This window comes from Melopsittacus undulatus, chromosome 6 (genome assembly GCF_012275295.1).
Source record: "Melopsittacus undulatus isolate bMelUnd1 chromosome 6, bMelUnd1.mat.Z, whole genome shotgun sequence".
Lineage (NCBI taxonomy): Eukaryota > Metazoa > Chordata > Aves > Psittaciformes > Psittaculidae > Melopsittacus > Melopsittacus undulatus.
Window position 1 is genome coordinate 75,206,484 of NC_047532.1, and position 143,726 is coordinate 75,350,209.

The following is a 143,726-nucleotide window of genomic DNA, read 5'->3' on the forward strand; positions in this document are numbered from 1 at the left end:
AAAAGGCACCCGACTTCATTCATCACCCTTCAGCTGAGCCCTTCCCTTCACTGAGCACCGCACAGCTCCTTCACTGGGCCACAACCTGGAGCCGCAGCAGGAGCTGGTGACGGAAAAGGCCCGGAAGCTCTGGATGGGAATCGCTGCTCCTGCCATAGATGGCCCAGCCCTGAGCTCCTGCCAGCACCACCCCAGTGCAGCTCCCTTGTCCTCGCCATGAGGTGCAGCACACCCCAGGTCAGAGCCTGGCTCATCTCTGCTGCCACTGGCTCCGGCCAGGATGAGCTTTAAGGTCCCTTCAGCCCAAACCAGGCTGTGGTTCTATGATAAATTAGCATCTGGGTGTGATCTGATTACTGCAGAGCAGCTCTGCGCTGCTCATGGGCTCAGCTGCTCTGTGCTGTGCCCACAGCAGCAACAATAAAGAATGCTGTTATTAAATGAACCTGCTAAGACACAGCTCCTGCAAGGATGTTCGGGAATGGGCAGATGGCACAAGCAAGGGCCAGGAATAACAACAGTCCCCATCTCATCAGTGTGGGAGATGGATACTGCCTGGTGCTGTGTCCAGCAGGGAGGCAGGAGGGATGGCAGGCAGAGGTGACAGGAGCATCCCCAGGCTCTGGATGCAGTGAGGAGTCTGGAGCATCACCTACAGATGCCAGCGTGGGACTGCACCCCCAGGCAAAGCCTCCCACCGCAGCCAGGCCTGGGGCTGTCTGGTGCAGGCTGCCCATTGCTGTGTCACCAGTGACCTGCTCCCTGCTGTGATTCAGTGCTCACCCCAGCTATAAAGCAGCCCTGCTGCACCAGGAAGCCTGCAGCAGGCTGCTGGGCCTGGCTACACCTCAGTTACCATCTAGCTGGGACATCACTTGTGTAAACACAAGCAAAACCAGCTTAAAAGCGAGAGTCCTTTCTCCTTCTCTCCAGTGGTTCTGCCGATCCACTCATTGTGCCTTATGGAGTTCCGGGTGTCAGGGCAGGGGCAGGACTGGCTCCCTGGGGCTCTCCCATGCAGCTCCTTCGAGGAGGGCCCATCCTACCAGTCATGTAACCCTAATGAGAGCTCTCAATCTCAGCTCCATGTGACACTGAGATACAGTGTAGGGGCTGGATGTGTTCACCTGGCCCAGGGTCCTGGTCCTGGTGATGGTTCGGGCACTGTGGCCTGCACAGGGACTTCTCCTCTTTGCCACCTTTTCTTGCCAGGACAGAGATGACTCAGAGGCAAATTCTGGGGACCTTTCCCAGAAATCTCTTTCCCATTTCTTCCCTAAGAGCCACCCTTTAGCTTTCAGCCTTTATGTCAGTAGCAACAAGAGGCATCCTGGCACTCCAGAGTAGGGAAAGGACATTCCCAGTGCAATCAGTGACTCTGGGACAGAAGGGGGGCTGCACTGCATTCTAATTGATCCAACAAGGAGTTTGTTGGCATTTCTGGGAGCAGAAGCAGCCGGGTTTTGGTGACATCCCCAAGCATGGTACCAACCATTGGGAAAAGCTTATCCCAGGAGCTGGTTGTTGCTGATGAGCAGCACTGCAGGGGAGATGCTGTTGTGCCACCCTGGCATGCTCACTGCCTGTGGCCTGGTTATCCCCTCACTGCTGTTCTCCTGCTGCAGCATCAGCATCCCTTGCTGGGGAGCAGGTCACTGCTCTGTGTGAGGATGCTGCTGTCCAGACATTGAACCATCTCCTTGTTGCTCCCCACACTCCGAGCTGCTGTACCCTGTGCCACATGGAAGCACCTCCTGCTCCTGCTCACCACATCAGCATTGGGCTCCCAATAACAGAACATCCTCTCCCAGCACGGGGCGATGCCAATGCAGCACCCGCTCCTCAGGTACCAGCTTCTAGGACTTGCTGGAGCTGAGGGGCCGGGGCTGGCTTCAGGGGTGACTCTGTTCAGTCACCACTGTGAGATGGGACAGCCTCTCCCTGGGAACAGACACACACAGCTTGTAAGGTTCCAGCCAGTGCTGGGCTGCTGTAAGCCTGGAGATGCAGCTCCTTCAAGCCAGAAGCAGCAGTGATCACAGAAAGGCTGGACTTGATCTTAAAGGGCTTTTCCAACCTCGCTGATTCTATGATTCCATAAACCAAACCTGTTGCTTTAAACCCCACATGAAAAGAAAGGCAGGGAAAGGTAAATACACTGTCAGGATAGCTTTTGAGGGTTTACAGAAATAAAGCCATTTCAAAACAGTGTCTAACAGGAGAGTTCCTATTCACTGCTATCATTCCATGGGGTTTCCTTTTCTCCTCTGCACTTCGGCCTCTCAGAATTCCCCCATTCTGGAGAGACCAACCCAATGACTGGGAAAGCAAATGTGGCTCTTCCAGGGCTGTGCTGCTCCTCATCCACGTGTGGCCATGGGAATGGTGGCACCAGCAGCTCTGCCGCTGCTGGGGAGAGGATGCTCCTGCCCCTGCCCTGTGCCTAGAGGCAGCTCCAGTGTGGAGCTATGAGAGAGCTGAGTTCATCCCAAGCTGGCAGCTCCACTTGATCCAGTCCATCTGCCTCATCCCTCAGGCTTTGCTCATCTCTTGCTTTTTGCTTTTCTAATCTTCGCTCCAGTGTTTAATCCCACTTCAAATTCTTGCCCATCCTCTCACAATCCTGCAAGTCTCTCATTCATTCTTTTTAGCCTGGCTCTGTAATTGCCAAACATCTCAAATCCCTCCGTTTTCTCTTCATCCCTTGTGCCACCGCGATGCTCCAATTGCTTAAACAGGAGCTCTTCCCATATTCTGCCTGTGGACACCACTCTTTGCATGGTCCCTAGAAAGGAAATGATCCTCCATTAGCCAGTGCTTTGGGAAGGGATGGCACAGCTGGAAGAGAGGCAGTGGCTGAGGATCCTCACCCTGTGCTGGACATTGGTGCTGAGCTGAAGTTTCTGTCCCAGCAATATCTCACTGCTGGTCAATGGCCACAAGGGAAAAGCATCGACACCCTCCATTAGCACTGCACTAGGCCAGGACATGAGATTCTGAGAGGCAGCTCCCACCACTGGTGTCAAAGGAGAAACCCCATTGCTACTTCACTGAACCCCAGCCTGGTTTGGGTCAGAAGGGAACTTAAAGCTCCTCCAGCTCCAACCCCTGCCACGGGCAGGGACACCTTCCACTGCAGCAGCTGCTCCAAGCCCCTGTGTCCAACCTGGCCTTGAACACTGCCAGGGACGGGGCAGCCACAGCTTCTCTGGGCACCCTGTGCCAGCGCCTCAGCACCCTCACAGGGAAGAGCTTCTGCCTAAGAGCTCATCTCAGTCTCTCCTGTTCTGGCAGCTTAAAGCCATTCCCCTTGGCCTCTCCCTACAGGCCCTTGTCCCAAGCCCCTCTCCAGGTTTCCTGCAGCCCCTTTAGGCACTGGAGCTGCTCTCAGGTCTCCCCTTCAGGAGCCTTCTCTTGTCCAGGCTGCCCCAGCCCAGCTCTCTCAGCCTGGCTCCAGAGCAGAGCTGCTCCAGCCCTTGCAGCCCCTCATGGCCCCGCTCCCCCTCCTGCCTGTGCTGCAGCCCTGAGCCAGGTCTGGCAGTGAGGGCTCGCTGGCTGCTGGTGCCCTTCCTGACTCATTATCCCCATCTCCATCTGATGACCCAGTCACTGCCAGCAGGACAGGTCCCCTGCCAGCCCCGTGCCCGTGCAGAGAGGCCGGCAGTGCCCTGGATGCAGAGCCCTGTGTGTGGGGCTATGGGGCAGACCCATCCCTGTGTCCTGGCACCAAGTGCCCCAGTGTCAGGGTGGCAGCACAGGGGGGCTGCAGGCAGGGGACAGGCAGAGCTGCGACCTGGCAGGTTGAGGAGCCAGCCCCACACTCTGCCCTCCACAGCAACCCCCCTGCTCGTGGAGCCAGGCCCATGAGGACAAACGCCTATAGAACACCCTTTATTAAGTGAGAAATGAGGCTCTGCTCCTCGCCGAGCCCTAATACAGCACAGACCTAAATACAGCACTAATGCACAAGCTTAAAGGATTTCCCATCACTGAAGCTGGCAGAGGGGCAAGGGCCAAGGGGGGAACTGCAGCTCACCTGCCCCCCCAGCATGGGCTGCCTGTGCCCAGCCGAAAGCCGGCCATAGCCCCCACCCTGTGTGCTGTGGGGAGTTAAAGTCTTCCAAGGCCTCATCCTGCCCAGCCCAGAGCCCTGGTTTGTTCCTGTCATCCTCTTCAAAATCCCCTTGATTTATGCTGCGGTGCTGGGTGATGGAGCTGAACATGAGCAGCTTGTGCCCAGGAAGCCCCCAGCATCCTGGCCTGTATCAGCACCACTGCAGCAGCAGGGCCAGGGCAGGGACTGTGCCCCTGCACTGAGCACTGGTGAGGCTGCACCTCAGATTCTGAGTTCAGCTCTGGGCCCCTCACTACAAGAGAGACCTTGAGGTGCTGGAGCAGGGCCAGAGAAAGGCCTGATGGGTCCCTACAAGTGCCTGAGAGGAGGATGGAGCCAGGAGGGGCTGGGCTCTGCTCCCAAGGAACAAGGGATGGGACAAGAGGAAACGGCCTCAAGCTGCACCAGGGCAGGTTTAGATGGAGCTGAGGAACAATTCCTTGCCCAGAGGGTGCTCAGGCATTGGAACAGGCTGCCCAGGGCAGAGCTGCAGTCACCGTCCCTGCAAGTGTTCACACAGCGTGGAGACGAGGCCTCAGTGCCATGGGTTAGGGGTGGCCTTGGCAGGGCTGGGAACGGTTGGACTGGATGAACTTAAAGGGCTTTTCCAACCTGTCTGATTCCATGGTTCTTTGCAGTAGCACCAGTACATGGCCTGGTGTGAGTTCCCACCTCCCCATCTCCTCCCTCCTGGCACACACAGGGATTTACCTTCACCTGTCCCCACCTCAGTGCTGCTGCTGCTCCAGGAGCAGCGATGGTTTCATGGGCAATGTCCTGTGTCAGGCAGTGCCTTTCCATCAGGCCATGTTCCTGCAGGGGAAACAAACAGCATTTTACTTCCACAAGAGCTTTCCAGAAGCTTTGCAAAGGATTTGCCCTTACTTTGGTGCAGGCAAACCCCCAAAACCAGCCCCCAGCACCCCCTGACACCCCAGTGCTAGCACCAGCAGGTGGTACCCAGGCAGCCAGGTGCCAGTGCACTGCATCCATTGCACACACAAGCTGAGCATGAGATGGCTGCGGAGAGGAGGCAGCAGCTCCCTTGGGAAGGCACAGAGAACGTTTACAAGCAAACAATTCCCATGAACCATGGCGGATACCCCTGGGAAAGGCAGCAGCAGCTGCGAGGAGACCAGCAGGGCAGCAGCATCACACCATGGCTCCTACTGCAGCTGCTGTCCCGGTGCCATCGCCTCGGGGCTGGATCCACACCTCCAGGTCCAGGGCAAGGGCAGTAGGAATAGCCAGGATGGAGCAGGCAGCTGTGAGCAGACCGGCAGAGCCACACTGACACAGGCGGAATGAGGAGCAAAGAGCAAAGGCACCTGCAGCATCTCCCACCTGAGCCCAGCCTGGCTGGAACCCACCAGCGCTGCTTTGCTGGGTGCATGGGGCTCCAAGCCCATCCCCGTGGCCTTCAGGCTGCAGCTTTATCTGTCTTTGTGCAGGTTCTCCTGTCCAGACACCCCAGAGCCTTCCCAGGCCATTCCCATGGATCCATTTCTGGGATGTGCTGCTGTGTTGGAGGCAGGGGCTGGAAGGGGCACATTGGTCCATTGTTTGCAAGCACAGCTCAGAGCATGGGCTGTTACTTATGCTGCCCTGCACTCTGGTGCAGCCCCTCTGGGAAGGGAAAACGGGGTGCTTGTGTTGGGGAGGGTGCTGGAGATCCACAAGTCACCCGGGATTAGCCAAACACTTCTCCCTTCTCCTTTGTCTCATAATAAATAGATCAAAGTGATCTGTTCACCCAGCATTGAGTCCAGATTAAATAAAAACTGGCTTTGGACCACAGAGGCTCAGCTGAATATGGAGCAAGCCTTCAAAAAGAGCTGCTTTCTCCCCTGTGTTTCCCACTTAAGCTTCAATGGCCAAAGAGCTAAACGAGGGGTTTTGATCAAACTTGGGTTTCCTACACAAATGTGTCCCAGTGGAGAGGAAGAGAGGCTGGATCCTGTGATATTTCCATGGGACGCATGGCATAAATACAGCATCAGAACCTTTAATCCAACTCCCATCACAACAGTTTGCAGCAGCTACTCCTGTGACTTTGCAAACAGCTCCCAGGTAAAATCCCCCATCCCTGGCCCAAGGATGCCATTTGGCCTTGAAACCCAATTTAACGTCTCTTGTTAAAGAGTTACCCATGAATTTGAGGGCTGCTGTGGGACTCCCACTCCTGACCTTGTGGGGATGCTTCTCCTGAGTAGAGCTGGTGTGTCCGAGCCCATGTTGCAAGTCCCATCCCCTTCCACAGAGAACATGAACCAGAGGGAAGCTGGTGATGAAACCTCATGAGGAACTGCTGGGGAAGGATCCCATCCTTCCATGCAGCCATTGTCTGGAAAGGTTTCAGTTCCCCCTGGGTTTTTGAGTTCAGAAACACTTCAGACATTTAATTGTGCCATCAGGAGGCATTTCTAGGACAGAGCTTTAAGCGGCCTTGACACACAAACGGAGTCAATTACCCTGCAGGAGAAGCCAGGGCAGCACAAGGATGGAAAAGGAGCAGTTAGGTAATGCTCTCAAAGTCAAAACCTTGTCCTGCCAAGGATGGAGGGGAGGAGTGGTACCTGCACAGCCTCCTCCTGTGCCTCAACCCCCAGCAGTGCCAGTGGGCAGCATCCCCCCAAATAATCGTTTCCTAGCTCTGAATCCCCCCATTCTCAACTCCTAAACTCCTTTGGGAAAATGGCCCATGATCCCTCCTGTGCCATGCTCACCCTGTGGTGGTATCAGCCCCTTCCTGAGGTACTGAGCTCCCCCATCACTCTGTGTCCCCTGTGTGGCCCTGGTGGGAGCCAGGCCATGTGCAGAGGTTTGTGGTGCTGGTTACTCACATCTCCGGGGGGTCCTGATGCCTTCTGTTGCTGGTGAGGTGAGGGATGCTGCAGCCTGGCACCGCTTCCTCCAGCAGCGCCCAGTGTTAACAGCTTTAGGGAGCCAGTGATGATCTCAAGCCACTCTAAGGTTAAAGGCCCTTTTTACAGCAGGTGGTGACCAAGGTGGCAGTGTCTTACCTCTAACCTGTGCATCACTACAGAAGGGACAAACCAACCCAGCAAGAAGCACTTTTCCAGGAATCTGGCTCAAGCTTAGCCACGGATGGTGAGAAGCACCCCCAGCCCAAGAGTGCAGCACCTGGGGCTGAGCTGTGCCCTTGGAGGAGAGCTGGGGAATTCCAGGTGGGATCTGCCTATGGGATTACTGCACTGGGACGTTCAGAACATGTCTGACACGAATGCTGAAAGAGAAGAGGTGATCCACACATCACTGTGCTACAAATGCTGCCGGCCTTGGGAGGATGCTCAGTTTACTCTTCACAGTTACCTCCTCTCCCCTCGCCTCCCAGGCAGGGCTGGAAAGGACACACGGCCCATCCAAAGCCAGCGCATTGCAGCAGGCCTGGGGCATGACAGAAACCAAAAGGCAGCATCTGGGAAGCTTTCCTTTTTATTTGGCTAAAACACAAATGCCTCACTCGGGTCAGGAACTTCCCAGGAGAGGCCACATGCACCCGGCAAGGATCCGGCACCGGCTACAGAATCCCACTGCTGAGGGTGCATTTCTGGCAAGAGATTTATTCCGTTGTGCTACACTTTGATGTAACATTGACTCCAATTCATCCGTTCTCCATTATTCCTTTTTTACATCAGAACCTTTCCAGTTTGGGACTCATAAACTGGGAACGTTTCTGAAAGCGAACTCCTATTAATGCGTAGATCTGGATCCATAAAAAACATAACCAAGGATTTTATACACTTTATTAAAAGATCCAAAAATAAACCAATAACAATAGAGAAGTAACATACTAAAATGAGTAGCATTATGCACAGTTCTAAAGCACGTACAAGCACTACAGCAATATAACGTGGCCAAAAGAAAAAGAAACTCAAAGCGTACACCCTGTTGTAGCAGTTGAGGGAATGAGCTATGATGTTATGGAACTGGAACACTGCATTAGCCTACGCCTGGGTCTGAGGAGACTTTAACTTCTTACAATTCCACAGGGCTAACGGTAGTATTTGTATATATTGTCTAAACTATACCATTAAATTGATATCTAATGTTTCCCTTACTTGGTTTTACCAGAAATGCCTATGAAAAGAAGGTACTTCAAGATCTACTTTATATAGTATAAATGCTTTTATATATTGCGATTCAAACTGGACAATTTAGGAGAACATTCTCTCTTTGAGTTTAGTGATTGCCTAAGGAAGAAAAGAACCAGTGATCTGTTGTTGGGTGATAAAGAGTGGGGAGTCTCGGTTCATTTGAATGGTTTAAAATGAAGATAGAATTAAAGCAAAGCTAATTGGAAAGAAAACAACAAAATCCCAGAATCCAGTCTATGAATGATCTTATCATCCCCTCATCTGCTAGGATACAAAAGCCATGGCAACAAAATCATTTGGCTTCCACCACTATCAAATAGCATCTGTGTACAGTAATAAAGAACTGGAACCTTGTAATTCGGTGTCAGGTAATTCTCTCTGTTGTGTGTTTGGAAAAAATAACTTCCTTTTATTTAATAGTTGTGTTATTTTTGCATGTTTAAATAGCTCATTTGAGAGGCAAATAGAGTTATTTCTGATGATACAGGATGTCAGTAAAGATCACTAGCAAAGATTTTAGAGGTGTTTTTGTCATGATCATATTCATCCCCAATGCAAAGGTTTGACCACCTACGATTCATTTCACATAGTGCAAAGGATTTTTCTCTCACAATCCTGGAAACGAGAAAGAACTTGGTTATGGAAATGGATTACAGCAAAGTGAAGCCTTCATAGCATGAAGATTAGAATTAGCTGGTTATTTTGTATTAAAACCTAGGTTATTGTGACACCCATGAAGAAAAACTACATCTGATTTCCCACCTTAAAGATGCTGGGACCATACGATGCTACGGCTCCCATTCAGCAACCCCCACCTTAACCAGCCCCCTCGGGCCACGTGGGCTGGTTGGGCACTTGCTGACATCATGAGGAGATGGAACCTCTGAGATGCCGGCAGTGGTGACCAAAGAGCAGCTCCTGGAACGGACACCTCAGCCCCAATGCTGCAATAGGGCTTGGGTTTGGCAGGAAAGATCAGAAAACCCCAGACTGGTTTGGGTTGGAAGGGGCCTTAAAGCTCCTCCAGCTCCAACCCAAGCCCCTGTGTCCAACCTGGCCTTGAACACTGCCAGGGATGGGGCAGCCACAGCTTCTCTGGGCACCCTGTGCCAGCGCCTCAGCACCCTCACAGGGAAGAGCTTCTGCTTAAGAGCTCAGCTCAGTCTCCCCTGTTCTGGCAGCTTAAAGCCATTCCCCTTGGCCTGTCCCTACAGGCCCTTGTCCCAAGCCCCTCTCCAGCTTTCCTGCAGCCCCTTTAGGCACTGGAGCTGCTCTCAGGTCTCCCCTTCAGGAGCCTTCTCTTGTCCAGGCTGCCCCAGCCCAGCTCTCTCAGCCTGGCTCCAGAGCAGAGCTGCTCCAGCCTGCTGGAGCATACTTATTCCTATGAAAAGAAATGGGTCAACACAGGCACTTCAGCTCCTCCACAATCCCCCGGTACTGCAGAGCCCCAGCAGCACCACAACACAGTGGAAAGGGAACCAAGAGGCTGCTCAGCAAAGCTGGGGGACCACGGCTGGGCTTTCCTTTGGTGGCCAACACAACACGGCTTGTCAACCTCCAAGCATGAAGCTGGCCACGATGCCACCATCAGCCTCCACCTCCCTGCCCCAACACCCATCTGGGAGCACCAAGCAGCACAGCCACACGGTGCTCCCAAACAAACACCATTGCTACTGTACAGCAAGGAAAGTGGCCCAAGGCCATCCACAGCCACCCCTGTCCACCCACTGCTCATCAGCCCCTTTGATTTGTGACCTTGCCCCATAAAGTTAAATAAAAAGAAATAAATGAGTACATTGTGACATTTCAAACTCCTTCTGGGATTTAAAACACTCTCTGCAGTGACAGTCACCTCTAACAGACAAACACTTCCACTAGAAATGGGATTAGGCGCTAGGAAAAAGGCTTGTGTGCCACCACGGACCTACGAGTTCTAATAGGATTCACCCATCAAAACCCATCAGAAGCACGCCCTGGGGTGTGTTTGGGAATGCAGGCTGATGAAAAGAGGAATTCAAATCTTTGCTAGTGACCTTACTATTTAATTAAGCACTGTTCCCCATTTCTCTGTGCTGCAGGTTGGAGCTGACCTGGTAGCAGTCTGCTGTATAATAAGCTATGGCAAACTACAAAGCTTTTACAACAGCAAAGCAACATCATGCTTTCAGATAAGTTTTATAGCAAAAAACTCCTCCTTTTCAAAGCCTTAGTAATACCTATCTCTTTTACAAACTTTTCCTGTATTATTACAGACTTTTTTTATATTCAAAATAAGTTCCAAGGATTTCTTTCGTGGACTATGTACATAAGTGCAAAAAAGGTGTGTCTCACACATTCGTACACGAACTGAATCAGTTTAACTGCAGCATATTGGTATCTTCAACACTGTTACGGGGTCATTCCACAATATTTTGGTTTTCTTATGTACAGTTTTTGCTAGTATAAATTAGTATTAAAATAGTTATATGCTTAATTCTTTAGCCCTGATCGTAACGCATCGTGTGAGTGCTCAGATTCGGGAGAGAGGAAGATTGCAGGCGGAGCTACAGTACTGAAACGGATTAACTCGGAGTTGCCACCGTGTGAATGGAGCTGAAATGAAAGCAAAGACCGGTCCCTATGTGGTAAATCCAGGCTTGTGGTGGTTTTGGAAGTGAAAATACTGTGGAATAACCCTTGCCACACAACAATTTCTACAAGCTATAAAACCTGACTCTAAATCCATGTGTTGTAAACTTCTGGACTGAAAGAGTGACCCTCGGAGCCACGGATTCAGCGTTCACATGGGACTTTGGGATTTTAAAAATACTCAATCATCTCTTTCTCTGACAGTATCGAACTGTACCTTGAACAAGCTCATACTGTTACACATCACTTCTCATTTACATGTGAAAATCTCACAAATAATGTATACAAAGGTAGCCATGTTGTAGTTTTGTTGCCATAGCAACAACAACTTAATATAATTAGTTAACAATGAATCTATCATTGTAGGAGTTACATACAAAGTTAATTTTGTTCTTAAACTGTAAACTATACAAACTAGTTATGGACTGTATTCTATACCTTACCATGCTTCGGTGTGGGGTTAGGATAGAACTAAATGGGCTGAATACATGTCTTAAAAATCTTAAACTTTCTCTACCCCTCCTTCAAAATTAAATTCATTAGTTACTAAAGATATCAAAAAAAAAAGAGCAATAATGAAAACCTTAAAAACTAATGGCAGAGAAAACAAAGAGAGATGACATGAAGGAATGAATGAATGCATTGTAGCCTAGTAACAATGTGGTGTAGCTCTATTTACATTTGGATTAGGCTATCAACTATTTTTCTTTAAAGTTATTACAGTCTTTAACATACAGTATATACTCTAAGGCCTTCAACAGGCACATGGTAAAATCAGGTCAATATCAAACTAAATCCATTCAACAGGAATGGGAAATTCCATTTTCCTCATAAATTTCACCTTTTTCAATTTCCATGTCTGTGAAATGTACAAGGGAGAAAGCAAACGAGGACTCCAGTTTCCCAACGACCCTAGAGCTGCTCTCCCACCCCACGGAGGAGAGGACATCTCACTGGGCACACGCGCCTCCTCCTCCGGCCAGCTGCATCCACCAGACACATACCCACATCCAGCGCCGGCCATCGGCATCCGGGAGGGCCCCAACGCCGGGATCTGGGGTGCTTCCATTGGGGAACACTCCGAGCGCAGTGGGAGACGGCGAGGATGGGCTGGCAAGAGGACCCGGTGCTGCGGAGTGCTCAGGGAAGGGGCCTGGCTTCTAGACCGTTGCGATGCAAAAACACACAGTCCAAAAATCGTCAGCTCGAAACCTCCAACTCAAAAACACCCCCCAGGGCTGATTGTGAAACCATGTTCCAAATTACTAAAAGCACTGTATTTAACAAAAATAATCTTAATAGTTTTATGAATCCATTTTATTTTAAATCCCTCTTTTATTGTCTGCTTATGTTACAGTTTAGTAGTAGTACTTTGTATTGAAACTACTAACAACCTTTTCCCGTGAAAATGATCCATCTCAGCTTTCATTTTCCCTCTGCATGACCCGTTTTATCCAAGTTTCAGCATTTCTTGCATATTGTTTGCATAAGGCTGAGAGAAATGGACAAAGAGAAATCACTTTGGATAAATAAAAAATATAGGTTCATGGAAAGTGGGAAGCTTATAAAAATGTCACTAAAATTATATCGATTTAAACAAACTTACATACATCTCTTGTCAAATAAAGGATGATATTCATGCTTTTATGACATTTGTTTAGAGTCACTAACTAGCTCGGTGACTTTGTAATAGTCTATTTAGGAAATTTATAGTCTGGCGACTGGCTTTTTTTCTTTTCTTTCTTGAACAAAGAAAATTAGAGCAAGTTCATTGCACAACTAGTTTAAATAGTGCTACCTCAAAGCGGCATTGGTGCCGAGATTGTTTTGAATTTGGTGAAGTTTAGTGCTTCAAGCTTTTCTTTCCTTAAACTCATTTACAAATTAACTCTAAATTTGCCAGCAATATAAAAACTGTTGTGGCACCTAATAACTACCCTGAACATCCCTCATTGGACCTCTTTAATAAAAAATAATCCTTAAACACTTTTCTTTCTCTTCTTTTTTTTCAGTGCTTTAAATGTGACAGGGAAACAGCTGTATTCTAGGTTTACATTCTATGCACATCTATGCCAGATGTTGAAGTCGATAAATAAAAGAGGAGGTTACATCAAAGTGTCAAGATATACAAAAATCCTTTTAGCACTGAAAAAATTCCAACCTCCTTCAACTCATAAAGCCATACAAGCTTGAATGCATCCTTTCTGGCTTAAGAAGATCAGTTCTGTTCTTTGTTGAGGCACTGGCACAGGTTGTGCAAAACCCATTTGTTTGATACACAAATAATTTCAAACAGGAAGTACTCAAATCCACTTTTTCCACTAACAATGTTATGGTTTTTGGGAAACAGAAACTCAGTGGTGAAAAGAACAGGGATGTGGTCGCCAACACAAAGGGGAGTCACTGATTTCAGACAACGCTGCTGCTTAGGGATGCTGATGGCAGGGGAACAGCTATGGACAAGTGACTGTCCAAACATGGGGTTCATAAAGGAGCTCCTGGGTTGGGGATAGTTTTTCCCCCTCTCTCAGGGTTTGTTTCAAAGCCTGCTGAAGGCCTTTTAGAGCTGGGCTCTTCAAAAGTTCTTGCCATGAATGGCTTTCCACGGGCAGAAGGTCAGAGCCTGCGCTGGGACACACTGGCTGTGCCCTACGTGCCCCTCTATCACTTGTGATCCATGGAGATGCACATTTAGCAAACTATCCATGCTCACACTGGAGAGGAGGGGGCAATGAAAGTCTCCAACCAAGGCCAAGGAGCTTGGAAAAGAAAAAAGAACCTGGTTTGACAGAATTTGGCACCCCACAGGACCACCACGAGCTTGGGCTGGCCAGCCCCCCCAGATGCTGGGAGCTGGCCTCCTGCTTGGTTTCAATCACCATTTTCTTTCTCCTCCTATGGAGTTTGTGGATTTACAGCAGCAAATCCATCTCTTCCATAATGCCAATGATATGGTAGAGCTATGACAGGGATGAATTTGGTTGTATCCTCAACCAAAATGCATTCTGCAGCCAGATTGTTCAGCAATACAGCGTAACAGGCTGGACTGTCCAGGGTGCACGGGCTGGAAATCAGTTTATTCATGTGTCAGAAAAGGAGGTATTGAGAACTAGCCCTTGTTGTGAGGCAAACATTGCTCTTGATCAAGTAGAAGGTGCCAAAATAAATCCACTGACCTACAGGAGCTCCATTAAGATGAACATTTATCTACGGTAGGAAGCTTATGCTGAGCTTTTTCCTGCTTTGTCACTGCTGTGTTTGCTTTAGAGGGCCAGAGATCACAGGGAAAAAAAATCACCCACTTATGGAAAATGGTGAGTAAAGAACTGGTGCACGCTGACAGCATTTCAAGGAGAGACACCTCAGTTTTCAGGCTGAAATGTTTCAGCATGCTCAGTGAAGACAAGCCACTGGGCATGGCATTACCCAGTTTGGGCTAAGTCACGGCTATGGCCCACTCCAGCTCCTCTCCAACACAAGTTTTTACCCAACTGAAGCTGTCTCACCTCACACCTTTTACTTTTGTTTTCACTGCACCATGAGAGATTGTGCGCAGTTTGCAGCTGAGAATGCACTTCCATGGACAACAGAACTGCAGAAATCCCTTGATGCTTATCACCAGCTGAGCCAATCATTCCTGAACCTGGGATTTTACGTGTGGGTTTCCCCAATAGGTTTCCAGAATCAGCTCACTGTACTGAAAGAAATACCCTGAGCTGGACTGAAATGACAACTGTCCTTTCGCATCCCTTGTACTACAAGTTTGAACACTCTATCTGAAGGCAAATTTTAAATGCTTAGAAGAAGCATTTAACATGAGCATCTTTAGCTGATGCTAACAGCAAACTCCAGCAAAGGGCAGAACATTCCTGTGTCGTGGTTTTCCAGCACGTAATTCCTGTTTCCCACAATAACATTTTTAGTAAAAAAAAAACAAAACCAAACAAAACCCCATAAAACCTACAGAATATGAAAACTTAAGACATAACAATAATGAAAAGATGGTACTGAGTATACTTGATAATGATGTACACTTCCAAACAAATCAATAGACTATGATGTAAACAAAACAGGAAGATAACACTTTAAAAACAAGACAAACATTTATCCATCGATAGTATACAGTAAACCAACAGTCCGCTGTGCAGCTGCACTTCTCAGGATGGTAGTCAGAAAATGATTAAGTGTGTTAAAGTTATGTGTTACAAAAGTCTATTATAATTTCCTACTGGTATATCTCGTATATCAGAGCGCTGTTTGTTAAGTGTTTCTATAGTGCTTTTTTTTTTTGTCTTTTCTGGGTTTTTTTGACATTCCCATTGCTCAGTTTTTGGTTAACATGTAGGCTGCAACAGGCTTACTGTAGAGGTGGTAGAGAACGAGAGAGGGAAGAGGGGATATATACAGAAAGGCCATGCGCAGCTTTCCACCAAGAAGTCCTGGTGCTCCATACTTTTACTGTTCAGAATTTCAACATGATCTGCTGCAAGGGGAAGAAAAAACAACAGAGGAAGAGTGAGAAGTTAGAGACACACATCTATGTTTTAATAAAAGCTACTCTACTAAGATACATTCACATCCAAGGGGCTGCCATTAGTATGTTGCAGAGAGAAAACACGTTATTCCCTTAGTTTGCTGACGTAGGGTGAAATGGCTGATAACATTCTTGGCATCCCCTCTAATCTGCACTTAGGGCTTTCCATTTCCAGCATGCACCACACACACTGACAAGGCAATTAGTGACAGAGGGAGGTGGGTGAATAATAAGGCTTATTTTTGGAGAGGATGGTAGGAGGGACTAAGGAGGGGGCCAAAGGCATCCCCAGCCCCTGTTAGCTCCTGTTTCCTTCAGAGAGCACCACAGATTGTAACAAGAAAATCTGATCCTAAAGAGCTGTGAGCCAGAGGCCTAGACACAAAACACAGATACAGAAACCCCGTGCTCAGGGGATCCACTTCTGGGAGCAAATGGCCTCCCTTGGGATGTGCTTGTGAAAAGCCTCCTTCGAGGGACCCAGCGCTTGTCTCCTGCAGCCTGGCTGGCCAGCCTGGCTACCAGGGCCTCCATAGCTCTGGTCATGCAGAACATCTTTGCTCATGGGGACAGCTTGCTGTTCACCCCTACATGGACAGGGGTCCATGGCCAAAGTTAGCATACATATGGTGCCTTATTAAGGTCAGCAGAAGTAAAGATCCACTATCAAGATGAGTAATTTCTGCGGACTGTTAAAGATACCGTTAGTAAGCTGCTTACCAAATTAACTGTCATCATATAAGTACTTGCCTGTTATACATGACTTAAGGAAGAAATGGGTTGTAGGTCTGTGTATACTAAGTGGCCTGCACTGGGAAATTCTGGTGACCTCTTGTTGAATTGGCTGAACTGCTCTCTACCCTCTTGGAATAACAAAAAAATCCAGTGATGAACTGAAACCCTCATGGGATTTTCTCTCATGAACATTAGCGAATGCTCACAAAGAAAAGCAATGGAAAAATGACACTGCTGCTATGGCTGTGAAACAATACTCTGTAAGTCAAAGGAAAGGAAAAACTCCACCATTCCCACTCAGAGAAAACCAGCAGATGAGGGAAGCCCAGGATCTGCAGGTAGGATTAAGGTTATGTTGCTTGTGGCATTCATCCTGGTCTTAAACACACACAAGGACCTCTGAAGAAACCCACCGTGAGCCAGGCCCCCGGTGCAGCTGAGCAGCACGTCTCTGCTCAGTCTGAGCCAGCTTTGCAGGTGCACAGCAGCTGCTGATGACCCAATCCTGCTTACCCCAGGAAAGGAAATATGCCACCAACAGCAGGAGAGAAGTCACACCTTTTCAGCTGACTCATTACCACAGCAGTTTGCCATCAACAGCAGAAATCCCTGAGGCATCTGCAGGCAGCTGGGAGCCATGCAGAGCACAAGTAACCTGCAAACACAGCTTCAGACTCAGGGGGATGCAAGAAGGGAGGCTGCCAACACCTCAAACCAGGTATTTTAGACGCAAGGAAACACTGCTTGTTTATAACCCATACGGCTGGTCCATGCCTGTGCTGCAGCAGCTCAGTTTCTGTTGAGCTTGCAGAGTGTGAAGGCACTGGGGTCCCTCTGCCCCAGCCAGACCTCTGCTTGGGGATGCCCTGGGACAAAGCAATCCACCACAAAGAGAAATACCAAAAAGGAACTTACTGTTCTATTGGGAACTTCTACATCTGTGAAACAAACATGCTGCTACTCAGTTCATCTACTGATAACTGGGATATCTACAGCAGAGAAAAAACAAAGAACACAACACATTAAAACATTGTCTTGAGATCCAGCTGCTCATTCTGTCTTCAGTATCAGGTTATCAAGTACATCAGTGTCTTATAAAACAGGATCCACTCCCAAGATGTCTTTACTTTGCCTCACATTAAGTACAACGTAGCTGCATCACTATTGATGCCTCGTGCAGTAGGCAGTGATAGTACCCAGATTTTAACTCCATAGACTACACCTAAGACAGAAATGCCCTGAAACCATCTGGCTGAACCAGGACTCATACAGCCACAGAGCAACACCGCACAGGAATTTCTGCTCTCTCCTCACCACCAGTACGAGTAGGAGTAAGACCTGCTCTACCTGAACATAACAACAAAGCACACAAAAAGACCAGTGAGCTGTACTGTGAGCAGTAAAACACTGCCTAGGACTTATGCAAGGCCAAACTGACTGGAAGCCTCACACCCTGGCACTAGCAAAAGACTAGAGGATGCCCCCTGAGATACTGCTGATGTTTGGCACAGCTAACAGCCCCTGCAGAACAAAGTGACACCCCGTTTTCTTTGCAATAGCTCTAAACCTGAGAGCATGACAAATCAAAAAGCTAGGATTAGCACTGGGGGGAGGGGGGGGAAGGGGGGAATACAAAACCCCAAGTGTTTGAAATGCCTCTGGTCTAACTGGGAGAAGTTGTGGCACACCAAATTGTCAGGAAGCATCACTAGGACGGGTTGTGCATATACAGTTCAGGACTGGTGCGGAAGCAGCCATCACAACTCAGTATCCTCAGAGGAAAGTTTTGGAGAGAATCATGGCTCGGCAGACATGCATGGAATCCTGAACACTTATGACAGTGCTACAACAGCACGTACTGCACATCCACAGGCAGTTCTGCAGGGATGGGTGATGTGCTGCTGCTGGGGTAATTGAGCTTCAGATTTGAGAGCCTCACCCCCAACTGTGGGGGGTTTTGGGGTAGTTTTTAGAGTCCAATCTTGCGCTGGGGAGAGGCCACTTTGTGTTTCCACTTCCACTTTCCAGCCAGGGCAGGACATGCCAAAATACCACTGGGAAGGATGCTCAGGGTGGCATTTCTGCTTGAGACTGAAAGCAGAAGCGCTGCAGCTCTTGTGCGACCACGCTGGGAGTTTTGCAGCCTGGTTTCCAGGACCCAACGTGAGGTGTCTGCTCAGTTTTGGAGAAGCATCTCCAACCCTGCCCATCGCCCATCCCTGCTGTGGCCCATGGCAGGCCCGGCCGGTGCCCCCTCACCAATCCCCTCTCACACACACACACACTCACACGCACACGCACGCCCGAGCCTGCGCCGAACCGGGCGCTCCGGACCCCGCACAGGATCCGGCCCTCGCCCGGTCCTCGAGATCTGAACACGTGAAAGAAAGCCATTGAAAGGGCCAAACCTGATTGGCGGTAGCTGTTGCAGCGAAGGGGACGCTGGTGGCAGGAGTTGTTGCTGCAGACACAGTGGTGGGCGTAGCACCGTGCATCATGGGCACTTTCGGAGGGGAACCATGGAAGCGACATACGGGAGGGTGGAGCGCATATATATAGATATATATTTTTGTTTGTTTGTTTGTTTTGGTTGGTTTAGGTAACCATGGCAACATGTGGTGGATTTGGGGGCGTGGCAGGAATCACAGCAACAAGCCATGTGACATCGTCATGAAGGACACATCGGGGCGCAGCATGCAATCACAGTGCAAAGCAAGACAGCGTTGGGAAAAAAATAAACAAGAGAGAAGGGGAAAAGCCAATTACAATTATAATTAAGGAAAAAACCAAAACATTCTCAACACTTAGTACATTTATAAGCAGAACAATGATGTATTAGACTCCGAGGGGACACATTTCCAAAGGGGGGAGAGGGTGGGTGTGCTAGCAAAAGCCCACGTCAGCTCGCACCCGTGGGGAGTTAGACGCAGCCAGTGCGCGGTCCTCTGGCTGGGGACGTTTTGGCAAGCGCACCCTCCCGCCCGCCTGGGAAAGCTGGTCCCCTTCCCTCCCCTCCCCGTCCCCGCCAGCCACCACAGGTACACGATGCACTTGGCAGCAGCCCCCTCCCCGGGTTTGCTGCCCCGCTCTAGCAGTGACGATGTTCCGGGCTGGGACAGAGCTGGAGCACGGCACACGAGCAGTGGGCAGCCTGAGTGAGCTCTCCCCGGACACAGCGTGCTTCCTTCCCACCCTAATCCTAGGGGATGTGGCAAAACGCCCCTCTTGCAGGGAAGGGGAGGGGGGGATGGATGGAGAGGGGAAGGGACCAAGAGGGGAAAATACACAAAATGCATCTGAACAGCTACGATTTGCAGAAGGAGCATCCAAAGGACAACGTGGCAGCAGGGAGCTTGGCAGCCTCCTGAAGCTGCTTGTGCCGCAGAGCATGGGGCTGGAGTGATGCTCTGGGGTACACACGGGCATGCCCCAAACCCACGGGGAATCTGTGGGGCTGGGGAGCTTGTGGGAAGGCCTGTCCATCCCCTCAGTCATGCGGCAGCGAAGCAGACCGGCCTTCCCCTCCACTCCAGCAGCCATGGCCCTGGGGTGTTTGAGGGGCTCAGCTCCCTGCCATGCAAGTGGTGTGTCCTCCCTGCACTACAGGGTTCAAGAGCAGAGTGCTTAGCCATTCCTGCCAAAGCTTTCAGACCTGCTCCCCAAAAGCCCTGCACCCTTCCCAGGACTCCTGCTCATGCCCCTATCCCTCTGGCTGAAGCAGACATGCCTGGATGCTGGTACTCTTGTATAACCTTGGTTGGAGGATGAAAGCTCAGCTTTCACCCACTCTGCTCTGCCCAGCAGCTGCAGACGGGAAGGTTCCTCAAAGACCTGCACAAGTTCCCAGTAAGACCTAGATGCTGAGCCTGAACATAGTGGATCCCTGCAGCACCCATGAGCGAGTACTCAGCCCTGCCACCTCACTGCATCCTATGTGCACCAGCAGCAGCACCTCCTTACGGCCCCTTGTGCTTGCACACCTGACACTGCACTAGAGAGAGGAGTCTTCAGCCAATCCATGGTCTAAGCCCTGCTCTGGCAGAGGGGCTGACCCCAGATGTGTTCCTCCTCAGCACCTTTATTAAGCCAGTCTCCTAAAATAGCCTCAGAAAGACAATCACGATTCCAAGCTCTAATCCACCTGATGCCCGATACAAAACCTAAACCAACAGGATCCTTCCTTTGCCATTTCCTTTTGCTGGATGACTCAATGGCTTGTAAAGACATTTAAGTGACAAGTTTTTGTCTCTGCAGTAGAACTATACAGGGGTGGGAACACATCACCTTGGATTCTCTTATTAGTCACATGAAACACTGCACTGCACAGAAATTAAAAGGGATATAACCATTTAAGCTTCAAAGAAGACAGCGGATGGACAGTCACACCACTCAGGCACCCAGGTTCTCACTGACACATACTAACTCGCAGTCTCTTTCAGATTAGGAAAAGTGGAGAAGTTTGTGTAGAGAAACCTACCAACGCTTGCAGTGGGTGTCATGCACAGAACTGACCCTGCACACCATGCATTGAAGCGTGGAAAGATGAACAAAAGGGATATTTCATTAGTGAAGCTTCAGTGTTAGATATCACTTTAACTAAAAAGCAGGTATTCTCTTTGCAGCATTCAGTATTTAAGCACATGCAAACAGATTCTGCATATTGGTACAGAAGTAGTTTAAACTCAGGTTTAAGAGATCATAGCAAACCAAATTAATTCTTGCATTTTTTTGGAGAATATCTTTCTCCTCCCAGCCTGGTATTAAAAGATTCATCTATCCTACAAAGCAGGGCTGTTTGCGGGGGTTTTGGTACCAGGTATGTCCATTTCTTTCTGATCATGTCAGCAGAAAACAAATTGCCCTTAGAGGAATGTCACACTCATGTTAAAACTGACTTTCCAAAAGCAATTCACTCCTGCAAGCAGGGACTGCGGTTTCAAAGTCTCCAGTTTAAGCTGAAAGAGGCAGTTTTGTTCTGGACTTGAAACAATTGTAGTGACGATGTCATTTTCAATAGACACCCTGACTCCCCCTCTCCCTCCATGGGACTGATCTCTCAATAACTGAACAGGAGACAACAGGAAAAGCAGCAGCTCACTTTGCTTCCCCTCCCCACGGTGTGAACTGCTACGTGCCACTTCCCTGCTTTGCTTTCCAGAGCTCTGCAAAGGCTGAGACCACATCTGCAGTGTGATGCATAAGGGAAAATGGGGATGCGTAACATCAATTCATCAGAGATCCATGCTCTGATTGGAAATGTGCTGCTCTGCCCAGCACTCACGTCCCCAGACAGCACACAGACCTGTATGCATCAGCCCTGCATTAATTTCATTGCCAGGAGACAAGAGCAGGGGGAGTGCTGGGTAAAGCCTAATCAATGGTGCGTGTCCTTATGACAACTCTGTGACCTCGAGAAAGAGGAGCGTGCAGCCAGCAAGGGACTCGGCATTCCCAAAGGTGTCAGTGTTTCCCGGAGAAGCATCTCATTTGGCACCTAACAGATCTGCCAAAGGTCAGCTCAGCCCATCCCCTCCAAGAGCATTTTGCAGGGAACAAGGAGGGAGGCTACTGCTTGCATCCCTCCGTCCTTCCATACAAGGCTCCACTTCCTTGGAAGAACATCTTGGCAGCTGCCGAGTTCTGAGTGGCCCCAAGTGCTCTCATAACAGAAAGGTCGCATGAGCACAGGGTTTAGGTCCTACCTCTCTGGACTCACACCAGACACAATTTGGTCTCACCATAGGACTATTGTCTGAGGCTTTTCCCCTGACCCCCAGAAGCAGCAAGGACAAGGTGCAGGTCCGCTCCATGCTCAGCCTGAGGGGCAGCCCAGACAAACACTCTGGGTACTTTTTAAAATACAATTTGCCAAGTGAATACAGCATTAAACATTAAACACATGGGCTGTGCATCGTCTTATGATGTTCTGCAAGGATCATAATGATAGTAAAGAATGAGCTATCAACTCTGGAATATTCCTCACTCAGCCACTTACACTAGTTTCTATTCTAAGCAGGTTTTGTCTGGCACTTGGCTGCAGTGAGCAGAGGTTAACTGGCTAGTCAGCAGTCATGCTGCCACCTCATTTCCACTCCTGTATGAATGACTGAACTGCATCTTTCAATTTTACTCTGAGACCTTAAAGGTACAATGAGAGCTGGGAGTTAAATTGCTTTTAAAAAGCTCAGGCTACCATACTGCTCAAAAGCCAAGCACGAGGGAAAGATATGCTTTTAAAGAGAACTATGTAATTTGTATTGACTGAAGAAGAACTGTTCCCTCTATAAGCACCATGGCTGCTGGCATACGTAGGTCACTGAGACAGAAGCTCAGAAAGATACCTGCAGCTTCAAGTGAGCAGGCATAGAGGTCCATAAGACATTTTAACATGAGTCCATAAGGGTGCTAGGCAGGAGTCAAAGAATTAATTTGGAATTAACCAGCTGAACCGTAAGGAGCAGAAACAGAAAGTATGAATTCCAGAAACATGCAGACATTTCTCTTAGTTAAAAAAAAAAACCCCAAAACCATAACCAAAAGGGCTAAGAAGGGCTCTTTAAAGTAAAAAGCTCTAAACTGTAGTAGGTGGGGGCAGGGGGAAGGAAAAGTCAAACAACAAACATGAACTTTTCATCCATTTTTAACATGAAAACTACACACCGATACTCTTTGTGCTAAGGACTCTTACAAATCTGCTTATGAGCTCAACGCCTAGGTCATCAAAACGACAACTATGATGCTGGGAGCCACTTACCTGTAGGGATGAATGCAGGCTGTTGCAACTGCATGTTGGCTAGAGCCTGTTGGTAGTGGAAAACGCTTGGGTTAAAGACTGTGGTGGCACCATTGTTTTTTTCAAGTGCTGGCCTCTTTGGTAAAGGTTGAAGTGCACCAGGCGGCAGGGCCTGTGGATAAGGGAGTCAGTAAACACAAGTGGAGTGAAACAAGGGGCCCAGATGTAGATCAAACATGCATTAAATCATCAAGGGGCCTGGCTGCAAATCACCTGCAACTGTGTCAACTTAGTGAGACAGGAAAGAGAAGAGCAGCTAAGGCACATTGGAAGTGGTAGGTGGAATCTTTTCACTAGGCAAGCAGTTAGTAAATGCACCAGGAGGGGCAGAGTCTAGAAGGAGAGATGCTAAGGGAACTCTTCAGCAGGACTGACTTGGGCACACAGGGAGAAAAAGGGTGAGGAGAAGGAAGGGGAGAGGTGATCACCTGGACAGGATACTACAAGGAGCAGTTGCAGGCAACAAGCATTTAAAAACATACCAAGTAAGAGAAGTACAATAGATTCAAACCCAAGAAGATCAGCATGAGCAACAAATGCCATGGAAAAAGGGATGCTTTTCTTTTCCTGCTTACATGTATGTGTGCACGTGTGGAAGCGTGCACAGCCAACCCCGTGTCCAGGTGATAAAGCACTAGGTGCTGCCAGTTACATGTGTAGTGTTACATTCATAGTAAAACGCATTTCCACTTGTTAGCAGAGAGGCTGAGCAACATGGTCAAGAACTGGCCTGATCCTCCACTACTCACACCAGTGGCACAGTTCAGCATCAGCTCATTTGGACCTGTTCCCACCTCCTAGAAGGTGGCCTCCACCAGTTCAGGGCTGCTCACTTGTTACTAACAGTGCAAAAGCCATTGACAGCTCTCCTCTTTTTGCTCTATCACACCACGGAGCTTCTTCCAGCCTGTCAAACCTGTTCAGAGCTGGTAAAAAAAGCACTAACCCAACTCAGGAACTTTTCTCAGTTACTCGTCATTCACCCAAGCATGTCTCAACAGCAAAGCAGTATGTCAGGTTCTCAGGAGACAGGAATGTTTCTAATGATTTACAGCTTTTCATTGTACCCGAGTAGAAAGCACGTTTTTTTCTGCACGCTGTGACAGAAAAGGGTCCTTTTTAATTCTGCCCTGCAGCCCTTGTGCACATAACGCTCCCACTGACGTCAGGGAGCCTTATGCACGTGGAAGTCATGCAGAATCAGGTTACTTCTGCCTACTTGTTCTGTATCATGGAGCAAAGCCATGACTGAAATAGAGTTATCCCTCCTGTTTTCTGGGTTTTTCTTATTAAGAGGTGACAGTGAAGGGCAGGCATGGAGGAGGCTTGGCTAGTGAAGGGTTGAGGCTGCAAACACATAGTATTCACATGGAAGGACACAAGCAAAGGGATTTTCAAGTGTTACAAAGCCCAGCACACAACAGAATGTAAGTGAAAGCTTGCAATAGTTTGTCACCATCCAGAGACAGACTTCACTTTAATTTTCTATAGGAGACTGCTCACCTATGTTAAGCAAGAGACTTCCAGGCAAAACGCTACTCCATCCTATCTCCATTTACATGGTGAGTTTTGGATAGGTTTAATATTTAAAAGAAAAAATAAGAAGAATAAACTGCATTTGCAAAACTGCCCTCAGACATGCACACATCCTCTGCTACTGCTAGGCATCAGTGCCAGCAGCAGGGCTCCGTCTTCTCAGATTTCTTCTGGCTAGTACCAAATGACACCACTCAAACATGGGACAACATCAGGCTGAGACACCAAAGTCTTTTGCTTAAGATCCCCATTTTAGGATGAGGTCTTTTAGGTACAGATCTAAGAGTTCCCATTTCTAGGTAAGCCCTGACTGACACCTATGTTAAATCTGACTCTATCCACATCTTGTCTACTTAATGGCAGCTACATGAGTGTCCCTCCAGGCACAGGGCAGAGCTGCAGCTTGCAGAGCCTGGAGTAGCTCCACATACATCAGAGGTATTTTACAGGTTTACAGTGAGTGAAGAACTTGCTGCTTAAATCCACACTCTGTACAGTGCCCGATTGCTAAGCATTCCTTTTCAGATGCTTCCAAAACCTGCCCCAGAAAAAACCCTGCTAATTATAGCAAAGCAACTGTGCCAGGCAGGCACATAATGACTTCTGAGTCCTTGCTTCTTGGCCAAAGGCTGTCAGCCACCCCAAAAACCCCATTATCCCCTAATGGCAGTGCCAAAAGCAGAACAGCTGAAGGCTTTGAGACCTTACTGGTATGTACTGGCTCTCTACAGGACAATCCTGTGTGCTCCCTCTGACTACAGTGCTTTGTGTTGGAAAGGAGCTTAAAGTTCATCCAGTTCCAACCCCCTGCAATGGACAGGGACCCCTTCCACTGGAGCAGCTTGCTCCAAGCCCCTGTGTCCAACCTGGCCTTGAACACTGCCAAGGATGGAAGTCAGAACTCCCCCCATGCTGGTTACCAACCCTCTCTTGTTACTCTTTTGCAAGACAAGGCCTGGATTACATGTTTGCAATAAACAATTAAATAACCTCAGAGCTATCCTCCCATCACTATCTCCTGGGAGCAGATCCCACTTCCACCCCTTTGTCTGTAGGGAAGAGGGGCTGGGTCTGCATCTGGCTGCATCAGTCCAAGGCACAACAATACAAAATGACCTGTGAGAGGGCAGAGGCAGCTCCCACTCCCTGGCATGCAGCAGAAGCAAGCTGAGCAGCTTCCTCTGAAGATTATACACGGCTCTTATCACTGCTGTGAGTCCTTCTCTGGCACAGCCTTCCTGAAGGGTTCAGAGGAGGTGACACACTCCAGCAAGGCAGCGGCAAACCTTCAGATGCTTCAGGACAGGAAGACTAGTAAAAGTAACTTATCTGATGGGCTTTTGTTCAGTGGGGAGGTCAGAAGGGGAAGGGAGCTAAAGGGCTTTCCCAGTCTCCTCAGAGAGGTGGCTCTTGGGGAGGGCAGAGAGGCAAGATCCAGGTCACAGCTTGTGCTCGCTTTGGGGCTGTCTCTATGCCAGCTATAAGCAGTCAGGAGTGAGAGGTTCTTATGTCATCTACAGCTTTAATTCCACAGGTGCTGATGTGACAGCTGGCTGAGGGTTAATTAGCAGGCAGAGCACACAGTGGCAATGGGCTGGGGAGGGAGACAAGCACAGGGACCAAACCAGCAAGCAAAGGTGTCCAGAGAGAGCAATGTTTGTGGAGGCACAGAGAAAACAAACAAACAAGTGAGTGCATTATACAATGCATTAAGAAGAAACGGAACAGACTCATCAGGTGTTTTCATGGAACCCCAGCCTGGTTTGGGTTGGAAGGGACCTTAAAGCACATCCAGCTTCAACCCCTGCCACGGGCAGGGACACCTTCCACTGGTGCAACTTGCTCCAAGCTCTGTCCAACCTGGCCTTGAACACTGCCAGGGATGGGGCAGCCACAGCTTCTCTGTTCCTATTTTTCTCTGTTTTGAGTAAGTTTTTGAAGTAAAGAGATATCACTGTGGGACACGTGCTCCAGAGCTGCTCCACTGCCTGCTGCAGTCGGTCAGGAGCACTCAGGGATGAGCACCTACGAGTGGACTTGCAGCCCTACTTCTGCAGCTCCGCACCATGCAGAGGTCAGCAGGAGTGCTCATGGCAAGGGCACGACCACCAGTCAAGAAAGACTGTTTAAGCACATGCTTAAGTGCCATCCTAAACTGGGGACTGAGCCTGACCCAGCCCATCTGCCTGCGTCGCACTGACTTCAGCCAAGCAAAAGTAAAGCTACCACTTGTGCATGTCATGTAAATGCAGGACTGGGTTCCTCAGAAATCTTTTCTGAGTTTGGATTTGACGTAATTCCAAATCTATTTCAGGAGGAACACCCATTTTTCTAGCATATGTTTTTTGATCCAAGACACCCAGGCACCATTCTTCCCCTTATTAAAGTCTTATTCCTCAACAGGTACAATAAAAGCATCAAACCTTGAAAAGTCAATGAATAATGTAAGCTGCTTTAGTAGCAGGGGTGATGCAACAAGCCATCAATAAATATTTTAAAGGTTTTAGTTAGCAGCACACAAATAAGGTTAATCACATTTTTAACAGAAGCCAGAAGCATGAATAAAACATGTGTTGGCTTTGGTCAAGTAGCAGTGCCCTATATAATGAGTGAAAAAGTAAAGATTCAATTGTGAAGAACACAAAGAGTTTCATTTCAGAAGGTTCTTTTTCAACAAGACCTGGGCTCTTGCCTCAACAGTCATAAAAATAGTAAGAAATCTCATAAATAAACTGCAGGACAAATAAATTCTGAGTATAAATGGGTTCTTCAAATTATATTCCAGGTAACACTTATGCTACAAGGAGAGCAGTTGTTTTAATTCCTAGAATCATCCTGGGTTTGCATTCTGCTTCACCATGAATGCAAAGCAACCTCCTCTTTTACTGTCTTCAAAGAAGAGGGATTTAGAAAACTTCTAGTGACTTATATCCAAAAGGAGACAAGAACCCTTTTAAGAATAGTTGTATATAAAACCATAATGACAGAAGAGGTGAGGCTGGAAGGGAGTCCTAGAGACCATCCAGACCAACACTTTGTTCAAAGCTGGGTTAACCAGAGCAGCTTGCTCAGGGCTGCAGCCAGGCAGGTTCTGAGTATCTCCAAGGATGGAGCAGCCTGTTGCAGTGTTTGATGACCACCTTCATGGAATTTCCTGAATTTCCCTTTGTGCCCATTGCCTCTTGTCCTTTCACTGGGCACTACAGAGGAGAGTCTGTCTCTGTCTTCTTTACCTCCCCCATGAGGAATTTATACATGTGGGTAAGATCCCCCTGGGCCTCTTCTTCCCTTCCCACGCTGAATATCCCAGCTCTCCCACTGCTGGAATAAATAGGTGCTATTAAACCAAACTCAACAGAATGGCAAACACTGGCTCCAGATGGGAATTTTTATCTGATCAGTCTTCCTCGACTCGTTTTCCCAATTGTAGGTGTCAGAGAAGTCACAATTCAGATTAAAATGCAGGTGGGACCATCTCTACCAGGTCCCAAGTATCAAATAGGCCAGGAGGTCACCCTTGGTTGGAGCCCTGTTACTTCACTAAGGTACCTGGCCCAAGTTTGCTAACCTCAAACAATTGACACCTTGTCTGCTTTTAAGTCAGTGGAAATTCTGCTACCAACTTCAACAGGCCAGGATCTCCCTGCGAAAGATGTATTATGGGATGAGCAGTCTTTGCTTTTCCTTGTGTACTGAAAAAGCTGAACTGACACCTACAACTTAGCCAGGGAAGATGCTGGTTCCAGGTGTTGTGTTCATGTCATGTCATGGTGTCATGTCAGGGTTTGCCACCATGTCTCTAACTGACAGGCTGCATTGTGTCACTCTGGGCTTCATGCTATGGTGAGCACATAGAAGGGATGAAGAGAGGGATTTCACACTGCACATGTTCTCAGTCAGCCATTTACAAAGCGCTCTGTTTTCCCCCAAACACCACATGTGACACAACTGAAATCTCTCAGTGATGTTCAATAGAGCTTGAGAAGAACTCATGCTTACCATTGCAGCTGCAGCTGTCTGGTTCACCTGGTGTTGAGCTGCCTTGATTTTGGCTTGCAGGTGTGCAGGGGGATGAAAGTACTTGCATTTCTCCCTAGAGCATCGGCCTTTGATGTAATCCATGCAGACTGTGACAGTGTTTTCATTTGTGTCTATCATTGCGATATCTATGGGGTGAGCATAGCGGCAATCGTTCTCACCACGCGTGCAATTCCCACGCTGGAACTCCCGACACACCTTCAAAGGAAGTCACAGTGAACATTACCTTACTCCTCAGTCAGTGTTTGAAACACAGAGTTATCAGTGCAATTGGCCACATTAAACCACGTGTGTATTCTACACCCATGCTTAGGCAGCACACAGACCAACAGTCACAGCCGCAACTGGTGCGACTCACAGCTGGTTCAGGATATGAAAAACCCCCACAACATTATCAGGGCCTATGACCAAGCACAAGGGAAATACAGAACTTGTATAGACTGGAAAACCACCTCAGGAAGTCAATGCTGTTTGACCATAACTTCCAGAGCTCAGGATTTCTCCCCTGCCTCTAAAGCTTGAATGTTACAACTGCCACTTGTGTCTTACCTGGGTTATGTGTTTCTTATGAAGCACACCCTTGGGTAGATCCTTTCATCCTAAATGTTCCACACTGCTGCTATTTGCAAGTACATGTTCCTAAATATGAGTAGCCTCTTTCACATACAGAATCTCACTGCTCTCCACAATAAAACGGTGGCATTAGCGACAGTGCATTTGATCACGCTGCAGTGTGCTCAGGAGGTGCTGCCAGAACTGCTGGCTTTATGAATACGCTGAAGATCCTCCCAAGTTATGACCACTGAAGCATCAAAAGCAGAGAAAAAGGTTTCCTTGTCTGAGGAACTGAGGGGAATTGCTGAGGACTACAGCTGGTGGTGTAGGTTATGTACTTATGCACTGTAAGACTGAGTGTGGAGAAAGGTAAAGTGATAGAAAGAACATGACACAAACCAACATGCTTTGAAATTATACCCTTCCCTATGTTATAATTTACACCTGCAGGGATCTCTGAATTCAGGTCCTCAGCCTTTATGTCCTGCAGAGCCTCTGCTTAACGTTTGAAAGACATCTGCTAACACTAAGTCCCAGCAAGCCCAGCCAAGTGTGGGGAGGGAGACATCTTTCTAATGCCCCATACTCCCAACTCCCAACAGTGCAATGCGGAAAGCCTTCTGTATAAGTTCAGTAAAGCCACCTCTGCAAAAGGGAAGTGTCTGATACTTTCAAATCAGCTCCCACTCAGCTCAGTGAAAGGGCAAACCATCCACTTGCATTTTTAAAGCACAGAAACCAACAATCCCAGCCTGCTCCAGCACCCACTGCCATCACAAGAGTATTTCCAAATTCCCAGTGACTTTCAAGGATTTGCGATCAGGCCCTTCATGGGAATCTGCTCAAGCATTGAGCAGCAGCCGGAACCACACCTCCTGTTCATTCCCATCAGCAGCATCGTATCAGACACCCAAATACCTCCAGTTTATCCGTACGCATCAGTTTCTGCCCAGCAGAGCCTCCTGGTACTGTAACAGTAGGATTTCCAGAAACCAGGACAGGAGTATTTGGTAACAGCTCTGCAGGAACCAATCCCATCCCAGGAGAAATATGACTCAGGTAGGGACTAAAAGCCATCGTGGGGCTTGTTGCAAGCGATGGAGTCACAGGAAACGTTGTCTGGGGATGGAAAGAAGAAAAACAGAACATTAGTTAAAAAGCTGTGTCTTAGATTACCCACCAAAGCCTTGCATCAAATCAATCCTTTTAGACAATTTGATTTGCAGTATCAGATGCTGGGCTCTCCAATCTATTCATTTACCACCGTTTCCTTGTGATCCATTCGCTCCTCCTGACTCACAGATAGTGACTCAGAAACACAAGGCATCTTTATTTCTCAGATCAAAGCATATTGATGATCTTTACAGTTTAATGACACAATTAAGGATTTCATGCCAGCAATTACAGCAGGCCCAAATTAAACAGACTTCTCATTCCCAAACAAATGTCTCAGCTTCTGGATGTCTACACTGTAAAGCTGTCCCCATACGGGTGCCCCAACATAAACTGCAGCTGCACAGCCTGGAAGGAGATAACCCCATCCGCTACTTCACAGAACCCCAGGGTGGTTTGTGTTGGAAGGGACCTTAAAGCTCCTCCAGCTCCAACCCCTGCCACAGGCAGGGACACCTTCCACTGCAGCAGCTGCTCCAAGCCCCTGTGTCCAACCTGGCCTTGAACACTGCCAGGGATGGGGCAGCCACAGCTTCTCTGGGCACCCTGTGCCAGCGCCTCAGCACCCTCCCAGGGAAGAGCTTCTGCCTAAGAGCTCATCTCAGTCTCCCCTGTTCTGGCAGCTTAAAGCCATTCCCCTTGGCCTGTCCCTACAGGCCCTTGTCTAAAAGCATCTCTCCAGGTTTCCTGTAGCCCCTTCAGGCACTGGAGCCACTCTTAAGGTCTCCCTAAGAGCCTTCTGTCCTGCAGGCTCCACTGCCAGCTCTGGGTTATAGTTAAAGCTGTTCCTGTTTGCAGGCACAGGTGATGCTCTCCTTGGTAACTACAGCCTCTACTTGGCAATAAACACAAGTGTGTTCACAAAATGGCCTTCAGTGGGTTTTCTGGCCACACACATCATCCCCTCCTTGCTTTTATTTTGGTACTTTTAGTCCTGGGGGCTTCTAAAAGAAACCACACATGGACAATGTGTGCATCTTCATCCCTTCATACTCTGCTTGTTGCGATCTGAAAGCAGCCAGCCCACAGGAACAGCAGCCAAGCTGTTCTGATCTCTCTTTAGCTTAATGATGGCCTCTTCCTAAGGTCAGAGTGACAGCAAACAGCTCCTGAGCTGATGGGAAAGGGGATGACAGGTCACTGCCAGCACATGTCCCTCTTTCTATGCCTCAGCAATGAGACAGCCTCCTGAATCAGCAGTGCTGGGCACTTCAAGTGCAGCAGAATAATCCTCTTCCTGGCAGAGATTCCCAATTTCCCTTCTTTTGAGTCCAAGGTAAAACCTGCTTCAGCTGATGGGAGATTTTAACCATTAAACCCAGAGATGCTCCAGTTCATGGCCCTTTATGAACTAATTCTCTTCCCTCTTTCAGTTCACTGTGGCTCCCAGACACATTACACCTTCTGCTGCTGGGAAAACTCTGTCAGGATCTTCAAACACAGTGACTCCATGAACACTTCCATCGGACTGGTATCTTTTGTGCATGCACCAGTAATTACAGTGGCATCTGCTGAGCTTCTGCCACCATTTGCACTGCAAATGCTGTTTTAAGGAGCTCCTCCAGCGCAGTCAGTCTGCACAGGGTTATGCTGGGGCTGACATGTCCAGTAGCAGACCTTGCAGCACATGTGGCTTGCACAAATACGTGGGCAAATCTACCCTGTGTTTTTCCAGCACCTAATATATAAGGAGCCTGGGTAAGGAGTCGGGAGCCAAAAGGAGGAAAGAGGGATGTTTGGAGCTATGGAGCTTGTCTTCCCAAGTATCAGGACAGACCACGGCACAGCTGATTTTGTTAACAAACCAGAAGCTGCATTCAATTTGCTCAGCAGAAAGTGTGCTAAAGCTGGAGAGCAAACACAGCATGGGTGAGAGGAGAAAGGCTGGTGTGGTGCCCAACGCAAGCACTGCCTCAGCCAGGATGTGTTGATTCCCAGTTACCTCAGACCCTCCAAAGGGAAAGTCTGAAAATGAGAGACCCAGCATAAATGCAGAGGTGTTGATGGCCTGAAGGAGGGCAGACAGCGCGCTGCTAAGCAGCTACACATGGAAAACACAAAAACACCAGCCCAGTGGCAGCTTTTATTACAGTCTGGTGATAGAAATGTAGAAGATAAAGATCTCACACTGACAAGGATGAAGGCCCCGAGACTGCAAGCACAATTGATGCTGGTCAGTAAAAGAAAGAAACCTGTGTTCCCTCCAATGCAACTGCATGGACCTGGCTGTAAAACCACTCTCTAACATGAAGGCTGAGCACGCCAGAATGAAACCAACCAGCCAAAGCATCAACTACCTACTGCCACAGATGCTTGCTTCCTCAACCAGATCACAAAGACACACTCCCAGCTCAAAAGATCTCTCCTTTATGGGCTGCTGTAAAGTCAGGTGTTAATGCCCCACAGCACTGTCTCTTGGCAGACACCAGCTCCCAGGTGGGCTAGGGCACATGTGTTTGTTCATTCCTAACGTGTCTTTGACTAGAGCCTGAGAGATGGATGGGTTTTCACTGCATGGAACAAACACATACCCCAAGCACCTGCTGAAATCTGCTCCAGCACTTGTTCCAAGCATCACTGCCCAAGCAAGTTGTTCACTCTGTGCTTCAACCCCTCCATCAGCACCAAGGGGTGGCAGCAGGGTCCCACTGCCCCAGAGGGGACAGAGGACTTGGTTACAGGCTGGGGTATCTGCAGGGACATGGCTGATCACAGCTGTCAAGACCAAGATTGGAAAAGCCCTTTAAGCTCCTCCAGTCCAACCGTTCCCAGCCCTCCCAAGGCCACCCCTAACCCATGGCACTGAGGCCTCGTCTCCACGCTGTGTGAACACTTGCAGGGACGGTGACTGCAGCCCTGCCCTGGGCAGCCTGTTCCAATGCCTGAGCATCCTCTGGGGCAGGAATTGTTCCTCAGCTCCATCTAAACCTGCCCTGGTGCAGCTTGAGGCCGTTTCCTCTTGTCCCATCCCTTGTTCCTTGGGAGCAGAGCCCAGCCCCTCCTGGCTCCATCCTCCTCTCAGGCACTTGTAGGGAGCCATCAGGTCCCACCTGAGCCTTCTCTTCTGCAGACTGAACCCCCAGGTCCCTCAGCCATTCTCCATCTCTCTTGTGCTCCAGGCCCTGCACCAGCTCCATTGCCCTTCTCTGGCCTCAATCCAGCACCTCAGTATCTCCTTTGTAATGAAGATGATGAAGAGCTTGAAAACAAACAGGGAGGGAAAAACACCCCAGGGCAGCAGCAGAGGCAGCTGCCAGCAGGAGTGGAGGCACCACCACTGTGCTGTACCCAACTGCCTGCTCAGGAACAGTTAATGTCAGCACCACACAGCAGCCACTGCCCTGCTCCACTGGGTCAGTTTGAATCTTGTGCTGAAGCATCTCCATGGCCAACTCCAAACATCTGTCCCACACTGCTGCAAAGGGATAAAGCAGAATGGAGAGAGTAACAGGGCCAGGGTGCAGCACTTCTGGCATATCTGAGAAACAAGACAGAGCACTGAGCAAAATGGCACTTGTATCAATGCCAGCGCCCAGCTCTATCTACCTTCAACCTGACTTTTACAGAGTCAACAGAGAGAGACACAACCAGCCCAGAGAGCTTCTAGCACAGCTCAACCAGCAGTCAAGGTGAATTTCGACTTCCCAAAGTCAAAACTTTACTGGAGTCTTCCTACTTGGCACCATCTTTGTGGCCTCTTCAAGGTCTCTGGCAGACAAATACATCATGCTGAGCAAATACTGTGCCCCGTGCCCTTGTCAGCCTGGTTTGGAAGTGCTGGACGAAGCAGTCTGTTTAAAACTGCATCTCAGGCACCATTCATGTGACTCTGCACAAACGGTCAGCAGCAACACCAGAGAGCAACCTGAGACCTCAGAGGGATGAGCTCACAGCAGCAAACACCAACTCACACCCAGTGTGCTCTGTGTCAGCACCACCTTCACTAAGCACCATCAGCAGGGTGCTGGCTGCTGCGGCAGCAGCATGATGAGCTCTTGCTGGTGATGTGAGAAGGGCTGGTGGTGGATGTTCAGGTGCAAGCTCACAGATACACATGTTCGGTGCCAGCTCAGGAAGGGGGTGACACGCTGCTGTGCTGGGTGCTGCTGTGGGGTTTGGGTGGTGGCTTGGTTTAACTCAGTACCTTTAGTGGTGAAAATGCCCTCTAAAACATCCAAGTGTTCAGCTACTGCTTGGTGCTCTTGAGCACGCTGTTCCCAATCTCGTCCCTGGCATGCGTCCCACTAAATCAGGCATCCAGTTGATCAGCTTTCTGATCACATGGAATTTGCTCTGCTGCTGCATCTGATACAAGGCTTCCTGCTTTGAAGACTCTTCTGTGTAGCCAGGAGGAGGCCGCACCCTACTCATTTAGAGGGTAAAAACCTTCTCAGAGCCTGTTTCCACCAGCAGCATCTTTGGGAATCAAAGGCAGTTGGAAGAGCAACCTCTTGTTTGTCCTGAAAGTGGTGTGGAGCCAGTTGGGCAGCAGGAATCAGACCCAGAGCTGGTTTTACCCTCAGCCAAGTGTGGGAAAGCAAGAAGAGAGAAGTCCCTGCAGAACAAAGGTTTTACTTCTCTCCTTTGCCCATGTCTCCCTCGTGGCACAGTGCAGAAACCAGGGACCTTTCTCATCAGACAAGTTACCTCTGCAATGAGAGCAGGAACCAGATTCAGTCTCAGAGGCAATTTAAAAGACAGGAGTGAAACTGCAGGTGTGAACTGGACCTGCAAGATTGCAAAATGGGAAGATGGGAATTTTCCAAAGAGGAAATCCCAAAGATGTTTTGAATTGCCACAGCCAAAGAGTGTCCACTTGGAATCCCCCACAGAGGAAAACCCCAAACAGGAAGGGTTTGCTTCTGGCACAGAGTAAGGAAACGAGTGCTACCATTCTGTGGGACTTCAGGACTTCTCTCTGATGTGCCCGTACTTTGGAACTCCAAAAAAGAGGTGCCAAGATCCCAGCAGGTAAGAGCTTAAGCAACCGTTGCTGGGACACCCCTAGGAAAGAGCAGGCTGGTGCACAAGTTGTTATGCCTTCAGGCTATTAGTGTCCTCTCAGGATCCAGCCAGACCTCCTGTGGCACAGCACAAGGAACCTCACCCAACACCTGCACCTTCAGTGCACACTGCCCCAGGAAAGATACCGAGCCCCAGCTTTAACTGCATTGCTCCTCCTCAAGCTCTTGGTTAGACACATGCAGTAATTTATGTTAGCACCAAAGAGCTGCTGCAAGACCTCTGACATTTCTTAAAATACCCATCATGGAAGACCCAAACTCAGCTGATAAATGTGACCTCCTCCAGACACACCAACCAGCAGAGCCAAGCCACCCTCTCCCTGGTGTAACAGGGCTCTCCAGCCTCAAAACCTGTTCTAACTGATAAGCAAAACCAGGAACAGGCAGCGAAGGCTTCTCTGCCATACCTGCTCTGCAAACACCCATCTCCCACAGGCTTCCTTCCCGACCTGAAGAGAAGCAAATCTCTCCTGCTGTTAGGATAGAACAGCACTGCTGTGAAAGACAAGTGCCAGGGCTGTGACATTAGCACAGCTCTCTGCTGGGATGGCTGCAGTGAAACGCGTCTCACTCCCAGGCATAGAAAAAAGTATTGAGGTCTGGGTAGGATTCATCTTCCCCAATTTTAGCTCAGCAGTACAATGCATCTAGTCCAAGGGAGTCAGCTGGCCTCTTGGAAGAACTCCAGCATCCTCACCCCAATGTAAAACAGATACCCAAAATAGGATCCATTGGAATTGAGCCACTCACGACTTCTGGGATGCATGTGAATTAACTGGTCAAACATCCTTTCCTTCCACCTGATGCCCTGAACCTCACAGCTCCTTAGTAACCAGACGAAAGGAGTTGTGAGCAAGAAGATGCCACGGTAGCATCAGACATCCCTCCACAAGATGCTGCGTAACAACTGCCCAGAGCTGGGGTCTCATGAGCAAACAGGAAGGACACATGAAGCAGTGTGACCTCAACTCACTGCTGGAACTCACAATGGGCTGTAGCTGGGCACCTGGAAGCATGAACGGCATCTGCTGAGCGAACATGGCTGCGGCTGTCTTCTGTTGGATCAGGTTGTTGCGGCCGTTTATCTCAAGCTGTGTTTTCAAGTGGGGGGGAGGATGGAGATATTTGCAGTTCTCTCGGGTACACCGGCCCTGGAAAACACAAGGAAACAGCATTTCAGTGCATGTGACACATGGGGCAGGCACACAGGTTTGGTTATGGGTTGTTGGAGTTACTGCACCAACACAAGTATCTGAGCTGAGGCAGTTTGGTGGCTGCTGTTCCTCTTCTATACGCTTAAGTGAAGAGCAACATGACTTCTTGTGAAGTAACACTAATCCAGTGCTATCAAGCTACATCCAGAAGTTGAGCTTCCTGATGTTCTTGTTGTTAAATCCTCGGTCTAACACAAACACCAATGTTTTCAGAAACCAGCGGCAACAGTTCCAGAAACAACACCCAAAATTCCATTTCTTGTGTGGGTTGTTTCCCTCCCTTCCCAACACGAGACCTGACATCAGACAGTGAGAAACGAGCTGCCTCCAGCACTGCCCCGGCTGCATCACCACACACTTCCTCACACCTGTGTGAAGTGGCACCAGGCAGCTGGCGGGTGCTCAGACTCTACTACAAGGTAAAAAACCTGCATTAATTCTGGGAGGAGGAGACGCAGCAGCACTGGGCAGGTTTGGGTCATTCTCCTCATGGCAGCTTTTTCCAGGTCCCCCTAAAGCCCTTCCCATCCTCTGGGACCCACCAAGACCCAGAATCCAGGCTCAGAGCATTCTGCAGCATCCCACCTCCACCACTGCTGCAGTGCAGCCGGGTGGCTGTGGCCATGCAGCTGCTCTATTCTCAGCTCCAGCCTTCAAGCCTTAGAAATCCCTCCTGGTTGACCTTGGCACAAATGCTTTGGGTTGGGAAAACTCTAATTTCTACCAAATTTGGAATAAATGTGTGTGGATGTTTCTGCACTGCAGGAAAGGAGAAGATAAAAAGAGCTACTGGTTTTTACGGGCCCTTCTTCAGCTGGAAAAGGACTGTTATTCCAACTGAGATTCTGCCTGTCACCGCCACCAGCCACCCCAGCTTGCTGTGAAGCTTTGTTCTACAGTTTAATCAAGGCAGAGTTTGTTTAATTCCAACAGGGGGTTCTGTAAACACAACGTGTTTATTACCAACAAAGAGTGCCCATAAAGCACGACCTTGGTGAGCAGAAACCACTGCTGCTGGTGCTGGAGCGCTACTGGTTTCAGGGAGGAGCTGTGTCTGGAGGACCTGAGCCCTGTGCAGATGCTGCTGCAGAGCATGTGAAGCGCAGCACGGCTGTCGTCAGCCTGCCAGGGCTCCAGGAAAGCTGAATCACTCAGATGCAAACCCACACCTTCAGCCCAGCTCCTCCTCACCATCATTTTGATCTTGAGCATCATCAACCACTGTTTCACCAGGACAGGTGAGGAGCCACAGCTGAGCCGGGTTGCTCACCAACACCACAGAAGGTTCTTCAGCTCTCAGACAAGGAATTTTAGGAACAGATGATGGGAACACAGTGTTCCCAGTTCACACATCCAACTACAAACCAACTTCCAAGAGGTCTCGCTCTTAAGTGATGGGAACCCCTGGTATCCTCTGAACCCCAGCACTGGGGGGGGGGGTGAACCCTTCACACTTCCACCCACAGTTCTCAGTATTCTTCAGCAACATGTACGCTCCTCAAGACCGGTTTCAGCTCTGTGCAAGCTGCCAGAAGGACAAAGAACTGCCATTATTCGCTTCTCAGTACCAGCTGCAACACAGCAGGGGAACAACAGGGAACGGGTAGCAAATCTGCTGTGTGAATACTGGGCTGGGGACAAATGAGGACAACTCTGTTTTATACCTCGGTCACCTAGGATGCAATATGGGAACATACAGCAGGAATCAGGCCCCTAAGCCTCAGACTGAGTGTCTTCACGCTACAGGGCACAGTTTGGCTGCAGTGACTTGCTGTGGCTCCAGCACAGGGCACAGGACAGTGCCAATACCTGCAGAGATCAAGCAGAGAGTGTGGTACCCAGAAGCATCATCCCAGCATCTTAGTGGGTCTCTGCATGTGTCGGGAAGGGGCACAGTGCTCAGAGCCTGACCTGTACCAGCACACGGTGTGCTGAGCCTGCTGGGACCAGAGCAGCAGCCTGCTGTAACTAGAGCAGTTTGGTGCTGTTGGTTTAGCCCAAACATTGCCTCCAGGGAAAGCACATTCCCACCCTGTCCCATGTGGCACGTGAACCTGCAGGCAGGGAATCACCACCCAGCAACAGCCTCTGCTGCTGGCCCTGGTAACACGCTAAATATAGCTGTATTCCTAGCTGCTAGCAAAATGGAAGGAGTCTGAAGGACCATATTCGTCAGCTGCTTTGCCAACTACAGCCAGGAGGGAAAAGCATATGGACAGCACTTCCCAAGGCTTGAAACATGGCTATTAAAAATAAATCATTAAAGCATTCTATAAGAGTCTCTCCCCCCCATCTTCCCACACACTCCCCACCCTTACAGTAGGCTGCTGGCATGTGATTGACTCTGTGGTGCCAACTCCAGTCATGCTGTGATGGCGCATACTGTAAATGGCTGGCATCTGACATCAGCTAAGGTGACAGCAGTGCCACAAAGCCAGCTGCTTCAAGTGCAACACTCACAGCACACACTTAAATCCAGTGGAAAGACCTGCATTACACTTGGCTGCCTGGAGTCTGCTGGGTTGCACTGTGTCATCTGCATCCCAACCTGGAGGGATGCGGCTCAGAGCAGGCTGAGTGCTGTGCCAGGCTGGGGGAGCCTGCCCTCAGCATGCTGCACAAGTTCTCTTCTTGCTGCCTGCTGAACAAGGCTCCCAGCACACACCAAAGTGCACCAGCACTGCAGTTCCTTATGGGCTCTTTAATCCTGGACACCAGGAAGAGGTTCCAGAGTAGATACATTTCTGGTTTCAATGACTGCACTGTGTGTCCTGTCAATCACCAGCAGCTCTCGTGCAAAGCTTTAAGCTAATGCTGGTTTTCACACGCTGCAGTAGGCTTGTGCCCCAACTGTGCTGTCTTCTCCACAGCCACTGATGACATGTGCAATGACTGACAGCAAAAAGAATTAGAAGAGACCAGGCAGGAAAGGATTTCCATGCTGTGCACAAAGCCAGGCACCAGAACACAGCTTGCCAACACAACTTCTCCCTGCATGAAGCAGCAGATTTTCACCCCCCCCAGAGGAGCTCATGGGGAGGCATATTCAGAGATGTGCTGGCTTTGCTCACTCGGTGCCTGGTGCTCTCTGCTGCCCATTCCCACTCACATAAAGGCTCTTCTTTGAACTTCCCACCTTTGGGTCCAAGGAGCCACCCCTCTGAGGCTGTGCAGGCAGATGGGAGCTGCTGGAACCAGCCCGGGTGTTACTGTGGCCAAGCTCAGCTCCCTGCAGTCACCTGAGAGCTGCTCTGAGTGATGCTCTGAGCTGCAGCAGCAGCATGTCGGCTCTGACCCAGCACTGTGCAGGGCATCAGGGACATGTCTCTTGTCAGGGTACAGAGGACAAGAGTCTGACCTGCCTTTATACACAGCTTCAGTGGAAAAACCAGAGATTGCACGCTCCCAGGGCTACCAGTGCTCCAAAGACCTGTCACTGAAACAGTGGTGGGATTTCATGGCTTCAACAGGTTGGGTCAAACCCTTTCTCAGCAAGCCTAGACTTGATTTTGACTTGAAATGAGGGAACTTTGATGTTATAGAATGGTTTGGGTTAGAAGGCACCTTCAAATCTCACCCAGTCCAACCCCCTACAATGAGCAGGGATATCTTCAACTAGACCAGGCTGCCCAGAACCACATCCAGCCTGGCCTGCAATCTCTCCAGGTTATGCATGATTTCAAATGAAAGCAGGTGACTTTTGGCAGCTACAAGAAGAATTTGGGTTCCTTTTGAACCAAGAGCTCAAAGCAAAGCTCAGTGGCACGTGAAGTGGAAGCCCCTAGAGCAAACCATCTGCACAGTCCCAGTCCGCCCAGTTGTCTTCCTGCAGCAGTGGGGCAGAACCCTGGGAGGTCACCCAGAAGGTAACAAGTAACTGTAGAGGTACAGGCTTTAAAAACAAGTTATATTCCTCTGCAACCTAAAACCAGGCAGGTCAATACAGGCACTTCAATCCAGGTAGAGTCTACCTCGATGTCCACTGAGCTGGATGCAAAAGGAATGGGAAGCAGAGACCAAAATCCCCGATTCTAGGACACCCCAACCTCCCTGCCTCATGGGGTGACTGCTCTGCTGGGATGTTTGTGCTCTGCAGGGAGCTGGGAGGAAGGACAGGAGGAAAAGAAATGTCAGCATCATTTCTGCTGTGCTCAAGTGCAGAAAGAAGCTACCCACAGCGAGCTGAGGGATGCTGAGCCAACCCTGCCCTGCGGAGCCAGCAGTGCCCTGCTGAGCCAACACTCGCCTGCAACACCACCTCTGTCAGCCCAGCCAACCTCTCCACAGACACAGACAGGGCAGGAGAGCCTGTCCCTAGTGTGCTGCTGGCTCTGGCTGTGCTGATGCCCTCTCCTCCATCACAGGACTGGAAAGCACCAAGCACTGCGACACACGGCCACACTGACAGGACCATATGCTGGTCATATGGTCACCAGCAGCAGCACAAGCTGGGGACAGGCACAGTTTCACCAGCATATTTAAAGAGCATCCCGAGCACATAACATTGCTTCCCTCACACCAACAGACAGTTGCAAGCTGCAAGTGCTGGGAACGCACAGCAGCACAGCGTGCACAAATCCTACTGCAGATGCGGGTCCTTTCAAACAGAGTTTATAAACCTGCAAAGCCTTTGGGCAGGGGGTTCTCCACATCAGATGCACTCTACTGGCATTCAGAGAAGCTTACCTAGGACTCTCTTACAGTCTGCAGCCTCAAATCCTCTCTCAAGCTGGGTTCTGTTACACAGCTCAAGCCAGAGCAGCACTAAAAACCAAAGCAGAGACAGCAGCGCTCCTACAGCCTCATGCCCCTTTGTGGTATCCTCCTTCCATCAGGATTTCCATTCCATGCTCTTTGTTAGACTTGTAAGGGTCTTACAGACTCTGAGCAGCTATGTTGTTGGGGAAAAGCCCTGTAGCTCCTTCATTATGCTTTTACATCTTGACAGCTCTCTGAAGCTCTGTTCTCCTGCCAAGCTCTCTTCATTCAGGCCAGTGGTATGCTCTGCTATGCTCAATGGAAAACACGGATTGATTTTCACATTCTGGTTAGTGGAACACATTTTGCTTGCTCCAAGCAATGGCCAGTCTTTACCAAGTCCAAGAAATACATATTAATAGAGTATGGCACTATCAAAGTATGTTTTTCATGAGCTACAGAGCCACGGAGCAGAAAAACGTGTTTATGTAAGAGATTCCTGCTTGCAATGAGCAGCAATCCTATTCCACAAGAGTGGAACAATGACTTCATCAAGCTCTTTGCTTCTGTACCCACCGATCCATTCTGATCAGGCTGTGTTCTGTGAACCACATCAGTCTGTTAACACCACAGGTTTTGACATGAGATTAAAGGAGCACAGAAACATCCTCAGTTTAGAGCTCTGAACTGATCATTTTCAATGTCTTCCAAGTATTATTCCACTGCTCTCCCAGGTTCAGGAACATTAAGAGCACAATAAAATAGGTTTCTTTAATACAGTAACAAATAGAGGCTCTCTCCAAGTGAAATCAGCTTTAGAGACACCCTGGGCACAGCCCTGCTCAAGCAGCTGATCCATAACAGCTCTGAAGGAGGCACCTAGTGCCTGGTAAGGAGCTCACTGCGGAGCATGTCCAGCCCTGGGATCACTGCCTGCAGCAGGGCAGGACATGGGGCAGGTGGCATCCTGCAGTGTTCATGCTCCTGTGGGTGAATGTTTCAGTGTGGGACTATTTGTGAGTAAAGGAATGGATTCTACCTGGAAGACAGAGGAAAAAACCCAGTGCTATGTCTGTGTGTGCCAACAACAAACCCCTCATGCCAGTCACTGAGCAATACTGCACAAGCACTGGATTAAAACCACCCCAAACCCCACAGAAAACTAACAAAATAAAGCTTGTCCTGTCTTCCATCTGCCCTCATCCTGCCTCTCCTGTTGCTGTTACACCAGCCCAGCTCCCACACCCACGGAGTGGAGTTTCTCCTGCGCCTTAAACTCCTTTTTCATTGCAAATCCCCTAATCCAATTCTACAACTTTCCCTGGCTGCCTGACGCTGCCAAGGTCAGCTGGGAAGTAGCTGCCTCTGCCCCTCCTCTGCCTGCACTGTGTGCTGAACATGACAACAGCAGCAGGCAAACCACACGTACACAGGACCCAGCAGAGTACATTAAAGCCCAGGAGAATGAATGTTAAAGCACCATGTTCATGATTATAAACACTGTACTTGTGACACCTCCACAGCCCCATCCCTGGGGTTCACACAAGGCAGAAGCAAACAGGGAAGTGCAGGGATTTAGAACTGAGCGTCCAACCCAAACCCCCCCTCCTGCCCTGGGCAGGGCAAAGCAGGCTCTGAAAACATCAGCCCAATGAAAACAAAATGAAAGTGCAACTCAAAAGCTATTTTAGCACTTGGCAGAACATACCAATTGTAAGGATTAGCCCCAGTTTTGTTTGTGGTGTTGCTTTGCTCAGAAGGCAGCAGCTTCTTGGGCACAAAGAGATTCCTGGTTTTCAAAAAACAATGAAAAAAAACCTTAAAAAATAAATATTAATTCCATCTGGGCTGACAATTCCCAGAGAATCCTCAGTCTGGAAAAATAACTGTGCAGGATGTGCTTCAGCCTCAGTTCTGAGGGGCTGCCAGGGGGCAACTACCAGTGCTCTGAGCAGGAAGGGACAGTGCTGGGCTGTACTGAGCACCCCATGGCCTCCCACCTTCACCCTGACAACACTGAGGTGTGTCAGAACAGGACACAACGGCCCCACTGTGTGTTACCTTAAGCCACCAAAGGAGGTGAGTGCAGGGGAGGAGGCAGATGCAGTGATACAGGAGGGTGATGCCCTCAGTTGCCACCACAAGGTTTGCTCACAGATGTTTGTCAAAGCCCATGGTCTGATGCACAGGATGCTTTGGGGGTGCAGCCCAGCACACGGGAGGATCCTCAGCTCCTACTTCTCCTCTCCATCCCATTACTTGACTCTCTTCACTACATCCCATTCACCTCTTCCTCTTGCACACCAAAGCCCACCCCTCCAACCACCTTCTTCCACAGCAGTGCCTCTCAGGTTCACCAAAGACCAAGCTTTGTCCTTGTGCTCCTGTTCCAGGCACACACGCTGGGCAGGTTTATGCAGAGCATCCCATCTCCCCTTAACTCCAGCACTGGGGAGATGTTACCAGGGTACCAGGAACAGGGCTGACTGTGTGCCACCAACTCCATGTGCTCACACTCACCTCCAAGCAAGGTCCCTAAATCTTTCTGGTCCATGCCAGGCCTCAGATTTCACATCCCTGGTAAACATGAACTTGCTGCTGGTCAAAGGATTAAAGATGTATATACAAAAAACACCTTCAAGAGAACTCTACGCACAGCAGGCAAGGACCACACATCTCACATGGGCTCTGGCTTTCAAAGAGGGCATGCAGGCCAAGCAAGTTGAATCCCAGCCCTCCATCTAGGAGGCTTGAAGAGAGAAGAAAGGAAAATCCCAACAAAAAGCAAAGCCTGCCTTGCCCTAGGCAAACATTCCACCTCAGGCAGCTCCTGCACTGATCTGCTTCAGCGGGTGGTTGGTACAACCTCTGCACATGGAAGGCACAGGCACAGAGGGGATTTTCCTTTGAAACAACCCCCTTCAGAAGTGCTCTTCAAGCAGAGCCTGGCACTACAAAGCAGATCCGTGCTGGTCTTTGCTACCATCTCGAGTGAGAGGGAGGTGACAGCAGTGCAGTGTGGTGCTGCTGAGCCCATTACCAGCACAGCAAGCTGCAGCAGCCACAGGACAGGCCTGGTGCCATGGGGTAAACAGAGGGGCTCACGGTGCCAGAGGCACTGCCACTGCTGTGGGCAAGAAGAGAAGCTGGCAGTGGCACCAGTCTGGGCTCACACTGCTCACTGAGACATGTGTAACCGCAGTGCACGTGCTCTGGTCACCAGCACCAGGCAGCAGCCAGCTTAAGGGACACGGAGCCAAATTCTGCGCCAGCATCTGAAATCCTGTTAATTTACAATGGACTTACTAAAACAGCCTCAGCCAGAGCAAAACTTGTACAAGTTGTAATTACAACACCGCTCACAGACCCCTGTGCTGCCAGTCTGGACCCAGATCATAGAATCGTAGAATAGTCAGGGTTGAAAAGGACGTTAAGATCATCCAGTTCCAACCCCCCTGCCATGGGCAGGGACACCTCACACTAAACCATGGCACCCAAGGCTTCATCCAACCTGGCCTTGAACACTGCCAGGGATGGAGCATTCACTACCTTCCTGGGCAACCCATTCCAGTACCTCACCACCCTCACAGTAAAGAATTTCTTCCTTATATCCAGTCTAAACCTCTGCTGTTTAAGTTTCAACCCATTACCCCTTGTCTTATCACTACAGTCCCTAATGAATAGTCCCTCACCAGCATCCCTGTAGGCCCCCTTCAGATACTGGAAGGCTGCTATGAGGTCTCCACGCAGCCTTCTCTTCTCCAGGCTGAACAGCCCCAACTTTCTGTGATCCAGTAATCTGTAAAAACCATGATTTTGGACACTGAAAGCTTAATTCCATGTAGCTGCTGATTAGATCCATTCCTTCTCCTGCACCAATAGCTGCAGGACAGGACACCGAAAGGCTGCACAGCCTTACTGGGTGCACGGATCCACTTTCTCCTGCGGGATGCAGCTTTTGCCCTGACCTGCATTCTCTGTGAGTGGCACCGGTGGAAGTGCCAGAACAGCAAAGAAAGGAATGTGTCATGTGTGTGCATGCATGTGTCCGTCTGCCTGCCCAGCAGAACAACAGGAATGGAACTTGTCAGGGCTCTTCTTTCATTTGCTTGGCTCTGGGGAGTTTTTAATCACTGCCAGATTCACTCATTTGGGGCTGAGAGCACAAGAGAAAAGCTGGGTGAGGTAGGAGCAACTGAAGTATATCCATGTGGACACGGTGGCTTAGTTGGGCTTCCGTCACACAAAGCAAACTGATCACATTCCTGTGGGGTTTTCCGTCCCTTTCCAAACTCCTGCCCTCAGCTTCTGCTCCGAGCTGTTTGTCCTGGTCCCTCGCACTGGGGCAGCAGAGTCTGTCTGATGCTCAGCCTTTGTAGATGGGGAGGAATGCCAGGATTAGCTTTAAAAGGCTGTTTTCCATGAGAAAGCAACCTCAACAACGTGACTTCCTGAGACAGGCACCTACCTCATGCATTTTGCTACTGCCACTGACAGGAAATACCTTCAGATATGGCACAATCCCTTCCTAAAAGGACAACACCACCAACACCCACCAGATCTTCCACTGCCCTGATCGGGCACAGCCAGGACGATGCAAACACTCATCTGCTTTTAGGTGAGATGGGCCCATTCTGGGCAAGGAGAGATTTCCTGCTGCAAGGAAGAGTGACCTTTCCTGAGGACATCTGCAGCCAGAGCTGCAAAGAGGCTCCAGTGTCATTAGCAAGTCTGGAATGCAGCAGGACGGGTGCCCAGGGCAGTGAACACCAGCTCCAACAGAGATGGATGGGATTGTGGTAGGGTCCTGGTGGAAATCCCTACACAAGCTTCTGTGCAAGTGCCTCCAACGCAAAAAGAGAAGGAAAATGAAGGGAAGTGCTAACCCCTTTCCTGTGGCTGGGCTGAGCTCTGAAAGGATGCTTCGACCTGAGAGTTAGCACCATCACAACATCAAAACCCAATTCTCAGCGGTGTTTCTGTCCTAGCTAATGAGAGCTCTGTTCCCAGTAAAGACCTCTTCAGATTTTACATTAACGTGGACTCTTCAAAAACCCATGCAGAGAAACACAAAACACTCAAAATCCTCTTAATTCAATTAGTGCTTCATCAAACAAGGCCACAGCAGGGGATTTGGGGCTGTGGGAATACAAACGCTCAGATTACCACCCAAACACAGAATAGGACAGTCCCAGCCTGAAGAGTTGTTAGCTGAAACACACCAGAGTTGGTGGTCAAACCCCAGCAGCCCCAACCTGCACATCAGCTGCCCTGTGCTGCCCTGGCCTTGCTGCTGTGTGCACTCCCACCTCTGCAGAGCTAGTTATAAGCCATTCTGCCCATTTGCTCCCAAAGGAGCTCCCCCTGCTCCTCAACACTCCCAGGGGTGGCTCAGGAGCAGTGTGAGGGGGCTCTGGTAACAGCAGCATGCCACGGAGCTGGCACAGAGGCTGCACTGGTGCTGCAGGGTACCTATACTGATGAAGCTGACAGCAATGGTGGCAGTGGTTCTTGCTGCATCCCTGAGCTCCAAGGCCCTAGGAGCTGCTCTGCTCCTCCCCAGAGTCCTGTCCACCTCTTTCTCTTGTCTCTCACAGCTCAGAGAAGGCTGCAGATATCCCTGTCCTGCCTTTACCAATCCTGATGGTTCTGCTCCAAGTGCCTTGTTCCAGCTCCCAGCCCAGCACACAGGGAGGCTCTACAGGCTGTCACAGCAGGGAGCCAGCGCCTGTGGAGAGGGAACCACGATGAGTACTAACTACTTCATCTGCAAGTGCACCAGATGCTCTGAGAAATAACAATCACTGCTGAAGCAACAGGAGAGGAGGAGGGCAAAGACATCCCAGGCTGCCGTGTTCAGTCACTGCAGACATCACACCTAACGTCAGGGATGGAGAGGACAAGGAGCTGCAGGAGGGCTCAGGGACAGATAAGCCTGGAGGGGAGGAGGAAACAGAGCAGAAAGGAGAAAGAGGGCATTAGGATAAGCTGCAAGCCTTGTGCCACAGGAGCAAGATTTAGGAGGGCTCTTGCAGCAGGAGGATCTTTAATGCCTTACTCTGCAGTGTGTGTTTGGGAAGGAGCAGCATCCTCCAAAGACAACTCTCCGTCTTGGAAATCCGCTGTTCCATGAAACAGGATTCCCTCATTGGTGGAAAACACCTCGAACACCATCCCCTCTACCCTATCTGGATGGCCCTCCCAGTGCTTGAAAGTTCACCTACATGCCCAGCTTTCAACCCCCCCCTGTCCCTGGCTACTCCAGCCCTGCTGCATGGGCTGCAGTGTCCAACCCTGCCAGGTGCTCACCTCCTCCTGCCACTCGGTACCTGCAGCATCCCAGGGAAGGAACCCCGGGAGCAGAGCCTGAGCATCACACACAGCACAGTGCTGCAGGAGCCAGCAGATGAGCAGAGCAGCTTCACTCACACGCTGAGCCTCCAGGAGCTGACAGCACAAGGGGAAAGGCCGGTCAGTGGGATTACACACTTAGGTTTTGTTTGCAAACTCAGCCCCTGAGTCGGGGCTCTTTAAGGACCTAATCCCCGTGTGACTGTGCCCAGCACCAGCCGTACCCCAGCGGATAATACGGACTTAGGGAAACATCATCTAATGAGGGCCATGCTCTCAGTCAGGCTGTAGCCACGCTGGGTTGGTGCTGCCCCAGCCCGCTCCTCCAACCCAGCCAGGTATCACACAGCCTCCCTCTGTGTGAGGGCTGGTTTCTCTCCATACACACTCAGAGCTGCTCACTCAAAGCAGACATAAGGAGACAAATAGCATTAAAGCAGCACAATTTGAGCTAAAGGATTAAATCCTGCTCAGAACCCAGTGAGGGTTCTGCTGGGCAGAGATGTGGTCATCCCTAATCAGCAAAACTTGGCTGATCCCAACACTCCAGTCTGTCGTAGTTGTTTTAGGACTTTTTTTTACACCAGGGTAGGAGAGACCAGCTAAAAGTAAGTGCTGTGTTCATGCAGAGCATCTTCATACGTTTAGAGGCAGATAAAACTCAGTGCACATCACTTACCAGTCACCTGAGTGGCAATGCTGTGGGATACCTCACACGTCCTAGGAGTGGCTAAGCTGCTCCTAGCTCCATTCCTGGGACTGTTCACTAGAGCAGAATTTGTTTCCACTTTCTAACGGTGCTCTATGCACCCACCTCAGCCAGGGCGGGAGGCAGCAGTGTCCCCAGCACCCCGCAGCAGGAGCACTGAGTGCTTCTCTCTCCTGTATGGCCGGGTTAATACAGAGAGCAGCTTGTTTTGCACATCCACATCCCACTGTTGTGAGAGAAGAGCCTCCCTCTCAGAGCACAGGCTGCCACCTTTCAAACGAGGTCAGCCACTGACCTCCCCCCACCACCACTGACCTTATTAGCACCGATCATGGGTCTAATAATACCCTGCACTGTAAGCAGGCCATCTGCTCTCACACTGCACTGCAAACCTGGCTGAGTGCTCAGGCTGAGCACACTTGCATCCCAGGAAACCAACCATCCCCTCTCAGGAACAGGCACCGTCCTACAGCTTTAAGCTAAATGATGCAGAAAGGCATCTCCAGCTCCTTGCCTGGAGCTCATGAACACAGGGAACAGCACAGGGCATTGCCTGGGTGCTGGCACAGGAGGTGAAAATGCAAGAGTTAGGGGTTACAAATCCATCTCGCCAGCATCACAGCCTCTGCTGGTGGGGACATGGAGCAACCGTGTCACTGAAACCCAAACCCAAGGCCAAACACTACCCAGAGAAGCAGAAGTAAAGCAGCCAGGCTCCCAGGAGCAGCAATACTTGTGTGCTATGTACCCTCTACAGCAGGGACAGCAGAAAGGTTTTACCGTAAGCTGAATACTTTCACTGCCTTTACAGGAGAGGGGCTTCTGTAATGGACAGGTGAGCTTCAGAACTCAACACAGACTGGTTTGGGTTCAAGGGACCTTAAGGAACCATCCAGTTCCAACAGCTGCAAGGGGCAGGGACACCTTCCACTAGAACAGCTTGCTCCAAGCCCCTGTGTCCAACCTGGCCTTGAACATCATCATCACCATAAATGAATCTAAATTAATGTAGAGGAGCCAGGGTTTGAAATGCTTACTCAGTTGGGACATCTGTCTACAACACCCTGAGTCTTGTTACTACAGCAGCTCAGCTTTACTCAGCTTTCAAACACATTCCCTTTGTGCTGCTCCTGCGAGGTCAGAAAGTGCAATTAGGCAGAGACTGATGTTACACTACTTTGAAGCAGCTTGCATCATCACAGGCTTTGAAAGCTGGTTTCCCAAATCCTTGGCCTTTGCTCTAATCAAAAGGCCACAGTCAGACATGGTATAAGAGGCTACACGGAACAAGGAAAGGTGCCAGTGCCTGGTTCTGTGCTCTGCTGTTTTATGAACAGCAATAAAACAACGTTAGTAAGTCATAAGTAAAAGTATGCCTGGATGGGGCAACATCCACCCAAGCACCTCACAGCATTTAATACCAGCAGAACAGCATTTGCAGAGGCAGACCTGCAAAGAGCTCAGCTCCTCACTTGGAAACCCACCCCTGTGTCAGTGCTCTGTGGGAGCTGTCAGGCAATGGGCTCTCCACAAAGCTTGCTACGTCCTGCTTGTATCTGCTCTGAAGCTTCAAGCAGCTCACTTGCACCAACGCGTGTTACTGCATCCTCCTTCAGGCGGGTGACCAAGAGGCAGAAAGCTGCTGTCAGCAAAGGGATTACCTCAAGCTGATGCTACACTGCTGACGAAATCCACCAGCTCCACGAGCCCATTCAGAGTCATTCTCCTTGAAGGCATCTTACACTGCCTTACCCTCAGCTGCCTCTGCTAATGCAATCATGAGCAAGAGCTGTGTCTGGAGCAGCTTCAATGCCACGGCAGCAGCACAGGGAACCATGGCCAAGTGTAGCTCACATTTACAAGGATCCTCTTTACCCCAAACTCTTTCCAGGGATAAGGACTTGTAGGTTATGAGCACCTCGTCAAATCCCAGGGGTAGCCACTGGTCCAGATGAGGACTGCAAGATGCAAAGCTGGAACCTCCTTCCCGAGGTGGATCTGGCAGTGCTGAGGTGTCCCAGCTCACTGTACAAACACACACCTGCAGTGCTGCCCTGGCCAGCTTCTGACTCAGAGCCACAGCAGGGAAGAGTGAGCACTGCCACAGCTTGTTAGCTGGGCTTCAGCACCCATCCTCCTCCTCCTCCCAGCAGCAGAACCCCTGGGGCTTGCAGACACCAAACTGTACTCACACGGATCACAGGCACAGAGCCTGTGCTGGCACATCCAAGCTGGGATGCAAAGAAACTCCCCCAAACTGGAGAGACAACAGTGGCAGAAAGGAAACCTCTCCAGGCATTCCTCCCCTCTGGAGAACGGCCAAGGAGACCATTTCCCTCTCTCTAAACCTCCAGCACGAGGAGCTCTTTGCTGCCCACAGGAATTCTACAGGGCTTAAAATGAAGCTTAAGTATTCTGCAGAGTAGACCCTGGGTCTGGAGGGCTCTGTCCTGGCACAGGGAAGCCAGCCTGGGGAGCAGGAGGTGGCTGCCACAGCCCTGCAGCGCTGCAATATGCCCATAAAAGGTTTCAGAATGCATCTGCTTAAGCACACGCAGCAGCTCACAAGGGTTTAGAAGCACATCCCCAAAGAATCTCTCTCCTGCTTTTTTAGGCAAGCATGAGCAGCAGTCAGCACTTTACCATCATCTTCCCAACCAGAAACCCAAGGTTACTCTTGGCGGGTATTAGCAACGTAAATGCCGCTGGCTGCATCCAGTGGGGATGGTGGTTTGCTCGTGCCACAGACAGAAGGCTGGGGCTGGAGCAGAAGCCCTGCATAGCCAGGGCTGGCTGGTGAGGAGAGGAGAGGCTGTCAGGAACCCCAGAGCTGAATTGCTTGGCCTGTGTCCCAAGGAGGCTGCCTCCAACACGCAGCATCAGGACCAATCTGTGGCTGCAGCTCTGCTTCCCGACTCATTCCAGGGAACGTGCACACGAGTCTGGGGCCCCAAAGAGAGCTGTAATTAGCTCAGGAGCTCCAAGAAGAAAGGCAAAGCCAGTGATGCTGAACCTGACCCAGGGATTCCAGGCATGAAGCTGGCACCCCAAAACACAGGGTAACAGCAATGGCATCCGCTCCTGTGTGGGCACTCAGGTGGGGTCTGCTAACCCTGCTGCAGACGCAGTGACCTGCCACAGAGAAGCAGGGGACAGCAACCCATCAAAGAAGGATACCAAGATTCACCATGGCTCCGCTGGCACCCTTCAGCTGTCAAAAAGTCACTAATAAATAAAACAAAACTTCTGGGACATCAGAGAAACCCATGGGGCAGGGCAGGGCAGGGTTCTGCCCCTGGGCTGGGGCAATCCCCAGCACAACAGAGGCTGGGGGAGACCAGATGGAGCAGCCTAAGGAGGAGGACTTGAGGTGCTGGGTGAGGAGAAGCTCCCCATGACCCAGCTTCAAGGGCGCTTGAGCCCAGAACCCCCCTGTGTGCTGGGCTGCACCCCCAGAGCATGAGCAGCAGCTCAGGGAGGGGATCCTGCCCCTCTGCTGTGCTCTGGGCAGACCCCCCCCTGCAGTCCTGATCCAGCTCTGGGGCAGCAGCACAACTCCCTGGAAAGCTGATCATGCCTGGGGAGGTCACACATCACCCGAGTAACCACAGGACCTCAACTGAGAGCAGCCTCAGCCCTGACACCAGGGCAGGACTGGGAGATGCTCAGCCCCAGGCACCTCCAGGTGTGCTCCTCCATCCATAGTCTCCATCCCACAAAGCGCTACAAACCTTTGGGAGCCACTGCAGAGCACACACAGCACGTGTGCCCATTAAATGAAGCAGTGACAACATGGAGCCTGTTGTAGACAAGGAATGTGCCTAAATAGCTCTGCTGCCCTCCCTGATGTACCACTCAAACACAACAGCCACAGCTCTTAGAAATAAAACTGAGTCTAAAAACATTTCTCCTGCTTTCAGATGTTTGACTCAGTAGTTATAAAAAGCACTTAGGATGTGCTGTAGGACACACACGAGCACCAGACAAGACAGAAACTGCTGCAAATCCACTTCTCACCACCAAGTGCTGTCACCATGCAGGTAAGTGACCAAAGGGGAAGTGAAGGTGTCTCACGGAGGTGACCTGGCCCAACACTACTCAACTGGTGCATCTGCAGCCCCATTATGCTGAGCTGAGATGTGCAGTCATAGTGTCTCCAAAAATACCTCTCTGGCTTGGTTTGCTTTCTTCTTCCCCTGTAAAAGCAGAACCGTATGTGAGGGCTGGTGGGTGGTTCAGTTGTTTCCTTCCTTGGAGTTTATTTAAATTTAAAAGATTTGGTTGCAAACCAGCAACAGAAAGAATTCTGGTGAAGTCAGCATAAACCAGGTACAAGCCAGCAAGAAAAGTGTACGGAATAGCCCTAGGTACCCCAGCTTCAAGATCCTATGGAACCTATGGACATCTGCTGTCCAAACACAGTGAACTTCTTCAATTGCTGTAGGACTGTGAATACCACTACCAGACAATAACACCTTTTAGAAGACAGACAATTCAGACAAAACTGTACTTTTAACTCCTGATTTTAAGCCTGTTCAGACAATCCACCCTTTATGTACGTATATATATACACACAGAGAACTGCTTTGAAACATGCAATAGCTTTAGGATGTCTCTTAAATCAGACCTCTCAAGATTAAAACTCAGAGCCCTGAAATGGTCATGATTTTCTGTCTTTCAGACTGCTCTTCACACCTCTGATTTGCATGTGGAAACACCTATGTTAATAAAACAAATCAGAGAATAAACCCAAACCCCATCACACCTCACCATGCTGGGCCTTGACACTGTTTTTAAGCTGTGAGTCCACAGTGCAATACCCAACCTGTGAGCAGAACAAACCATAAGCCTCTGGGAATACCCAAGTGTGCATTACCTACATGCTTTTATATCATAGTGCACTATCTCCTAACGCCCCATCTCTCAGCTCACTGCTCCATTAGTGCTTCTAGGGACCAAAGAGAATGCTGTGTTCCTTCCTGGCGGCTTTAGAAAGAGAAGAACAAAGCTAAAGGTTTGCTGAGGAGTCAGACAGGGTCACACCATACTGGCCTCATCCAGCCTGAACAGGAAGGTTAATGACTTGAGTGCTTGTGCACAGCCCACCACGTGCCTTGTACCAAGCGCCATGAGCCAGTAACCCATAGCCAAAAGCTCTGCATGGAATGGTGCCGACCAAGCCTGGGAAAGCAGCTGATGAATGACCCCAAAGGCCACCATTGCAGAAGGCCCCAGAGGTGCCCTGGGACCTGCCAGGAGCATCACAGAGCATCAGCAGTCCTTGTGGCCACTGCTGGATGGGTGGGTGGCTGGCTCTTGTGGCCCTGGGCTGCCCTGCTCCAAGCAGTGCAGCTTGCCCTGCCATTCACACCAGTTACTGCAGACAGCACAGCTCCTCCAGAGTAACGAGGGGAAGCACGAGTACAGCGAGAGCTCTCCTGGCATCTGACTCCAATCTGTGAACAGCTCCTCACAAGGAACTATTTTTAAGCTTCAATCAGTCTGCTTGAGAAAGGTTCCTTCTGCTGCCTACAAATATGCAAGCTCTCCCTTTGAAGAGCCGCAGCTCAGGACAGCAAGATCCAGCCCCGGACTTCCACCCTTATCAAGATCCAGTATTTCCCTGCACAACCACAGAGTGCACGTCCTGGTGACCCCACCTGAGCATCAGTGAAGCCCCACCACCACCTTCAGAACCCCCGTGTGCTCTTCACAAGCTTACAAGCAGCACATATTCACCCATCAAACAACCCACACTGCAGCAGCCTGCTCCTGGAAAGCATCACTGCTCCCAGCACTGCACCAGAGGTAAAACTGCTCCATGAGACAGAGGGAACAGAAGGCAAAAGTAAGATGCAGTAACCACAGAAGCTGTGCGTGACCTGCCCAGGGAGGTGAAGCCATTGTGGGTTGGGTTATCAAAAGTTCCTGTATGAAGGCATTGTTCAGGCTTAAGAGGCCTGTGAGAAAGAAAACAAGCACCAGCACTACACAATGGATGCAGATAAGCAACCTCTGAACAAAGCCCTGGGCACTGCAAGACAACTGGGAAAGGAAAACTTATTAGCTGCAAGCATCCTATATCCTGTCTCCAAGAGAGCAACACAGATGTTCTGCTACTGCACAGTGTGAGGAGATGAAAACAGCACTGAGCAGCTATGGAGCCTTCCACAGGGAAACACAGAGACACCCACAGGATGGGCTGGAAAAGCCTCTTCTTAACGGGTCTGAGAATGTAACACAGAATCACAGAACCTCAGCCTGGTTTGGGTTGAAGGGACCTTAAAGCTCCTCCAGCTCCAACCCCTGCCCCGGGCAGGGACACCTTCCACTGGAGCAGCTGCTCCAAGCCCCTGTGTCCAACCTGGCCTTGAACACTGCCAGGGATGGGGCAGCCACAGCTTCTCTGGGCACCCTGTGCCAGCACCTCAGCACCCTCACAGGGAAGAGCTTCTGCTTTAGATCTAACCTGAACTTCCCCTGTTTCAGTCTGAACCCATCACCCCTTGCCCTTTCACTATCTCTCTCTGGTTACCAGTAAGGGAGGCCACTGTTATGCCCACGAGCCCCTCAATGCCACTGCAAACATGGCTCTGCCAGCCTGGTGCAGCCCAAGGACAGAAAGGCCTTTGTTGGAAAGGTTAGTCACCAGGGTGGTTATCTCCACTGGGAAACACGGTGTGTGCACACACTGCACTGCTCTGTGGCACAGCACAGCCAGGGCTCTGCCCTGTGGGAGCTACTGGATCCATGGGCCTGAAGGAAGGAGGTGCTCCGAGACCCACTTCTTGGCCGAGAAGTGGGATGTGGGAACAGCCCCATCATGGGAGGAGCGTCTGAGCTATCCTCCCAGTGTACTTCCCTAAGCCAGAGCTGCTGGCTCCCCACAAGGCTTTCCTAAGCCTGAAAGAATCTGGAAAATCTGTTCCTTGGAAAATTCAGGCCACTTCAGTAGCACAAACTGGGCATCTGCTGCTGTGTCAAGAGGAAGCTGCTGCCACAAGAACATTACTTAACAGGCAGTTACACAGGAAACACGCTGAGCTGCAGATCAGACCCGACTCCTTGACTGGGATTTTTTTCCTTTGCTTTCTCAACACTGTATTCCCCATCCCATTCCCCGCTGCTGAAGTGGGAAGCATGGTTGCTGTGCCAGTGGGTGTGATTTGATCCCAGCTGCCCACTGACTTAGTGCTCCGCAGGATGCTGCAACCATCAGGCAAGCCCTGCACGGGGCAGGGTACCACTCCACACAGCAGGACAGCACTCCTTCCACTTCCCAAAGAAATGCTATCGAATGGAAATGTGTTAATCTCTCCATTCATACTGTCTGTACTGCCACTGGCTACAATTCAGAAGTTTCAAGGGCAAGAACATGACTTTATGTCCCTCTGACAGGAATAGTTTTGCCTCTCGCTGTCAGCAAACACCAATGCAAATGAACATTTGAAAGTCACTCTGTAACGAAGCCTTGCTGCATATAATCAGATTAAAAAGAGCAAAACCAAATGCAAACAGGAAACGTGAGCTTCTTGGTAAAAGAGAACAGAAGTGAAAATACAAAGAAGCCAAACAGTAACAGAACAGGTTAACCAGTGTTAGACTGGATCAGCCCCAGTCTAAACCTGGGCATATGTAATTCCACCATTTCTGGTATGTTCATGACAATAAATCCAGATCTCTTCAAGCAACAGCTGAAGTTCAAGGGAAAGCTTTGAAGCTTGTAAAGTGTACTAGATTCCTTCTAAAACCTCAAGCAGGTTAATCACTGATCAGAACAGTGAGCATCACATCAGGAGCTCTCAGAAGCAACCACTGATCCAGCCATACTGTGCCAGGGCTTTGACCATCCTATTGAAAGCATCTTTCATGACCCACACTTTAGAGAAAAAGGCAAAAAACCCCACTGAAACACCACAAAGTGGATGCTCCTTTCCTGAGCACCACAGTGAAGCAGCCCCAGAGATCCCACCTCCCCCCACGAGCCCCTATCCCCCTGCCCCAACTCAGTCCCCAGGCACTTGGTCACTTCTAAAAGTCACCCCTGGAGCTCCAACAGTGACAAAGCAACCAGGAGCCATCTACTGCCTGCAAAATCAGCTCCACAGAGATGAGTGCTAGCAAAAGGCTGGGCTGAGACTTGGCCAGGCCTAGCAGAACCACCGTGTTCACATATCCCTTACAGAAAGCTTTTTCCCAACACCCATTTTTCTGGGAGCGCCGCTCTCCAAATATTTTGGCTGTTTCCCATCCACGGGCCAGTGTCTGAGCGCATCTGCAACTCCATCTCCAGGAAATGCACATGAAGCTGATTCATTATCTTAAAATGCTGCTCTCGTTTCTGCTCATTAAAAGCACATTTCAGAGCCCTGCATCGAATGCGCTGCCCATGTGCTCTAGACATAAATTACAGCACTGAGTTCTCTGCTTCTCTCATCTCAGTTTCACTCAATGCCCACAGTCTCCACTTTGGGAACAGCTTCATCAGATGAGCTGCCATTGGAAATGGCGAATAAACCCCCCTCTCCCTGCAATGCATCAGGGCACTGACTGTACCCTAGATCTCAGCAGCTATGTCCCGCACCAGCAGCATCCTTCCTGCAGGAACAGCAACAAACAGTGGTTGTGCACACCCCATGCCCCAGCATGCCCAGCCATTCTGGAGGGAAGGAAGCGCAAGAGAGTTCAGGTAATGCAAGCATCAGTCCTCACCTTTAGGGAGTCAAAGCAGGCAATAACTCGACCGTTTTCCACATGGCAACTCCGTGACGGATGGGCGAACTTGCACTCTGCATCAGACCGAGAACAAGTTCCTCTCTGAAACTCCCGACACACTTCTAACGTCAGCCACTTCGTATCCCGCACCAGGGAAACGTTTACAGCCATAGTAAAAACCAAAAGTGACCAAGCAAGCGAGGGCACCCTTCCTTGGGGCACCAGGTACTGCTGAGCCGCTTGAGTTTCTTCTTGTTTGTTTAAAAAAACGGGTAAAAAAGTGAATTCAAGTTAAACACGAAGAAATAACTAACTTGTTGCTTTGGTAGAACTCCTATTCATTAGCACTTAGGTTTTCATTTAAGTCAAATCGTGTTTCTCGAAACAAGAATTAAACATAAAGCCAATCATAAAATAGAAATCTTATCAGAACAACTGAAAATCAAATGAGAGGCCAGCTCCTAAAAGTGCAATTGTAGAAGTTAAAATACAAGTGTTAGATTTTGTGCCACTGCCGGAGTTACTTGCAAAGAACTGGCAGACTTTCAAAAGGATTCTGTGCTCTCCAGTTAATGGTTTCAATTATTCTTGCAAAAAGCATATGCTGTTGGCAGCACTTCAGTTTGTGGAATGGTCTCGGTCCTTGGGGAGAAAACTTCGTTTTCTGGGGGTATTTTTTTCCTTCTATTTCTTGCTTCTAAAAATTACGGTTCGCGAGCATCAAAACGAGCAAAAGGACGTCTGATTTCTTTCGTTTTGTGGGGTGGTTTTTTTCCTCTTTCTTTTCGATATTTGCTACATACTCGGGGGCAGGAGCAAACTAAAACCGAATTAAAATGGCTGAGCGAGCTGCGTGTGAATGTGGAGCGGAACCGAAACCCGCGGGGAGGCTGGAGGCGCTGCCGTCGGGGCGCGGACCGCAAGCGACGCCGGTTAAACAGAGCGGGGGGCGCGGGGCAGAGGGAGGCAGCCCGAGGCAGCGATCCAAGCAGCGGCGGCTTCAGGAAAGGCACTTTTCAGCAACCTGCAGGGAAAAGAGAAACAGAATGAGGTGGGAGCCGCCGGCGGATGATGCCCCCCCCTTGCCCGAGGGGCTGCCCGGCCGCCATTGCGCTATCGGGGGGCATCTCCCGCACCCAGCGGCGCCTGCGAGGAGGAAGCGGCCAATGGCGTTTACCGTTGTAGCAGCAGGCACGGGCGGCCGACCAACAGCGGAGGCTGTTTCATAGCGGCGCAGGCTGGCACCGAGAGGGCCCCGCAGTCAGCCCGCGCGGAGCGGGGAAGGGCGTTTTGCTCTTTAATCTCTTTTAATGACGGTCCCGTCCTCCCCACGGGCCCCTCCCCTGCTCTAGGAAACCCTCAGGCAGGAAAAGCAGCCGGTGGCTTTCTGGGAGACAAAGCAGGAGCTGCTGCGGCTCAGCCCCATGGCCACTGAGCTCACCCATCACCGAGGAGAGCAGCGGGGGGCACATGAAGACTGGTCTCACGGTGGCTCCTCTATGGATGCAGCGCCTACAACACTAGAAGCAAACGCACCAGGGACACCTCAGCTACACACACACACACACGGAAAGCATTAACTCGCTGCTCCAGCTGTAGTTTTCCATCAGACCAAAGGCAACTCAAATTCCTCTTGACTCCAGCAACTCGCGTTATACAACAAGCAACTCCCAATACATCCCTAGTCAAGGCTTCCTCTGCATCCACTAAAATGTTAAGCTGTCCCTAGAGCTTCCCATTCTAATATTAGCAGTACCAATGCTGCTTGATAGGATTGGGCTGTTTCCCAGCTCCCAAAATCCACCCTTTTTATCTCCCTAAAGCATGGCCACCCAGTTTTGCCAACACTCCACAGGCACAGGATGCTGCTCGTGTGACTGCTATTAGGACTCAGAAGCTTTCACAGGCAAAGAGCCTTCAACTACAAGAAAAGGAAGCTTAAATTCCTCCTTTATTATTGGTGTGTTATTGCAATTACACTGATCAGTAACCGAAGATTACTGGAGCTGGAAACAATGGAAACAATGCTCCCGAGGAAGTGTGGGAAGAGGCTGTCAGCAGCAGCAGGGGGTGGGGCACAGATGCCGTTTGATTCACAGATCGAATTATTTCACATTAAAACCCACATTCGTTAAAGCCCTGTTGTATTTTCCAGGCTCATTAGAGTCAAGTTCACAACAAAACCTGCCCAGGGCCTTGCAATCCACCCGCAGCATCAGCACAACAGTTGGCCTGACTCGTGCTTCTGGAAGGACCTTTGCGTTTCTGCACATCAGGTGGGGAACAGAGACTGCAAACATCAGATTTGCTGAGTGTGTTTCAAACTTCAAAGGGAAGGGAAGGGGGGGGGAGCACATCTCGCCCTGCTTGTGTCTTCTGGGTTTTCTAAGCAACAGAGATGCTCTAAATCAATTCCAGTCCTGCAAACGGGGCAAACCCCATCCATTGATGTGTGGGCTCCCTGTCCAAGCGAGCTCGGTGAGCAGGAAAAGATGTGTGGAAACCTTCTGCAGGGAGCGAGGGCCTGGCTGGGTGCAGCTCCTCAAAACAAGCTAGAACAGGTCAGCTCTGGGTGGGGATTAGAAAGAATGCTCCCTAGAAGCTGCTCGGAGCAGGCTGAAATACAACCATCTTGTGGATTAAGTGCCTGTTGCACAGCTTCGGACTCCCAGGGTCACACACTTACACCAAGATGTAGTGTAGGAACATCTGCCACTTCCCAACCTGGAGAAATCCTAGAGACCAGCGTTTGTTCTGCCCTCACTGATGTAGCTCCGCAGCACACATGTGCACACACAAACACACAGGTACATGCCTGCTCTAGGCTGCTCAGTCCTCAACATGAAGGGAATGGTCTTAATGGAAGATCAATGGAATGAATCCTACATAACACTGAACTACAAACAGACATTCAGATACATGTAATATGGTTGGTTTCTTTTACAACTCTTAGAGAAGGGAAAACAGAACTCTGAAAAAGACCTGCCCCATCCTGCTGATGGAAACAGAGCCCCCTGCCCCACATCCTGCAGGACACACTCCTCTGATCAATGTGCAAGAGAGATACACAAGGAATATCCTGTGCTATGGAAACAACCTACCCTCCTGTAGCAGGACAGACCCTGGGACACGGGCTTTTGTACTGGAGGGAGCCAAAGAAATGAGTAACTTCTTACCACCAGGGCCCTCAACCCCACAGCCTGCCCAGGCTGACAGCCCAGCACATGCTGCCCCATCACTGCTTTGCTGTGTGCTCATGAGAGTGCTTCAGCACATGCTTAACTCTGAGCATGCTGACAGATCAATGGAAAGAAGAAAGCCTCCATGAAGCATGTACTTAAGTGCTTTGTTGAATCAGGGTCTAAATAAAGGGATCTGCTTCAGAGATTTGCCAGTGCTGGGAGGGAAGCGAGCACAGGCAGCAGTCACTGCATTTCAGCCCAGAGGAGCACAAGTTGGGCTTTTCTGCAAGTCAACAGAGTGTTTGGACTGCTTCAAATCCCCTCTCATGTGGCTATGAGGAAAGCTAACAAGCACGCACGCAGGGCTGCCATCACCCCAAAGCCGTATGCTGCTGCTGCACCACGACAGGACAACACAAACAGGAACCCACCCACACTGCCAAGCTTCAATTCTCCATGTTTCAACTCCTGGCAGCAAACAACTGTAGCTATTCCCACTATGATGCATCCTTACAATTCCCTTGATTACCCTTTTCTAGGGGATGGGGAGGGTAACGGGGATGGGGCAGACGACAGCGGGATGATGGGACACTGGCATTTTCATCACTTTGTCCTCCCACTTATTTCAAACAGGAGGGATGAAAGCATCCATGTCAAACCCAACATACCGCAAGGAAGGATAAAAAGTAGCTCCAAAAAACACAGACTTGGTTAGCGTGCAGGAAATACAACAAAGGGTAGGTGCTGCCTTTTGAACCCTCCCCAGCAAGGCAGATCCATCCAGCACAGCTCATCTCTTCCACTACCAGATGGGCCAATCTCATTTCAATGGCAGCAGCATCAAAGCCAGAGCGAGCAGCACAGCAGAGAGAAAAGCCTGTGGCTTTATCCCTGTAAGGAAACCGTAATATCCCTAAGTCCCCGCTCCAGGGCCACTTGCAGGGCCAGGCTGTAACTGCCTGAGATGCAGGAGCATGGGGCTTGCTCCACATGGCAGAGCCAGCCCCACAGCTAGTGAGGGGCAACACGGGCAGTGTGAGGAGCGAAGGTCACAGCAGGGCTGCCTGCAGTGGGCCTGAGATGCCCTCACCATCTGAGGTAACGTGAGGACAAACAGATTCACTTGATGCTTGAATTCCTCCTGCTTGCCACAGAACCAGTCCCCTTCCACTGACACCCCTCATGGATGTCAACTGGTGAGGATGCTTCCTGACAGCCGAGTTCAGAGATGGTAATTTATGTGACAGGGTGGATTCAAGCGGCTCCCAAGTGTAAATGATGCTATTTAAGAGTCTGGGGTTTGAGGAGAAAAGCCTGGCTCAGTAGCAGGGCAGAGGGGGATCCTCACTTGTTGTTTCTCCAGGATTTCCAGGTCATGACCGCTCGGGATGAGAAGCACCGAGTGCTGCTGCCCTGACTGACAGCCCTGGTGAGTGACATCTGCACCTATTCCCCTTCCTTCACCTGAGGCGAACAGGGACAGTGTGGACAGTAAAGGAACACTGGAGCTTTCCTGAAGCCAAGTTCCAGACATGCCCTTTCTTCAGCATGTGTGATGCTGTCCATGCTCCCCTCCTCAGTATGAGCCACCAGCACATGGCAGAGGAACTGAGGTCTCCCTTGGAGTCCAAGCTGAGCCCGGTACTGCTGGGCTGCTGCATCGCACCCAGTTGTGCAGGTTAGAGCCAGCCAGCCTGGATGGGCAGACAAAAAATACCCACCTCAAGTCTTTCACCACTTTGGGTACAATCTGCAGCCTACTCCTGAACTAGAAGTGTGTTCTGAGTACCTCGATATTGTCAGAGCTTAAAAAAGCATTTTTTATGGCCTTTCCTTAAAGCATTAAATTCAGCTGCAGCACAAGTGACACTCATCAGTCTTTGTAGCTTTGAGATGAGTCTGTAACCTTGGCTCTTCATGGCACCTGGATGGGTACAGAAGAGCTTGGTGTACCCACCACCCCTCCTCGATAACCCAGAATGCGGGACACTCCAACAGCAGTGAGATGCTTCCATTATTAAACAATGTTCCAGATAAATGCTGTGTTCCTGGAAACACTGCATGGCAAAGAGAAACAGGAACAATGTAAATAGCACATTGAATTATTTTGCTCTGAAAGAGAAACAAAAGTCTTCAGGAGAACACAACCATCCAACAGCATTTATACCTCCCAATGGAAAACCAAGTCTAAGCATCTTCCTCAGTCCTTCCTTTTCCTGAACACATGAGAACACACCTTCATCTAGGACCCACAGAGCCAGGAACACGATGGCATCAGTTCAGCTGGCTGACATCAGAGCAGCTCATTCTGGGCCTTTGAAAAGCCCATGGCAAGTGAAGTGCTGCCATGATGGGATCACAGGGCAGCTTGAAACCGCTTCAGAAGCACTGCCCAACAGCAAAACGCCCCACACAGAAATACCACCCATAATGTCCAGGCATTGATCCTGCATGGCTGAGGTCCCATTAGCAAGTTTATTACCCTGAATCACACAAACCAGCCTGCAGACCCCAGTTCCTCTGCTGCTGGCCTGCCACCTCCTGCCGTGCCCCCCAGGGGCTGTGCACTGGGGACATGGCATCTCCTCCACAGCTCCTCCTCGCTTGTGCACTTCATGGGCTGCAGTATCGAGCCCAAAGAAGGTCAATTAATTTTCTGCTGCCTGCAAGAGGTTATTTTTGCTTTCAAATTAGAAGCTAATATTCTATTTTTTGCTCTGGCCCTCATACTTGAAAGCAAACACTTTGGGGACACAGCAGCACTTTAAATATTTCCTTTGTGAACATTCTGTACCTGGACACTTTCTCCCTCAGGGAACAGTTTACTTAAGGTAGACCTTTACAGCCAGAAGAAAATAAACCTCCTTTTGCAGTTATTCAGTAAAGGAGCAGGTTTCCCCCACCACGGCCAAGCAAGGCAAGGTTCTGTTCAAGGTCTAATAGGGGCCAGGAATCACCATGATTATGCATGGATCATACCATGCACCAGAGTCAACTTGGCCCCGAGCTGACTCTGTTCATAGAGGATGGCAGAACCCAGAAGCCATGCATGCAACTAGAACAGCACCCTGGTGCTGCTGCAATGGAGAAGCCTCGCTGGCAGGACACAAACCCACTGCAGCAGTGGCACAAGGCTGGGCTTGTGAACAGCTCACATCTATGCTGAAGGAGCTACTGATGCTCATCCTTCTTCCCCAGCTCACTCATGGAGCAGCTCTGTAGTGTGGGTTCCTGTGGGTGACCTCTATGGAGAGAGCAGCACAGGAAAACCCCTCCTGCTCCTCAGATGGGACACTATGTCCCACCTCACAGGGAGCTCACCAGCCTTGGTGGCACCCCCGAAGATGGCTGTGGTGATGCTCTGCAGGGACAACAGCAATGCTGCCCTTGAGAAGATGGATCCTCCATCACTCACCTCTGGGTGTTCCCCATTGCTCTGTACTGCCCTGGAATGGCCTGGGTATCTTTCCTACCTGCAGAGGTGGCAGCTGGGGAATAATGAGGAGTGTGGAAAGAGGAGAAAGAGAAACTGAAGCACTGTGAGGGAAGGAAGCCCTGCGCTGCAGTGAAACACAAAGTACAGATCAACGTGGGGAACTCTACCCTCCCTTGCATACACATGCAACTCACCACATTTACACCCTGCAGCACAATCACAGGAAAAGTAAATGCCAACTTTAAGGAAATGGTAGAAAAAAAAAACCCCTTTCATTATGAAATCAGCCATTCCTCACTGAGGGCTGTGACTGCTCCTATCCCCTCCGCTGCCTGAAACCTTAACAATCTGGTTTCCTTCTTCATCCTTCACATCCCCAGCATGTCCTGGCCATCAAAGTTCAAAGAACTCCCCTCTCCTCCTACAGGATGAGCTCTTCTCTGAAAGCTTCCACAGGCAGAGGGCTGGAAGCTATTTGCCACTATGTGCTGGGGGGTTCTAAGACAAAACTGTGCTACAAACCCACTGCAATTCAAGGAGCTTTTTGTTTGCTTGTCTTTGAACACAGCCACCGAAGCTGCTGTGCTGGGCACACACGTGTCTCAGCAGAACAAATCCCGTTCCATGGGCTGCATGCGGCCGGTGCTTCAAAGGGAACTCCCCCTGTTTCCCTGAATAGGTTTGTCAGGACAGTCACACACAAACACTTCTGTTCCTATGGGCTTCTGAGTTCCTGCCATCAGCTTATTTGGGAGCAATAGGAGGACAAGACCCCTTTTCCAAGAAACCTGGAGAGGGGCTTTGGACAAGGGCCTGTAGGGACAGGCCAAGGGGAATGGCTTTAACCTGCCAGAACAGGGGAGACTGAGATGAGCTCTTAGGCAGAAGCTCTTCCCTGGGAGGGTGCTGAGGCGCTGGCATAGGGTGCCCAGAGAAGCTGTGGCTGCCCCATCCCTGGCAGTGTTCAAGGCCAGGTTGGACACAGGGGCTTGGAGCAGCTGCTGCAGTGGAAGGTGTCCCTGCCCGTGGCAGGGGTTGGAGCTGGAGGAGCTTTGAGGTCCCTTCCAACCCAAACCAGGTAGGAATTTTACTGGGACCTGCCTGACACATCCCTTCCCGCTCCTACAGGAGGCAGCTTCCTCAGGGCCTGTGTTGGAGCAGGGCAGCTAACCTGGAAGCAGCACTGCCTCTGCAGAGCAGAAGCAGCTCCTGTGCTACTGGAAGTGATGCTCAAACCCTCTGCAGTGCCAGCACTGCTGGGAGGGGTGAGGACCACTAATTACACCAGCTGCAAACACAAAGGGAAAGAAGCCCCAAGTTGGCAGTGATGTCTGGAGGTCAGCTAATCCCAACCCCGCTCAAAGCACAGCCAGCTTCAGAGGTGGATGCTGCCATCCCCGAGCACAAAGAGAGCTGTCTCACACAAAAAGAGCTCAATTGAGTCACACAAATACAGAGGAGACAGGAGAGGCCAAGGCTCACTCATTAAGGCTTGTTCCCCACCACGTAATCATAAGAAACAGACTCAAGCAGATGTATCCACAACCTATCTGATTATCCTGCTCAGGGTTCAAGACACCCCCAAGGTCCCTGCCAATGAGGTAAGTGTGTTTGGGCAGGCTGACAGGAGGGAATGCCTTAACCCAACTGCCCTTCCCAGGATCCGGCTGGCAGGAATGACCCAAGGCTCTCCTGAGCTCCAAGCACGGTGCTAGCCTTCCAGCCAGGCACTGGACTCCAGTAAGCAAAGAAACCCTTGAATAGGAGCCCAGCTCAGCCATTTATGTGCTGCAGAGGAAGCCTGAGGCTGGGGAAGTGTCAAGCAGAGGAGACCTGCCCAGGTCTGAGCTTCAGAGGTGTCTGCCCATGCACACGTACTTGTGCCTGCAGAGTCTCCACTCCAGGATTCTCCATCACAGAGCTCACAGGGACACGTTTTCTCCAACAGGAAGGCAATTCCATTCCATTCCCATCCTCCATCTCCTTAAAGCAGAAACGTGCTCCAAGGCACCCACTGTAGTTTATGCACTCATGTGTGAGCTGTCCTACCTTGTGACCACAGGCCTGCAGGAAGAGGACCTTCATTTACACAGTGGTTTGAATTCTCAGCTGGAAGAGCTCACAGCAAACAGAAGTGGTTTTTCTTCTAGCACTCTGTCCCGAGTGCTGGGATAAGCCATAAGTAAGTTGGCAGCAAACCAGTCTGGTACAAACACAGAGCACCAGAACACAATGCAGACATCACAAAGCCACCACTCTGGGCCAGATAGGAATTCTCCCCTTTGCGCAGGGCAGGCCTCCAAAGTCCTCATGCTGCCACGTTCAAATCCATCTGAATTACACGATGTGTAAACACACCCATCACTTATGGGTACGCAGAAGGGCATCCCACACACAAAGGTACCCAAGAAGCATCTGTGAAAAGATTCAGGACTTGGGAAAAGGGAATTTGATTTACTCCTCCACTCAGACTCTAACAGCATTCTTTAGCTGTAAATCAAATCTGCAATGACTGAAGGAGACCGAAAGACTTGGAACAAAAGCATCCCATTTATTTAGGATAATTTCTTCCAGCATTAAAGGAAAGGAGTTAAAACATGCAGGAAAGCAGGAAAAGCAAACACAGCAGCAACCAAGAACATATTGTCCACTTCCATATGCCAGGGAAAATACAGAGCAGCCTCAGCCCAAGCCCTAAAGGCATTATCCTCATACAGGCAGTCACCACAGGTCACCAGTTGGACAGGAAAGATGCTCTAGTCTGTAAGGGCCAGGCTGGGACTCCCAGCTCAAACTCCAATACAGCCATAGGTGCCACAAGTCACAAGCTGCTTAATCCCTTTGTAAACAGGGACTGCTACTTCCCTATCTCTCAGTGATAAAACACAGGAACATCTATCAGGCATTAAGAAACAACTATGGCAAAGGCTGTATAAGCACTAGTGCAGTGCTTGCAGGGGAGCACCAGCCAAGAAGCTCTGCAAAGTGCAAGGGCCACTTCTGGCACCACACTTTGGTCACAGTGACCAGGGGCCATGTGCCAGGTGCCCCTGTGGGGCACAGAGGAATTGAGATGCATGTCGAGAGGAACTCACACAGCCAGGCCCTGGGAAAGGCATGGAGGAGAAGTCAAAGTCACTCTCAAGGTACTTCCCAAGCCGTTCAGAGTTACGTGCTGGCCCCTCCTGCCTTCCACACACCCCAGAATCTGTTACTCATTGCTCTTCATCTCACTGCCAGGCAGATGAATCAGCTTTCCAGGGACTGAACATCCTCTGTTCTCCCCGAGATGCCCGAGTCACGAACACCAACGGACGTCCTCAGATCTTCAATTCTCCCCTTGCCTCCCTGCATCTGCAGAGTGACAGCCTCCGACTCCTCTCCCCTGTGGAAGTCTCAGTGACCTGACTCACTTCCAGTTTCCCCACTTAAGGCCCATGGCATGCTTTCCTCCAGACAGCATCTAACTCAGCACAAAACTGACCCAAATCAAAGCCAGGAGCCTCAGAAGGTGGGCTGAGCTAGCCAGGGCAGAGGAACAGTGCTTTCCCCATCACATCCTTCCTGCCACCACCCCACAGCCCCCAGCTGCTCAGGATCAGGCTGGATGGTTGCCTGTCCAAGCTGGCTTGAAAAAATCCCAAACAGGGATAATATTCCCTCAAGCCTGAGCGTGCACTCTGAACCCTTCAATGCATTTGGTTCCCCACGAGCCAAGGGCAGGAGCTTGGGAGGTGGCAGAGGGAAGAGGGGATGGATGGCAAGTGGAGTCTGTTTTAACTGGCTGCTGATAAGAACACGAGAAGGATGTTTGAAGGAGAATGATCAGGAGCAGAGTGCAGGGGAGGCAATCAGAGGTGTCCAAGGAAGAGAATTTACAATGTGGTTTAGCAATCCATCACTGGCTCTCATTCCCACCTACAGGAACATCCACAAGCCTCAAAATATACTTAGCCTGGGGAGGCTGGAAAGGAGCAGCTCTTCTTGCAACCCCAGCTACCAGCACAGGAGCACTTTATTGCAAATCAGGAGGGGGAAGCAGTGCACACAGAAAGGATAAACTGGTTTAAGTTCTCCTAAGTGTGAAGACGGCCTTGTTTACCAGATGCATGCGAGGGAACATGTGTGTCCAGCACCAACTCCGCAGTGGAAATTTGGCTCCCTGCAATTCCCTGTGATACAGATGCATTTTTTCCAGAGGAAGTCCATTGGTCTTGTTTGTTTTCACCACCAATAGAGGAGAGAAGTGAAGTTTTCTATTGGGGAAGTGGAATGAGGTCAGAATAACAGAAGAGAGTAACTAGGAAGGAATGTCCTTGCACTGTATTTTTAGAATAAGGATAAAGGTGGGGCCTTGCAAGAAGCAGGGGATGGGCCTGTTCTGGCACACGTGGCTAGGCTGGAACACTTGGTCCTGGGGGCTTGAGGGGGCTTTGAGCTTATTTGTGCAACAAATCGGCTGCTGCAATCGGCAATGAGTAGAAGGGTCCATTGGGGAGGAGAGCAGAGCAGTGCCTGCGGCACACACACAGCCTAGGGAAGGGATTGCAGGTTCCCAGCTTCCCTCCCAGCCTGTTCCCCTTTCTCCCCTGGGAAGATAAGCGCATTCAAGGCCTCCACTGAAGTGGAGATATCTCTACTTCTGCACACTAGAGGGAATCAGAGTTACAATGGGGTAAGCATTGTGAAGGGAATGGGGAGCAAGAAAAGCCTGATGCAGGGCACAGCAGAGCAGGCAGCGGTATTCCAGCAGGGAACTGGATTTACTGTGTTGTTGAGGCTGGATGTGAAACCCCAGCAAGACAGCCTGGGGGGAGAAGAGATGGGCCAGGGTAAGACTGTGAAAATGAAAAGGAAGGAACAAAGCAAAAGAACAGAACAGAGGCGGAGCAGGAAGCAGCTCAACTGGGATAAACAGGTAAGGAGGAAAAAGGGTGCATTCAGGAGCAAGCAGGCAGTGGTCTGTTTCCTGGCACCCGCTAATCTGATTGGCACCAAGATACAAGAAACAGAGGCTTAAATAGCTCATGAGAGCAGATCTTCAGCTGGGGAGAGCCATCATCCCTCAGCAGTTAACTCCCTCTGGCTCTGCCCTAAGCCTTGAGGCAGAGCTGACCCTGTGAGCACAGCAGCGTGGAACAAACAAGACAAACTGTCCTTGCAAGGGTTAACAGACAGCAGGGAACAAGCTGTTCCATGCATCCAGGTCAGGAAAAACAGGACTGGGATCTGACACAGCCATCACGCACACACCAGTGCTCAAAGAGCAGCCAACTCTGCTTGACAGGAGGGAGACTGCAGGGAGCTTCTCCAGCAAATCCACAAGGACAGTGAACCCCATGGAGTAGCTAGGGAAGATACAGTGTAGGGAGCATCAAGGCACCCAAGACTGGAGACCAGCATTTCTGCTCATCAATATTCTCTCTAGGAAGGCTAAATAGGGGGAAGTGTGCAGGCCAGGGTGTACAGCACCTTTCACCCCTCTGTGCTGTCCAGAGCTGCAGGTCTCCTACTTGTGTTGAAGATGTGGGTGGAAACAACCCAGCAGACTGGGATCAGGACCAAAGGGATGGATCAGGGAGGGCAAGAAAATCCTCCCTGAGAGGCAGTCATGGAAGGCTGGACTGGCCCTCCAGCATGGAAGCCCTCAAACACGATGTTCCACAGTGGTACATGGCCTGTGAGTCTTTCCCCTGCTCCTATCCACAGGCAGGTGATAGCAGAGAGGACAAGGACCCTGAGCAGTAGGAACAGAGGAATGACCTCCCCATTCCAGCTGGAGACAAGGCGCTAGCAGCACCCACAGGTGCCCAAGAGTACCCAAGGCAAACATGCACCATCTCCCATCCAAACACACTCCAGTTTCCCACTGTTTAATTCTGGGAACTTCCTGAGCCTGCTGTGGTTTGACTGCTCACTGCCCATAGAATCTCAGACTGGTCTGGGCTCAAATGCCACAGTTCCCAACCCTTTCTGGAGCTCGATGCAGCAAGTCTCACCCACAACCCTGACTGCAACATAACTAACCCCCGTTCAGGCTTTGTTAATGGAGCGGCTCTTCTACAGGCTGCAGCACAAAGGCACTTCTCCAAAGCTTAGGCTCCCTCAGCTACACCATGGTGGAAACTGCAGAGACCATTAGATAGAAGGGCCAAGAGTTTCCTGTGCAGAGAGCTCCCTGCTTGCTCCTCACTTCACTCCCCAAGAGCCCTGCTCAGCCACCATGGGTAAGGCAGGGCTTGCAGTAACCACCCCAGTCACAGGGCACGTCCAAGGGGTAGTTACCCCCAGGAGGGCTTATGTTACCAGCAGCATTGAACCCACACAGCAGAGGCTGCCACAGGGATTATACACCAAAAGGAGAACTTACTCTTCAAACAGGCACCTTCCAAGGCTCCGGAGAGCCTCACAGCTATGTCTTCCCAGAGAATCCCATGACAAGTACAGGACAAGGTTAGCCCAGAGCTATGAGCCCGTCCATTCATCTCACTTGGCAAAGAAGTGGTTTTTACCCTCCACCCCATGGTAATGTTACCTTGACAGGTGGAGTGCCCACAGTAAATACTACGTCTGTCCCATATTCTGAGTTATCCCTTCAGGGATGAGAGCAAAGACACGTGTTTGGGGAATGGATGCTTCCTACAGCCTCCAAGCATCAGAAAAATCAAGCTGACTGGAAGAGCAAAGCCTGGTGCTGCCCTTAGAGCAAACCTTGTTTGGTGTTGTTGCTCACAGGCCAGTTAAACTGGGGAGCTGCGTCTCTGGAGCCTTTTCTACTTATTTCTTTATGGATTAAAGAGCAAGGGAAAACCAGGACCTTCAAAGAAATGTCCTGGAAATGCCTTAGGACATCCCATGCATCCCACTGGCAGCAGTGCTGAGCCCAACCTTACTTCTCTCCTTAACTCCACTCTACTCCTTAACAAAACATCAGTTGCGTGTCTTGGCTCTTCACTGACTAGCTGGGATATCACTGAAAGGTGGTGGCCGTTGATTAAGGAGCAGTTTTAACTCTTGGGAAGTGTTCTCTGTGACAGAGCTTCCCACTGGTGGTATCTTTAACAGGCTGTCATCACTCCTCTGGAAGGCTGACTCGGGGTAGATGCCTGTGCACATAGATGGACCAAGGTCTTGGAAGTGCTACCAGACTAAAGGGAGCTATCAGGTCCAAATGGTCTCTTCTCCACCCAGGCAGATGCTCAGCACTGCAGCATGGGTTTTCCCAGTTTTCCCATCATTCTTGTGATTTCAGTCACTAGTTGGGTACAGCCCCTGAGCTCTACATCATTTCTGCTCAGCCTGCAGACAGGAAGACTCTTCTGTCTGGATCTTTGTTCTTTCAACATCATCTAAATATCACTCCCTTAACACCCGATTTTGTATTTCAACCCCTTTAATTACACACAATGGAGATTTTATCGGAAATCTGGTTACTGTCTGAAAGCCTGAGCATTCCATCTCAGCCTTGGAATTGATCCATCGCCTGCTTCTACATCTCCCATTTCAATTTAACATTTAACACTTTCTACCTGCACTAATTACACTTCCCACGATCAACAGCAACACCCCGCTGCCCCTGCCCCTCTCCCCACACAGACATCTCACTCTCAAGATAGCTGTGCTCTTGCACACGGGTGCTTATGGGGCTGAGAGAGGACACCCCACATAGAGCAGCAGTAGTAAGCAGCAAGGGTTAGTAAGCAGCACCAGTGCAGGGATGCGCAGGCGCAGAGCAGGCCCTGGCCTGGCCCCAGGACGTGGGGAGCTGAGCCTGTAGCCAGTTCCCATCCATCTGTCCCAGTTCCCCCTGCCTGGGGGGGCCCCCATGCACAGGCTGTGCCACAGCTCCGGCCCACGCTGCGCAGCGGGTGAGGGGGCTCAGGCTGCCCCGGAGCTGCACGCAGGCACTGGCATGGGTCTGTAGGGAAAGCAGAGCTCTACCAGCATCTAAACAGTCTGCAGGGCCTCAGCACAGCACAGCATGGGGAGCACAGCACTCCTCTGCGCCCTGAGCCGAGCGCACCTCCTATTAGCAGACACAGACTGCAGGGACTAAATAAGGAAGACCCCCATCATACTGCCTTTATACCCTGGCACTGCCAGCCCTCACAGGCACCTGCTCTGAGGCACTGCAGGGTCCAGCTTTGCCATGAGGAAAGCACCAGATTTCCTTCTCCAGGTCACAGCAAGGAGAACTGGAAGTGCTTCAGGAGGGTGAGTTGCTCCTCTTGCCCTGTCTGCAATGCTTCGTGTTGCAAGTGCAGATGGGAGAACATGGCATCCCCAGCGCTGCAGCAAACAGGGATATTTGTCCCTGAATAATTTCTCTAGCATATTAAGCACAAGTCATTCTCATGCAGAGGCTGCCCTATACAGCTGCCAAGGTCAGCAAGACCTTGCTTTATTTGCTGCATAAGGGCTGGTTGTGCAAGTTTTACCTTGTACATATTTTTTCCATGGGCTCTCTTGTCTTCGATTTCCCTGCTGCCAATGCCTCTGCATCTGCTGGCTGCTCGGGTCATGCCTGCTTCCCTGGCTGCTCGTAACAACCACCCAACATCCAATCTTCCATAGCAGTCAGAATTCCAGCAAACCAATTCTTAACGCTATGTTTAATTCAAAAGGACCCAAGGACAGTATTGAATAACAATTTCCAAGGAAAACATGCTCCCCAGCTTTTGCTAACAACATCAATATGGTTCTATTTTCAGGGGGTCCTGACCTGCTTATCCACTCACACAGCCACCACTGTTCACGTGCTGGTATCTACATACAGATGAGGTTTTGTGCAAGGATTGCATTCAAGCACCCAGCACTGCCTGCACACACAGCCTCTGGATTACAACACCAGCCAGTGCGGCTTTCGGGAAGCAGCCTGGATCTAGAGAGATGGCAGGGGCTGACAATAAGTCCTTATGGGTTTTAAACTGCAGACACTTTCCTACAGGCTACAACCAATGCTTAGACTCAGACTAAGGACTGCTCTTCTCCACTGTCTACTAACTCCTATGTCACTGCAAGGCAACAGCCCAACTGAGGTATGGCACAGGGAAGAAAAATGGTATTTGAAACTGTGCAACAACATGATACTGCAAAGGACTCAAACATCAAGGAATTTTAATCCAAGCTGTCCCTTTACAGAAAACCAGGTATAAGTGACCTACCTGAAGTCAGTGCCCAGGCAGGGAAGCTTCACAGCAGCCTGCCCTGCTCAGAAATCACCCTGCTCTGCACTCACACTGCCTTGCCCCAGCCTCTAAACCCAAGCCAATGGAGAGGTGGCAAAGCAGCCATGTCCAGCACGTCCCCTGACCTGTCAGGGGCAGCACAGCAGAGTTTTGTAGTAGACTGACCTTGGTGGGACCCCACAGCCACTGCCATAACACACACTGTCATTCAAACTTAACACACACTGGTGCCAGAAGTCTCTCGACTGCAGGAAGGCAGCAGTACCGAGGGGTTAAGCAGCTGAAAAGAGATGCTGACAAGGACTGCAGGCTCTGAGCAAGCACAGGCTGCCATGCAGGCAGCTCCAAGGCTTGGCATCACTTGTGAGCAGGGCCTGTCTGCTGAAGGTGCTGCCTTTGTTAGCCGAGTACAGGCACATGACGGAGTGGGGTAATTACCAGCATTTTACTTTGGAGGACCCAGGCTTCAATCCTGGCTCTTGTCACAGCTGGAGGTGAATTTAGGGACTACAATGAGAGCTAAGTTAATCTGTTTTCTACAAAATCACCAAATAATTGCCAGTGTTCTGAAAGAGAAGCCCAGGACTCTATGTAAGGGCACTGGTGCTTATGCTACTATTGCCCTGAGTACAATAGTTAGTAAAGGGTTGATGTGAGCAGTCATCACAGCTGTCAGTGCTCCTTTGCTGGACCAAGCACAGGAACATGAAGAACCTCACACCCATGCACCACTGGATGTGCTTCATGGTGCAACAGGTTCTACAGGGAGGGAAGCAGCATTGAAGCATCAAGTTTTCATACAGATTCACATATACCTTAAATTCAGAGGGCCAAAGCACAGCCCCAGCATGCTCTGGATGCCTCAGTGGAAAGCCACCAGGGCTGATGGGGGTCCAGGAGAGCTGAGGGTGATTCCTCTCCTTCCTCATGGCTGAAGGCTGCCCAGCAGAGCCAGCAGGGAAATGAGTACTTTCACCACAAAGTAATTCTCTATTTTTATCTTGCTAGGAAAGTTTTTCATTTAGAAACTGAAACTATTGCTTCAGGGAGAAGCCAAGTGCCCTTCATTCTGTCAGATTTTTACCACAGAAGTTTTTGTCTAATCAAATAAACTCTTTTTCCACTAAAAGGAATCATCGTGGAAAAATCAGAACAGCCCCTGAAGGACTCTAAGGAAGAGGAACAGAGAAGTTGCATTCCTGACTCCTGCAGCAGCACGCTCCTTCACAGGACTGCTTGCGGAGTCACCTCACCCCTGCGCCTCAGGTCACCCACCACACATGATCCTCAGTGACAAAGCACTTGAGAGAGCAACATGCTCAGTGGGGAAGTGAAGCAGCAGCTGGTGTCTGAACACAACACGGGGCTCTACAGAGCTTCTCAAGTGCCAGCATCCTCCTCTCTCAGCAAACAGAAAGTCTCCAGCATCCTCAGCCACCACCACAGCTGCATTTGGGCAGGAAGACACAAGAGGTCAAAATGAGCACAGAAATGTCTTCTGAAGCAGCCTCAAGCACAGAACACTCAGCACCACAGCACAGCACCCTTCACCTGCACCCAGCAAGCACACGCACACTGAACGCTGTCACACACAAGGTGAAGGGTGGCTGCTGTCCTCATGGCAGGGTTTTTACAGCGGGCCAGAGGTTTGTGTGGAAGGCTTCCCTTGTGCAGCAGCAGAAGTGAGCTTAAGGGATTGGTCAGAAGACATCCATGAAGTGGGGGTGAAGGGAGCAGCAGCCACAGTGCTGCAGGGGCTGACAAGGAACCTGGGGATCAGGAGGTCCCTGCTGCCAGACAGAGTGAGATTCCCAAGCCCAAACCAAATTCTCGCAAGTTCAGGGCCAGGCATCTCCTCCCACCGTTATCTCTAAATCCTCTTTACTCTGCAGAGCTGTTCTCCACCCTCCTTCCCTTTTAATCAGGCCTGACCTACAGATGTCAGCCTCCTTTCGGCTAAGTCAACACAAGTGCCACATCGAGGATGCTGTTACAGGAAAAACCTCACTTACACTCTTGGCTGGATTCCAGAGTCTGCTCCTTGGTCTAGACCTGACCTCGTTCCTCTTCTGCAAGCTTAATCCTTTACCTTAAGGGCACAGCAAACACACAGACTCCACCACAGGCCTGTCTATGCTCAGCCTCCCCTTCAGCCTGTGGAGCCAGGAGACTTTTTGATCACACGAGGCTCATGAGGCTCCCTCTGAACTGCAGGGACTTCAAACACACACGTATGCTCAAGAGCCACAAAGCAAACACAGAACACACGCTTTATGCTCCGCAAGGTAAACCCTACCCTAGAGCTCAGCCAGCAGGACAGGAACCTTCCATCAACAGCCCCCAAACCTTCCTCAGATACAGCCCTGGTCTCTCATCAAAGCCACAGCCACATCTGATACATCCAGCTTCATCGAAGCACTGGAATAGAACAGTGTCATGGTTTAACCCAGCTGGTAGCTCAGCATCCTCAGCTGCTCACTCACGCCCCCGCTTCCCTACTCTGGGTGGAATGGGGAGAGAATCAAAGGAATGTAAACCCCACAGGTTGAGATAAGAACAGCTGAATAACTAAAGCACAGTATAATGCTGCTAATAATAATAACAATAATGATAAGGGAGATAACAAAGAGGGAGAACATAAAACTAAAAGGGAAAACAAACACTAACCAGCAGTGATGCCCAATCCAATTGCTCAGCACCCACTGATGGATGCCCAGCCCAACCCGAACAGCAATTGGTCCCTTCTGGGTAACTCCCCCCACTTTATATCTGGGCATGACTTGTGGTATGGAATATCCCTTTGGATAATGTGGGTCAGGTGTCCTGTTCTCTGCCCCCTCCTGGCTTCTTGTGCCCCACCTCACTGGCAGAGCATGAGAGACTGAACAGTCCTTGATCAGGGTAAGTGCTGCTGAGCAACAACTAAACCATTGGTGTGTTACCAGCATCATTCTCACTGAAGCCAAAACACAGCACTGCACACACAGCTACTAGGATGAGAATTAACTCATTAACACAGACAAAACCAGTCTGGGTTGGAAGGGACCTCAAAGCAATGACATGGTTTAGTGGTGGCCTTGGTAGTCCTGGGTACGGGTTGGACCTGATGATCTTAAAGGTCTTTTCCAACCTGGTTAATCCTATGTTCCAACCCCTGCCATGGGCAGGGACACCTTCCACTAGACCAGGTTGCTCCAAGCCCCGTCCAACCTGGCCTTGAGCACTTACTCATTCTTTAGCAGAAACAGAAGACACCGACTGAACATGGAAGGCTTCAATCAGCTACTACATCTCCCTCCAACAGTACCCTAACCAGGCACAGCCCAGAGACTTACTGCAATGGTATGCTCAAAGTAAGAGCTAGTTTGTGGTTCTTTAGTACACCACACTTGTCCTGTCCCTTGTTGTCCTCATGTGGCCAACATGCAGGAGTCACAGGTTGGAGGTAGATGGGCAACAACTTGTCCTATCTTCCCCAAACACATCATTTAAACAGGGTTCAAGACCGAGTGGGACCTGGCTCATGCACTCCACCCTGTGACCCAAAAACCCCAACCCCCAGTCACGTATCAGTAACAGCAGTGGAAATATCAACACGCAAGTGAGATATTAGCAACTAATCTGTTATCAGCTTATCCCAAGGCAGTGAGTTGTGAATTCAACCTCTAGGAACCACCACACGCTGTTTCTTGGCTCTCAAAGACATTTCATGGTGTTGTGTTTGTGGGGGATGCTCAAACCCCCGTTATCTGTATCTGACAGGATGCTGAACCAAGGCTCTCCTGGTGCATGGGAGCTGTACAAACAAACCCCCATCGAGCTGGGAGGAGCCTCTGGATCAAGTGCTCTGAGCTCCACAACAGCCCTTGACTATGTGCTGCACAGACACACCTTTCACATCACGGGAGGAATGGACAGGAAGGAAGAGAGGAAAACCAAGACAGCAGCCAGGTCCTCCAGTAACAGAAAAACCAGAGATGTTCTCTCGGTTTACACAACCAAGGATTTGAGCCCAATGTGCTTTTAAAGTCCTTTTATCAAGTATTTTAATGTCTCTCCCTGCTCTGTGTGTGAGCTGGGCTGTGCTTTCCACAGACATTATTTATTCACTTTTACAGTGACTAACCTGAATTTCCAGACTGTTCAAAAGCAAACCTGAAGCACTGCTTTACAAAGACAAGGCCTGCTCCCCCCTTGTTTGCCTTTTCATCTCCACCCCTCAGCTGAAGCATCTCTACCTCTCATCTAATAAATAAACTATGTAGCTTTCCACTAAAAAACAAATGCACTTCCCTTCACCTCCATGCAAAAAATGTGCTGACAATTCCCTTTCCTTTGTTCTGGAGCCACCCAAAGTGGAATAAGTTCCTTTTCTTTTATCCAGAACTGATTTTTCATCTTAGCCACCTATATGGAAAAAAACCACTTGGACGTACATCACTTGCTGCAGTCTTACAGCCTGGAATGAAGGGAACACAATGCTGAAAGAGAGGGATTACCACCGGCTTGGGGTTAGGGGGGCACCACAGCCAAAAGCAAGCTCCAAGCCTGCTGCACGAGCTGCCTCCTGATTGAAGAACAGAAAATAGAAGCACAGAGTCTAAATTAAATCCAACTAAGGCTCTAATCCAAGTCCACCAAATGAAGGAGCAGTTGTAAAAGGCCTGGACCCACCAGGATGTGCTCCTATCACCTAGGGGAGGTGTCCTGGGGATGGGGAGTTCCAGAAGCACTCACCTACCCTCATCAGGTGCCTGCAGCAAGGGAAGCAGTCACACACAGCAGGTCCAGCACAAGGAAGGTTTAACCCTTACAACTGTGTTTCATCATGAGTAAGCTCTAATTCTGGGACAGGGAGGTCAGATAGACATTTTCTTGCGTGGAGATGCCCTCTACTCAACCAAGCCTAAGACCTTCACTTACGCCAGGCTGTGATTAGGAGATTCAGGTCAGGAGCAAGCAGATCTCATGCTTTAATTCTCTCTCTTGTTTTGGGTGCCTGAATCTCCAGGATGAGCGGCATCACATCCGTGCAGGAACCAAAGCAAACCCATGTGCACAGGCTCTGCTCCTCAGTACCAGGAGATGCATGGAGTCAGCTGTGAGAACCTCCCACCCAGAAGTGGTGGATGTTGCTGCTGTGCCACAGTACTCTCCCCCCACAATGAAGGCTCAAGGAAACAGTCCTAAGGCCAGTCTCACTTCTATCTTCACAATGCAGTTAACAATACTGCATCAAGTCCACCCATACCACTGCCTTTTTATCTCCCCTGTGGTACAGCCCCAGAAAGATGAATATCCAAACCCACAGCATCCAAACCCTCTCCCAGCTTGCAGGTTTCCAGCTGGGATCACCCCACTGAGAACCACTTTAGCAACACACAGGTTTAAGATCATCCTAAAAACACCCATACACTCAGTAACTGTAGCCCCAGTTCCACTCTCCAGTAGGCATCAGGCAGTATTGGAGCCTTGCTGAGGGTCCTGCAGTAACATGCCTCCAGCACTGCTATTTACTTGTGGCAGCTTTTCACTACCTGCAGATGCTATCCAGAAATACAGAAGAGAAACTGGTGCTCTTGGGAGCTCAGAGTCTAAATGCAGAGGTCAGAAGAAACACTCTGTTCTTATTAATGCAGTTCTGTGGAGAGAGGGAAAAGCGAAAGGCAAGTCTGTCTGCTTCTTGGAAGCAGATTACAGCTAATAACACAGAGATTATAGACATTAGATGAATTTAAATTCACTCTTCTAGTATTCAGCATATTTAGGTTTTTACCTTCCTTCCTGTATCACTCCCATTTGGAATCAGCTTCACTTTCTGCCTATCACGAAGATGCTACCTGTGGCTAATAATCCCCATAATGGACTTCTCTCCCTCAGCAGTCGTGTTGTACCAGATGTCTTTAAAAACAGGTAAAAAGCCCATTTGTAATGTTAGTTTAACAAGCATGCTGCCTTCCTTTCTTTCCTTTAGGTGACTGCTGCACAACTCTGAGCAAGTTTCTGCATCCTAATGGCATCCAGCCTGGATGAGCATTAAGGTTCCTTCCAACACAAACCAGTCTGGGATTCTATTGCCAAAGAAGTATCTGAGGATGCTCAAAAGAAATCCATGAGTCAAGCAAGTTATCAGCCACATGGCTGTTGCTGAGCATCAGAAATGTTCATACTGAAAGCTTCTCACACCTGTTCACATCTACATTTTACTGACAGAAGGCAAACGCCATGGCAAACAAACTGCACCTCCCTGCCTGGCAGCCCCACATCTGGAGTGCTTGGCTGCGCTGTGGTCCCCAACTCCAGCCTTCCCATTTGCTCTCTTGGTCCCTCCATTGGGAAGAGCAAAACATTCCCAAAGCCTGCAGAGCAGGAACCAGTGGGCAGTCATCTGACATGTAGTTTGCAGTGAATTACCATTGCACAGGATCAGCTCAACTCAACTGTCCAAGTCTTTTAGTTTCAAGAAGGGAGTTACTGCTGGTAAAAAGCATCTGCCTTGCTACCTGGCTTTATGCAGTGGCTGGATTAACTCTTATTAACTAGTACAGGGCTGTAGTAGTATTTCATTGAACTAGCTGGTTACTTGGAGAAGCTGTCAGCAACCAGCTCAGTCTCAGCCATGCAGATGTTCTCCTCAGCCTTGGGCATCCTCCAGCTCCTCTTTTCACTACCACTTCCATCAGTCTATGGGGCCCAGGCCTGATTCCTGCCCAATCCCTCAGCCAGAACAAGCACCCGTGAGCCCAAGCACACAGCAGAGGAATGAGGACAGCGCAGGGAGGACAGAGACAGCATCTTTCAGCTGCAAAACACATGTGAAGGGCATGAAACAGCAGGCTCAGCTCCTCGTGATGCCCTCAAGGGCATGTGGCACAGCCTGGGAGCTGGAGTTGCCAATGGCTCTGCCTCAGCACAGGGGTCACCTCACTGCAGGTAAGCAAGAGGGCAGGGGCTCACCATTCATCCCACTCTGGTTGGCTTTATTGACATGACCTGCAGCACAGATTCCTCCAGCACCCCGTGAAAGGTGCTGCTGCATCAGCCAGACCATGCCTGGAGCACAACCAGCGTTAGCTCCTTACCAGGGCTGTGCTTAACGAAGGGCATTGAGTGCTCTGCTGAGTACCCAAGGCAAGCCTAATTCATGGGGGGCTTGGTCCCCCAGGACCGAGGCATCAGTCTGTGGATCCAGAGGTCAAGTGCTATACACATGGCGCACCTGGAGGCTACAGAGAAAGCACAGACAACCTGTATCCCTATGGATGGATCCACACTAATATTTCTTTTTGTACCTCAGAGGTAACTCCATTATATCTGAAGGTGCAACACAAGCCCCCTGGGCCAGCACTACGGATTACTACTTATTTTAAGGCATTCAGACTGTATTTAAAAGGATCCCATTGATATCTGGTGTGGATATAGAGATCCATCCATCCTGACCTGCTGGCTGTAGCCAAGGGAGGACATCCTATAACCAAGTGGCTTTGATTAAGAGTGAACAGCACTGATCTAGAGATTTGGCCAGGTCTGGGGAAAGAGAAATGTTTCTGCTGCCCCACACAGCCAGGGAAGAGCCCAGTCCCCTCTTCTCCACTGGTTCTGGATCTCAGAGCCTACTGTGACACTGTGCAGGCTGTGTTCTGAGTGCTCTGGAGAACAGCTCCAGCAGCAGCCCTGCACGCCATGATGCTCCTCTGCATGAGCTGGGTCTCCTTTACAGGGCAGGCTTCCTCATCAGCCAGGCAGGGACACTCAGCAGCTCACCATTCCAGCCTTCCGGACCGCTGTAATGACTGGTCCATCAACCCACATGCATCCCTCCCGGTGTCACAGCCCTGTACAACACAACCAGCACCACCCTGCCCTGCAGTCCCAGGACCTTCCACCAAAAGATCACTTTCCAAATGCTAATGAACTAAGTCCCAGCACCTCAATGAACTCATGCAGCATTACGGCCTCGGGACCAAGGGGTGCAGAAGCAGGCTGAGGTGCCCTTGTGTCCCCAAATCAGACCTCCCAGCTCCCTCCTGCTCAGCTACAGGCCTGTGAGCTATTCCATAGAACCCCAGCCTGCTTTGGGTTGGAAGAGACGTTATAGCTCATCCAGCTCCAACCCCTGCCACAGGCAGGGACACCTTCCACTGCAGCAGGTGCTCCAAGCCCCTGTGTCCAACCTGGCCTTGAACACTGCCAGGGATGGGGCAGCCACAGCTTCTCTGGGCACCTTGTGCCAGCGCCTCAGCACCCTCACAGGGAAGAGCTTCTGCCCAAGATCTAACCTGAACTTCCCCTGTTGCAGTTTGAACTCATCACCTCCTACCCCTTCACTACAGGCCCTGATGAAGAGTCCCTCCCCAGCATCCATTCAAAGGCTCTTTCCAAACCAGAAAGAGAAAATAAAACCTTTGTTTGCCTTGAAAAGCAGATCTGTGCTGCAGAAAAAGTACTACTAAAGGTTTCACCATCCAAATTAAAAGTCAAAGGCAGCCATAAAGAGCCTCTGAAACATAAGCAGCGCATTGTGCATGGTGTGACATTTATTGCTGCCTTCAGAATGAAGCCAAACATCTTAATATGGAAAAACACCGCTACTTCTGACCCAAACAGCTCGGGAACAGGAAGTAAAACCACATCACCCAGCAGTGGCCTCCCCGCCTCAGGAGCAGCAGCAGAGAAACCAGCATTTCCTGCCCCATCCCTGGCCTCCCGGCTCTGCCCGGGGGCCGATCCCACCTAAACCACTCACAGACGGGTATTAAAGCTCCCGCAGCAACGTCAGGGCTTTATCGCAGGGAATCAGCTGGGGAGAGACAAGGCAATGGGACTGCAGGACTCACTGCAAACAGCACAGGGCCTCCTGCGAGGGGATTCCACTGTTTTGGGTGGCTTCCTGGGTTTTCAGCAGCCAAATTCCTGGCTCAGGACAGGCACATTTCAAGAGTTAATTCTGGTTTTACTGCCTCATCTCCAGCAAACCCTGGGAAATCAAGTCAAGCCTCAATTGGCTCAAAGCATAATTGCATTTCTCTCAAATAACAGCTTTGCATGACTTCATTTTCTGTTGGGCTGGGTTTTGGGGTGGGTTTTTTTGAGTTTGTGCATATTACATCCTAATTATATTACTGAGCTTTCATTTGCAGCTACAGGAATAACCCAGAAAGACAGAGAGATGAGCTCATTTTCAACTCATCACCTGAGCACGGAGCTGAAGCTTTAAAACAGAAGTGAGAGACAGACCAAGGGACCTGCAGGAACAAAGAATCACCAAAAAGTGACAGTCCAGTGTCCTTCTTGGTAACTCAGTGCCAGAGAGGAAGGGGTAAGACCTGAGCAGAGCAAACCCCGAGTCTCGCCCTTGTAATGCAACAGGAAACGCCATTTGCACAAACACAGTGCACTGAACAGCAGCTCAGAACCAGATATATTGATTAAACCCTGCTTTCAGAAAAGCTCATAAGCATCATTTTTAGCAGCCCAAGCAGATTTTTCCTCCAAGAAAACTGGTGCAGAACACTTCAGAAAGCAGAATAAGAGTTCTGACTTGAGTTTTATTCAATAGTAACTACCAGGAAATGACAGCTGTTGGTGCAGCTTTGTGCCAGCATTGCTGAGAGTGGAACTGCACCAACACCACTGCTGGGTAACACACACATCTGCAGAACCAAGAAGCACATGAGCATGCACATTTTGTCCATCACCACCCAAGACTTTTCCAAGGACAGGGGTTTTGTACCAGAGGAAAGAACCCTGAGCCCACTCCAGGTGCACCCCTCACAGAGCAACCTACAGCCCGCATGTTCCTAAGTGCTGCTTTGGCAGAGGGGTTGCGCAGCAAGGAAGGAACCTCCCCCCACATTCCCATTACAGTGCTGTGTGAAATCCACCCTCTGCCCCAGCACCCTCCCGGCACATAAGGCAAGGAAAGAACAGTAAGTGGGAGTCCAAAAGGCACTCAGAAGTGCCGCCAAAAAACTGGAGCTCTCTCAGGAAAGGCCCTCCCTTCGGAAGCTGCCAGTCAAAGCCGATCACGAGGCTGTTTTCCAGGGTGAATAGAGTTCTTATTGACACAGCTTATGTCTGCAGCACGCAGCCCTCTGCGAGGCTTTCACGAGCAGATTGGATTACACAGACGCAGTCGCTCTGATTTTATGCATTCAGAAGCCCTCAGACATAAACCGCCCAGCTCTGGAGGCCACCAGGTTTTCAGCTCCGTATCACTCAATGTGCTTTTACACACGGTAAGGTCCTGGCACCTTTACTTGGGCTCCAGAGAGGGGACCTCACCCTTGCTGAGTAGAGCTATGTAATTTGGAGGCCAAGCCACAGATTTGCTCCATGTGAGTAATCCAAGACAGCTCGGTACTTACCATTAGGATGGGAGAAGGGAAAAAGTATCTGCTGATACCATTTAAAATGGGGGAAGATAACATCACTCTGGGTAGACAATCCTCCCTGGAAGATGGCATGGAAAAAGGGGAGGATACACTCCTTTTAAAACAACACACAACAGCTTAGCAAGCAAGAGATGCCTGACTGCAACAGTATAGCAAGCACAAACTCACGTAAATCATCTATCATGGAGCAGCAATCTGCACCCAACAGAGGAACCTAGAGAAAACAAACCTAAAGGACGCACTTACACAGCTTCGATGCTTAGGGGGCACAAGGAGGAACTGTTCGAGGAGCAGACATAGGCACAAAGTACCTGTGATGCTGCATTAAAGGTGAACAGAGAATTACGAAGTCTTTTGTTCTAATAAATGCTCCAGCTTAAAGGCTGTGCTTCAGCAAGAGAGACAAGTCTGTGCTTAAACCATGTGATAGATCAGGCACTGCCCTAGAGAAGGATATACGTACTGCCCACAGCTCTGCACTACACTGATTAAAGAGAATCTCACCCCAAAAAACCCCAACCAGTTGAACAAGCAAACACGTGGGCAACTGGCTCCCTATCACCTAAGAATGACCAACTCCTGCATCAACTTGTCCACACTGAACTGATGCTTCTATCTCAAGTATTACATCTGGCAAAGAGCAGATCAAGCAAGCCTGAGCTTCAGAGCTTTTAAGGGATTTTCAGAGCAAACACACAGTGTTCAATGAAGACATCCTCTCCCCACCACTGCCACCATTCCCCAGCTGAGCATTTCTCGCCTGTTCCTGAAGACTTTCCTCATGTTTTGCCTGCTAGGTGCTGGGAAGCTGGACATGGGTAACCCAAATGCAGGGTGCCACCACATCTGTCTGCAGTGACAGCTGTTCTTCAGTTGGACATCTGGACTCTGCTTTCAGAGCACAGCAGAGAGCCACAGCTCCTGTGACTACCTATGGAAACAGATCTAAGCAAACTCCACTTTCAGTGCACAGCCTCCCTCCAAACAAGCAGCCTCGTGTTTCTAGTACTCATCTTAGTGCCCACACGTGACTTCTAGTATGCTCATGGTCAGAATGGCCTCCTCTGGAGGCTGCATGCTCTTTCCCAACACGCCTGAGTCACACAGTGAGCTGCCAAAGCCAAGCTCTCAGCACCAGCACAGCAGGAGGGATGTCTGCTGAGGCATCAGTCAGCAAACCCTGACTGCGGCTTCATCATTGTCACCTGCGCCTGCACTGGCCAAAGAACATCTCCCTCCGCTCTCAGGCTCCTGACTAAGCTGCAGGTTGTGGGGACTAGGAAAGCCCTGGTTTGCATGAAGAAAGAGCCATTTGCAAGACACTAGCAGTGCAGTTTCACCACCAGTTTAATTTGGCATAAGGCAGTGTTGCTAAAATACAAGCAGCAGTCCAGCCTCATCCTGCCCTGCCCCTGCATGCCAGGTCCTTGCGCCAACACAACTGCTCCTATGGCCATACGGAGAAGTGAACCCAGAAAGCAGTGATGGCTAAAATGAGTAGTGCTGGTTTGTGTTCTGCCAGACTGTTCTTGCTCCACAAGGATGAGGAAGAGACTGAAGAGAAGGGCTAGAAGCAGGACCACATTTTCCACCACTGCACCAGCTTCAGAGCTGATTTGTGAGCTGTGCTGCAAATGAAATCCAACCTCCCCCGCTTCGAGCCACAAGTTTTTAACCCCCACTTTGAGATTCCCTTAAAGGCACAGAACAGCCTCTCAAACCCTCCTCTCTGGTGGCAGCACAAGTACTCATCCTGGGGCAAGCCCGAGAGAAAACTTCTAGGTCAGGAAAAATCTAAGAATATCATTTAAGCCTCTCGCCAGCCATTCCCCGGCAGGGAAGGAGGCAGCAGAGGAGGTCACCACTGCTGGTGAAAGGGAGCCGGGCACAAAGCCCACTGCTAAATCCTCTATGTGGATGTGACACCCCAACACCTCAGATGGACAACTGCCCAGCATCCCACTGCTCAGTCACCTTCCCTGGGAGGGCAGCCCCAGATCCACTCCCTCCTTCTCCATGGGGATCCCTCACTCCCATCAGTGGTGGGCAGGATGTGGCACCCTGACTTCTGACTGGGGCAGATGCTGCAGGAGGCTGAGCAACCCCAAGGTTACAGCAATGAGGGGGTCATTTCTCCTTACAGACCACCAGGGTTGCTTTGGGCCCCTGCCAGTGTATCCCGAACCACCTGGAAGATAGAACCAGTCCTGCCATAGGCACAGAGCTGCATACAGGCTGAACCAGGAAAACTCAGCTACCTTTTGAGAGGGCTGCCTGTACTCTCTCCTGTTGTAAGCACAGCCCATAATACCTAGAAGCTTCTGCACAGTCCATTGTCTTTCAGAGAGAAACACTCTAAAATAGCTCTCAAACTTTTCTGGGCCATCACTACTTTAAAATCACATCATTTAAATATGTACCATGTCTATATATATACACACACACACGCACACACCAAGGGAAATTAGCACTCGATGAAGGGCTGGTGCCCACACACCGTAACTGCACAGCCTGCTGGGTCTGCCTGTGTGTGACTGCCACACATGAGTACAGCCCCACAGAAAACCAGAGCCGCGCAGGGCCCCTGCCCCACTGCAGGAGTGGGGCACCAGACCACTAGCACACATCATGTTTGGGGTACAGAGAGCGAGGGGGCAGGGAAGTTTTAAAGCCAGAGTCCTTTCAATTCATCAGACCTGCACAAACCTGAACCCCCAAGTCCTTCCTTCAGGAGCTGAGGTGCATGATTTGGACCTTCATTAGTAAATACAGCTCCAAGGACTGTGCCATGTTAAGGCATTTCTCCAACGTGGAAAGCAGCACCACTGCAGCTTCCACGTACTACCTTAAAAGCAAAATACCCACAAGGAGGACCCAGAGGGGGAAAACATCTCTGCAACCCCATGGAAGCTGCTGTATGGAAACTTTAACTGCATTACTTCTGCCTCTGCATAATCCCACAAGAACCAGCTTAATTCAGCCTACTCCAGCTCAGACACTCGATAGTTTCAGCACGGTATAGACTACAACTAATTACAGGATCTCATTACGTGTCCAACAACTGCTGCAATTTAGTCTTACCTGATACACCCCAGCTCAAAATTGCTCATCCCACCTCTCCCTCCTTTCCCATACATTTTGGCATGCTTTGAATAAAGGCAGGACACCTGGCAGCACTTCAGCATCCGACCCAAAAAGGTAAAGTCATTATTTCCTTGCAGTAACAAAGGTAATGACTTTCACCAGGACAGCACAAACTAGTTTTAGGCAAACAGCACGGACACGTATCCCAGGATTACTGCTAAGACCAACATGAATTCCCAAGCCAGGTAATCTCGCACGAAGCCCATCCGTGCAAGAAAGGAGTCCTCAGAGGAGCCAAAGCTGCCGGCTCAGGCAGTCGGACTGGAGTTTCACTACCTCAAAGGCAGGGGATGTTCCTTACAGCAGCGCACGTCTCGTCTGGGAGCTCCGAACTGCACCCGCAGCTCCGGCTGCCATGAAAGGGAAAGGTCTCTCCCTGCAAGCGTGCGCCGCGCCTGAGCCGAATGCAAACAGGTCTCTTCCTTGCGCCTCGCCTCGCCACCACCTCATGCTCGAGAGGGGAATATCGTGTTCCCCGAGCGGAGCCGTCCGGCCATGGCTCCAGGATGATTCAGCAAGGGGGTGGCTCCCCGTCGGAAAGCAACACCTCCTGCGAGCTGTCACCCCACGGGGCTGGGGCCGGCACAACTTGCCCTAGCGAGCATGGCTGCACCTTCCCAAACGCGTAACCCAGGCTGGCAGAGGCGAGGGGACCAAAGGGGGTGCTGGATACTGTGTATGGGGGGGTTCCATCCGCGGCCATTGGGGAATAACCCAAGGAATTACCTCGGGGTTTTTAACTATGGCATAAGTCAATGAAAAGGCGGGGGGGGGGGGGGGGGAGCCAGACACTTTGGGAGCCAGCATCAACTTCGCCAGGCTGTGTTCTTTGTTTCTAGGCAGACTCCAGTGCGGTGGCAAGACTGAACAAATGCGCATGTCTTCGTATGAGGCCAAAAAAAAAAAAAAAAAAAAGAAATAAAAAATAAATCAAGCAGGACCCCCCGGCCCCTCCGCGCACCCATTCCAGCGGCACGGCTCCGCTTCCACCCTGCCCCGAGCAGGCATTCCCCTGCGCTGCACGGCGCAGGCAGCGCCCGGGGCACGCTCGGCGGCCAGGATTACTTTGGGAGCGGGTTTTCCATCTCAGTTTTGGGGGGGTTAAGACCGACAGCCTCGCACCGCACCGCTCCGGCCGCCCCCCGCAGCCGCTCCCGCCGCCGCCGGAGCGGGGCCGCGGCCGGGCCGCCACCGCCAGACAAAGGAGCGCAGAGCCGCCAAGGAGCCGCGCCGGCAGCCCCGGGACAACCGCCAGCGGCCGCCGAGCCCCCGCCGCCGCCACCGGCACAGACATCCCTGCCCCTGCCCGCCCCACAGCCGGGCCCGGCCTTACCTCAGCGGCGGCAGCGGCGGCGTGGCGGCAGCAGCGGCAGCAGCAGCAGGCAGCGGGCGGCCGCACCGTGCCACGCGCGGCGGCACGGGGCGAACCACGGGGGCCGGTTTAGCGCGGGGGCCGGCTGCGCGCCGCCATTTTAACGCCTCCCGCCCGCCCTCCGCCCTCTCCCCCCCCTTCCCCGCGGCCACGCGCGGCGTGCAAATGCCACTCAGTGACGGCTCCCCCCCCTCCCCTTCCCCCTTCCCACCGCCCCGCCGCAGCCGTTACATTGACGCCGGGACTGCTGGTCTCCGGTCCCGCCGTGCCGGAGCTAGCAGGGCAGCAGCCGCCGCCGTCGTGGCCCCTCCGCCGCCTCCCGCCGCCGGGCGCACATGGTACGCTCCGGGCCCGCGCCGCACCCCGCCGGCCGCGCGCGCCGCCGCGCCGCCTGGCTGCTGCCATGGCAACGGGCCGGGCCCGGCCCGACCCGCCGGGCCCCGCGCACCCTCCGCCGGTGCAGCGCCGCGCACGGGCCGAGCCCGGGGGTCTGCTGGGCCGTGTGGGCCCGCAGCTGGGCACCGGCCGAGGGGAGCCAAGGACAGCGGCGCACAGCCTGCCCAACGAGGCTGCCCTGTCCCCAGTCACCATCCAAGCCAAGCACTGTGTCCCCAAAACCACCATCACATCCAAACACTGTGTCCCCGCTGCCCCTAAAGCTGCCATCACGCCTGCCCCCGGTCCCCAAAGCCACATCCCGTTACCGCACCTACCTTACCCCCAAAGCCATCACTGCAACCCCTCACCAAGGGGCTGTGTCTCCATGCCACAAGCGCCCATCGCATCCCCACAGCAGCATCCCCTGTGTCCTCACAGCCACCATCGCACCCACCCCATGGGTCCCCTCCATCCCCAGTGCTGCTGTCACCGCTGCCCCCAGAGGGGCCATGTCCTGCCAAGCTCAGCCGCCCTTACCTGGGTACTGGCCCGGCTCTGCCACGCAGCAGCGCTCATTTTCACTCCTCTGTTTTGTAAGAGACAATCACATCGCCAGGACAGTGGTGAGGGAGAACAGGCGCAATGTGGAGCAGATGAGCGAGTAAATCATGGAGCGTGTACATGTTCTGCATACTGCAAACCAGGAGCTAATTTCCTAGCGGGCGTCTTCGGGAGTCACTCTTTGCCAATGTGGCCTTTAAAACCCTCACAGCCTTTGGCTGCTTGTTGCTGACTTTAGCACCTAATTCCCACAAGTACACACCATTTAACCACGGGTTTGGTTGGGGTGACCTGAAAACAACCAGCAGCTACCGGATGACTGACAAGAACACAGCCAATCATGCATTTAATGTTTGTAAATCAGCGTTTTATGGGGTTCGGTGACATTTGCTACACTGTGAGCTCAGCCAGATGCAGAAGGATGCTCACTGCGCAGTGTTCCTCCCCAACAGCAGCACTAATGGAAACGCCGGTGTCGGTGGTCAGAGCAGCAAAGCAGGAGCCTCATGTCTGCACCCTGTGCTGACAACCACAGGAGCACATCACCTCTCTGCCTAGTTACCACCGTGGCTGAGATCAATCCGTTCATGTTTGCAAAGTCAGCTGAACACCAAAAAGCATTGCGTACTGCTAATAAAACCGTAATGACCCCCCTGTTAAACATTAAACACAGTGATGTGTTTGAAAGAATATCTCTTTTATGGAAAATTCCTCTTAGCCGCAAGGACAAAGGATTAGCTCCTAAAACAGGAAGGGTGAGCTCAAATTTGCATCACCAGATCGTGTCTCAGGGGTTTCGCTTTCTCTTCTGTTTAGGTTTCTGCTACTGATGATCTGTGTGGCCATGGGCACATCACTTGGGCCAGCAGTTGCTGATGCACCTGAAAGTGAAAACTTAATCCAGTGCTAGCCAAAAATCATAGAATCCCAGACTGGTTTGGGTTGAAGCGACCTTAAAGCTCCTCCAGTTCCATGTTTTTATCTCAGTTCCCCCTCTATCAGTTTAAAGCTCTCTCCTGATGCTTTTGGAAAGTGCTGGTCATGCTCATTTGCACCTCTGCTTCCCAGTCACTAAATGGGATGAGGATTGCAGTTGCAATCCTGATTTTTGCAGGCAAGCCACTACAGCAGCAAGCAAACCCTGACAACATGGCCCTTAAAAGGCAGGAGAGCCGTGCTGCTCATGAGATACATCACACCACAGTGCCAGGAATCAAAGCTTGGGGGACTCTGTAAGAGATTCCTCTTGGCAATGAGCCTTGCTTTAGACGTAAAACTGGTAGCTGTGCCACTGGCAGGGCTCCGGGCCACCCCATCAGGAGCAATGCATGTCTGATGCTCTGACCTACAGGCAAGAAGGAGGAGAGGAACCAGGAAAACCATGTTTGCCTGTACCTCTGGGCCTGCACAGGGCCACATTCATGGTGATGAAGTGGGACAGGAGCCATGGGTGGGGATTTGCACAGCAGGAGCTCCAGGCAGGTCAGGATCTGGCACAGCGATCTCAGACAGGAGAGCTCCTCTTCAAAAAGAGCAGTCCTTTATCAGTGCACCCTCATTTCCTCAGCCAAACTGCCCTTCGCAAGGAGCATCCCTGAGCTGCCACGGCCCATTGCACCTTCCTCCTGAAACGTGATGCTCCCTGCTCTGATGGTGATCAGTTGTTGACTGCAGCAGAGCTGAATCATGAAGCAGAGGTTATAAACAAGGTTATTTTTAACGAGGGAAACAAATCCCACTCCATGCAGCAGCTGGAGCAAGGCACTGGCAGCTGGGGCTTGCAGAGCTCACTCCTGCGCCAGCATTCGCTATGTCCTGAAGCAAATTGCAATCTCCCTAACCTTTAATTTACCTGCTTGTAGCATGGACAAAGCAGCAGAGTCCAGCTGTAATTCCTCGGTGCAGCAACGCTCCTGGTGTGACAGTAAAGCAGTGCTGGGAGCTGTGCAGTGCCAGGGCCTGGCTTGCACTGTCCCCCTGCACCTTGCAGAGCTGTTTTCAGCCATGCAAAGTGATAACACGCAGGATTTCAGCACTGGTGATCAACGGTCTGCAGCCTGCTTCCCCTCTCCTCTGTGTCACAGCCTTACATCTCAATTCCCACATGCAGACCACTAACTTCTGCTTGATTTTGCTCACTGAAAACAGACAAGTTTTGTAGCCCAGAGTCTCACATTGTGTCCTTCGGGTGCTGGTGTGCTGCAGGGTGTGTGTTGTACATCCCTGGTCCAGGGGGAGGAAAGTCAAGTGTGGTACCCCTACAACTGGCAGGGAATTCTGATCATGCCACTCCTCATCTTTCCCTTTCATGCTGAAATTCTTCCCAGAAAAGCTTATTTCATTTTACATAACAAAGATGCCTCATCTCAGGGAAGGAGGGGACTGCAGTTGGGATAGGAACAGCCCCACACATGGATCCTTGCAAACATGTCTTCTGGGCTCCATGCTTGAGTTAACAAGTGCTTGGTGTCTGTCTCTTCCTTTAGATAATTACTGAGGTTAAAGAACTCTGGCTTCTTTGAAAATACTCTGTAAATACATATTCTAAAATACACATGTACACATTTACATATAGGAAAAGTTTAGGAATTAGACACTTTCCTGCCATTCTTTATCGACAACCCTGCCAGGGCTCTCTGCTGCTGGAGGGGCTTAACCTTCCTCACTCCAGTCTGCTTTGAGCAAAGTACTGATGTCCACATAGACAACACCAAATAAACCCCAAGGCACCAGTGGACTGGATTCAGAGATGGTTCTGCTCCCCCACCCCTTCATGGCCCATCCCTACCTGCTGTGGGAGCAGGCCCCAAAGTGCTCATGCTGGGCACACCTTGGTGCCTGTGGCCATGGGAAGTGGCGCAGGACCAGCCCTGTGAGCCAGGTCCCTCCTGCAGGTGCCTGCAAGGACATGTGGCCACGTGCCAGCGAGTGCAATAACCATGGCCCTGCGCTGGTGATGGGGCAGGGATGCTGCAGGGTGGCATTAATCACTGCTGGAGACGCCTCTGTGATCTGCAGATGAAAGGTGATTTACAGCTGCAAATTAGTGCTCTTCTGCAGGTGAAGTCTATTATTTGCTGGTGTCCCTCATTTTGACTCATGCCACGGCCGGTGTTTGGTGCGGGGCAGCCTCTGCGGGGATGGTGCTTTACATCTCCAGCTGACTGCGTGCTCTAGGAGTGTGTGATCTGCTTGCAGCAGGCACAGGATGTGGCCTGGAGGGCCTGTGCTTGGGTAACTTGGTCTGAGATTTGCACAATGCTGCACATTTGAGGGAAAGGCTTCTGCCCCTCTGCTGCGCTCTGGGGAGAAGAGTTCCCGTGCCGGCTGCGACAAGCCCCAAGAGAAACACAGAAGGAAGGACCCCACCATAAAGTCCTGCCTCCAGCTCTAACTTGCTGTTGTGTTGCGTTTTACTTGCTGCAAAGTTCCTTTTAGAAGGTTTTGTCCTGAGCTCCTCAATGCACTGGGCAGAGGGTTCCACCTCTGCACATCACTTCCCCTTGCAGCACAAGACCCAGTGTTTGCTGCGGCAGGGCCCCTCACTGTGTTCCTGCACTTCTGACTGTGCCTGCTATGGGGAATGCTGAGAATGAGTCTTCAAAACCTAACCCTGCTTAAGCAGAGGCTGCTTTTAACAGCCACTGCTGAGTATTAACCATACACGTGTTACCAAAGGGTAAGCAGAGACACAGGCCTTGAGCACTGCTTAGGAAATGACGTTTTACACAGAAGGCTGACTAGCCGGGATGAGTTTGACACCTTCCATAAGAGAAATCCCAGTGGAGTCTTAGAAATCCTTTATTTTTAGCAGCTGAATGCTCACAAATAGCAGTTTCTAATAACCAGGAATGACGATATCAAACTGCCCCATCCCGAAGGGAAATCATTGCTCCCTGCTTCCGGCAGGTAGGGAGGGATTTCTCACCTTTCCTCCCCTCTTGGAACAGCCGCTGCGGCAAAGAGGCACTGAGAGGTGGCAGAAGCAGAGCCCCGTGTGGTGACAGTGACAGATGTGATGGTGCGGGCTGAACGCGATGTTGTGATTTCTTATTCATAACTGTGCACTGCAGAGCTGGGGTAGGGAAAGGGAGCACCTCAGTGCGTGGGGAGGACAGCTTTGTTCTCAGGGTTTGCAGGAGAAGGAATGTAACATCAAAGGTAGAAATACCTGAGAGGAGCAAGGGTTCGCAGTGGGCTGTGGGTGGCTGTGAGCATCAGGAAGATGCAGCAAACAAGACCCCAGCCATTCATATTCAGGCCTTTAAATGAGCTGACTTGGATCAGCAACAAGAGGGCAGGAGGAGACACTTTCTGTTTGTGGGAGAAGGGAGGTCCAGATGTTTTAAACAAGAGGGTTTGGAAGCTTTGCTTTGTGGACCGATGCACTGGGATACCCACAGGACAATGCTCGGTCCCTCTCTCCATCCACAGTGTTCTTGTATCCCCCAGCCCACATAAGTCACCCACACAGAGCTGAACGGAGCAAGGCAGGTTGTGGTCACCCTCCTCTCCTGAGCAGCCACAGAGGAGCTGCTCTGCAGGGAGGCCACAGAGCAGCCCCGCAGAGAGCCCGAGTACCAGCATGGGATGAACACGCTGTCCCCAGTCACGTCCCGCACTGCCAAGGGGAAGGAAACTGAGCTTCAAAGGGAGGGGAGGCAGGAGGGGCCCGAGCTCCCCGGGGTGGCTGCACCCCTGTTTGTCATCAGCGTGTGAGGAGGGAAAGTTTCTGCTCCTGGGATAATTGTTACAGACAATTGGGTTTTGCTTTCACATGCCCTCGACTTTCCCTTTTTAATGAGCTGTAAGCCCCATCCTGGCTGTTCGGCCAGGATCTGCGGGGCTGGAGCTTGTCTCGACGGCCTGATTGATGTTTCTCTGGAAGTGAACTGGCATTTTGTGAGGAACCCCACCCAAGCCCAGCACATAGCAAGGAGCTGATTCACCCGCTGCTGGCACTGGCTCCTCTCGCCCTGGATGGCCGGAGCCTGCAGCCAGTCTGGGCACACATGAGACGGGGGTGGTGAATGAACCCCAGTCCCCAATGACACTGCCTTATGCTGGAGAAGTGCCTGCCAGAACCTCCGGCTCCCAGGAGAGGCTTGGATGGGAAGAGCAGAAGCACCGAGAGGCTGAGTCAAGCTGTAATCACCAAGTGATGTGCCAGAGGAACCCACGTGTTGGCACAGCCTCTGCCTCCAGCCAGGGCTAATAACCCACTGGTGCTCAGGCATTCGGGTCACCCACAGCAGGGACAGAGCCCTGGCATAAGCCCCTTTGCTTTGCTACACCAGGGGAGCAGTGGGAGGGTAAATGGGCTTGAGGAAGCTCTCAAACCCCAGTGCCTGTTGCAGGAGGATCAGTGGAGGAAGCAATTGCTCACTGAGCACCTGACACAGAGCAGCCCGAGGCGCAGAGATCGGTTCAGCCATTTGCAGGTATGATCCTGGTTAAGAAACAAAAAGCTCTTACTGCACTGTTAAAATGGCCCCTGCCTACTCAGCTGTCTGCTCCCTCGCATTAGCACAGTCATGTTTGATGACTTGAGGGATAAAAGTCCCTTTTGATGCAGTGCTCATGCCAGCCGCCCAGAGCCAACCTGGCTGCTTGGTTCTTGCCCAGCTCACAGGGCATTTCCCATGCACACCAGGCTCCCCTGGGACCCCCATCTTGCCAGCACCCCCCACACCAGCTCTGCCCCTTGCCATGCACCTTGAAACAGCAGCACTTTGCCAACCTGGGCTTTCCCCGCTGCTTCTCACTGGCTGCCCATCCAGTGTCTGCTGCTGGGAAAAGGGCAGATCAGGAAACAATGCAGTCTGTTTGTGTGGTGTGAACTGGGAGAGCTGCTGCTGCTTCTGGGCTCCATGGGAAGTCTTCCTACGGGAGCCATAGAAAGCAGAGTTTCTACTTTCAGTTGCTGCAGCTCCTACCAGGCTTGCTGCCTTTGCTTCTAAGGAAACCAGCTACAGAACTTTACACAGAGGACACAACCATGTCCCTCAGTGCTCAGCTCTGCTTTTGGACAGCCTGAGATGCATCCAAGAAGTATTTCCCCGTGCAGGGGAACCCCAATGCACGCTGTCTCTGGTGTGTCCCTCCAAATTATGGCATCACCTCCAGACACAACCAGCTTCATCGCCCTCTGGAGACTTTTCCCTGCAGATGCTGTTTCTGGTGCATGTTTCAGTCCACCTTGGAATGATGTCTCCATCTTTGATGTAAATAAAACTCCTTGGGTGGACTTGGGATGTGACTGATGCTCAGGAGGGATCTCCTTTTCCCAAACAGGTCTCCATTGCTTCCTCCAGTGTCACTGCTCCAGGCAGAAGTGCCCTCCAGGCTTTACTAGAAGGTAAAACTGCTCTGGACTCAATCCTGGGCAGCCCAGCCCACGTGCTCCCCACCATACCAAACCACAGATGCTTTCTCCAAGCATTACTCAGCCAATCTTTCCCCTCTGTTTCACAGGAGATGCCCTAATGGCTGTGACAGAGGCTGGGAAGAATTGCTACTCCTCACCCCACCTCGGCTCCCTGTGCCACAGGGAGAGCATCCCACCCGCTGCAGTGCCAGGGCTCAGCTGAAATCCTGGGAAGCCTCCCTGGCTGGTTAGCTGGGGTCTGCTTCCCTCTCTCAGCCTGTTGCTGGACTCCTTTCTCCCCAGTGACAGGTCTTGTGGGGAATTGCAGTGTCAGCCCCACACCCCTTGGAAATGTTCCACAGCTGTGGGCACAATAAAGCCATTGGAGCAGCAGGTGATAAATAAATAGGTGTTCTTTGCTCTTTGCTGAGGATAACCCTGTTTGATTGGCGCCAGAACAGGGACAATTGCAAAGACGTCCATAATTGGGTCCGGCAGGCTACAAAGACTTCCACAATGGTGTCCGGCAGTCACTGCAAAGCCACAACTGTGCTGCAAAGCCACACCTGTGTCCAGCAGTTGCTGCAAAGCCACAGATAAGGGAAGCGGAGGAGCAAATGGTGCAGGAGCATCTTCTAACAAAAGCAGGAAGGCTTGGTTAGGAAGACAGCTGGAGTGGACTGCACACCCACACCTGCATGGGTAAGACCGCACTCTAAAATCTGCTATAGATCGAGAGGCGGCACTCACACTATTAGAGCAATTACTCGCTAAGCAAGAAGTTACTGTGAGCACAAAAAAGCTTTGAGAGCTATATGATAGTGCTGCCTTACAAAGGCTGTTAAAATGGCCCCGAGACCGTGGTCTTCTGCCCACTGCGCAGGCAGCGTTTGAAGTTTCCGAATGGGAACGTATAGGACAGGCACTGTGGGACGAAATCAGCAAGGGGTCAAAAGAGGCCCCTGAACATTCCACTCTGTGGCGGTTGGTAAAAGAGACCTTGATTGAGATGAGGTCAGAATGGACAGCCGCGGGTGGACTCTTCCAACATATCGTCTCTGTGAGAGGGACAGACTATGATGAAGCTATGCTAAAAAGATCGTTGCTCTGGAGTAAGGAGAAGGAGTTAATTGTGGGAGTCAGTGAAGCCTTTAATCCTGAGACTTGGGAAAAAATTACTAAGGAAGAAGCCTCCGTTTTATAGGTGTTTTCAGTCCTTCTTAAGGTGAAGGGAGCAGCCTTTAAAGAGACAGACTTAAAGTTAATGTTGAAATGGTTGAAGACGCGTTACCCAAAGATTGATGAGTCTACTGGATCTGAGATCTCTTAGTGGAATGAGGCAGGAGTTAAGCTGTGGAATGCGGCCACGAAAGGCAATGACACTGTGAAGAGTTTGTTAGTCAGTTGGAAAACTGTTTTACAGACGATAAAGTCAAAAAATGAGACTGTGGAGCCCAGTGCCCCCCCCCCGTCCAAACCTCCACTGGTTGCTGCCGCGGCTGTGAAAACTGAGGACGGAGATGAAGATGATCCTTTTGACTCAGGCCCTATTGACCCCGAGAAGGAGCCTGGGCATGTTCGTCAGTCTGCTGTTGCTGATCCTGAGATTCTGACGCCTGATAAGTCTGATGCTGACCTGGATGGTGCTTTTGACCTGCAGCCTATTCATCTGGAAAAGAAGCCTGATTTATATCCCCCAAATCCTCATGATAAATGGGTAGCTGTAAAGGGAGAAGCGAGATGGGTGGGGGATGCACGTATTGTGTGCTTTCCCTGTGTTGTATATGCTGGTTCAAGACCTGCAGTGGGAAAGTCTCTTGTATGCTCTTATCAGGGTATTGGATGGATTGTGGTGGACCATGGACTTGGGACCCAATACAACTCCTTTGATACAGTCTCTCTGTGATACTCGTGTACTAGAATTTGGTAAATATGTCCATGTTTCTAGCGACCTTTGGAGACCTTTATAGATATGGCTGACCACTTCTTTCAACATAGGCTGGCCACCTGTGTTGGAATGAGTGTGCACTTCAGTCAGTATAAAAGCCCAAGCCTCATGCGATGTGAGGGAGGCAGAGCCTCTGCGGGGATGCCCGCTAAGGTTAAGCCTGCCACCTTGCAGTGCGATGATGCTTCTCGCAGCTGGTTTCCTGATAGTCTTCACAGGGTCCTTGTGCCACATTCTGTATATGGGACCATGTAGTGGGAGTAATGATTGTCTGGATTTTGTGTTTCAAATGTTGTAGTTGTGTGGAGTGTGTATGTGGGATCCCATACACGCGTGTGTGTGTGTGATGAGGGCAGACAGTGTTCTGTGTATTTTTTGTTGTCAGGTTCATGTAAAGTTGTTAACAGATAGCAGTTTAACATTTCAGGCAAGAAAGGGTTAATGCAAAAGTGTGGCTGCCGGCAGGCAGCTGTAGCTGCTGCTGAGCATGCAGGCATTTACAGCCGCTGCCTGCAAAGTTTGTCAAGCCTTGCCATGAGCTGGACAGAGGAGTGGAAGAACTCGATGCATCAGCTACAGGAGCTGACCGTGAATACCCCAAGCAAAATGAGATAGAGGAAGAGAAAAATGAATGATTGCAAAACATCACTTGGGGGCAACTGAAAAGTAACAACTTGAATATGTGTGCTTGTAAATTATTAGAGGTTGTGATTTTGTGTATAAAACCACCTGTATTTACTAGCCAGTTGCTAATAAGAAACTACACTTTGTATTATATGGATTTGTCACTTGCAAAAGAGATGTTAGAGCATGCAAAGTTGCAGCACCTGCTAGAAAATGCTAAGGCAAAAGAAAATTAGAGGAGTGTTTAACAAAGGGAGTGTACCAATACAGAGGGTTAAGTACAAGTATGTGAAAGGGACCACTGGAAGTGATAATGACTGGACATGGTTATATATGTGTTTTAACAGAGGCTGTGCCAAGGTGGATACCAGCGAAGTGGGTTAATCCGTGGTTATGGGAGAAGTCAGAGAGAAACAGACAAGCAGATCAGCTTTTAACTCAGCTGGAACAGTAATGTGTGTCTTGTTAATAATAAGTATTTTTGAAATTGTGTTGAATGAAGATTGCGCCTTTTGGCTCCCATCACAGCCAAACCTTTACAGCTCCAAGGTCAGAACATGACAGATTATTGGGATGTGTGGACTGTGCATCTTCCACAAAGAGGTCTAGAACCTCAAGAAATTGAATTTCTGGGATCAGTAAAAATTTATTATTGTGTATATTTCAACTATTCAGGACGGAATTCCACCTCCCTTGTGCAGATAGCGTATGCATTCATCCCAGAATATCACAGACCATTTGGTGTAATTATACTAGTAACAATATTTCAAAATCTAGTAATGCCCCTTTAAAACTACCCTGTGGGATATTCTTGGTTTGTGGTGACAGAGCATGGCAGGGATTCCTTCACATATAAAAGGAGGACCATGTTCTTTGGGAAAACTAACATTGTTAACCCCTAACATTTCCACTATTCTAACTCAGAGGAAGAAGGATAGAGAAAAATGGAGCATTCACGCTTTTAACAGTGATTGCAACGACAAGGTAGAATTCTGGGGACCAGGTGAAACTATAGTATCATCACTGTTAGCCCCAGGAGTTGCTACCGCTAGAGCCTTAACAACTCTCAAGAAATTAGGGTGTTGGTTAGCAAAGCAAAACAATGCTACTTCTATAGCATTGTCTGGACTCTTGGTAGATGTTGATTCAGTCAGGCACACCATACTTCAAAATCGTGCTGCCATAGACTTTTTATTATTGGCACAAGGTCATGGATGTGAAGATTTTGATGGGATGTGTTGCATGAATCTATCTGATCATTCGGAATCAACTCACAAAGTAATAAGACGGTTGGATGATATGACTAAAAAATTAGTTGTTGATGAATGGGGTCTGGATAACCGGTTAAGCGATTGGGGATTTACTGGCTTGGTCCATAATCTAGTTAAAATTTGTATATATGATTGGCTGTTTTTATCTTGATCCTGTTATTTGTCCCTTGTCTAATACAATGTCTGCAGAGCTTTATCACTCAATTAATAAAATGTTTTCTGTACAACAAGGTCAAACCTGGCTTGCACAAAAGAAAAACGGGGGAATTGTGGAACAATGGCTGATGGAGCGTGGGCACGCGAATTAGGAAGGGTTAAATAATCCCTGATTTTGACTTGCACAACCCAGGCTTGAAACTGAGTGAATGACAGTGAACTGTTGTGGACTGGCTGCAAAGCAGTGGGCATCTTGTGCCCAATCCCGATGTCTTAGCATTAGAAAATGGTGTTTATGAGGAGTGCAGGCCACAATCCTAAGTCAGCAAGTGCCTACGTGGAGCTTGACATGAATCAAGGATGAAGAAAGCTGTGGGTAAAGAAGCAAAAGTAGCAGTGCAAGCAAGATAAGAGGAAACTGGGATGTGTTAAGACACACTAGTGAACTGTTAGCAAGTTTTGGAGACCAGGCTCTCATGCGCTTAATGTAATTAAATTGTATCTTAGTTGCTGTGTGCTACACTGTACATGTATCCACTATTACAATGAGCTATTGATTATGTGTCCAATCTTAATATGGCCAGTTATTGTGTATGTATCAAGGTATAATACACTGAGCCATTGTAAGCAGACACAGAGACTAACATGGAAATTCTAGCTTAGCCAATAGGTATATATAGATAGGCAGGCAGACAAACTAATGTAACCAATGAAAGAGTGTTTAGTAGTGCATGGGCTATCAGTGACTGTATAAATATAGGCGATCGTGATCAATAAAGCAAACAAGATGTGTAACTCATATTCAGTCGTCCTCTTGATTCTGGGTTCCTCCAACATTTGATGGCAGAAAACTTTTGTTCTGTGTTCTGTTTTATTGGTGGAACAGCACTTGACAAAAGCACTGCTCAGCTTCCCTTTCCTTGTCATCCTGAAGGAAATATCACTGCCTTCTAGGACATGATGTTTCCTTGCAGACAGAAGCAGCCCTCGCCCGAGCTTCAGCACAGACAGCTCCACACTGCAACAATGGTGCCCTTGTGCTGTAACACAGCACAGCAAACAGCCTGCGCCTGTTATCAGTCAGGCCTCACATATGCAGCACTGTAAAGACCATTAATAACAGCACAGGGGCAGTTCTCACACCTCTGCGCTGATTTCAGCCTGTTCCAGTCACTGCCCCACTCTGCCACCAGTGCAAGCAGTGATAACACAGCCCTCAGAGCAGTGGTACAGCACATCCTGGCCTCACCATGCATTAACCTCCTCAAGGCTCCTCCAGTGCATGGGGATTAGATCTCCAGCTCCTAATATTAGATCCCAGAGGAGGGGAAAAAAGATTCTCTGTCATCATAAGTCAGCTTTTATAAACAAGGCTCATGGTGGTCAGGAAAATGGAGGTGGTTGAACAGGTGAGGTTCAGGTTAGATCTAAGGCAGAAGCTCTTCCCTGGGAGGGTGCTGAGGCGCTGGCACAGGGTGCCCAGAGAAGCTGTGGCTGCCCCATCCCTGGCAGTGTTCAAGGCCAGGTGGGACACAGGGGCTTGGAGCAGCTGCTGCAGTGGAAGGTGTCTCTGCCTGTGGCAGGGGTTGGAGCTGGATGAGCTTTAAAGTCCCTTCCAACCCAAACCAGTCTGGGATGCTGTAATTTTGATGTGATTGAAATCAAAGCCTTTTTCCCCACCTAAACCTTTGACCACCATCAGTGTATTCAAGCAGTGCACTGCACTTTCAACAAAATTGCTCCTCCGACATCCCCAAACAGCTATTTTCAGGATTTGCTCCTCAATGACACCCATTTTCGCAGGAGCAGGCAGGAGCCTGGGGATTGGTTTTTCCATAGCTCCCTCTAGCGTGTACAGTCCAGAATATGATTTAACTCACACATTGAACTTCATGCACTGAACAGATGCAGGCTAAAATAGATTGAATAATAGAGCAGGCATTTAAAACTTCCAGGGAAAATGTAGGAATTCTCTCCTTTAGCACAGCACGGGTGCTGCACACTCAGCTGCTGCCTTCTGCATCCTCACAGTCTCATTTCCCTTGCTTCTGAACCAAAACTTAAAAGGTCAGGAAGACTCCTGTTAATAGCAGCTCTGGCCTATTTTTCACCTATGATTTTTTCATTTATCCATCTCTTCCACAGGGATTGAGCTACCCATTAGAATAATAAGGTAATTTTCTGAGTCTAATATAAGAAAATAGATTTAAAAGTCTAAAGTTTTCATTAGGTCTGAGAGAGAAGAAGTTTCTCGGTCAAGGAGAGCTGAGACACTCAAAACATTATTAATCTCCATCCCCACAGGCGTAGGGAGCAGGCAGCCTCCACAAGCAGAAGGCTGCCTGCAAACTGATGTGTAAGTAAATAGCTCTTTTAGTGGTTGAAGTAGTCGCAGAGTCAAGGAGCTCACATTTCCAAGTACTCGTGAGCAAGAGAATAGAAAAGCTATTAAACCCCAGAGAATGTGATTTGCATTATATCACCTCAATTAAAGCCTAAATTGTCATGGATGTTAAACATCAAGGCTCCTAATTTCTCCTTTATTGGTTCTCAATACCAAGCAGAATTGGCCCAGCACATCTAAATCCTTTCAATATCTCTTTTTTTTTTCCCCTTGTAGTTCGGTTTGGTTTACATCTTTCCATTTATTCTAAGGCCAAAACCATGACTGTGCTGGGAAGCCAATGGCTTCAAGTCAGTGATGTGAGAGCTCCCCCTCTCCACTGCCTGCAGCCGTGAGGTCCTTTCCAACCCAAATCAGTCTATGATTCTGTGACCCGTGACTATTCGGAACTTGCTTTAACAGCAGGACCTTAAGATCATGCCACAACTGTTAAGGGTGGCTGAGATGCTCAGATCGTCTCCACTGGCCCCCTGCACATGGTGGGCTCCCACTGCGGTTCAGCACTCAGTACATCAACTCTGCCTGTCAAAAGCACCCCTGGCAGAGAAGTACCCAATCTCCCTCTGGGAACAGCAGGGACCGAAGGGTGCCCTGCTCCCCTTGATGGCTTATTCCAGCAGGCAACCACCCCTGCTCAGAAACCTGGGTAGGAACCAGTAATGTAAACCTAATGGTTTCTTTCCTCTCCTGCTTGGCAGCCTGCTTGAGATGCTTGTTCTAGTGACAGTAGTGATGCAACACTCTGCATCACACAGTATTTCCTCTGCAGCATTAACAGCTGAGCATACAGATACAGGGATTGTATTTATCCTCAAGGAGAGGGAGTTGTGCAGCCTGCAGGGGGTGACAGAATGACTCACCTTAAGTCTGTGTGACCCTGCAAGGTGTGACATGCAATGTGTGTGACCTGCAGTGCGTGTGACACGTCAGGCAGACTCCAGCTAACGTGCCTACATGGAAAGAAGACCCCTGGGGTTTGTAAAGCTCTTGCTCTGCCTCTGGGTCTCCCCCGACAACGAGACACAGCTCTCCTACACTCACAGATCTCTTTATTCTCTTGCCAGTTTGATGTCAAAAGAACAGGGCCCTCGCTGGGGGGCTCCCAAGGGCAACCACCAGTTTTGGTGGCAGAACCCAGTTAAGGGTGTCCCTCTTCGGCAGGACCAGGAAGAAGATGGCCACCATCAGCACAAGGAGGAGCACACAAAGTCTCCTGTGGGACGGGAGAGGGCTCAGGCAGAGCAGAGGCCAAATTGGACTCAGCTCTTTGCCACCACCCTCTTCAAACAGTCCATGGGGCCTTGCACTGCTGGCACAGGCATCCCGCTGCTTAGGGCACAGCCCTGACCCCCAAACCCCCAGATCAGCTCACCCCAGCCAAGAAGTGATCCTGCTCCTCCATGTCGCCAACTGCTCATCCTACAGCCAGGGCAGACAGGGATGTGCATTGGGGTGTGTGAGAGGATGAGGTGTGGGGCTCAGAGCCCTCCCTTGTCCCCACTGAGCTCAGTGTCCCCATGCTCCAGCACAGGGCAGACCCTTTCCTCCCCAAGGCCCACTGTGTCCTACCAGCTGCGCAGCCACCATCTCCTCCAGCAGCGATGGCTTTGTCTCGTCTGCCCGCTCTGCTTTCCCCCTGCCACCAACACCATGGGGTTGTAGGTGTGAGAAGAGACCTGGGCCAGCTCAGCCACCCACCGGGTGGCCACAGGGAGCCAGGGAGCTGCCCAGGCTGTGCTGGGGCTGGCACCGGCACCCCCAGCACCTGAGCCCCCAGCACAACTCACTGCAGCCAAGAAGTGGACTTATTCCTCCTTGTGCTCAAAGATGTTGGCTCTTGGAGGTGTTTCCATCTCTTCAGGAGGAGCTGGATCCTGAGCCTCAGCAGCTGGACAGGCACAGTCAGGACAAGCACAGGTCAGGAGCCCATGCTGTGCCTGCTTAGAGGCAGTGGAGCCCTGGTCCCTCTTGCCCCGTACCTTCTTGGCCTCAGTCTGCCACCGAATAGCTTCTGTGACCTCTGCCCACAGCTCCTTCTGGAAAGCAAGGGGGATGCACTGCAGGGAGCCGCGGTGGCACAGGACATCCCCAGTCATGGAGTGCCAACACGCATCAGGGTCTCCTCTGCAGCTCCCTTCCACAGCTGCCTTCAAAGCTCAGCCATCTCCCTCTGAACTCAGCACTCCCGTACCCACCTACCCGACACTGCAGCAGCTCCTTGTGCCCTTGTGCCTCTGCAGAAGCCTGTGGCAGGTGCTCCCAGAGCAGAGGGTGGGAGCCATTTACCCCCTCTGCCTGCATGTCTGCAGCTCTGTGTGAGGAGCCAACCAGGTGTAAGGGGCTCTGTGAGCACAGACCCCCCTGTGCTGCAGTGGGGACATGAGACAACAACGGTGTTGCTCTCCCTGCTCCTTGCCCAGCAGCACCCAGGCTCCCGGAGCAGCCCAGCTTTGTGACCAGTGGGCACCTGTATCCCAGCATCACAATGACAGAACAATGACACAGCCACTGCTGCCACTGTGACATGGCCACCTCCTCTCTGGGGCTGGTGCCAGGACATGGGGACATGGGGCATCGCTCTTTGCATGTGGGCACTGAGCTGTCGCTGCCACTGTCCTAGTGTGTTCTGTATAATAAACACATCACTCTGTAATATCTTGTACCTTGTCTGTTTTGTCTAAGTCTCCAGACATCTCAATATCTGCAATAAGGGGGTTGATTGGTGATGCTCCCAAGCCCAACAGCTCCTGTCAGCTCTGTCACTGCTCCCTATGGAAAGCAAGTGGGATGCACTGCAGGGAGCCACAGTTGCACAGGGAATCCCCAGTCACCGGGTGCTGATCCACATCAGGGTCCTCTCTGCAGCATAGCCACAGGCCTGGGGGATCTCCAGAGGCCCAACCCCTGCACTGTGCACACCAAAGCAAATGTCCTCCCCAGCCGAGCAGCTGCCCATGGTTGCTGGGGTAGATGGGCCAGCACTGGAACCCCTGTCCTGTCCCAGTCTGGACATGGTCCTGAACAGCAGGCTCTGGTGACCCTGCTTCAGCTACAAGGGTTGGCATGTGGTCGCTTCGAATGCCATGGACTGTGTGGGGCCATCTCTTCACCACTTGCCTTCCTCACTTTCTCCTTAGTGCAGGCACATCAACATCAGCTCCCAGTACCAGGCAGAGATCCTAGAGCTCTGGGATCCATCACGTTTGGAGTAGAAAGAGGAGAAGTCATCATTGGTGTGGGACACATCAACACCTGACAGAAGTTTCTTTAATGCTTTTTTTCCAAAGCCCCCCTGAGATACGAGGGTTCCAAAAGTCCAGGGTTTCACAGCAGTTTTTTTGACATTGGATTCTCTCCCTGCTGTTCCTGAGCTTTGCATGTAGCAGCATTAGAAGGAAGGAGCCACAGCTCCTCTGGCCAACTTGTGTCAAGTCTCCCCCAGCCTGTGCCTGTACTTGGTATGGCCCGGACCCAGAGGCAGGCTCTAGCCCTCACACAGTCCATCTGCTCTATTGGGTCCATTTTCCTCCCATCTCCAAACACCCTTGCTCAGACAGAGCCTCGACTTTCTGTTGTTCCCATTGTGCTTGCAGTGACTGAGCTCTCGATTTGCGAAACTCCAGCGACGTGCCATGTGCCAGAACGACATCGAGCGTGCCCTGCACTGCCTGCATGAAGGGTGCAGTGATACCCTGGACCGAGCTGGAGGTGCTCCCAGGTCTCTGCCCCATGCACTGCAATCTGGGCTCTTGGCTCAAGGGCCCAGTTCTTGTTGCCTCAATTGTGTTAAAGGCTGGTGGAGCACGGACCTGCCTCGGTGCGTGGATCGTTCCCACACCCTCCCACGGCCAAGGGGATCCTGGAGCTGCTGTCACCAAGCACTGCTGGGGCTGAGCAACGTCTTTCTCCATTCACTTCCACAGGAGGCTCTGGAGCTGCTGCGCCAGGGGCATCCCCAGCCAGCTCAACACCATCCTCTGGCTGGGTACCATTACTCAGGCAGCCTCCAGTGTGGGGCTCTGGGCTTGGGCACTTGCTCTCTGAAGGAGCAGAGATGTCCATAGGGCAGTGAGGAGCTGTGCTGACGTCTCTCTGCCTGTGCTGATCTCCTCATTTATACCTTGTGGGTCATTCCCAGGTACGGACACGTGAACCCTGCTGGAGCAACAGCTCCTTCACAAAGAGTTTTGCCAATACAAGAACAATTTCCACTGGCTACAGAAGGAGGTGAAGCCGCTGGATGGATCTGTTATGTGTGTGCCTTCAGGGTTTGCAGCCAGCATCGCCCTTACAGATTGCTCCTGGTTTGCTCACAACAGATTCCAGCTAAGACTGAATGCACTGAGTGCTATTACACGTTGAAGAAGATCCAGTTTGGGTGCAGATGTTTTCCACTCATGGGAGGGAAGCCCAAGAGGCTGCTGCAGGAGATGGAGGAAGCTGAAGAGGAGGTGCTCAGCTATTCCCCACTTGCCACTTTGGGGCAGGAAAGGGCGACTCCATTCCCAGCACTCACAATCATCCCGGTTTCTGCCATGTGCCCGTCCTCACCATCCCATTAAAGCATTCTGGGGCTCATTGGTGTTCAGGGGAGCTCACTGGGGAAGGCTGAGGCTGAGAGCTGGGCTTTGTGCTGGATGTAACACATTCCCATGTGCCTGGGCCCTTCCCAGACATTTTAAGCTCTTTTTTTCCCTTCCACTCTCCTCCACCTTTTGGGAAGAGGAGGAAAAATAAGGAATAAAGCAATAAACTCTCTCTGGGTTGCAGCCCCGAGAAGCAGCGCTGTTCTGGTTCAGACCAAGCAGGATGGTCTTGACAGTGAACATGTGTTCTGTCCACTGACAGAAAATGTGAGAGAAAACTGTCATTGCCTAATCTTTCTGCTTCTTTGGGGCTATTCTTTGTGTGTGTCACTTTTTTAATTCAGAAGAACTGAATTCTGACTCTGAATTAACTCCTTCTTGGGTATGCCCGTGGTTTCCAGTCCTAAATTTTATCTCTTTTCCAGATACTAGTGACATCAAATGATTCCAGGATCAGATTGTATGATATGAGAGATCTGTCTTTGTCTATGAAATACAAAGGTTATGTCAACAGCAGCAGCCAAATCAAAGCTAGCTTTAGGTAAGACAATATAACAATGGAGTTGTTGGGTTTGGGAAATGCTATGGCTGAAGTACAGAGGCTTTTGTTTAATCTGTTTACCTTGGTATGAAACTGAGCCTCTGAAATGTCACTTGGCTCAGAGTACAAAGGTGACTGAAGGCTGTGGTCAGGAATGACAGAGCTGCCTGCAAGCAGGAAGCTTCTGTGAAGGATTGAGTCCTTTTGTCTTGACAGCACAATGCGTGTCCATTACTGCTGCTGTAAATGCAGGAACTCTCCTAGAACTGATGGGGTTGGAACCCTGCATCGTTTCTTTCCTCCATGATAAACAGGTTTCATTTCCTTAGTTTTGTCAGGTACTGCTGCAGATGTGTGGGTCACCCAAGTGCTACCCAAGGCTGTGGGTCACTGCCCGTGCATCATCACTCTCAGGAAACAGCCTGCAGATCTGAGTGGGAATTCTTTCCTCTTTTCCTATGCAAGCCTGAGATGCTTTCCTGAGTTTGAGTCTATTGCTGTGACTGCCATGGGAATACTGGGGTTTAAAGTAGTAAAAGAAGGGGAGTAAAGGGAGAAGAACGTTTGTTCTGTTCTCTTTTTGAGCCTTGCAGAAGCTTGGGTGTCTATTTAACCTGGTTGTTTGAGCAGAGGAGGGCAGAGGAATAATGCCAAGTTTAATCTTGATGGCCTTTGAAAGCATCTTTAAGGCTGACCCATTATTTCCCAAGATGGCTGAGGTTGGATGGGACCTCTGGTGTCATCTTGTCCAACCCTCTGCTCAAGATTAACTTTCAAAATTGAGTTGTTTCTACTGACAGAGCTGCAGCGCAGTCGGGGTAGAGTTTAGCTATGGGGCATACATACACGGTAGGTAAATCCAAAGTGGATTTGCAGGGGTGGTTCTGTCTCTGTAAATGGGTGACATACAGTCATTTAGTTACAATCTTGTTGAATGTCTTTCTTCTTCCACCTGTGTGGATTGTTTTGCCCATGACTGTTGGCAGCAGTTCCTGTTGCACAGTCTGGTGCTCGCACAGGTTCCAGACTCAGATGCAAACTGCTCTTCAAGATGATGCCATTTTCATGTTGCTCTTCTATGCCAGAAGCTGCAGGAGAACAGCTGCTGTGTGCTCTTCATGAGAGCTACCTTTTCCTCCCAGCAGGAGAGCCTCAGGCACTTGCATGCACACACATTTAGATGTTTTTAGATTTTTTTGAGTTGCAATCACTAAAATAAAGCATCAGTTTGAATGGGGACCTTGGCCTGATGGCACTTGTAAAGCTGCACGTCATCTGGAGAGCTGCTGTAGTGGGTGCTTGCACAGCTAAGAAAAGTAATGGTTTTCCTTCTTTGACTCTTCAGCCATGACTTTACCTACATTGTAAGTGGTTCAGAAGATAAATACGTTTATATCTGGAGTACATACCATGACTTGAGCAAGTTCACGTCTGTAAGGAGAGACCGTAATGACTTCTCCCGTAAGGGAGAAGATTCTGAAACATCAGACACCATACCCTCTGGTAGGTGTTTGAGATGAGCTCTGCCCGATGCCATGGAATGAGGAAAGGCATTAAAGGTAAGAAGCAATCCTTGATCTGTGTTTTATCAAAGCTCTCATGATTTTTTATATTCTCGTTTCCATCAGCTCAGCAGTGCTGTTCATTTAGTTTGAACAGATTGTCAGGAAGACGCTTTGGAATTGGGTTTGCAGTAAGTGACATCTCAGAAAACCTTGTCCACAAGAGACTCTGCAGATGCATGCTTGGGATGGCAAGAGACAGAGCAGCCAAGAACATGTCCACTTTTAGTGAGAGAACTTAAGTCAGGTTCTGCCAGCAAAACTGAGTAAGAGCAGTAAGAACATTGTGCTGGCAGAGCCTTGCTTGTGTAAGTGTAAAGATTGATCCTTAGGTCCTTTACGGGAAAGTGACTGAAAGCAATGCAAACAAGGAGCAACTCATCTGCAAACACACACGAGTTTGGGGGCTGTGTTTGTATTAAACATGTTTCAGAGCCCTTATCAGTTAATTTTGAGCTTTTATTACCAGTTAATAATTAGAGGAACTTCTGAGCTCCCCAGGCTTATAAGACAATGACAGTTTCTGAATGATGAGCTTACCTGGTGCCGCCAGCACTGAGACCCTTGGATAGTTACTGAAATGGATGCCTGTTGTTCTTGTATAACAGTTCCTTGCAGCCAGGTAACCAAAGTTGGATTTTCTTTCTGAAGCTCACAATGCAGTGGTCACATCGGCGATTTTTGCTCCCAATCCTGGTTTGATGGTGGCACTGGAAACTTCAGAGAAGCAAGAAGCTGAAAGTAAGGGAGAAGATTCTGAAACGTCAGACACCATACCCTCTGGTAGGTGTTTGAGATGAGCTCTGCCCGATGCCATGGAATGAGGAAAGGATTATTAACTTGGGGAGGGGGGTTCTTGAGAAGAAAAGTCCTTGCAGTGGCATGGGTCCACATTCCTGCTGTATTCTTAAAACCTGAGAGAATGTGAAGTGAGGAGCAGAGCTGTTGTCCTCTGTACTTTAGGATTCTTTCTGTATTTGAGCTGCTAGGAAGTTGAGTTCTACCAGCATAGAATCCCAGACTGGTTTGAATTGATAAGGACCTTATTGCTCATTCAGCTCCAACCCCTGCCATGGGCAGGGACAGCTTCCACTGGAGCAGCTTGCTCCAAGCCCCTGTGTCCAACCTGGCCTTGAACACTGCCAGGGATGGGGCAGCCACAGCTTCTCTGGGCACCCTGTGCCAGCGCCTCAGCACCCTCACAGGGAAGAGCTTCTGCCTAAGAGCTCATCTCAGTCTCCCCTGTTCTGGCAGCTTAAAGCCATTCCCCTTGGCCTGTCCCTACAGGCCCTTGTCCCAAGCCCCTCTCCAGGTTTCCTGCAGCCGCTTTAGGCAGTGGAGCTGCTCTAAGGTCTCCCCTTTAGGAACATTCTCCAGGCTGACTCAGCCCAGCTCTCTCAGCCTGGCTCCAGCCCTCTAACATAAATTCCCCTTCCAAGAGGTGCAAATGTTCCTTGAAGCATTAGCTGCATAACAGGAATGTGATAAAAGAGGGAAGGTGTCACAGCGAGAGTTTAGCTTCTAATGAGAGCTTGATCTTTTAATACATATTTTCAGATGAACTAACAGTTCATTCTCTTTCCTCCTTAAGGAGCTTTGAAGACAGATCGCACAGAAGTGCTTTTATCAGCCGACTTCACCGGAGCAATCAAAGTCTTCATTAACAAAAAGAAATATGTATCTTAGTTGTTCTGCAACTGACAGCACAAAGCTATGGTACTGTGGGATTCACCCCCAGAAATAATGCGGGCAAAGCAGAGTATCTAATATAATAGTGTTACAGGCTGAGTTCTTTTTAAATCTTTCTGTTAAGGCTACTCAAATATTGGATCCTGGGAAAGCAGCGTCTGCCTTTAACACCTGGGCTTTAGAATAGAGAGGAATGGCTAAGAATAGTTCTGCCAAACATCAGACTCCAAACGTTCAATGAGCAGCTGTTCTGCACTGGCCCTATGAGCCTGCACGCATTTCTGCACAAGAACACACGTGTCTTGGATACATGCACTCATTTGAACAGGTATCAAAAGGATTCCAGTGGTGCCAATGGCCACTAGATGTCAGGGATGGGAAGGGAAGGGTGGGGGAACGCTCTGGTCTGCTGTTTGCACAAGATTCCCTTGAATGGGATGTTGAATCTGTAGTCGCTGTTGTTGCCAGGTTTAAGTTATGGGAGTTCGTGATGGGTCAGCAACGTGTGTAAATGGTTTTATAAATTTCTCAAGTTCAGGACGTGGAAAACCTCTTTCTTTTGTTGTTGTCTTTTAATTGTCGTGGACTTTGGGTTCCTTTCTTATCTCTGAGTTTTTGCACACTGGAGCACAATACTTGTGTAAAGAATTCTCTCATTCCTTCTTCACGGGCACCAGGATATAGTCACCTTCCAGGTAAAACTGAGCTGCATCAGAAAGTTCTTCTATTTTACAAGTATGTAAAATAAACTGTTCACATTTTTTAAGCATTGTAGCTTAAAGTTTTAAATTGTTCTCATTTTTGTGCCACTGAATTTTGAAAGTCTTTGTAAATATTCATATAAAACACCTATGAAGTAACATTCTGGGTATCGGGACCCATGCAATGTTATTGATGGTCGAGTGGTTCAGAACAGATGTATCATTAAACCTGGTCACACACTTGGAAACTCTTGCTTCTTCTCCATTTTGATTCATAAATATGTGTTTTGTATGAGTGGTTTTGACCTGTTTCTCAGATTGACTTTGCATGCATTGGTTAACTCCTGAGTTCTGCTTTTCCTGGTCTTGGCGCTTCTTGAGTGACAGTTTTCTTCCTGAAGCAATGGGGAATGGAGCGCTGCAACTGGATGTGTAACGAGGAGGCTCCCAAAGTGTATAAAGATTCCTTCCCAGGTGGTTCTGGGCAACCTGGTTGCCATGCTTATTGCAGGGAGGTTGGATTATTTGAGCTCTGAAGGACACTTCCAACCCAAATCAGTCTGTGAGTAGAAGAAGGAAGGCAGGGAGGAGCAGGAAATGGGTCTTGTCCTCTTTTTTTTAAAGGTTTTCTTTTTACTCAAGTGAATTTGAGCAGCTCTTTGTGTAAAGCTGTCCTGAATGTGGAAGGCTGCTTGTTGCAAGAGGAGTATCATAAGCCAACATCAGCAGTACGTACTGATGTATAAAGTGATTTTCAGTTGTCATACTTGGAGTAAGTTTGACTCAGGTTTAAAAGTACCTGGATAGATGAGATGGGCTAAACTCACTCAGGATTTTCAGTGATATCCAGTGGTAGGACAAGGGGTGTAAACTGGAGCATAGGAGGTTCCACGTTAACATCAGGAAGAACTTCTTTACTGTGAGAGTGACAGAACACTGGAACAGGTTGCCCAGGGGGGTTGTGGAGTCTCCTCCGTTGGAGATATTCAAGGCCCGCCTGGACAAGTTCCTGTGTGATGTACTCTAGGTTACCCTGCTCTTGCAGGGGGGTTGGACTAGATGATCTTTCGAGGTCCCTTCCAACCCTTGGGATTCTGTGATTTTAGTGGAGCTCAGAGTAATGACAAATGGACAGAAGTGAGGACACAGCGCAAGACAACACGTGGTTTGTAACTCCAACCATGAGTTTCTGTATCAGGTTATGTATGTGGAGACAGTGATTCCTGTGAGCTGATCCAAGCAATTTCTGGAGTTTGCTACAGCTGCTTATGTATTATGCGACAAATGCAAGGTAAGAAGTTGCTTTGTGCATCGCAAACACCATCACTTAACTTACAGGTTCCTTGCCTCTACTGTCTGGGCCTAAAGCCAGCAGGTCAAGAAGATGAATGCTGCATAACTCCTCTTTTTTTAAGCTAAAAAGGGTTGCATGTTTCATAGAATCGTCACAGAAGGGCTTGGTTGAAGAGACCTTAAAGCTCATTCACTTCCAACCCCCTGCCATGGGCAGGGGCACCATGCACTGGACCAGGTTGCTCAGTGTTTAGAACAGTGCTGGTGCTACAGCTGGGTGTCTGAGTGCACCAGACGTGCTGGGAGGCTGCAGGTTTGGCTGAACACCAATGTCTGACCACATCACCCACGTACACACTATGACCACTGCCTTGATGGGAGGCATGAGCTGTATACGAAGCTTTGCTTGGAGGAGTTCCTCACTTGTGGCCCTGGAGTTGCCTGGTCTTGGGTTTGTTATCAGGAGAGGTATAGGTAAGTGTGTAGGCATGATATAAGGCCACATCTGAGGTACCTGAAATCCATTAGCGCATTACAGCTGTATCCAATTGTCTAATGATATTAAGAGCCTTTTATCTTGGATGGCTTATGAGGTATTAAATCCTAAACCTGCCACTAACCCTTCCAGTCACAGGGCTGGTCCCTATGCGCAGTTCCAGCCCTTACAGGAGCATCAACTTGCACCAGTAGATGTTAGGAAAGAAATACTCATTGTTCTTCACTGCACCCTCGGTGCTGTAGTGCTGCTGGGGAGTGGGAGTGATTCCACCATCAGTCTAATGTGATGTCCCTGGCTGGCTGTGCTGTCCCCCCGGCCAGGGAAGGAGGAGGCAAAGGAGCTGTTGTGCCTGTGTTGGCTGCACCTTCCAGTGTGGTTCCTTCCGGGACTCTGCAGCCCGGGCAGGGCTGGGTACCCTGAGAGGTTGGGGAGCAAACCCCAGGTTTTGCTTCTTATCTCAACCCATGGGAGCTACATTCATTGGATTCTCCTTCCTAACTCTCTGGGAGCTGGGGGATCAAGGGGGGGAGTGAGTGCACGAGCTGTGCAGTTTGGTTTTAAACCACGACAACTATTTACGAGGAGCAGCATTCTTTTGTACTTCTTAAACTGTTCTTTTCCCAACCTTCTGCGTTTCCCACTCTTCCCATTCTCCTCCCATCCCACCCACAGAATCTGAAAATGGCCACGACACAGCAGCAGGAGGGGCATGTACCGGCCAGGAGACATGGCCGCTGTCCCTGTCTGCCTGCAGTTTCCCCACAGGGTGCCCTGTGCCCTGCCCCAGGCAGCAGCTGGGATGTGCCGGATGCCTGCTCCATCTGGCCGGGCTCACAAGTCCAGGCTGCTGCTGTGCACTGCTGCTCAGCTCCGGGCTCTGCAGCTGCACAGGGACCAGCCTCAGTGTTCGCTGGGATTGAGGAGTCTCCTGTTCCACCTTGCCCAAGGGATCAATGAGAAAATGTTGGGGGGCAGCCTGTGGGGCTCACGGAACAGCCCCTCCAGCCAGAGAAGACCTGGGGCTGGCACATCCACTCCGTCCCGCCTTGCATCACTCTTCTGCCCCACAGGGCTCTTCGTCAGCCTCGAGCTGGCTGTCGGCTTCTCTCTGGCTGCTGCCGTCCTCCATGGCTCCTAGTATGAACCCGAGTTCTTCTACTGCCCGCTGGGACGTGGCCTTCCTGAGCAGATCTGCACTAATCCTGCGTATATGCTGGGAAGTGTTTTCCCTCTGGTGAGGGGCTTCTGCCCTTTTGATATCCTACACCTCCCCAGTAAAGCAGCAGGACCATGACACGCAAACCAGCTCGTCTTGTCTGGGGGCGTCCCATGAACGGGGCAACCTGCAGGAGCTGGACTAAAGCTGACCGTGGCATTGGAGAGCAGCCGCTGGCCCTGCAGAACTCCAGGCTGGGCAGTGGAGACTGCAGGACACTCAGATCGTCCACCCTGTCACCAGCTCCTCCGCCAGCCAGGGACTGCCTGAAAGGCCAACCAGAGAGTCCAGCAGCTCCAGTGCAGGCAGGTCCCGCCGGATGGGGCCAGCCCACAGCTCGTCCCACATCACAGAAGCAAAGCGGGTGGCCACAGTGGCGCAGTGTGGCACCACGGAACAGACCAGACCCGACCCGACCCTTTGGCTCTGCTGACCACTGGCCAAGGGCGCAGCAGGAGAGCAGCCAGGACAGGCAGAGAGCCCAGATGGCCAGTGTAGAGCACAGGCAGCCCAGCCGCCGCCATGGCTGAAGAACCCCAGCTTCTTGATCCTCCCAGGCTCCAGCTCCGCCCGCTCCGGCCCCTCAGGAGGCTCCAACCCGCCCCCTGCCCACCTCCCGCTCCTCCGCCACCGCGCACGCCCAGTGCAAGGCCCAACGTTCTCCTTGGCTCCGGCGCATGCGCACGCAGCAGCCTGCCGCGTGGGCGGGGCTGTAGCGGGGCACTAGTCCCCCTCACCACACCAGTAACGGGAGCTTGGCATGAGGGCAGTGTTGGGGCTGTCGGGAGGAACCACAAACCCCAGCGTTTCCTACCTTCCAGGGCGTTCAACACCACCCAGAGCAGGAACTGCCATGCACAGATCCACTGCCGCCGGCAGAAACTGACGTGCGGAGAAAGGACTTTGCGACCAGTTAGCCAGTAAGGTTGCAGAGTAGGTATGTTCATTCAGCACTCGACGGCACGCCGATCTCCCACCAAACTCGTGCCCACCGCAGCTACCCGTCCTTCAAACATATATAGCATTGTGGTTACATATTCATGAGAGAGCCTATACATATTCATAACCTGTCCCCGCGTCGTAGGCTAATTATTATTTCAATAAACTCCTCCCACTAAGCATGCGCAGTGCTTTTTGGTGGTGGTCATAGGGGGTCGTGGGGATGAAGGCTAGCAGGTCATCTTCGTCACCGCAAGTGACCTTTTGGTCTTGTGCAGGCTCAGTTACTCCTTGGACCGTGTCCAGACCACAAAGCTGGCTTGAACATTCTCTTCTCTTGCTCAGGGTCAGTTTCCCCTTGAATTGGCTGATCTTATCCCAAAAGTTACAAATGGAGTTAACTTTGCACAGATGTTAAGTCCGGTGCTTTGTTAACCCTTAGGCTGCACCATCATTGCGACTAAGGTACATTGTCCCTAATTACATTAACAATGCGAACTAATTATCCAACCAGCAACAAGTTTGAAATCTTACGACTCCACTATTTCAAACCAACCACCCTAGGGCTGAGCTCCACCACCCAGAACTGCGAGAACCCCAAAATGCAGCAGCCCTGTTGTAGTTTTAGGTCTCCTACCTCTCCTTGTCATTGAAGTCATTGCTGTTTTTGTTGTATTAGATTGTAGTAGTAGTATTACATTGTTCTTAGTATTAGTATTAGTATTCTGTTGTTATTAGTAGGGCTAGTATTCCACTGTACATTCGTAGGTAGTAGCAGTATTATTGTACTTTAGCTATTATTGTTATTACTATTAGTGGTTGTATTCCATTGACCTTCTGTTATTATTAGTAGTATTCCATTCTATGTTATTTATAATTCTTAGTGTTATTAGTATTCCATTGTACCTTATTAAACTGCTATTATTACCACTGTTATTACCAGCAGCAGCATTCTGCTGCACTTCAGTTATTAAACTGTTCTCTCCCAACCATTTGTGTTTCCCACTCTTCCCGTCCTCCTCCCATCCCTCTCTCAGGGTGCAGGGGCTGAGCGAGCGGCTCCATGCTCCCCAGTTCCCACCTGGGTTCAGCCCCGACCCGGCTCCAGTGCAGGTTCCCTCCTGCCTCCTGAGGGGCTCCACAAGGGTCATTCCATGCCAAAGGCTCAGGATTCCAAACGCCTCTTCACAGGACAACCAGAGGGGAATCCCATGGGCTTTGGGTGCTGCCCATCCGCTCAGGATCTGTCCAGCTGCGGATCTGATCCTGCCCAGCACAGGCAGGGGTGGGCAGGCCCAAGCGCCAGCATCAGGCGCATCCCATAGGATTGAGCAGGGGGAGGAATTCCTGGGCAAGGGGCCAGTCCTGGGGCTTTGTTGACAGCCCTGGGTTGGTTGGATTAGGTTGGCCTAGACGTTCCCTTTGGACCTGTGGGGGCCTTGCCAGGGTTGAGTTTGGGGTGCTGATGCTGCTGAAGGTGCTGCAGCCTTCTGACAGCTCCATTCATTAGCAATTAGGCAGGCTTTGTCTGGCATCTAGATTAATCCCACTTTTAATTATTTTGAAACTGTGTGAGATTTCTCAGGCATTAAAGATTATGAACACACTTGCTGATTCCACAGCAATTATTCTAATGTAATGATGTCTATTAATACGCTTCCCAGCTTGCCATGCCCAGAGGGGGTATTCCCAGTTTCCCCCTGTGGAGCACACATCTCCTGCATGGTGTTACCCCCCTATCCACCTGCTTGTATCACACAAAACACTTCCCATGTGCTTCAGCTAATAACATTACAGAGCTGTTGCTGGTCCAAGCACCAGGCCTGCATCAACTGCAATGGGGGAAGAGAGGCCCCTTGAAGCTCCTGCTGTGAGGATGACAGTGGAAACCCCGCTTCAAAAGCCAGGAGCATCCTTCCTTCCCTGGGAAACTGGCCTAAATCGTTTGGCCTCTATATCCCTTGAACTCTATATCCCTTTTGATTACAGCTCTCATCATTCCCAAACTTCAGTTACCAGAAAATACACTTTTCAGTGGCAATTTTAAAGGTGTGACACTGGCCACCAAACACGTGCCATGGTGAGATCCTGGGCTTGAGTGAATGTTGTACCAGCAATGGTTTGCAGCCCTTGATTCATGAATACCCATCAGAAAAACCTCTGTACTTTATACAGTTTATATAGCAGTTTATATCAACTTGCAAGTGGAAACCTAATTGCAGTCATATGAAGAAGATACAAATTCCACAAGCTGGGAATACCAAGGGATGACAGCCATTCTGCAAATGAACACTCAGTCCCCTGCAAGTATTATAACTGCTTTGCATATATATTGTTTCAGCTCTTCATTGCTCCCAAACGAGCAGTGACAGAACCTCACCTGCCTGGCCTAATGCAGCCTCACAGAGCTCAACCACATGACAGCGTTTCTGGGCACAGCCCAGGGGTAATTTGGATGATGGATCCTCTGGAAGCTTAGACCCAAATTCGACTCCAGCTCTGAATGCGCCACTCGGTCTCTAGAGGCAGCAGAGCAGCAATATCAGCACGATGGCATTGAGTTGACTCTGAACTCCAGGAATGGTTTAAAGGAGATTACACTCTTCCCTGATGAGCCTGGAACAAGAAGATTGCTTGAGGAAATCCAGAACTGAATTCCATGGGGAAGAGTTCAGCTGTTGTGCTGTTTGCTCAGGAAGGGTTTGTGCAGGCACAGAGCCTGCATCCCACCTTTCCTGGGATCACAACTTGGTTTGTCATTGCTCCGTCCACTTTGTCAATGAACTTTGCAACCTCTTTATATAGCAAGGTATTAGTAATGCTGTAATACATGTTTGCTTCCAATTATGTTATTTTTGAGTAAAAAAACAACTAATGGACTTTTTGATGTCATCTTTCTAATTCACACATTATCCAAAGTGATCAGAGCCTGGATAAGATCTGACAGGTACCAGTGCAATTGCTGTTTCAGCAATCACTGAGGGAAAGAGAAGGCAAGCTGATACATCTCCTCTCTCAAATTTCAGCCAGGAATACCAGGTAATTGAGGCTCAGGGGGGACCTTATCACTCCCTACAACTGCCTGACAGGAGGATGGAGCCAGGAGGGGGTTGGTTTCTGCTCACAAGGAACAAGGGATGGGACAAGAGGAAACGGCCTCAAGCTGCACCAGAGAAGGTTCAGAGGGAGCTGAGGAACAATTCCTTCCCCAGAGGGTGCTCAGGCATTGGAACAGGCTGCCCAGGGCAGGGCTGCAGTCACCGTCCCTGCAAGTGTTCACACACCAAGATCCTCAGTGCCATGGGGTAGTGGTGGCCTTGGCAGTGATGGGAACGGTTGGGCTGGATGAACTTAAAGGGCTTTTCCAACCTGGTTGATTCTATGATTCTATGTTATCAGATAAGGAAATAATCACATGAAAATCACGAGTCTGTAGTTAAATTTTATTTATCAGTTCTATTGTTAAATTACACAATCAAAGTCAGTGGATCGGCCTGTAAATCTACACAATAAGACAGCATCTACAGTGGAAATCAGTAGAATCTGATATGGTTCTGACAAAATGGTATTCTTATATTCATACATCCCCTATATACAATAAACAGTATACACAAAGAAAATGCAACTAGTCTCTGTAAACCATGCACACCACAGCGTAAAACAAGAATGCACCTTCTGCAACAGGCCCTCCAGCTTGTTCATCCTGTTTACAGCAGTGCCTTTCCGTTTGAACAGCAATTTGTTTCCCCCCTTTGAAAACCAAAGTACAACCCAGACATCATATTGGCAACTGCAGTTCTCACCTAAGAAAAAAATTAAATAGAAATTGCTGTACATGAAGTTATTTCTCTTTTCCAAGCTGCTAACGCAGGGTATTGGTTTGCTGCTGCTCTGCTCTTCGCTTGCCCCCGGCAGCATTGCTGCCTCCCAGGTCACAACACAACATCAGATATGAAACCACTGCCAGATAACTGAGCTGTGGAGCCGTGAAGGTGTTTTAAAAGCCTTCTGCCTCATTTTATGCCCCCCCCCCCCCATCCCTCTTGGTGTATAGGATATTACAGGCAAAAGGCAATAGTGCAAGTGAGCCTTGTAAGCATCGTGTGCGTTGGGATAAGGAGTACCCTGCTGGGGTGTCTCCATCCCCATGTGCCCGCACTGAGATCGCCAAGTTAGTGCCAAGCTGAGGAGCATTGCAGGCTACTACAGAACATCTGAACTTGCTGAATGTAGATCACAAGCCTCACAGAGGTTTTCTTCCTTGTGTTTTTTGCATAGAGATTTATAGAAGCCCCTCATACCTCCGGCCCCATCTCCTCTCCTGCTCTGTCTTGGTGAGGCTGAAGGGCTGTGGGTCCAGCTCCAGCTCTGCACCCTGTGCCCCAAGCAAAGCCTACTCAGGGATAGGAAGCTGCTGCATCCCTGTGCAACCTTCTCACCCTGTCTAATTATGGCTATGGTAAAACTGGTGTCCGTCATTTTTAGTCATCACTCACCTCTCATCGCTAAGAAGGGCTTAAGAGTGTAGGGAAAAAGAGAAAAAGCCCTGTTCTTATCTGGTGTAGCAAAGATTTACTTGAAGTAAATCCTAATTCAAGTGTAAATCTACTTCCCTAATTGAGCAATTCTCTTCGGAATATTGCTGGGATTGGAGAGGTTTATGACTTTTTAGAGACACTACACAAATAGCCGCAACATAATTTCATCTAGTTTATGCCACCAATTATTAAGGAATGAGAAATTCAGCATTGCGTATTCTAATGGGTAAGAAAGACTTAAAATGAGACACTGCCCTAAGGTTCGAATTTGGAAGAGACTTTATGAAACAAACGTGAAAATATGCTGTAACTTTTCCAGAATGGTTAAAATCAAACTGCCCTGAAAGCTGCTGGGAACAGCGTCTTTAACATTGGCATTTGAGTTCCAAAAAGCATGTATGTCTTCATTATGATTAATATGAGATAGACCAAGCTTAAAACTCTAAACAGCAGTAGGTAGAAAAAGTTTAAAATTTCCAATATTTATATAACTAGAGAAATTACTTCTATTCCTTTTAAAAGCCAATATTATACAGAAAACTAGTCAATATTTTCTCTAGACCATTATTGTCCCCTTCACTGTCCATTCATTAACTTGGTAAATATGAGAAGCAGTTGGTGCCCTTGAAAGCACATTATTCAAACAAAATGAAGATAAAATCAAAGGGAACAGCTTTTGCTCATATACTGTATTGTGAGAGTATGCTAAATGCTCGCTATTAGGAAATGAGTTTGCTTTCCAGAGAGATTTCAGCCGAGCATCACACACATTTTCCAGCATCCCATTTTGTACCCAGAACTCACATCAGGATTTTCTTTTTATTCCCTTTTCTTTTAAATAAACGTCCAAGCAACCATTTCCGATGAGCCTGCTTGGCTCCTGCCACCGAAACCTAAAAAGGACAGTTCAGTTACACACTAAGATTAAGTGTTCCACGTACAGTACAACAAAGGCAACTGCAAAGGCAACGTTTTTAACCTTCTTTTTCGCTTCAAACCCTCAAGAAGCATCACTGTCGTGTCCCATGTGCGGGCTGGGGTGAGTTCTGCTTCATGTCCAGTGCCTGGCATGTGCCCCCCAACTACCGCCGCCACCGCTCCACATTCCCAATGTAGTCAGTGCTGGAGCTATTCTCGCCCTGCTCCCTCAGGAGCGCTTGCTTGGCCCGCAGGATCTTGCGCTGCTCCTGGCGTTTCCGCCGCGCTTCCTGGTGCTCCTTCTGCCGCATGTACTGGTACCGCTGCAAAAACAGGTCTTTTGCATAGTCGTACAATTCCATGTCTAAAAAATTGAGAGCCTCAATGCGCCGCTGAGTCTGCTCGTCTATCTCCACGCTGGAGGCCCTTGTGCTATTGTACTGTGTGAACGGCGAGATGAAGTTCATGTTGAAAGTCTTCTCAAAGAGATACTGAGTCTTGCGCTGAAACTCCGTCAGGCCGAAGAAGGCCATGCGCTTCAGGTTCTCCTTGGCACTGTCCAGCAGAACCTTGTTTCTCTGCTCCTCGGGCATCACTGACAGGTTGTAGCATCCCACCAGGCTGAGGTCAGAGAGCATGCGGACCTGGCGGTTGTTGGCGAGGTTGTAAGGGCAATCCATGAACTCCTGCAGGGAGCAGCCTGACCAGTCATCCCCTGTGTAGCAGCTGGGCAGCTCCTCAGTGGTGGGGGACCGGCCGTCGCACACGTGCAGGGATGCTTTCCATGTGGCTCCTCGCTGGACATGGCGCCATTCGCTCAGGTACCGGGAGACCGGGTCACGCAGGATGGTGATGTAGTAGAAATTCCTGCCACGGGGAGAGGAAAGCAGAGCAGTTATTCCCATGTGTCTCCAGCACACAGGGCATTAACATTCAGAATCAACAGAAACCTAGAGATGCACTTAAGAGGCTTGCAGAAGCCCTGCTGCAGTGTGCTCACCTCTGCAGGGGGAAGGATGGCAGAACAAACACCATGGGGGGAGTGGGAAGGGGTTTACCTACCTGCACCCATCTGTGTCTGCTTAAGGGGCTTTGCCTCTACAGAACAGAACCTGAGGGAGAAGAATCAGCTCGGTGCTGGGTTGCCCATGCTCCTGCCTATGCCTCAACTGATGCTCTCCCCAGACCTTGGGAAAATGATCCACATCTCTCCCAGGATATAAGCCCCAGCACAAGCAGGGCATGGATAGCTCTGCCTTTTTATTCTCCTTGTACAACACAGCTGCGCTGACAAGTTTATGCAGTCTGCAAAAGGCTGTTCATGCTCCAATGAGCAGCTGTGGGTCTCAGCAGCACAAGCCCCAGAGCAGCACTTACACCCAGGAGGAAGACATTTCCTACAAGACATTTCCTTTTGAAGGCCCGAGAAATGGGATGTGCCCCAAAGCCCCAACCCTCTTGCACTGAAGTGAGGGTCTTGGAAAAGCCCTGGAAAATCCCATTTTACCTGCCTGCCTTAACCTGACATAGGGACTACATCAACAAGAGAGGAGAGATTAGTGACTAACAGGATATTAAGGGATGTGTTATGGCATTTTGTTAGAGAAGACATTTCAAAGGGAGGTGCTGGCTTTTGGAGCAACAGAAAAATGGCCCTTGCTGCTGCAGGGAAGCCCATCAGGCATTGCAGCTGGAAAAGCTGCAAGCTCAGTCTTACAGCATTAAGAGATCCCTCTGTGTGGCACGTTAATATCCACCAGCAAACACTGTATTATCCACCACTGGGTGGAACTAAAGCCATACCCACTGAGCATCTTTTCTGCACCTCCTTTAATATGACCATGACCTCAGTGATGATGCTGGATATAATGATGGCAGGATACCAGCCATCTGCTTAAGTAAACAGAATCTAAGTAGCTCAATAAGCAAATTGTCCTGCCAGGGAAGGCCGATCCTCTGCGATGAGGACCTCAGGAGCCCGGAGCCCCCAGGGTGGTACTGACTGCATAAGGAGGAGAAGGGACATTCATTTGCTTTCCAAGTGACATCACAACCAGGCACCCTGCAGCCAGGCTTTTGTTCCCTCTCTATTCCTTTAGCAGAAAAGCCACTAGATGTCAATGTTTTACAGAAAATTGTCTCTCGGTGGAATAAAAGGAGAATCACAAGCACCAAATGCATCCAGCAGCACAGGAGAAAGGAAGGCTGGAGAGTGGCCATTCCTCTTCCCATTTAGTGCATCCAAGCTCGTAAATAATTAAACAAGTAGAAAGTACAATAAACTTGCAAGACCAAACAAAGCCAAGAGCTCAGTACAGTGTCAGCAGCCGGACACAACGGCTCCTCGTGCTTGGGGAGCTTGGATACTGCAGTCAGCACTATCCCTGTCCCTACGCTCACCCAGGCGCTGCTGCCACTGCATCCGCCTGGCTCCAAGGGCTTTGGCTGCAAATCCATACAGGAAACGGGAGGCAAAGCCCTGCCATGACCCACAGGAAGGTTCTTTTTCCCATAAGTGCCACTAAATGATTTCACATTGAGAGCTGGAGTTGAGAGGGAGCAAGGACAAAGCTCGCTTTCACATCATACGTACAATTGGCAGCTGCCAACCTCACACTGTCCCTTGCAGAGGTGGGAAGAGTTTTGCTTTGCCTCATCACAGCAGCATTGGAGAACCCAACCTGGCAAAGGGTTCCACAAGCACCATCACCCCAACCCCTAGTCCCCAGTCATGCTTGTGCAGCAGGCTCTTTTGATGCAGCAACGACACAGCCTTGTTGGGCCCCCCAGCATGGGGAAACAGAGCATCTCCAGGGCAAGCCCCTTCTTGAACTCCTGCCAGGACTCATCACCCTTGGATCTAGTTTATTGGGATACTGCACTAAAATAAAGACCCAACACTTAAGCTATAACAAGTTAATGCCATACAGCACCTACCTCTATACTAACTATAGCAACTAACAGGTATCAACAAACCTCTGATGACCAAGGAGACAAAACCAAAGCTCTGCTTACCCCAGAGCACTTGGTAAGACCTGGCCCATCAGCAATTCGGTGAGGCTTGGAGGGAAGTAGGATGCAGGCATGGGAATGCTGCTGGCTGAGAGAGAAGGCCAACCAGACCATATGCTCTAAGGTCATCACAGAAATCAATGGGGAGTTAATGCAAGAAGGGAAACAAATCCTGAGCCAAGATCGATACAGTGAGCATTTTATTATAGCTCAAACTCTTCAGCCACTGTGCCTTTGTGCACTCTGGTCACAGGCAGTGACAAAGCGCCTCCCTTGGCTGCTGCTGTAAAAACTAAAGGATGACTAAAAACTTGTGTGCTGGCAGAAGGAACTGTGCGGTAATGGATCACCATCACCCCAGGTGGCAGGCAGCCTCAGCCAGGCAGATATCTCCATCAGAGTCTGCCAGGGAAGAAAGCTGCAGTTGAGGCAGAGGAGCGTGAGTTAAAGATGCTCACTGGACCCTGCAGTGAGCATGGAGGTGTCTGGGCTCCCCCCAGCACCCCACGCTCAGGAAGCCAGGCCATCAGCAGAAATGCTTATGGGATGGCTCAGACTACATGGAACCCAGATTCAGACTGGCTGGAGCACGGCTCCCTGCAAACAGGCCTGTGGCTGTGATTTATACGATGCCATTCCCCCATACATGAATCTTGCTTTCAAGACATGACTTACAGAGAGATGGTTTCTCACTGCTGGGCCAGTCTCAGCTATTTTGTGTCGACTTCTCCCCTTCTACAGTCTCCCTGTTAAAATGCTAACAAAGAAGGAACCATCCCTTTTGGGAACATCACCTTTTGGGTTTGCCCCAAGACACTCTCATCTAAGTTAGGAATCAGGGTGGCTCCAGGAAAGCAGCCACACTGCTCTGTGGTTATCTGAACTAAGCTTCAGAAAGTCACCAAAGCTTTAATGCATCGTCCAGTCAGAGCTGTGCCAGTGATGGATTCAGCCATCAGCACTTAGAGCATCCTCCTGCTGCAACTGGGAGGAAGACTCAAAGCATAGCAATTATTTTTAGCTCTGTACCTAACAGCTTGTTCTTTCTGCTGTCTTAACAAGGGGGTGTTGAGCTCTTGCCCATGCCTTGAAGCTTGTGCTTCAGAGCCTGAAACAACATGTTTGCAGGTAGCACTCAAACTTGACTGTGAATCTTCCCTGCAACTTAAAGAGCTGCACTTACCAGAAACACAGGTTTCTCCAATGAAGTTGAGCTCGATGCCTGTGAAGCAGAGAACAAAAGGAGCTCGGAGGCAGCTCAGAAAGCAGACTGACCCTGGAGCCATGTGCGCTGGTGTGACAATCACTTGTTTGGTATCTCCCTGTGCACAGCTATTCCCCAAGGAAGGTATGACCCAAACAGTCCCACAGCACAGAGCCTCCTCCCCATGCTGCTGCATCACCCACTCCATTTATTGCCTCGCTGCAAGGTTGAAGCCAGAGCATTGCTGGGAGCTGGGAAATATCTGTACATGATCCATTACCACTGGGGAGCTCCAGAAAGGCCAGAAGCTCCCCTCGAATAAACACCAAACTAATGGTGTTTCACATCTGCTGGGATGTGAAAGCTGCACTCTCCTCATGCTTTGATGCTTCTACCCATGGGTGGGAGAAGGGAAATGGCAGGGACAGACAGGGTGATGTGCTACAAGCCAGGGATGGAGGCAGGAGAGACCTCCTTGGCCTCCCTATAGCTGTGGCAATGCCAGTCCTCATGCTGCATCCTCCTGGCCCACCAGCACCACCAGGAAAGCCACATTTCACCCAGCTCCCTCTGACTCACCCAGCACAGGCATCTGGGATGGTCCTGCTGCCATCCAAGTGCCCCACAGCTGGTCCCAGGGCATTTCATACCCAATGTGGTCATAAAGATGCTCTGCCCTCTTCCTCCTGCACAACTGATGCTGCCCCATGGCAGCATCCACAGCCCTCACATGGGAGCAGCACACACTGAGCTGGGGGGACAGCACAAGGCCCCTGCCTGACATTTTGCCATGAGATGACTTGCTAAGATAAGATGGTTTTTGTTGAAAGGGACCAGGAAATGTGTGGCTGTCAATGGCCGGACCTGCTTTCCCCTGCCCAGTGCCTCAGCCCAGAGAGGTCCCTTCTCTCCCTCCTGCTCAGCCCAGAGAGAACCCATGAAGCAAACCGGAACCTCAAAGTCCTTTGTGAATTTCTCAGAGGGATTTATTGACCCTGAGCCATCTGCTCACTTTGAAGGGTAACTCTGTGGTCACAGAGTGCAGCAGTGCCAGCCCCTTCCCTGGCCCAGTACAGGGGATGAATCAGAAGCTTTTCTTCGAGTTTAATGATTTTTTTCTAAGAGCATCCTTGTAGCAAGTTTCTAAACCAGCAACATTAAAGAAAACAACAGATATCTAAACTGCAGCCAAAGGGAGGCAGTGTGAAACCCCAGGGCACGGGGGCACAGAGTAAAAACAGAGACTTCAGAGCCCAGAGAAGCTGCCAGGGAGGGATGAGCAGCTACCCACATGGGTGCTCAGGGTGCTGAAATGAGGTGACTTTGCTTAGGCACCAGAATGGGTCAGAACCTCTCAAGGTAAAAACACATCTCATTCCAACCCAACTGCCCCACTGTGCAAAGCAGGACTGCAAAGCAGCAACAATCTTGAACACGGCCAGCGATGGGGCAGCCACAGCCTGAGAGCCATGGGCTGCATAACAGGGGCAATGGGCTCAGCAGGAAATGCCTGCCTGGTGGCTTTACTCCTGTGTGTACTCCCAGAGTGCCTTAACCCCAATGGAGGGGCTCCAAGCACTGGCTATGGGGTTCAAACAGGTACCATTCCCTTGAACACCACAGCTGGGGCTGGCTTCAGGTCAGTACGGAACCACTTCGGTTCTAAGCTCCTGCTGCTGCTGAGGCCAAGCAGTATTGATCCCTGCCAGGAGACAGAGGCTGGAGGTCAGGCCCTGCCATGCCTTCAGCCTGGAAACCTGAGCCAGGCTTGATGGAGCTATGAGGTAAGGAGCTGACAGCTGAACATCCTCTCACCATCACATCCATTAGTGTATGGATCAGGAGGTGAGGGACTGAGGGACCTCTTCCCATTCCTACTGAGAAATGAGCTCAAGCAAGAAGGGCTTTTGAGCCTACAGGGGGTGAGAATCCTACAGCACAGGAGCACTGCAGCCACCTGAACATCCCAACCTCCATCCCCAAACCAACCCAAAACACAGGGATGTGACCTTCAGGGAACATACTGGAGCAGTCCCCCTCACACAGCAAAGTTAAGGCTACCCATTCAGTTGGCTTGTACCTAGGTGAAGCCCATGCAGGTGATAAGCCTGGCTAGGGTGGTCTGGTGTCACAGACAGGCTTGAGCAGTGAATGGGAGGCAGTTTTACACAAGTGTCCCCATCTCTTTGGGTGGAGATGGGGGATTGTTTCCTGTTCTGGGGGACTTTTTCCCCCCCAGTACCAGGGACTCTGTGGTACTTTAACAGGGCAATTACATTACATTAACTCTGTGAAACCAAGTTATGCTCCTGGTGAAGATGGACATTTGGAAAGGAAAATTCTTTCGGAGGGGGCAGGGGCAAAGGCACAGATCAGATATGTACCACATCCAGCAGAAAAGCAAGCAAAAGGAACTAAAAGCCTGCATCAGAGATTCCGCATGGGAGGCAAAGGATGAAGGATGGAGCTATGAAAAACTGAAAAGGAATCACAGGGTTGGGGCTTCGGCACCAGAAACAAGGCACCAGAATCAGCAAGCAGCACAAGGACTTCCTTGTGTTCCAAGGCTATGTCCTTCCCACCCTGCCCATAAACCACTCAGGCCACTGAATAAAACCCCACTGGGTTCATTTAGAATCATAGAATGGGTTGGTTAGAAAGGACCTTAGGATCATTGATATCTAACCCCCTGCTACAGGCAGAGCACTCATAAAGGAGCAGTCAGAGTCATTCTTTTAAAGGCTGAGCAATCAATGAGGTTTTGGGGACTTCTCTCACACAGCTCATTGACCACAGGAAACTCTCCCTATGCAGCGGTCCCGTGCCCATGTCCTGGATCTCATCCCTTCGTCCTGCCCCACTCCATCACTGAACCGAACCTCTGCTGCAGGCAGGCTCCTGCATTCCTCCTGCATCCCACACTGCTCACAGAACATCCCTGCTCTGTGTAATCTGACAGCAAAGTCATGGATAATCATGGAAGGTCGGGAACACAGAGGGCACGAATCACATTTCTAGCTTTGCTCTTAGAACCCCCTTCCACATGGCTCCGAAGCTGCCCATAGTTTTTAACCTCAGGCAGAGGGTTCTCCCTGCCGATCCTTCATGCCCACCGCATCCCTATGAGGAGTCAAACTCAACTGCACCACACTGGGTGCTGGGAGGCTCCGCTCCCTGCAGCTGAGGTTAAACCCCATCAAGAGTGGCCCACTGAGAATATGATTTTCTAATACCACAAATTGTTCCTCCAAGAGAAATATCCCTGCTGCCTCATTTGCTGGAGGCAGGCATCTGTCTGCAGATGGCTCACAGAGTGGCAAAGTGCTCATTTAAATCCTGTGACTCACCCTGATTCTTAATGAACTTTGTCACCTAGAGATGCAATTAAAAGGACAGGGGTGAGCATCTTGTGGCAGCCCCTCCAGCCTCAATCCTGCACACTTGGAAACCCCCCTGAAATGGGAATACATCTTTCCTGCTGAGAGCTGCTCCCGCAGCACAGCTCACAGAGATGAGGCCAAAATATTTGGCAAGCTCATTGATGCAGTGCTGGGAATGGAGTGTTTGCATCTCCTCCAGATCAGCCCCAGATGCTTCGCAGCAGTGATGTGTATGGCACCAGCAGCAGCTGAGAAGCATCACCCATGGGCTTCCCCCTGCCACAGGCAGGGACACCTTCCACTGCAGCAGCTGCTCCAAGCCCCTGTGTCCAACCTGGCCTTGAACACTGCCAGGGATGGGGCAGCCACAGCTTCTCTGGGCACCCTGTGCCAGCGCCTCAGCACCCTCCCAGGGAAGAGCTTCTGCCTAATGGCTCATCTAAGTCATGCATTAGCTCCATACAAGGGCCTGGGAGGAGAAAGTATTTCAGAACTGTGAATTAAAGTCGTTGGCAAATGTAAATTTACATTTCCTCTAAGTAATCATTATGTTTTCACTTCTATCAGCACCCAATGAATCACAGAGATGTTTTGTCTAGAAACACTAATGGTGGGGGTAGGAAGCCAGCAGCCTACCCATAGTAACGGCAGCAGGAGAAAAGTGCCAGAGGAACCTATAAAAAGGAGCTGAATTGTTCAAGAATGGCAATTTCCCCAGCCCATCATTGCCCATGAAACAACCAAATAGGAGAGATGTGCAAAAAAAAGCAGCATTTCTTAGGCACAAAGGATGGCAACACTGTGATTCTGCAGCTCGAGGTACACGTTCATGTATGTGCAGGCAGGGCATATGCACACAAAGAACATGAAAACAAGGCTTTAAACAAGTACCAACCCTGCAGCCTCACACAGGCAGATGCTTCCCAGCCACCCTCACACCCAAACTAATTGTCCACAGCAGTGCCTGCAGAGGGGAAAGCTGCCCTGCAGCTTCGCCAGAGTGGCATTAATTTCATAATTGCCTGTATTATTAAGATCTCTGCAGGATGCTCCTGCTCAAACCAATTCAGCAGAACAGTGCCCTTTTTACTTACTGGGTTGGTTTTTTTTAGTGGTGCATAAAAAGAGAAGCAAGTTTCCATTTTTAGACTCGGCAAACAGAAGTGACTCAGCCCCTGAAGCCAGTCCCCTGTCCGCCGCCTCCAGCCTGGAGTCTGGGATGGGACTGGGTAGCACTGGGTAGAGGGGCCCAGACCCATCCCACCCACCCAGCCTGCTGGGAATAGGACTGAACTGCCCTTTGGAAACATCTATCTCCCACCATAACCCACCCAGAGCAGCAAAGCTTCCCACCTCATTAGGATAACTATGTGACAGAGGTAACCGGATGGAGGGTAGTGAATGAGCTGCGCATGGGAGGTAAAAGCCAAGGACAGGAGAGAGAAGGTGGCAGAGAAGCATAAGAGCACGTTAGGTTTCCATACTGCTAGATAACGAGCTGATGCTGGATTTGTGATGCTGGCCTCAGCAGCATGCAAGGTAATGGCTTTGAAAAGTGCTTTTCCTGCTAAAGGGCAATTATCCCCTAGCAAGACTGCTCTAAGGTCTCAGGGGAGATCCTTATTAACAGTCTTCTAGTGCCTAAAGGGGATCTAGAAAAACCTGGAGAGGGGCTTTGGATAAGGGCTTGTAGGGACAGGCCAAGGGGAATGGCTTTAAGCTGCCAGAACAGGGGAGACTGAGATGAGCTCTTAGGCAGAAGCTCTTCCCTGTGAGGGTGCTGAGGTGCTGGCACAGGGTGCCCAGAGAAGCTGTGGCTGCCCCATCCCTGGCAGTGTTCAAGGCCAGGTTGGACACAGAGGCTTGGAGCAGCTGCTCCAGTTGGAAGGTGTCCTTGCCCGTGGCAGGGGTTGGAGCTGGATGAGCTTTAAGGTCCCTTCAACCCAAACCAGGCTGGGATTCCATGAAGCATCTCCATCCTTAGCACGGGACAGCACCTCCCCTTTTGCAGAGCTCTTACAGATTCATTACAAAGCGGGGCAGACCTCCTAGGGCTCAAAGGAGGCCACTGCAGAAGAGCTGGTGAATAACCACAGGGTGTTGCTATACATCAGATATTTACAACAGTATTTACCCTAGCTAAACACCATTGCAGGAATTGGTTTCAACTTGTAACCGATATTTCTGTGGCACAGAAGACAGAGGTTTGCAAAGCCTACACTCCATAAGCAGCGGTTTACAGAGAGGGAATAGTGGCAGTTTTTCATTTTCCAGAGTCCACTCACCCTTCCAAGAATCTTAATGCCTCATTGATTCATAATACAGTACATAAAGATTTCATTTTTCCCTGCACACAGTGATATATTATAGAGGCAATCTATTTTGCCACTGAAAAGTTTGCTTAGTAGAAAAATTTGGAGTTTTGACATTCAGGAAATTACAGTCATCTGTAAAGCACGATTGATATGCCAAGGCTAACATTTTCATTGCACTGATGGAGCCAGAATAACTATGCTAAAATATTTATTTTATATATATATATATATAAATGTAAAATTAAAAAAACTAGGGTCTTGTTTATAAAAACCATATATTTAGGATTAACGAAAAAAACTTTCTCCTTCTACCCATGTATATTTTAGCTACGTCTTAAATGAGCTGAGCCACGTACCCTCTGACCAGCTGAAAATGCTTTTAATAATGCAATGAACCCAGTCCCTTCAGGCAGGCTCTGCGTGCCCTGAGCACGAGAGTAGAGGGCACGAGCTGATGCACGGCCATGGGGAGCAGCACGGAACAGGAACAGGAGGCTGGGGCTGCTGCACTGACCCTGCCCCATGGTCCCCAGGGCTGGGGACCAGCAGCCACCCGAAGGGTGCACAAGAAGCTGATTGCTGAGCCCTGTGCACTTCACCTGCAGGTTTTGTTGTTATTAGGGTGTAGAAGCGCAAGGGTGCAGAGGGCTCCTGGCTCTGCGTGACACACACATTTGTCTGCTGTATGAAGGTAGGAATGCGTGTTTAGGAGCTGTGATTTACTGCGTTTCCTGAGCGCTCCTTGCGATTTCCTAATCGCTGCTTGAACTGCAGTAACACCCCTCCCAGCTCCTTCACATAAGAAAGTGTGTTCTATTGAGCATCCCACCTTAGCACTGGAGAAATCAGAGGATCAGATCCAAGAGCTCTGCATCATGGAATTAACTCCAGAGAGGTCTTTATAAAATCACTTGTTACTATATCAGAGCTCAATCAATTCTCTTCCATAATACATAAAAGGAGGAGGTTTGGCTCACATGAAAACATGTGATGTTAATTCCTTCACAAGCTTTCTGCAGATAATCTCCCATATGCAGGTTAATATATCCCACGATAGGCTGCACAAAAGTGCTTTCAGAAGCTAAAGCGAGGATATACAGCATACAAAAAAGGCATATTAATGCAACTTCTATTTTGCTTATCACAGTCATTGGGCACACAGAAACCCGAGGAAGATCCTTCCCAGGCTTTCTAAGAGTGTGTCAAAGGGAGGCAGCATCTGTTGAAAACGTCTTTGCGATGCAATGAATGAACTGATACTAAAACCTTCTCAGCGACTGCTAAAAGAGGGACTGAGGAGCAGGCACCATATTTACAGCTGCAACTTGGTGCAATTTTAATTTCAAGCTTTCATCGATTTCATTCAGCACCATGAGACTGTATAATGAAGAAATCTGTATCAATTGAAAACACCAAGTGTGCTCCGGCCCCACCAGGGCACTTCAGTAATATCATGTAATGGTAGGGGATTCTCATTTAATTGAATTGGAAATGAAACACATTAGCTAAGAAAACTTAATCAGTGCAATAATATTAAAATGGGCCACTCAGACAAACTCTACTGATTAAGTCACTCGCAAACATTCCCATAATCATCACTGAGACTCGTGGTGTTCATGATTTAAACTCACTTTTCTTCTCCAGGGAACAAAACTGTAATTCCAGAGCAGACAATCAGAGTGTTTCAAACCCTCCCTCCCACATCACAGCGCAGTCTCCTGGCAGAAGCACAGGACCTGTCCCTGTCACACGACCTGTCTTGAGCTCTCAGGTACAAGAAGGTCTGTATGGATGGGGGATGCCCCTAAATGTTTGATTTAGGGCAGGAGACAGCTCAGAAAGCACTCACTGAAGTTTCTCAAGTGCTCACTGCAGTACCTCCACACACCTCATCTTTAATCTTGACTGATGGCACACACTGATGCGCCGTAAAGCTGCGAGCTTCAAATGTCTCCCAGCAGACCAGGGCTTTAAAAACCTCATTCGCACGCAGTTGCCGTAACTGGATTTAAAGTGCTCATGGAATAGCACAGAGCATTCCTAATAAAACCGTGTAGATGCATTCATTGTGTCAAAGCTCAGCTGGGAGGGGGTTTACATCAGGTAGGCAAGCCAGGCTTTGCAAACATTAAAGATAGGCCAAGCCTCCTGTTTCCCATGTTGAATAGTGCCTCCTCATACATTTCACAAAAGGACATGTGACTTACTCTGAATTTGTTAGGTTGATGCCCTTAGAAAGCCACACTTATGGAAAATGACACTTTTGCCTCTTAACACAACCCTGAACCCATGCAGGCATGTGTCCATTGCATTATGCTTGGAGGACCATTTACACAGTCCAAGCATGTGATGTGCCTGGGAACCAGAGACAGAGCTGGCAAAACCTCACCGGCTGCTTTCCTGGGGCAGAGTGACAACACATTCAGCACAGGTATCAGCTAGGACATAGTATGTGTTTATGGATTTCAAGCCAAAGTTAACCTATCACTGCCATAGGGAACCCAGGAGAGGCACCACCAGCCCAGCCCCAGCATGACCAACCTAAAGCAAAATTAACCACATTATATCCAGGGTTGTTCCTGAAGATTCACAGCTCCTTCCAAAGGCTCCCATTGCTCCATCACCATAACCTCCTCCTCATAATTAGAAATGATTCTAAAAAGAAGCAAAACTTCCCTATGAGCATCGAGAGATGCTTCAAAACAGCATCGCTCCTATCTGTGAGCATCTCCTGAATGATTTTCAGGAGACACAGTTCTACTCCTCCATGGATTATTCTGGCTAAAAATGTGTGTGACATTTTAATTATCAAGTACAAATGTTACTGCAAGCAAGCAATGAAACAGATGGTGTCCTGAATTTTACAGCACAGCCACATTTTCCAGCTCAAATTTACAGTTCAGCAATCAGCAAGTCCTGCCTCTACTGCATCACCCCATCCCATCGGAACCGCTGCAACCTGCACAGCTTTGGGAGGAGAAACTCAGTGCAAGTTACCCCCCAAGCAAATGCAGAGGAAACAAAACAGCGCTCAACTTACACACCCCCAAAGCAGGGCAGATATGAGGGTAGGAAAGCACCAGCCTTGGAAAAAGGTGGATGAGGAGGAGCTGCCCTACTTGAGGGAGCAAAGAGGTGACCTTGCTCTATCTCAGTGAAGGATTTATCACTGTCTTCACCAGCAAATCCCACTCCTATCAGTTATAACCCCCCAGATTTCCTCCTCTTCCCCTCTGGTGTATTTGGCACTGTTGTGGTTTAACCCAGATGGTAGCTCAGCACCAGCAGCCACTCGCTCAGCTTCCCCCCTCCCTGAGCAGGATGGGGAGAGAATCAAAGGAGTGTAAACCCCACAGGTTGATATAAGAACAGCTTAATAACTAAAGTATGATATGATACTACTAATAATAATGATAAAGGAAATAAAGAGAGAGAATATAAAACTAAAAGGGGAAAGGAAAACAAACACTGACCAACAGTGATGCCCAATGCAACTGCTCAGCACCTGCTGACTGATTCCCAGCCCGACCTGAACAGCGATCGGTCCCTTCTGGGTGACACAGCTGCAGCAGCATCCCTGGAGTTCCAGCAGTGAACATGTTGAGCTTTGGGCTGACATCCTGCTTTGTGTGGCCACGTCAGGCTGAGGAGCACACAGTGCCCCCAGTGAACAGGCTTCTGGAGTTAACAGGTTATGGACAAACTGAACTGCAGGGAGCTTTGCTGATGGTCTGCTCCATTCATCTCCAGCACTGCAAAGGGGAGCTGCTGCCGGGGCTTACGGCATCAGTGCTGTAATTACTGTAAGGAAATGCTTTCTGGGAAGGTGTCCCAGAGTGTAATAGGCTGAACATTTCCTCTCACCACTCGTAGTACTGAGTAATAACCCTCTGCTCCCAGCATCAGGCTGGCTTCCAGCAAGGGCTGTGAGGACAGGCACCCCCTCATTGTGTCCCCAGTGCGGGCACAGTGCTGGTAACACCAGCTCAGCTCTCACGATTCACCCTTGTGCAGACATCCCTGGCATGTCACATCACAGACTCCCAGCCTAGTTTGTGTTGGAGGGACCTTAAAGCTCACCCTCCTACAGGCAACCAAACAGGGGACTTGTAGAGCTGGTGGGGCCCAAGGGCAGAACATGCCTTGTAGAACATGGGTGCCTTCTCAGACCCTTTCCAGCGAGCCCCTGAACACACAGAGAAGCCTGCCTGGGTATATGGATACCAGGGAGAGAAGCCAAAGCACTGGCTGGCTGCTGGGGTACACAGCCTGGTTTGTGGCAGATCAATGCTTTCTCATTTGAGCTCAGCAAAGGGGTGCTCCAGAGCATGAAGTGCATTGCAGCAGCACAGGCTCTGCTCTCAGTTACACCAGCAGCTGGATTGCTGCAATAAATAAACCTGAAAATCAACCGAGTGACAGCAGCCTTCTCCTCAGTGTCCATCCCTAGAGGGGTTAATCTAAACCAATCTAATTCCTCCCCAGATTGCACAAAATCCAATCAAACCCAAGGCAGCGGTGCCTCTTCCCATTGAGCACATTAAGATACTATGCTCTACCCAATTTATCTGAACAATTCATTCCCATGAAATTACACTGGGTGTTGAATCTGAGCTTGATCTACTCTGTTGTATCTGCAGGCTGAGCCATCCACCAAGGGGCCAGATTAACACACAGTCAAATGCCACCGGAGCAGGGTCTCCTGGCACCACATCCAAGCAGGGACAGGGACAGGAGCAGCATGGGCTCCCAAAAGCAGTGATCTGGGCTAGGGCTCGGGCATAGCAGCAGCATCTTTAGCTACATCTCTGCCATTCTGTCATTAAAACAGCAGCACCTCCATCAATCATTTCAACGTATTGAGACTGGGCTTCTCTTCCCATGATTTTAAACAAAATGATACTGTCTCTGGATACTTAAATGCATCCTGGTCTCACCACACCAATGGAGGAAGCATATTTTTTCTGTTTATGTGAAAGATGATACCGGATACATCATATACTGAAATCGGTTGCTGGCTTCCTCTCTCAACATAAATAAGGGGAAAGAAAGTCAGAGAATATAGATTTTAAAGATATATATATATATTTGCATGCCCATTTTCTAACCTAGAATATTATTGAATTCTCCCATATATTCATGTGAGAACTGGAAAAAACTTAAAGGAGACATGCTATCACTCACACTTTACCAGAGTGAGGACCAGGGAGCTTTTCTTCTTCATAAAAGCTATGGACTTAAATACTATCTGTCCAGTATTTAATATCTTTGTTAGTACTGACCATCAGAGGTCAGTTGTACAGCTCACATCCCAGCTATGTGCAGTGGACTTGCCTGCAGGTCCAAACCAGTCAAGGCAAAACCGAGCAAGAGATACCTTATGGTTGTCAGAGCTTTGATCTTTTTATAGCTATTAAATGCATTTCGATTTCTGCAGTTTCTACAGGTCTGAGCATCCTCTACCAAAAATACATCCCCATCCAGGCCCTGGACAGCTGGACCCAGCTGAGCCCTGTCTACGTTACCTAAATGTGTTGCAGAAATCCTCTGGTTTGCAACCGATGCTAAATTAATCTAAACAGCTTTATAACTGAGTGATGTTACATCCCGCTTCTTGAAGAGATAGATCTGCCACTAGAATTGCCTCTTCCTGCCTGCAGGAACTGTAAGTCTGCATCACCATTACCCAGTTATTTCAAAGGTATTATTTAGATAGCTCTATGGTAATGTGTACGTGCCATCAACCCCAGCCCTGTGGAATTTGCATAGCAGAAGTTTTTATCATGCTTCCTAAAGATTAATAATTTAAAGCAAGTTGTAACTGTGCTAAGATTTAGTCTTAGGTTTTCATCACTGCTTTATATTCTCATAAATATCCAACATTCCCAAGTATATGGGAATCTGAGATGGTGTTCAAGAGGAAGAACTGCAACCAGTATATCTTCCATTTATAGAATCAACTATAAGATCATATTCAAAGTGCTGCATTTACTGTCTGATTTTGAATACATAAAATCTATAGCCATTACAAATTCACCTTTTATTGCAAAGCTTTGTTCCTGCAGTGACATAACTGATTGCCAGATTAGAGCCCTAAGTACAGAGAGGCCATTTTTCATCTTCCCCATTCCCACAAACACAACTGGGAGAGACAGGTCATGCTCCCTATCAAAGTTGTGCTCACCACACAGCGATATTGCAACACGTCCCATTAGAGTTATGTCTGCTGAGACTGTGAGCACAGACTTGGCTGCAGGCACCTCCTAATGGAATTACATAATTGGAGGCATGTCATCTAAATCTGAACAAATTGGATTCCCTTGTCATGCACTATTGAATCAAAACGGAAAGAACATTCCATGCTGTTATCTATGGTAAACCAATGGCAGCAAATCCTGCCTCACTACTGTTTTGATAATGTGATACCTGTTAATAATGGGGGGAAGAAGAAAACTAAGAGAAGAAGAAAAGTTTCATGTGAGGTGTGCCAGAATCACGCTGCATGCAAAGCTGAGCTCACCTTGGGTTTCACACTAGGAACTGTTAATGGTTTATGACGGCTGAGCTATGATGATGTAACAGCACAACCACATGGAGCTTGGTGCCTGCAGCAGCCAGAGAAGTGAAGATGTCTTCAGACAGGCTCTTCCACCCGCCTTGCACGTAGAAGTGATACCCACCAACGCGTTCTTTCTGCTGCCAGTGCCGCCCTGCCCAGCCCGCGGTGGTTGGGCTGCATTAACATTCACATCCTGCAAGCGAATTCCCCAGCCCCTGCAATTCATAAGCGTGCCCTGCTTTTCGTTTACAAGGATATCAACTTTAATTTGGAATTACTGCAGGAATCATAACTAGGGAGCAATAACTTTGAGCTCACTGAACTGCACATTCAGGGCAGATTTTCACTCAGCGCTCAGCTCGACCTCCAGCTCTGCATGTATGAAAGAACAGAGGCATTAATTACATTACCAGAATCACTAATCAGCCCAGCGCATCTTTATATTTCATCAGCTAAATGCTACTGCAAAATTAGAGGTTTGTTTTTCTTCCCCCTTAATACAGCTCTTCAAGCCTCACCAGGGTACTTCCATGTGCACACAGAATCCCAGAATGCCAGCCTGGTTTGGGTCGAAAGGACCTTATTGCTCCTCCAGCTCCAACCCCTGCCATGGGCAGGGACACCTTCCACTGGAGCAGCTTGCTCCAAGCCCCTGTGTCCAACCTGGCCTTGAACACTGCCAGGGATGGGGCAGCCCCAGATTCTCTGGGCACCCTGTGCCAGAGCCTCAGCACCCTCACAGGGAAGAACTATAGATGGAAAACTGCTCTTTGTGCAGTTCTTTTGTCTACAGGCATTAATGGCCCTTCAGACCAGCCGCCAATTGCACAGGTTTGTCAGTTTAGAGGTACAACATTGTCATGGGTTCAGCAGTATCAGTCATTTTTTCTCCTTCTTGGTAGCTGGTGCAGTGCTGTGCTTTGACTTTCGGGCTGGGAACGGTTGCTGATAGCAAGTATGTTTTGAGTTACTGCTCAAATGTTTGGTTTTGTCCAAGGCTTTTTCTGAGCTCATGCTCTGCCAGGGAGGAGGGAGAGATAGGGCGCCTGGCCTGGGCTAGCCAGTGAGGTATTCCATACCACAGCACGTCATGCTCGGGGAGGTAACTGGAAGTTGGCCGGAAGGGGGGGAGTTAGCTCTCTTCTGGGTTGGGCTCGTTTCGGCAGGTGGTATCGTATTCTCTCTCCTTGTTTATTTCTTCTATCACTGATTTATTAGTGGTAGCAGTAGTGATTTGTGTTATACCTTAATTACTGGATTGGTTTTTATCTCAGCCCGTGGGAATTATATTCCTCTGATTCTCCTCCCCATCCCTCTGGGAGTGGGGAGATGGGGGGGGGAAAGAGGTGTGTGGTACTGCGGGAGACTGAGGTGGGGTTTTAAACCATGACAGTTGTTTTTGATGCCCAACATGAGGCACGAGGGGTTGAGATAACAACAGATCTGACAGGATTTATAGTCATTTGTCACAATGCTGATTTATTGGCTCTCACAGTTGTTTCTCTTGATCTCACAGTTTCAGGATTTTGCCAATTACTTTCAGTATATATTAGCTGTGTTCATGTTTATCAATCATGGGATTTGGGCTAAGTTTCTTATCTCATTGTTCTTTATGTTAATGACTTGTAATACAATAGAAGCATTCATCATGAAACTGATCTGGTTTATGTTCCCAGTATGGTCACCAACTTTATACTTTGGGAGGTATAAAATAGAAGTGCTTAGGAATTTCACATCTTTTTTCTCCTTCTCGGGTGGTCAACCTGTGAAGGAGACATTCTTCTATCCTCCCAGTGCCCTCTTCAGACAGTCTACAGCATCATTTGAGAGTTTTGAAGTTTTTGAATGGCCTTTTAATACTGTGTTGAGACTTGTATGCTGATTGTGATGGGGATCACCATAGTAGCACGCATACAGAGTGTGTTTTGCCCACAATTATTTCATCTGATTTCAAGAGTTAAGCGGAGTCAGGTCTGGTCCTTTATTGGGGTTAAACGACGACACAGGAGGACCAAGAGATTTTCCCTGAGGCTGGACAGCCATGAGTGGCAGGGTGTGTGGGATAGTATGGGCAAGTATCTAGGTCAGTGGGCCCCTCCAGTACTTTGGAATTTCACTTCCGAACAAGTGCAAAATCTGGAAGAATTAGTAAAACACCTAAATGAGGTGTGTTGTCGTTCTGGCCATACCAGAGATGGACAAATTACGGCAACGTGCTGGGGCTTGGCCTATGCCTATAGGGCCTTGTTCGACATTATCCAACACCTTCAAAAGGAAAAAAATGTCCCTGGATCTGAGGGCAACACAGAAGTCAGCACAGCTGTTCCAGCTCCAAGTACAGCAGCTACACCATCCCCAGCCACAAGTACAGTTGCTACCCAAACTTCAGCTGTGACAGACAGTGCAGCTAACCCAGCAACAAGTACAGCAGCTATTCAAACCTCGACTGCGACAGACAGTGCAGCTACCCCAGCAACAAGTACAGTTGCTACTCAAACTACAGTGATAATCACTGCAGCTGAACCAGAGGACCAATTCGTACCAATATCTGTTGCTCCTGTACACAAGAGAAAAAACAAAAGAGAGGCAAGAAGGAGGAGGCAGGATGAAGAAACTACGTATTCACCACCTGGTCTAGTATCTGATCAGGGGTCATCATCACATGACGAAGAAGAAGAAGAGGTGACTTCTCGATCTCGGACCTCAACTGAGCTGCGGAATATGTGAAAAGATTTCACCCGTCAACCAGGGGAGCACATCATCACCTGGTTGCTCTGATGTTGGGATAATGGGACTGATAGTCATGAATTAGAAGGTACAGAAGCCAAGCAGCTGGGATCACTTGTTAGAGAAGGGGGAATTGACAAAGTAATTGCAAGAGAGAAAAAGTCCCTCAGTCTTTGGAGGCGGCTTTTGGCAGCTGTGAAAGAAAGGTTTCCATACAAGGATGATGTTATGAGTCGTTCGGCCAAGTGGACTACTTTAGACAAAGGCATCCAATCTCTGAGGGAAAACAGCCAATGAACTTAATTATATGTTGTTGCTTGCTGTGTAATACTCTCATAGTCCATCAACTAGATGTCTTCAGGTCACCAGCAACTGGCCCTGACTTCCCTCTAACCATCGTCCCAGAGAATGAACTTTGATAGAACCAGATGAGTTCTGCAGTAAAGGAATGATCAACATCAGCAGGCAACAATCCAGCACTGCACACAGACTCTCCTGCTACAAAAGACTATTACAAACCTAACATCATGGACCAAATGGACTCAATTGCATTATAGGGATTGGTCCATGTATTAAGAAATGATTTCTTTCTCTCTGTCTGGGTGTATGCAGATGTATATATATATATATATATATATATATATATATATATGATGGTATATTGAAAATGTGGGATCTGAGCATGATGTGAATGGTATGGAATAAGGGGTAGATAATGTCATGGGTTCAGCAGTAGCAGTCATTTTTTCTCCTTCTTGGTAGCTGGTGCAGTGCTGTGCTTTGACTTTCAGGCTGGGAATGGTTGCTGATAGCAAGTATGTTTTGAGTTACTGCTCAAATGTTTGGTTTTGTCCATGGCCTTTTCTGAGTTCATGCTCTGCCAGGGAGGAGGGAGAGATAGGGCGCCTGGCCTGGGCTAGCTGGGGAAGTATTCCATACCACAGCACGTCATGCTAGGGGAGGTAACTGGAAGTTGGCCGGAAGGGGGGGAGTTAGCTCTCTTCCAGGTTGGGCTCATTTAGGCAGGTGGTATCGTATTCTCTCTCCTTGTTTATTTCCTCTATCATTGATTTATGAGTGGTAGCAGTAGTGATTTGTGTTATACCTTAATTGCTGGATTGGTTTTTATCTCAACCCGTGGGAGTTATATTCCTCCGGTTCTCCTCACCATCCCTCCAGGAGTGGGGAGATGGGGGTGGAAAAGGGGTGTGTGGTACTGCAGGAGACTGAGGTGGGGTTTTAAACCACGACAAACATTTGGGGGTCTCTCTCGCAAGGGGTGCAGAGCAGGCGCTGGGTGATCAAATCCTGCCCAGCCACTGGGGAAAGCGCTCAGACCCTGGGAGCACAAAGTAAATATTGACCTGGCTCCTGCCCTTGTTGATGTGCAGCAGAGCCAGGTTGGTAGCTAATGTGTGTCCCCTGCTGTGTGCTATATTCACTGTGCTCTGGCCACTGGAGGTAATTTGGTCATTTGACAGTGTTTCTCTCTCACACTGAATATAAACAGGCGTCTGGCACCTGCACTGGATAAACACAGCACTAATGGAAGTGGGGGCCGAGACAGCCCAGAGCTGCTGCCTCGGATGCCCCAGCTCCATCCTCAAGATGCCCTGAGAGCCCCGTGCAGAACATCCCTGGCCAGGTTCAAGGCCAGGTTGGACACAGGGGCTTGGAGCAGCTGCTGCAGTGGAAGGGGTCCCTGCCTGTGTCAGGGGTTGGAACTGGAGGAGCTTTAAGGTCCCTTCAATCCAAACCATTCTATGATTCTATTATAAGAACAAACACTCCTTGGGATTGCCCAGAACCGTGTTTACAGCCAAGTGTGTTCCTCCTGCCTCATGGGTGGGAGCAGCACCATCTCACCACTAACTTGCCTGCTTCTGCACTGAGCTCCTGAGGACAACTGTACCATGGAAAGCTACAAACATGCTGGGAATGGGGCAGCTTTCCATGGTAGGAAAGGAGCAATGACAGAAAAGCCCATGCTCCAAATGGGACCGGACCATATGGTCCTGCTTTGATGGCTCATCCAGTCCAAAACATTCCACTAATACTTAGTGACACTTCCAGCTTTAAAATGAGGGAGAGGGAAAAGGAAAATCACCAATCAGCTCGGTATTTTGCAAGAGCTGACAATGCCTGGCAATTCCCAAATCTGAAGATTCCCCAATTACACTGACACTACTTGATTTCTAAGCATCCTTGGGATTCAATAGGTTTATATGAGTATGGGCTGTGTGATTGCTCACCCTGGCACTGTCCTGCAGGAGCCCAGCAGGGAGCTGCACCCAAACTCCCTCTTCCACAGCTCCCTGCTTGGCTGACATCTTGGAAGCTGTTCCTATATGAATTACAAAGGATATTCACTTGCTCCTATGAGGCTTGGGGTACCACAGGGGAGCCAACTGACCACAGTGTGAACAAACACAGCCAGATTACTGACTCCAGGTCCTTTGTCAAACCATCTATTGCTAACCTGCAGCTTCAGCCTTTTCTGCCACCAAGTTGTGACCTTCCTCCCCACGCACTCATCCCCAGAGAAATGAACTCGCCTTGATGGCAACGCTTTGCTCTCATTGACCTCAAGAGAGTCTCTTAAGTGACTGTATTATATGCAAAAGATCTGAAAGGCAGCCTCAAGTACACGACACATCCTCATACCTTCACGTCAAGTGCCAGCCTGTCTTAAAGCCTTAGCACGTCTGGCTGTACAATGACCTCAACCACCTTGCTAAGGCTGAGTCTCTGTTGGGCTCGATGCCGCTGTGCTACTGTCCTCAAGTGACAGGACTGATGCCACCAGACAACACATTCACAAAACTGCAGTGTTGCAGAGAGGCTGCTACTTTGGCTAAGGAACCAGGGACCGAGCTGCGGACCTCTGGGTGGGCAGCAACAGATTTGCTCTTTGCATTAGAGCAGGACACGGGGGCTGATGCACACACCTGATCTGATATAGCTTAGAAGGAGCCACACAGACATCTCCTGGGGCAGTTCCATGGAGTCAGGGGACTCACCACCTTCTGCAGAGCCCTCAAGCCACCCAAGAGCTCACCACGGCATGCTGCTTTGCATCAACACAGGCAAAGCCTCTAGAGCATGGCAGCACACTGGGATGCTGAGCAACAGCAATGTCCTCAACACAATGGTAAGAAGTGGATGACATCCACTGAGGTGGAAGACACCAGCACAGCAGCCCCATCCCTGTTCACCCTCACACCATTAAAACCAGTATTTCACCTCCAGATTATATGAGGCATCCAGTGCATTCATTACCAGGCAGGTAACACCCCTCTCCAGGGCACCCCGCAATCCCCAAAACCCTACTCACCCACAGAGAGTTTATGAAGCTCATTCTTACACTCAGCTTCCTTTACACGTATCAGTTTGTAATGAATACAACCAATTAATATAACTAATTAATGAACTGGTGCAAGGGGAGGGAGCTAGAAAAACATTGGGTTTGGTAACTCTGAGATGCACTAACAAGAGCTGGCTGGGAAATGACTCCTCTCTTTGAGGTGCTTTACTAGTTTGCTTTTCGAGCAAAAAAGCTCTTATGAATATTTAAAGAAAAAATATCATAATGATAGAGTGAAACCCCCACTGTCCAGTGTCCCCAGTGTCCCCCATCCTTCTGACACTGTCAGCTTTAATGGACACGAAGGGGTCCACATGGGAGACAGATGGCACGTGCTTCAGTTAGTGCCCCTCTCTTTAAAACCAACTGACAAGACATAACCCCCTCCCGAAAGCAGGTCCTGTGGCTGACCATGGGGATGGTTTACCTGGAAAGGGTCCATGCACTGGTGTGATGCTCAGCCGGGAAAGGAAACCCTGGGACCTCATTTCCCCTTTCAAGGCCAGGGCAGCTTTGGTGTATCCCATAGGTGCTACACTGGTGGTGCCGCTCACCCAGTCTGTAGTGATCCATAGCTGAAAGCACACCCAGAACCCAGACCTGAGACAGGCTGGGGTGGGAATGTTACACAGCAATAACAGCTGGCTGGAATAATAAATTAGCACCTAATTAACAGGAGCGATGGCTACAAACCACTGAGTTAATGGAATAGAAAAAAGGGAGGCAAAGAGCTGCTGCTGTGAACCAGGGAGGGGGCTTCAGAAGCTCCTGCATCAAGGATGCCTCTTGGATACCAAGGGTATAAAAGCTGAAGGAATAAAAGTGATTTTCTGGGGGGAATTTTCCCAGCCCTTATGCAAGGTCAGGCAGGTGCTAGAAGCACTGGTTGGTGATGGAAGCCCAGACTCCCTATTAGGCAGAAGAGAAGGTGCTGTTGTGTCCTGAAGTTACATGCAAAAGGACAAGGTAAGTATTTGGGATGCAGATAATACAGTCAGGACAAATATTTATTGGGTCAGTAGCTTCTGGTGAGAAAGAGAAGCTATAAAGAGAAGGTAACAAGGAACAACGCTGCCACAATGTGAAACTGCACTAATGACTTAACAGCTCTTTGCACCTCTCCATAAAAACCTCCTAAGGGAAAACTCTTAGTGCTGAGGAAACAGCAGCGTAAATCTCTCCACTATATCTGACCCCCCTCACAATCAACAGCAGTTGCCAGACCAGCTCCCTCCTTGGCTTTCTACCCTGGTTTTGCCTCCCTTCTCCAAGCAAGCAAATGCTCTCCCCCAGCTCCATGGCAGGTTCCAATGGAGGAGGGTA

At 49.9% G+C, this 143,726-nt stretch overlaps 2 protein-coding genes across 6 annotated transcripts in view; both read right to left on the reverse strand.

The window, feature by feature from the left end:
• Positions 1-12,159: 12,159 nt before the first annotated feature.
• MBNL3 (muscleblind like splicing regulator 3) lies at positions 12,160-87,968 on the reverse strand. Of its 5 annotated transcripts, none has more exons than XM_034063528.1 (9): positions 87,883-87,968; positions 56,933-57,959; positions 36,235-36,399; positions 29,970-30,170; positions 28,458-28,694; positions 22,884-23,034; positions 18,538-18,632; positions 17,045-17,118; positions 12,160-15,343 (listed from the first exon to the last, which is right to left on the reverse strand). In XM_034063528.1, the coding sequence occupies exons 2-8, from the start codon at positions 57,104-57,106 to the stop codon at positions 17,062-17,064; spliced, it is 1,080 nt and encodes a 359-aa protein (XP_033919419.1). In that variant the 5' UTR covers positions 57,107-57,959; positions 87,883-87,968; the 3' UTR covers positions 12,160-15,343; positions 17,045-17,061. The 5 variants fall into 5 exon arrangements, 4 of the variants coding, with proteins under 4 accessions (XP_033919419.1, XP_033919420.1, XP_030904085.1 ...); XM_034063529.1 differs by lacking the exon at positions 87,883-87,968 and adding an exon at positions 87,613-87,630; XM_031048225.2 differs by lacking the exon at positions 87,883-87,968 and adding an exon at positions 81,579-81,596.
• A 30,434-nt stretch (positions 87,969-118,402) lies between these two features.
• Positions 118,403-143,726, reverse strand: part of HS6ST2 (heparan sulfate 6-O-sulfotransferase 2) — a 115,153-nt gene continuing 89,829 nt past the window's right edge. The window contains exon 2 of the mRNA XM_034064371.1: positions 118,403-120,709. Within this exon, the coding sequence (XP_033920262.1) occupies positions 120,007-120,709 (703 nt within the window). The 3' untranslated portion in view covers positions 118,403-120,006. The remainder of the gene's footprint in view (positions 120,710-143,726) is intronic.

Excerpts from the sequence above, each read along its gene's own strand:
- MBNL3 (XM_034063528.1), bottom strand. The coding sequence starts at position 57,106 with ATGGCTGTAAACGTTTCCCTGGTGCGGGATACGAAGTGGCTGACGTTA. Across the intron at positions 36,400-56,932 it reads CCTGCTTTGACTCCCTAAAG|GGCCGGTGTACCCGAGAGAA; the intron begins GTGAGGACTGAT and ends TGTGTTTTCCAG. Across the intron at positions 30,171-36,234 it reads GTGCCCAGCTACAGCCCATT|ACAACGTTTCCTGTGACTCC; the intron begins GTGAGTTCCAGC and ends TTCCATCCCCAG.